Genomic DNA, 142628 nt, shown 5'->3' with positions numbered 1-142628 from the left:
GTGTCACTGAATCTCAAGGCTCTCTTGCTGGAGGTTCTTGCATGAGGATGGTTGGACAATTTCATGAGAGTTACGAGTTTTTTTTCATGTGGGATGAAATCGGGAGTACCCGGAGAAAAACCACGCACACTCAAAGCTCCACACAGATAGATTCAATAATTCCTTGCTCTACTGTCACCTTCATATCCACATCGCAACTCAACCCTATTCTGGTATTCCCAGAGAAGGCTTAAGTACAGTACTCATCGGGCTCAACCTTACTTAGCTTCCGAGATTAGACGAGATGAAACACACGAAAAGTGATTTCATCATGCTACGTTCGCGTGTGGGGAGCGGTGGTGCAGCGGTTAGCGCGCTGCGCTAGGAACCTGGCGACCAGAGTTCGATTCCCACTCACGGCCACCAACACCAGTGACGATTATCTGCACTGGTACTGGGCCTCCCCCAGCCTCAAATGAGTACCTGGTGCAATGTTGACATCGCCACTCGGAAGACAAAGGCGGCCGGGCGTGGTGCTGGCCACCCATCCCTTTGTGTACCGTTCTGGCACACAACAGTCTGTTAAGGCTATGGGGGGGGGGGGGCTATTTGTATTTGTCTTCCCTGTGCAAGCGAAAGCTGGCATGGGCAGCGGCGTCTTTCTGCTGCAGGCGCTTGTTTGTGGGAGCGAGCGAGCGAGCGAGCAAAAGGATGTTTCGATGCACTTGAGCAATTGTGCACAGGTGCGTGCTCACGCACACGCATGCGAGTGTTTGGTGGAGAACTTGTGCACAAACATGATCACAATGGGACCAGTGCTTCACTCTATTATTTGGTAAATTCACCACGTCCACGTCCAAGAGATCAAGGTACATTCTACACAAGTCACGTTTTACCCCCTTCCAGCAATTTGGCGATTTGTCACTATTCAAGGTGTGCAATTTTGATTCCAGAATCGATCGTGAGTTTTATCGTCTGACATTTACCGTCTCGTTTGTATTGTTTTTCTTTTTGTTCCGTCTCTTTTGTGCGGTTTCATTTGTCCCATGAGCTTTAAATGTAAAACATAATTTGCGTATCATTTGCACGAGCTGTAAATGATTAGTTTTCGCAAGCTTGATCCGACACTCGTATCGCGAGCGACAGAATCAGTTATAATCTCTGAATCTATGCATCGTCGCCAGCCTAATGAATACAATCTCACCACCAGCTCAGGCGTGGGATGAGCTAACTATTCCGCAGACCAAAATTGTGGCTTGTAAAAAAAAAAGCTATTCATTATCTTGATTAATTTTCTTTCATTATTGACAACAAAAACACAAGTCAATATATAATATTTTCTCGGACAAAATATTGAATCGGGCTGAACAGGTATATTATATATATCGTAATAAATGGGACATTCACTAATTGTGCAATGACATGCAGTCTGCTGCACATATTACAATGAAATATGACTCGACGCCTGTGGTATGACTAACACAATTTACGCTCGCCTCTAAGTGGCACGTATTTAAATCGGAAAAAACAAAAAAACCGGAACAAAACAAAGCATCCAAAATAATTAAGAGTGTCCCTCCACAAGAACCCTCTCTCCTGAGCGCAACTTAACCTCGCGACACCTGCGTAAGAGCTTCCTCCATAAATTTACGTCCGTTAGTGTTTGCAATGGGGATAATCGCTAATGGGCAGTTTTCAAGCTACACGCCACAAAATCAATATCCCACCACCACACTCTCACGACACGGACTCCTGGGTACCATTGCCGGCCATGGTGGGGAAATTCCCTCCCCGAAAACGTCCAATCCATGGGATTTACAGCCCCTCGCTCGGGCCAGGGCTGGCTGATGTATTACTCCTCGCTCTTTGATTAAGACAAATGAATTGTCACGCCATGAATCTGGTGGGATATACACGCGGCATGTAAGGCCATCCGTTCAAAGCATTTGCAGAAGCTTTATAAATCAGCGGCAAACATGAATTATGAAACACTGCAGATTGCAAAAATAAATAAACAAATAAAGAAAGAAAGCCCTTGCCGTATATCATATGTCGACTGCACAAATATACATTTATTTTCATTTTTCGCCCCCTTTTTGGCAGAACGCGCGGTTGGCTGTACTGCAGGTCGGAGCTATTGGTTTCCGGGAGTTTGCTCATATTTACCGTGAATCATTTATTTCCGCAGCACTTTATTAGGAGAGGGATGTTGTAGTCCGTGTGCCCATCTCTCCCGCGCGCTCATCACTAATTCACGCAGCCTCCGAGTGTCCGTGCGAGCTCGCGGCCGTTGTTTAAGCGAGCCCATGGGCTACTTATTGCTACACCCGCGAAATATTACGCCCGTTAGTCTGGCCATTCGAGGATGCTTGACATGTTTTCACGAGAACAACAAAACGGTTATCGTGCCAATCGCTGTGTAAAACTCGCCAATGGCCAGGCTCGTGTATGCATTTTTTCGTGAAAATGCCACTGATCTACTTTGAAAAAAAGCACCCCTTGCAAGTATTTTAACAAACGTGGGCTCTCGTTGGTTATTGGTGATAACCTTTTGGTGTCTCTGCCCTGACCTCCCACTCCACGGACTCCATTTTCACCCTAATGCAGTTCTCAATCTTATATAAAGCGTACTAAGATGCGGTTGCGTTTAGACGCCATGAATGCATCGTTGTATTGTTGTCGCTGCGGCGTAAATTTTTGCAGTTGCACCGCACGGCTCTCACGCGCACTTTTCGGGGGTTACGTTCCGTGCCGTTCGGCATGATGTTCGATGTTTCGCCCCGCATGCTCGGAAGCTAAAGACGCTCCCAGAACATGGAGCAAAAAAGTTGAACGTCTTGCCAAACGACACAAAAAACACTAAACTAACGACTTAACAATTACTTTACCAGGTAAGGCCCACTGAGCTATGTAGCTCTTTTTCAGAAGCAACCTGGCCACAAATGATAGCTCAACGAAGCGGCTTATCTCATGTGAAAATGTATAACAGCCAAATATTCTAAACGCATCTTGATTCTAAATGTGGAGGGAAAAACAAGTGGACATGGAGAAAAATCCACGCGACCACGGGGAGAGAGACATGCAAACTCCAAATATACAGCCATCAGGGTCAGGATCGAACCGACGACCCACTGTATACCAAGTGAAGTAGTTAACATCTCACCACCGTGGCGCCCCACATCAGAGGGCTCAAATGATTGTTGCTGCCATTTAAAAAATATAACGTTACACGACGTGGCGGCAACAATCAGTGCGTGCGTGTTCGCTTTGTTAATGTGTGCACATTTCTCCTTGCAGTCGGATGCAATGAATGGGGGGCTCCTCTAACAGACTGGTTTACCAGCTTGTCTCGGATTTGCAAGTGGCTCCCCTCGCTGCTTATAAACTCCAAGACCGAGTTACGAAACTGAAGTAAAAGAATATCATATCGAGTTCACCTATTAGAGCCCCAACCCCACCACCCATTTATACATCCTGCGGGATGAGAGAGCTTCCCCACACAGTACGGATCATGGGGATTATCTGACCATGCTTCACAATGCCGGTGAGTGTGTGTTGGTGAAGGCGGGCAAGCACGAATGTTGGAGCGTAGCACGACAATGGACTTGACTTTCTTAGCCCTCTACTGACAGTGGAGTCTTGCTGTCTATAACAGCTGCTGTTAAGCACTACCAACATTGGAACCTGTGACACACCGCAGGAAGTGGAGTAGAGTCAAGGATGTAATGGACGGGCACAGAGAAAGAAACGAGAGAGGATAATTTATGGGAAACAAGTCGGTAAGAGGATGGAAAGGGAATAGAAAAATGGGAGCAGGGGGGTCAGGAAAGAAGAGGATAGGGGAGAAAGAGGCTACATCAGGGCCTCGAATCTGCACGGAGCAGTGTCTGTTTCCACAGTGGGTGGGGGAGAGGGGAGGGATTCAGAGTGGGGGTGGCCACACAGAAATCACGTGCATTACGTGAGGCCTGAGTTCATTTAGATATATATCGATGGGGGGGGGGGGGGGTCACCAATCCAGTGGCAAGGTTCAAAATCCTGCTTAGCATTTGAGATCCGATGAGATCCGGGTGCATTCTGGGAGAGTTGGTCACAGGCAATGGTCGGAGTTACAGTGTGTCAACACATTCCGGCCTCATCCGTGCAAGAGTGTTCAAAAATCAGCACCCATCTCCACATTGCTACAATTCAGTGTCTCGTTCAGGAAACCAATGCGAGATCCCACGTTGATTTACATCACCGTTTTTGTAAAGGGAGACCTGCAACACCACACTTACACAGCGAACAGAAATGTAAGGGGCCATCCATTTAGTAGGTACGCAAAAATCTGTCAAATCTTGACCCCCCCCCCCCCCCCGAATCCTATAGAACGGCCGATATTCAATCCACGCAGAAACGCTCAAGGATTAATACTATTAATGTGTTTAAGCAAACAGATAGTCCACCGCTGGCTGCATTAAATAATTAAGTTGCGTACCTTTAAAAGGTTTGTCTGGTGTCCGCTAGGTTCAAACGCCGACTGAACGCAGTCGAACAGGTGACGTATTATAGGAATTTCATCCCACTTTATTTTCTCCCATAACCGATTAGTTTCTATCTTGACTTAAAGCTTTTGTGACTGCAGGAATTCATATTATTTGGGTCTTTCGGTAAAGTCACGTAGAACAAAAAATATATTAACAAAAAACTACGACACTTCGATCGCAACACAAGCAATCGTCATCAGGAGAAAAAAGGGGGGAGGATATGATCCCTGACATGCAATTCCCCGGCGAATACAAACTAAGCTGTGTCTGCAGCAGTAGTTACATTGGGGAAACTAAGCGATATGTCTCGGACCATGTTCGTGAACATAAGGCAGATCTGAAACACGATAGGACCAATACCTCGGCCGTGGATGATCATTGTTTTAACGCTGTGGGCTCACGAAATAGATTTCTCCAAGACGAAGGTACTCTGCAAACCCACTGGTTATCAACAAAGATTCGTTCATGAAGCCATCCAGATATATAGACAGAGACACAATTTCAACCGAGAAGATGGGTACAAACTGAGCAATCATTGGAAGGACGTTATTAACCAGTTTAAGTCATAACTGGCTGTGATGTTTCCATCCTACCTTATGATGTTAGTGGTTATGTTCGACTCTGATTAATTTTACATTAAAACAGGTTAAATGTATCACACTAACACAGCCACCGTCGCTCATATCCTCCATGTGGCGGCGGCGCTGCGATCTTACATTGACATGCTAATCTCTTACATTGACATGCTAATCTCTTACATTGACATGCTAATCTCTCCCAATACAATGGCCATCTCCGTGCCCTCGTCGTGGAGGTAGCTCTCCGATCTTACATTGACATGCAAATTTATCACTTTAACATCACTAGCCCCGCCCACTTCGCTTATGACCCATGGGCTACACCAGGGGTCCTCAAACTACGGCCCGCGGGCCACATGCGGCCCGCCGAGGACATTTATCCGGCCCATGGTAACTAATTGGGCTGCGCTTGTGAGCACTAATTGGGCTGCGCTGGTGAGCACTAATTGGGCTGTGGTGGTGGGGACTGATTGGGCTGCGGTGGTGAGCACTGGGCTACACCCATTGAAAACCTTTCAAACAGCCTGCCTCAGCAGCTTCCCGTCTCTTTTTTCTCCTGATGACGATTGCTTGTGTTGCGATCGAAAAGTCATAGTTTTTTGTTAATATTTTTTTGTTCTACGTGACTTTAGCAAAAGACCCAAAGAATACGATTAGTTTATTTTTGTTGTTCTTGTTTACTAGCTTGCGGCCTAGCTTTACACACAGCTTTGTACAAACGGTTATACTTGACCGTGTTATCCATCCTGACTGGTTATTAAAAAACACGTCTATTACGATCTTAAAAACACGATAAAAACTCGGTGAACTAGTCCCTACATAAAGTGTGTCGACTGAACATCTGCTGTAACAGTAGACCGATGTACAGACGAGTGTTAGTACTGAAGTCCGGGCAGCAGTAGCACGAACAGAGAGCACTGCGGCAGCTAAAATCTTGAGTCAGCGGCAGTCTGCAGTGAGGCCAGATTGAAGGATGTGTAATTCATGGGGCAGGCCGCCAGATTATGTCAGACTCAATGCTGAGCTGCGTGATAGCTAGCAGTGAGGGGTACGGTGGCATACAAGTGACACCTCTCCCACAGTCCCACTTCTCCCGGTAGTACTTGTCTGACAGCTTAAGAAACTGAACTGTGGCTCATTTGAAGGCCAATGTAGACAATTATTACTGAGGTTTCACCCCCCCCCCATTTCCTATGGGTACATACATTGTCAGTAGACCCCCCAATCGCAAGCGTACGCATTTGGGTTACCCCCCCCCCCCCCTCCATGCGTACGTACTAAATGGATGGCCCCTAACCAAATTTTAGGAAATTTTATCTTCTCACACCATGGCACAATCGACACCACTTTTAAAGGGGGAGGGGTGGGGGGCAGGTGGGGGCAGAAGGAAGGGGGCTTTTACCCTCCCCGCCTCTTAGCGGGGGGGGGGGACGAAACGTTACATTAGCCCCCCACTAAAATTCCCTGTGGGCTGAAGCAGAAGCCAAGCGACATAATTTTAAAAAAACGAAAAAGTTTGTATTCACACGATACACCGTTAAAACAAACACATACGGCACATTAATAATGCAATATACTTGCATTAATATTGCATTAATAATGCAATGGTTTGTACATTACTTAAGTTAAAAATAGTTGCTTAGGGGACAGACGCTGTAGCCAGGGGAAGGTGGGTGGGGGAAATAAAGTAATGAGAGGCTGGGATTGACGGCCACGCCGCTTGAATCTTATACCAATCCTAAAAACAAAAACTAAACTATTTTTTTTATTTTACCAGGTAAGGCCCACTGAGTTACATAGCTCTTTTTCAGAAGCAACCTGGTCACAAATGAAAGCTTAACGAAGTGGGGAGAACATAGGAGAGAACATGCAAAGTCCAAATATACAAGCGTCAGTGTCGGGATCGAACAAACCTCCTGTATACCAGACGAACTAGTTAACATCTCACCACCATGGCACAACCAATATTCGCCCCATGTCCTCGTCCCCCCGGCTACAGCTCCTCCATGCAAGAGATACTACCTTGTCCTCCATATTAACATCTGCAGTGTCACAAATCTCCCCCAAAAAGACACACAAGGCAGATCGTTCCCTACCCTTCCATTTATACAATGGTAGAAACCGTTTGGTGATGCTGCAATTGACAGCGATGCAGAAGCTCACTTATCCAACAACAAAAAAATCAACACGTTCGTAAACACTACTGTGGCCTTCAAAGGAAAAACATGATAGATGACGTTTCAGGCAATGGCCCTTCTCCACAGCACACGAAGCCACTTCATGCTCGTCACTAACACTGCCATAAAATAAAAAATACGAGAGACGGCTTTTTCGGACAATGATCCTACTTCATAGCACGAGGTGTCATGTGCTATGACGAATACAACGTTTCCTGATAGATATCTTTTCCTTTTCAAGCCACACAGTTGCATTGAGCAATTTGTTGTGGGTTTTCTTTTTAAATATACAATGACAGCATTGCATGTGCACCACAGTTTTTTTTTTACATCCATTGTATGGCAGATGAAATAAACTTCAGGAAATGGTGGTTCACGATTGAGATCACGCCGAGAGGCTCTAGGGGAGGACCTTCGTCCAGTTGGTGGCAGACCATGGCTGATGCTTTAGTAACAACACCCCACAAAGGTTTAACTACAGTAGCGGTTCTCAGAGTGTGGTTCCCGGTACCACCGGGTGGTCCGCTATGGTCCTCCAGGTGGTCTGCGAGGCTGTGATGCAAATGCAGGTTGGTTTTACTCATGAAAAACAAATTAAGTTAGGTAAACTACCCTAATTACATGCCACCACCTACCTAAAAGGAAACCCATTATAGCTGCGTTTAAGAAGAAAAAAAAAATAATGTTCCGGTAATATGAATAATTTTCTATGACTGGTATTTATAGTGAATGCGTTTTGCCACCAGGGGTGGGCAGGCTGTCTGGTGTTCGACGGACCAACAAGTTTGAGAAACACGGAAGTACAGGAATCAAAGCAGACCCTCATTAACAACAACAACAACAATAATACTACGACGGCTTAAATGCCGCTGTGCGAATGCCGTGTGTTACTCACTGCTGGGCGAAGAGCTCCCACCACATCCCATGGGCAGCGGAGGAGGCGGCAGCAGCACGGGGGCAAGGCTCGCGGGCGGATGCGGACTGCGCAGGTGGTGCTGTTGGAGTCGCTGCTGCTGCTGGAGTCGCTGCTGCTGGTGCTGCAGCTGCTGCTGGTGCTGCTGCTGCTGGTGCTGCTGGTACTGCTGGTGCTGCTGCTGCTGCCGGTAGTGTCCCGCGAGCGATCCGGGGAAACTCGCCGGGAAAAGGAAGGGGTACGGCACGGGCATGGGAAACCCTCCGCTGGCGCCATTCGGCCCGACGAAGCCTCCTCCTCCGCCGGCGCCGCCACCGCCGTTGCTAAGGCTGCTGCTGCTGGCCATGGTCACCGTGGCCGGCGACCGGGTCGGGTCCGCTTCACGCGCGCGAGCGTCCTCACGCACGCGCCCGCATGTCCCCACGGCGTCGAACACGCTCCCTCAGCGAAATTCGCAGCCCCGTCGCGCCTCCGATGTGGTCATTGATGGTCTGAAAGCTGCGTGACGCTAGCACGGGGAAGCACGTGGGGCGCTGCCCCCCGCTTGCCTCCGCGGAACTTCTGGACTCGGCGTCAGCGGCGCAGGTCGCATCGTCGGAGGAAGACGACGGACGGCGGTTGCGAGTCCCATGCACTGTCTGCCGGGACGGTTCACCGCGCACTGCGGCGCGAACGCTGCGTGCCCCGTCGCTTGGTTTGTATCATTGCGGCGCGACGTTTCCGAGCGGGGGGGGGGGGGGGGGCTGCAGCGGCGACCGCGTGCCAGCGGCCACCGTCCTAAGCCACGACCGTGGCCACGGAAGAGTCGAGCGAAGCAAAGTGAAGGTTCAACGAAGTAGGGCGCAGTAATGCTGCCGGATTCGGTTTGCTCAGCTATGCTTCACAGCCAAACAGTCGTTGGCACTCCCACCACAAGTGGGAAAAAAAACATTGAACCCACTGAGCCTTAGCACAAGTCAAACCAAAGAACAATATCCCGGTTTTTATGTTCAGCTTCAAGTCAGGGTCTTCTGACACGGTAGATTCGCATTCCTAATCACGAGCACGCGCAAAAAGATCTGCGATGATCACGGCAGTCGTTCCGGTTTCCCGAGTTTGCGAGATTCAAGCCAAAACAAATCCACCCTTCATCTTCCACGGTAGCGTTGCCTCCGCGGGCTCCAGGAGAGTGAGAGGGGCTCTCTCGCTCTCTCCCCAGGGTCTCGGTGCTTTCACCCCTGGCGTCAGCGAGCGAGGCCACGGATCTGCTGGCGAGTGGCGTCCATGCGATGCCCAGAGGAGGAGGAGGAGAGCTGCCGCGCACCCCAAGCTGACCTCCGACCCCCAAAAAGGCACTCTTCAGTCACGGTCCAGCCCTGCCACCCGCACAGCAGAAAGGAATGGGTTAAAAGTGCCCAAGTCTTGCGATTAATAATTAAACCTTCAATTTGCATTTTCCCCTCCACCTTCATCATAAAGACAAATTTCCTTGAAACACTGATTAATGTGCTTCCTCGTTTGATACTAAATGCCCGTGCAAAATCGCTTTTAACCAATACTGATGTATATGATTTATATTTATTGTGCCTGTGTGTATCTAAGTGGATTAAATACATAAATGTATGTATACATGTACACAGTGCTTGCAAAGTGAATGTACATGTAGGATCAGGCTGCTGTTGAGAAGACCCAATTCCTGAAATGTCAGCTGATAGTACACTTTTTCTGTGTTTGTGATAAATGTGGCTAGTTCTTTTTTTTTAATATTACATTCATCTACCACTGGTGCCTTGACGGTCACACAAGCCCCACAAACTACACGAGCGTGGTGAAAGGGCTCTCATCCAGCAGTGGATTGACGACAACATGACCGTACACGTATGGTATACGACTGCCACTGCAGTCCCTTCATTGTTGTTCCCCCACAAGTAAAGCCGCGTTGCTGGCAGAACAGTGTCTTTAAATAATTAGATCATCCCATTAGTATATTTTACCCTCAACTGTTAAAAAAACCAAGAAGATATATCTGCTCCTTATCAATTTAGTTCGACCAAATGTAATTAATTTTTTACTTCATGTTGGAATTGAGGCAACCCCCGCCCCTCCCCCAAGCCTCCGTGTGCCTCGTGGGCTCATTTTAATCAACGCGGTGTCGTCCTCTCGGGCTCCGGCCCGGGGGCTAAGAATGACGAGCGGCGAGAGAACGCAGACGGGACGACTGCGGGCTCGCGATCACGGCCGACAGACAGCGAGGCTAGCCAGGTTCCTCGGCTAATGCGTCCCTGCTTAACGAGCAAGAGCGCGGTGGCGCTAAACCGTTTCATTTCTCCGCACAGAATAAAACGGCTCTCAAGCGAGCGTCCGCCAAAGCACACACACACTTTTTTTTTTGCTTGTTCTAAATGGATTTCCCCCCGGCCTTTTAAAAGGCGATGTTGTATCCCCTTTAAAAGAGCACCAACCCATGCAGGAGCATTAAACATGGCAGAGCCGTAATTAGATGAGTTAACGCGAACTTAAGAATTGACAAATTAATATGCGGCAAGAGCCTTAGACAATCAGGCACTGGCAAGTGACACGCTTAAATTCACTTTAAGTGGGGGATCATATTTGGCCTCTTGCCTCCGTTTTGACTCTTTAGTGAACATGGCACAATGTTTTTTTATCATTGCGAATCTCTAATTATTTGATGATGAGGACTGCAGACTTGGATGGATGACCAATGGCAGTGCTTGCACACGGAGTTCCTTTCTTATCCGTACTGAATTATCCATATTGCGCGCATTGTCTCACGTGATACGATTCTCCCGTATGTGGTGCAACTTTAATCATTTACCATGCGGCTTTAGGTACTCGTTAAGGCTCGCTACTAACGACAAGAAGTCGTTAAGCGGGTTGCTTCTATCTGGAAAGTATAATAACGTGGGTTATTCCTGCAGTCAAGGCTCACTAAGCCTCAAGACTCGTATTCAGGAGAGACATGCATTCGCAAGTTTTAGCCAGGAGTACTCAAAGAAAATCCCGATGCATTAAGAGGGTATAACGATAATTATTATTTGTTTCTTTCGGTTAAGTCACGTCTAAAGATAAAATAATGAATTAAATTAAATAATAGAATACGACGTTTCGATTGCAACACAAGCAATCATCATCAGGTATAATGAAATAGCGACATAAAATCTAACCAGAAAACTATAGACAGACATATTAGCAGACAGATATCACCAAGATACATAGCGAGAGCAACACAGGTAACAGAGAGGGGTGATCGTCTCTGTGTGGTGGCCTTAAATAGACAGAGGGGGGGGGCGGAGGCAGAGAGAGGGAGGAGGGTTAGAGAAAAAATTAGCATATCAATGAGTGGTCAACAGACGTGGTGCTGCGAATGCGATGGCACGGCAAGCAAGCCTGAAAATCAGGAGAAGGACACACTAAAATTAAATAACCTAGTAAAATATCGAAATGTAATGTAATACAACACAGAGGGTCGGTCAACACACAATTAACGCATAGCCTGGTTGATTACGTATTTCAAAGATTGCTAAGTTAGAATTTAAGTGTGAACAATCTAAAGAGAGGACACAGGCAGAGAAAACAAGTCGCCAGAGAGAGAGAAAAAAGATAAGCTTAAAACTTCCCCGTAGAAGTGGTTCAATCTTAATTTTAGAACTTTCGTGACTGCAGGAATTATTATTTGTTTCTTTCGGTTAAGTCACGTCTAAAGATAAAATAATGAATTAACGATAATTGGTTGGCGGAGATGCGTGCGTACCAAATTCAAAGTGATGTCCCACTTCAGACGAGAATATCAAGGCTGCGCTCGTCTCCTCTTCACAACCCAGAGCCAGTGGTGGAAAATTCGCGTTCCCATGACGGGGGCAAGGCCATCCATAGGAGAACCACTGTTGACTTCCCAACAAAGTGGTACCTATTTTATAGACGCCTGGATGGATGATGGGCTGAGTCTATCCCCAATCAGGATTGCGGCAGGCTGCCAATTTTCAAACCCTTTTACCGCATATCGATTTTCAGAGCTAATCACACCACTTCATACATTTTTCTGAAAAAGAAAAAAAATGTGGATGTCATTTTTTGTTGCTTTGAAAATCGGTTTGCAGTTAAAGGGTTTACAAACCGGGAGCCTGCCGCCTACATCAGTGGGGTGGGCGAGTTGGTAAGTATGCAGACGTGTCCGTGGGCTGGCAAATATTCGGATGCCTTCATCAACCCATTTGTTGTGACCCTGATCTCCTGGCCTCCTCGCGAATCTCTACGTGATCCACCAACCCTTTTGCCTCCCCCAAAGGGCTGGAATTACGGGCAAGTGCCACGACACATGGCTGATCTATGGGCGTGTGCAATGTTTATTTTGCAAAGAGGTAAGGACCACACAGGCTGAAGCTATGCCCGTACCTCTATGTATATTGATACCGGCCAGCGGCGCGTGAATGTAAAAGCATTGCACAGCACTTCGCCCATGACCAAACCGCCTGGAATGCGCCAGGTCTCGTCAGATGGCGGAAGCTAGCCGGGCGGGGTTCAGCTGGATATGGATAGCGCCAACCACGCAACACAGGTTGCTATAGACTTTGGGGCTACGCGGTGGGCAGCAAGTCAAGTGAGCAGTACAGCAAAATCGGTTGTTCTACTGTACTAATATGCTCCCACGACCACGTTCCCCGATTTCAACGACCCGCACCGATCGGCACGGTTGAAGTATGGCCGGTGACGTCATGGCGGTAGCGGGTTCGCCGCTCGTCGCAAAGGTTCGCGGTTCAATTCCAGTGGCCGCCCTGGTTACTACTGCCGGTGTGCATTCACCGTAATAATACCACGCGCCAGTCATTTTAGCTGTGACGGTCCTACCTGATTACGGAGACTTGTGTTGCCTCCGAAACGTCGTTATTTATTATTTTATTTCTATTATTACTTCTATTAATTTTATTTTTATTTTTTTACCTACGTGATTTTACCGAAAAAGCCTAAGAGACTGTACTGGCCTCTTGAGTTCTCAACTGGTTAAACTAAAATAAACTTGATGGTAAAATAACCCCCATGAATGACACGGTGTGTATGGGGAGGCCTTCATCCAACAATGGATTCCCAAAGGCCTGTTTTTATGGATCTTCGTGTTAAACCCAGTGATATATTTGTCAGCAACGCCTTATTAAACCCTGTAGACTGCTGGGCATACTTAATACATTTTGATCGCGGGTACTGAATAAGTACAATGACACAGTGGGGGTCGTGTGGTCAGCTCTGTGCCTGACTAACTTTGTCTCTCCATCTCTGACGAACCATGATCTATTCGTTTTAGGCTGAGTAGATCAGGAGATGAGCCGTGGCACAGTGGTTAGCGTACTGCACAATGAAGCCTGTATCCCGAGTTCGATTCCCGCCCATGGCTGATGTCAGTAATAAGTGATATTAGAACCGGTTTTACAATCTCTACCTACACCAACTGGCACTGACCACCATGGTAAAGTATAGAAAACAAGACTCATGACCGGCATGACATGGAGAGGAGACCTTCATCCATTGGTGAATTTGAGGATGGCTGGAATTTTTTTTAAACTTTAATCTCAATTAGACAGATGCCAATTTACATGTGTATTCTGCGTGGCCAGGAATTGATTGAAAGCAGCGTTCTCACCATCCCAGCACAGTTCTATAGTCGTACACGCGTGAGAATTGTATGTAGTGTGAAAGCCGAAAAAGGCTTCCTGAACAGACAGGGCCTCGCTTAATCAAATCCATTTACGCAAACTAATTTGAGTTTGGCATTTGTAAGATAATTTATCCCGGAACATTAAGCTAAAGCGTTAAACAGCCCGCTTGCAAGTAAGGCTTTAGTGTGCACATTTGCAATTTGGAAGAAAAACATTATGAGAACAATGTATTTTCTGAATTGCAGTCTCTCAAGCAGACCAATGCGTTCTCTTTTGGGAAAACATCAGCTGATCAGAATACTTTGGGCAGTCACAGGGTCCACGTCTGAAAATATGTCACGGGCAGCATCAGCAGCAGCATTAGAATCAGCAGCAGTAGCCATTCTCACTCCACTGCTGGATAATGAGTTATCCATGAGGCCCAGGCACGTGTGTGCTTTTACTCCTGGGGCGATGGCAGCATCCCCTACGTCCACCCAACTACCACAAGCAGATGCAAATGCACCACGTGCACACACACCCACACAAGCAATGTTTACTACGCAAGACCCTCCATTGTTTCCTTCTTGTTGTTGTTTTGAGCTGCATATTGCGCTATTTTGCGCGAAATGCTGCAAGCCAAAAAAAACTCAGGTCGCCGGGTTCAGGCACAAATGCGCGACACAAATACACGTGTGTGCGTGTATGTGCGTGTGTGTGTGCGCGCGCCCACACACTGTGTTGTGCGCAAGGCCCTCTAGTGCTCTTGTTGCCAGGCTGCATATTGGGTTATTTAGTGCGACGTGCTGTGCTAACAGCAGCGATGCACTCAGGTGCCCAAGGCGGAAAGGGAATCTCTGCTGTTGCTGCTGCGAGCTCATCGCGCTCGGACCTGCGCGGTGGCGGCAGCGGCGGCGGTGCCAGGTTTTCTCGGAGCAGATCGGAACGAATCGTCCCTAATTGCAAGGGACACGAGGGGAGGGGGGGCACACAACCCCCAGTTCAGAGTTGGTAGATAAATACCAGATGGCGCCCAATCTAGCCGAGGCTCAGGAGTAGATCATCCCACCAAAGCCACACTGATCAATTAACAATTCATTCCACACGGCGTACGCGGGGTGTGTGGGGGGGTGGGGGTCAAGCCGGGCCTCACGTTCTGTCGTTCTCCATAGCGAGTGTCATTTGTGGGGTCGCGCGCGGCACGTGCACGAGCTCAGACGCGCACACGCAGCGGCGGTAACGACTCCTCTAATTCCACGTGACATGAGACACGTATCACAATAAGGCGATGTTGCTCCACGCTGGCACAATGCACGTTAAAACAACACCTCCGTGTATCAAGCCACTGTTCTCACACAGTCTGCACCGTTGTGCCTGGGTACTTGCCCCCTACCCCCCCCCGCCAACAAGGGAGCCAGGGGGTGGTGTGAGTGAGCGGCAAGGCTAACCAGACAGACCAGAAAACCGTGCCAAGCCTGCAGGTACACTAATTGAGACCCCTCATAAAGGGCATGAGGTTCATGCGCGTTTCACTGTGCATGCTGCATAGTTACACACCACACACACACCACACACACACACGCGCGCACGCACGCACGCACGCACGCGTGCTTTCACAGCAAGAACCTGCTTTGTTACACACAGTAACGAGCAGTCTTAAGGTGCCGGAGGTATTTTGAAAACAATGGAGAGAAGAAAAAAGGAAGTACAGTAATAATTTGAAGGGTTTTGCACGGTTTTAGTCAGGAAGATAAAGCCAGGTAAGGTCAAGATTATTCGGACCATGCCACCTTCTGGTGTCTCTCGTTCCATGGAACATCTGACTCTCACCGAAGAACTGCTTTCACAGAAGAGCTGCTGCTGCTGCTGCTTGAACACTCGGAAGACTAAACGACGATGCCAAACTCGGTTTGTCGGCCTCCACCGACACGGAGCGACCACGAATAGTTGAAATGTAGCGCATTCGTTTTGGAGGGATCGCATTCGTATAGCAACACGGCGCCGCAACAAGAAGAAAACGCGACGGTTTCTTTCGCGCAGCGCTCTCCGTGAGAAACAACACCAATCAAGCGCGCTACACTTTTTTTGCGAACGCACACCACCAACAAACAACAACAAAAACCCACCATGGGAAACGGGCAGGGCCCTCGGCACCGCGTTGCCATGCGCTTGGGTGGGCACACTCGGCACTTTCACTTCTCTCTCCTGGGCCCCCACCACTCCCCGATACGGCACAGCAACTGGCACGGCTTTTAGCGGCATAGCGTTGCCACCTGTCCTGGCATTCCCAGCATCATCCTCTTTTTAAAGCAGCCGTTGTCCTGGGAATTCTGTGAAGTCTTCCGAGGACATTAAAAGTACCTGGATTCTGTCCGCCGTGCGATGACACACCAACTAGAGCGAGCAATGCACGTGCCGTTATTCCCACCTTCGAGCAGTACTGTGAGGATATTCTTCGTCTATCTTCCCACGCGTGGTTACGTTCCGGCCCTTTTCTTTTAATACCTCGGGAGATGGCAGCCGTGGAGCTACGAGCGGCGAGACGCAACGCGTGCACACCCCGAGAGAGCGAGGCCAGGGGGGGGGCGGGGGGCGGCCAGGAGGAGGGGTGGCTTCTCTCCCCCCCCCGTTTCCCGTCCTCATCCGAGCGGACAATTTGATTCTCCTGCGCCGTCGCCGCCGCCGCTACCAACCACAGGCCCTCCTCTCGTCCTGGGAAGGGGCTTTTATCACTCCTTCTTCCCCAATTACGTTAACAAGCATGACGTGATTGTCGTGCGCGCTCCGTGAAAGGGGAAACAAGCTGTAAAATTGTACTGATGAGTCGCTCGGCTGTATTTACGCACTCACACAGAATTAACCCCGAACAAGTTGTACGTGCTAATTTGGCAAGTTGTTGGCAACGGCGTTTTTGGCGGACGTTGTTTATGCGAGTAAAAAACAACCAGCACAAATTTCGTGCGAATTCTGGGGATAAATCCGCCGGCTGTTAGGAACTTACAAAAAATCCACCCGAGGCGCACACACAACAAGCACGCACGGGCTCACTCACTCACTCACTCCGCTCGCCCTCACCTTGAATTAAGCCGTCAAAGTGACGGCCAGGTCAGTTCTGGGCAGTAATGGCAACAAGCCGTGCGGCTCGCGTCGCTACACGCGCGGCTCGACGACTCCGCCGGTTGCCGACAGGACCTCGGCTCGCGCCGCGGGCCCCTGGCCCTTGCCCCGTTCCAACCCGGGCGCGCTTGACCTGTCCCTGCCGGGAAGACGTTCTGACACGGGCTGGCTGGATGGCTGGCAGGATCTCCCCTCCTGCCGCTCTCCCACCACCACCGCCGCCGCTCGTGCACGCACACCAAGTGACATCGCGGAACGAGAGGCCTGACGAACCACTTTTGCTTGCGGTTGAGACATCCCCCCGCCCCGCCACCCCCACCATCCTCCCACCATCCAAACCAGCCCCAAACCGCCCCCAACCCTCCACCACATGGCGCACGCACGCACGCACACACGCACGCACGGAGGCCCCGCGAATGAGCACGGAATGAACCCAGCCGACCTCACCCCCCCTATGTCGTCGTGCCCCTTGTCTGGCTCGCGCGGGGTCACGCGGGGCAGTTTTTAACCAACAAAAAAAACCGACACGCAAAACAATGGGAAATAAATAAAAGGCATGTTTCAAATCCGTTTCCTTTCCATATAAATAATCGGCATACCGGCTGTGCATATACTCTACTGTACGTGGAATACGGTTGCTGCCTTTTCCTCACTGTAAACCAAAGAGCCGGACTGACGTCTCGGCACGGGCTCTGTTATCAAACCTGCGGGTTAAACTGGGAGAAAGTTCAACGCGGCAAAGCCGGTACCACACCTCGGTGCGAATCGATCCATGCTGCCACCCGGAACACAGGTGCCATTTGCCAGACTGTCCGGGTCAGATCCAGACACGAGGCAAGCCTCAAGTGGCACCAGACTGCAAGAATGAAATGTGGCAAAATGTGAAACATTATTTGTTTTCTTATTAAAAATCATGCATCCAAAATGCATAAAATGAAAGATTCGTCATGCTTTGCTTTCCAAGAAAACCCTTACACTAATTTTTACAAGTAAACAATTTGTCATCACCTTATGAGATGATAGTTTCAGTTTTGTGTTGTTGTTAAGCAATTAAACACAAATATGCCTCAAGATGCCAGAAAACAAGATTGAGAGACCAGCTTGAGGAAATGGTCAGAGGGACCTCCGTCAGATCTCACAAGTTGTACTCTACTATGGGAACCTCATTTGCCAGTAAAAATATGATAATTGGTTTTTTACCCTTCTATCTGGCAACAAAACAAAAAAAAGGTGTCAGTTTTGTTGCCAGATAGAAGGGTAAAAAACCAATTATCAAGTTGTACTCTACTTCTATGTTGTACTCTAATTCTATGCCCCACATCTACCCCCCCCCCACACCCAACTTTACTTTCTCCCGCACCTCCACGTATGGTACAATAGAAGTGTAACATGCATCCAACCCGCACTGCACAGCGCGGTGAAGTATGATAGAATAGCACCCACGACCCACAACAGTGCCGTGAAGCCCTCATACAGAAGTAGCTTGACTCTGGGGCTGTACATGTACATTGTGATTGCGTCACGACACACGTGACACTATTTGTAAGCACACCATCGACACCAAGGTTAAAAAAAGTTTGCGTTATCTATTAATCCCCAAGAGGACCACATCCCCACTGCCCGTGTCACGCCATGAATGTGAGCTCAAACACAAGGCAACGGCACAAGAAGCATTGCGACAAACGGTGCGATCGACCAAGACCCGCACACCCGGCGCAGATAAATGCGCGTCCCTGCAATTGCGAACTCACGCCACTGCTGGTGGATGGGCCTCCACCAGAGGTCGCAACCGGGTACCCGATACCCGTACCCTACCCGATACCCGGCTACCCGTACCCGGCCAGGTACGGGTACGGGTACCCGTTTGCGACCCTGGTGCGGACGGGTACGGGTACGGGTAGGCCGTGAGTCACTGGTGAGTAACCGTTTGTCACTCATTTCGGGTAGGGTATGGGTACAGGTAGGGAACGGGTACTCGGCCGGGTACGAGTACGGGTACCCATTTGCGACCCTGGTGCGGCCGGGTACGGACGGGTAAGGAATCAAAACCCGTTTGCGACCTCTGGCCTCCACTGGAGGGAGTTTTATGGAGAGAGCCCTCATAGACGACATTTGGCCGACTCGTCCATGTTAGCCAGAGGTCCGTTTGTACGCCTGGCCGGACAGAGTTGGAGGGAGTAATATATATATATTTTTTAAAAATGCCAATTGTTTCAAATGCCGCGCCGGAGGATGGAGTCAAACCGGCGACCTCTAGACCGCAAGTCCGGTGCGCGCTGCTAACCATCTCCACCGCGGCAGCATCCGCACATAGCACAGCGCTCCTATACATTGTATTCTTTGGCGGCAATACAATGTATAGGCGCGGCATGTCTGCTTTTAGCAAAAATAGAAGGCAAACACAGCACACAATACGAACCGCCTGGCTGTGGCAGCGTGTTTTGTGCTGCGGGCCACTTAGCGCAGTGCAATATTCCAACAATAAAACAACTCCACTGCACCGCTACGACGGGTGTACTGAATTCACAAGGGGGGTGGCGGGGGGGGGGCCTGCTGGTCGTGGCTAACGCGAGGCGGAGCGACCGCCCGGAGAACAACGAACGCTTCGTCACAGGCGCTGCAAATCGTTGCTTTTTCACTGGCACTGTTTGCCCGCCAGGCAACAGTATTGAAATGTCAACAGAGGCGATACAGGTGAGCCCAGGTTATGCGTGAGTGCACACTGAGGAGTGGAGTGGGTCTGGAAAAAAAACGCAGACAGAGAGAGAGAGAGAGACAGGAGAGGGTGGGGGGAAATACCTGACTGACGTGTCAAGAGAGAATACGCCATTCTAAGTCATCACTTCACCTGAACAAACCTCAATTTACGTCGGAGAATCTGTACGGCAGGTGCTGCTGTTGCTGCTGCTTCTACTCCTGGTGCTCGCTCGAGATTGGCTTATTCTTCGGCCCATTCATTCGCCACAGAGCAAACACCAGATTTGAATAAAAGCCAATTGTCGAGCCACTATATCCTTCTTATTTCAACGTTACGGTGTAGAGCAGGTGAAGCCTACATCCTGTTATGGCTGGCCGGTGCGGTTAAAAATGTCCCCATTGAAACAGTTAAAATAACAAATTCAGTTTTAGTTACAGCGATTGTACGTAAAAGCAGGGGCTGTGTTGTGTATAAACAATAAATGCTTCCAGAAAGGACAGTGAAAGAGTGATCTTTAAACGAATACAGCTTTTTGTCAGTCCGTTGGTGAATGAAGTGCCCCCCTGTGTGGGTTTTTTGACGATGTTTCACCACACTAGTTAGTGAAAGATGTTGAGAAGAGGGGTGGGCCGAGGATCAATTCAGGTATGACTTGCCACTGATGATTAAAAAATATGTATACTGCCCGTTCATGCGACTGCGGTTACCCTGAACGGACCACGGAATGCATAACGGCTCGATGGCCAATTCACAAATAAGAGAGATGGCATCTTCCCACGCCGATACAATACAACCACTGCCGACCACCTCAATGTGAAGTTGGAATTGTTGCTCTACATCAGCATCAGCGATATACGAATATTGTCTTACCATGAAATGTAAAATTAAATAAGAAAAGGGGGGGGGGGGGGGGAAGGGTTCTTACCTTATTATTTGTTTTATCTACTACTTACTTTTCTTATGCTATTCGTCATGCGCGGTTGCACTTTATCTTACGCGCGGTTACCGTACTACTTTGCTCAGTCGGTGTTCACCGCCGACGTCGTGACGGGTTTCTTTCATCGTTCCTGTTGCTACACGCCCCCTGTACCTGTTACCGTTCTGCCGTAACGAAGCACCGATGGCTAAATGTCGATTTAAAGCTTTCGTGACTGCAGGGAGTCATCTTCTTGGTTCTTTCGGTAAACTCACGTAGAAGGGAAATAATAAAATAATAAAAATAAAACATAATAAAATAATTCTCTCGACGTGGTCTTCACCTGAGGACGGCTGCTCGCGTTGTGGCCGAAACGTCGTGAGAATTATTTTATTACGTTTTATTTTTATTATTGTATTATTTCCCTTCTGCGTGACTTTACCGAAAGAACCAAGAACACCGATGGCTACTTTTCTTTTTGAGGGCGATATTGGCACAGCAAGTAAAGGTTGTTCGATTGATTGAAAGAAGATGTTGTCAGCCACGACCGGGAATGTATCTCGGTTCGCAGAGTCCATTGCACCACGACTCGGCCGACATGGTCTTAAGGTCAAAACATGTTCACCGGCGCTCCGAGGTGCAGTGACGTAGCAAAGGCAGTGGCCGTTCTGTACTCATTATGTCAATCCCCAAGTGTTGCACAACGCTCGCTGCGAGAAACGCAGCAGGAATGTGGAAAACAAATTATGAAAATATACAAATGCTTCTCAGATATATTAAAAACTGGGCAGACCAAAATATTTCATAAGAGGGAGGGAGGGGGGTGGGGGTGGCACAGTTGTTGCAGTATGAACCCAGAAGTCTGAGTTGGATTCATGGGCACAGCTTGCTTGACTGGTGAGTGATCGCTGAAAGGTAGACACAGGCTCACAATTAATGTTACCCGTACTCGCAGCAAATTCACATTGACTAGAATATAGAGTGTTACAATATTGAAATGTGTATGAAATGGATAAAGACATTAAATAAAAGCTTAACATTATTTTAAGATGATGTTTTAAGTACAGGACTAGATTCCTAACATTTAATATTTTGATTTAAAGCTTTCGTGACTGCAGGGATTCATATCAGGTGTGAAATCACACCTGATGATGATTGCTTGTGTTGCAGTCGAAACGTCGTGAGCATTTTTTACGGCTTTATATTAATATTATTTTATTATTTCCCTTCTACGTGACTTTACCGAAAGAACCAAGAATATATTTAATATTTCCAATGTTTAATATACTTATCTACTACATATAGCCTATGATAACTGAGTGACCGTAAATGTAAGTTGTAATTATGTTCTAGAAGAGCTAAAAATATTAAATTTGGGACATATACAATAGGGTTTCTGCTAAAATATTTAAATTTGGGCCCAAATTGGGTATTATTTATTATGGGAGCATCAGCCTCAAGTTGTAAATTGCTTTTAGTCTCGTGTTCAAGACTTACAAACAGACAATCACCATCATTAGTGAACCAAGTAATTGACCTCCTGTGGAGTGTCATGCTGAACCCAATTTGTAGAGGGCAACGCTCTCTACCAAGTGACTAATATCTGTCTCGTTTTACTTGCACGGTCAGCTTTCACATGCACACACACGACTCAAGCACGCGATAACTCCTCTTATCTGCGTTGATGTGGCCGACGTGGCCCATGAGCTTTGTGGACCCTATTATACACAGGTTATCTGGTAAAAAAAAGTGATAATAAATGCAAACAATGGGGCGAATTTGACAATAAACCCCCGCTATCTGTGAAAAATGTGCAGATATATGAAAGGAATTCACCACACCAAGAGCGTCACAATAAATGCGATTAAAAGGATGACCTTTTCTGATCGATGGCTTGTGAAGAGGCTCCGCAAAGCAAAGTTGGGCAAAAAACACACTGACAATACACAGACAAAGAGGTAAAGGAGAGGTGCGGATAAAGGGATATTCTGCGGGCCGTTTCAGTGCAGCGGATACCAGGGATTGCAGGTAACAGGGCCGCGGATAAGTGGAGTTCTACAGCGCATTCCCCCAGTGTATACGCATTGTGGATATGCGGGGGGGGGGGGGGTTGGGGGGATTTTGCCACAGTTGATGCAACAGGTTAGCGCTGGCACACAGCACCCCCCCCTGTCTGCCCCCTCTCACGTGGGCCGTCGGGACGTTGACACAATCGGTGCTCAATGTGTTTTCCAGTCGGCACCCGTGTCGGAGCGGCTTACGACCCCCGTTACCCATGCTTAAAACATAACCCTGTCCCGAGACAATGCACCGTATTCATGTGCTGAGAAAGTAATGATTCTGTTTAATAATAAATAATTAAATGCAGTACAGTGTTCCATATGCAAAGAAACAGCATTACGAGTAAAACATTTTTTTTTCAAAAAATTCATTCATCGCTGCCCTAAAACTATTTGCTGCCGAGGGTACGCGAACGTTTCAGGAAATGGTCCCCGCTGCAGAATAAAGAGAGGGCAGAAAGACAGACAAGACAGACGGATCACTCTTGGACAGACAGAAAGGTAGACTGAGTATTGTTAAAATAGACTGCCAAGTCTTTGTTACCTTTCCCCCTCTCTCTATACACCCTGAAGAAGGCGTATTTCCTGGACCATCGGCCTACTTTATATTTCCTCTTACTGGACAGTGTTAATGATAAAAGGTGTATATTTATTTTTTGCTTGTACACCGTTCCCTATGCGATCTCCTAATTTGTAATTGGAACTGAGAACGTAGCTCATTATGTTTTACACGAGTCCATAATGGGAAGAAAAAAAGGAAAACCACAATAATGATACCGGAAATCGCGACGCGTGTGTTTGAGACAAATAATAAGTCAATTTCACTCAATAGAGGAGTTCCATTACCTTGGGGCTGACCCAATTTGATCCATCGAGCCACAATCAGTCATATCCCCCTGATGAAAGCACAAGATACATCGCCTTTCCCCCTGGGGGCACATTAATTACAAGTGCTTATCATTTCTTCCAATCCTTGACCATTGTCCCCGACTCTGGGCCCAGCGTGTCATTGACAGGGCCCCAAATGAAGGAAGCTCAAGAGAGAGGCGCTCCGTGTTTGCCAATGCTCGTGACCGCTGCTGTGTTCGTACTGCACAGACCACACAAATGCTGCTAACGCTCCCTTCTTCTTGGTTCTTTCGGTAAAGTCACGTAGAAGGAAAATAATAAAATAAAAAAAATAAAACATAATAAAATAATTCTCACGACGTTTCGGCCACAACGCAAGCAGCCGTCTTCAGGTGGAGAACAGGTCTGTCGAGAAGGTAGAGTCTGAATTATGTTTTATTTTTATTATTTTATTATTTCCCTTCTACGTGACTTTACCGAAAGAACCAAGAAGAGTAATCCCTGCAGTCACGAAAGCTTTAAATCGAAATTTAACGCTCCCTTCTCAAGCGGCACGCGCCAGGGAATTTGCATACCTGGAACCAGATAGATGCTGAACTGGATCATTCTATATTCCACAGGAAGAAGGCAAGTGCATGGGTGCACACTGAATGTTTCGGCTCTGTTTAGACGCACACGTCTCTTCCTACACTCGAATCATCCACCACAATGGAGGCTCCCTCAATAGGTTGGCTTGCCAAGTTGGCTCACGGTTGCACGTGCCCCCCCCCCCCCACTCGCCGCCCGCCCCCTCCGAGCTGCCTATAAACTCCAAGCCTGAGTTAGGCAAATTGAAGCAAAGGAATAAAACATCGAGTCCACCCATTGGTCACGGGGCACGTAAGTCCATTTGTCAATCCACTGCTGGATGAGGCGCTACCGACACGGGTAGTCGGTCAGACGTTGTTTGAACGTGCTTCACCACGCCGGTCGGGGCGGATTGGCGATGGGGCGACACGAGAAACGGCTCTGATATCGTTCACTGCGGACGTTAGCTGTGGCCGGGAATTGAACTAAGGTCCCCAAGATCACAGCAGAGTGCACGGACCACTGCACCACCACTGCTCCCATTAAACATTTACCCGAGGTACATTTATAATAGTAAAAAAAAAAGACAAGCCAATTGTTGCTATAATTAATAAATCAGCATGTTTTGTGAAGTGGCAGCATAATGTGGCCGCTTGATTAAAAACCAGGGAAATTAATCGTTTTACGATGCCAATCAACCTTTTGCTCGCAATGGAAGGCAAATGCAGCGCAAGTGGAGGAGACGGAGAGAGAGAGTGAGCGCCTCTTAATAGATTCTGGGCGATTCCAGATTTTTAGACCGCAAGCCCTAATGCGGCGCTGACAAATTGCCGAAAGTTTCCAGCCCATTTTTCCTCCCTCTCAAGAGCATGGGCCTAATGGGCTGCGAGTCAAACATCGAATTCCCCCCATCGCGCGCCACCGCACGTCGAACAAACGCTCGTGGATCATGCCCGCACGACGACATCGGTTTTCATCGGCACCACGCGCACGCGCGCACGGGCTTCTCGAATCTATTTTGCAATTCGGCTACCTCCGGATAGGGTTGCCACCTCTAAGTTACAAACAAACAAAAATCATATCGGAGGAGGGCAGAACCACATGCGTTGTCTTGAGTGGTGCTGTATTACACGATTGACCGCTGCTTAAACACTAAAAAGTGGGCAAATCCTGGGAAAAAGCAGGACAGGTGGCAACCCCCAGCCATCGCAAGCAGGCCGGGGCAGCAGCGGGGGGAGGGCCGGCGGAACGCCCATGAGCGTGACCCACACCTCATTTGTTCAGGCGAGGCGGTCCACGTCATCGCGTGGCACACGTGTCAAGGGGAGTCAAACAAATCGGGGGGGGGGGGGGCGGTGGATACCAGGTGATGTATCGGTCTGTCGCGGAGCGCAATTTTAATGTGCGAGTGGCTCATGAATCACACGTCTAATCAAGGGTGGCTGCATCGCAAAACCCCCGCACCTGACTGTCAACTCCTGCCGCAGATTTTTGGTGAAAAGTTAAAGGTGCAGCCCTGCAATTTCATGCTCATGCCACTGCTGCCAGAAGGCTCTTCTCTTCGCTTGAGTGTTGCTTCAGAGTCCGCGATGGCGGTCGCGGGTTCGATCCCGACCCTGACGGCTGCTGTATATTTAGAGTTTGCATGTCTCTCTCCCAGTGGCTGCGCGGATTTTTATCTTGTTTTCCCCTCCATATTTTAAATCAACGTGCGTTTAGAGTATTTGGCTGCTGTAAATTTCCCTGAGATGATAAGCCACTTCGTTGAGCTTTCAATTGTGGCCAGGTCTTCATGGTTCTTTCGGTGAAGTCACGTAGAAGGGAAGTAATAAAATAATAAAAATAAAAATTTTATTATGTTTTATTTGTATTATTTTATTACTTCCCTTCTACGTGACTTTACCGAAAGAACCAAGAAGATGAATCCCTGCAGTCACGAAAGCTTTAAATCAAAATCTGGCCAGGTCGTTTCTGAAAAAGAGCTATATAGTTCAGTGGGCCTTACCTGGTAAAAATAGTAAAACAAAGATGGTAATTTGGTCTACCCTTCCACCATGGCCAGACCTCTTGGAAGAGTTGGGAGGAATACCCACAGTTTACCCCACCACACGTGGCATGCCCATCGAATAACTATGGTGCAACTGCCGGGTCGGCAGAGGTGGCGGGATTTTAATAAACTTGCGCCGTTGGTCCAACTGCCGCACCTGCACAGCAAACCGGTGACCTCTGAACTTCAAGATCAAGAGCAGCAAACCCATTGCGCCCTTGCAGCATCCAAAAAAATGTCGAATGCCATTTCTCAGCCGCGATGATGAACACTTTGGAGGATTCAGTTTGAGATTAACGTTGCTGCAAACTAAGGTTGACGCATAAAGGAATGCGGAGGGCAAGTCCCAGCACCGAGCTGGCACTGTGTTGTAATACAAACTGTATATATTTTTTTTTACAAAAGCGGGACTATCAAGAATAAGCGATCGGAATTACCAAAAAACAAATATTTAAAACCCTTCGAGATGTATGAGATGAGGGATGGGCCCGGGTGTAGGCAGGAAAGTAAACACGGATTTTTTTTCCGACATATATGTGTTCTTCACTTTTCTAAAATACACATGGTACAGTGTTTCCATTACCTTTTCACGGAACACCGGTCCCCAAAAGCAAAGACGACAGAAAGACAAACATGCGCATGAGCCAACGACTCACTCCCGTGCTCATTGTTCACGCAGTGGAGACCCACCCGCTCCCACAGTCAAAAACATAAATATATACACACAACTGACGCCAGTGTGAAGAGAGCGCGATCGGAGATGGTCCGTTCCAAGGGTGCACGTCGCTCCGATGAAGCCCAGGGTCGCGTCGTCGTGAGACAAATAAGCAGGCGCGTTACTTTAAGCCAATAATATCTAACGGCGAGGGAAGTGGGCGGGGGGGGGAGATTTCCGCTCATGAAGCTAACAGCAGCGTAAGAGCGTCCCCGTTTTCAAAAAGTGTTGCTAAGAGCGTCGCCGCTTCGTGCCCCAATTGCTATGTGGAAGGGTTTTTGAACAAAATAAATCTTCTTCTTCTGTACACAAAGATGTTTTTTTTTTCCAGGCATAAGCGTCTCGAGCACAAAGGACGGGGCGGTTGTAAAAAAAAATCAGCAGCAGGCGAATAAGGCTTCTCTTTTTAAGTTTCACACACCGGTCCGATTTACAGAAACAATGCGTGCTGAATTGTATCCTTGCCGGTGGTATTAAAGATGTTTGACATGTGCCGACTTAGTTATCTATGATATCTATTATAGCACAATCACAATGGATTGCCCCTCGTCAATTTACAACCGGACGAAGGTCTAATTGTGCAGATGTTACACTACATGAGCCGACACGAAGCATTAGTGTCTCTTTTGAATGTACTTTGGACAAATCGTAACCAATACATTCTCATGCGTGCCACAAAATGCACACAACCCGAGCCTCAGCATCAATTTTAACCAACGAATCGATGCATCGTTACATGCCTAGTAAGGTCGTTCATTGTAACAATATACGGCCCTTTGTTAATCCACTGCTGGATGAGGGTCTCCTCAAGCCATGCGGGTCACGTGCGTAATATCACCATACTTCACCACACTTGGCCAGTGCGGACTGGTGGTTAGTGTTGATCATAGACTTGAAAACATAGAAGTTCGGTACAACAATCAACGTTGCTACGCCGCCTCTGCTGCCCACGACGTAGCCCCGAAGCAGCTTACAACAATCTGCTGTGCATGACGGTCACCATTCCAAGCTTTATCCGGGCTCAACTCTGCATAGCTTCTGGGAGTGGGTGAATTCCCGGTGTTTGGATGAAAGGCATTACCTGTTATACAAAGGCAAATGTTTTCAGTCATGCTTTACAAAAAAAATATTCTGGAAGCTCGATTAATAATGTTTCAACATTGAAAAATTTGCAGCACAAATAGAATAACTCGTAAAAATCAACCAAAAGAATGTTCATGAAATGTTCCTGGCGTAAATAAAAACAATATTGAGTTAATTTTCCACTTGCAATTGATGATTCATTGCAAAGACAGCAAAGGTTCATCGTAGACATGTTCACGAGTGTCATTGCGCACAAACCATTGCAGTAGATGCAGATATCTGATGCACAAATAGAAAATTAAAAACGCGCTGTTTTTGAGTTATACGCCTTTTGGCGTCATCTGGTCCAACACCAATGGAGACTAGGCTCTAAGAAAAGTTGTCTCGGGTGTGGACCAATCAACTTCAAGGACAGTGCATGTCATTATCATTATCAGAGTTGTTTATTTTTGTTTGCATTTTGACTGCTTGTGCTGTGGTTATTGCAAACATAATCCCTTGTATAAAGGTGTCAGTTTTTGTACCAGATAAAAGGGTAAAAACCAATTACTACTATGCTCCAGAGTGTTACTGGTCATCCAGAACAGACCGTACAACACCACGACACAATGCCAGATCCAACAATACGAAGGAGACATCACAGCGTCGCCCTACAGCTACTCCTGACGCGGCTGTCTGGCTTGACCGTCTGCATGTGGAATTGTAGTCATTGCTCCGCATCTACATCAGCCGTACCAAAGATGTAGATTGCAGAGCCAGTTTACAAAATGTGTTTTTCTGCAACGGCCTTGGTGATTCCTTCCGCTAAATTACAAAAGTGAGCAGTTTCTCCGTTGTAAATATCGACCTTAAAGATTCCGAAGACCATTTGCAAACAAAAAGCTTGTTTCTATCCTAGCCCAAATTTGAAAAGAAATATTCTGAATTCAAATCACTCAAAAAAGACGAAATCCGAGTCCACATTGCGGCCCTCTCCCCCAAGTCCCCCGTGCAACACCGACAACGGACGACGGCAACCACCTGGTCGGACGAAGGACCTTGCAGCGAGCGATGGCGCGTGTCGGAAATGTCAGGAATCAGTGTCGCGTGAAGGGGGCGAGCGTGGCCCCCCGTCCTTCAGGGACAAGCGAGAGGGAGAGAGAGCGCTGCGCTCGTGGGGGGCAACTCTCGTGCGCACGGCCCGATCGATGCGTTAACTCCTCTGCCGAGTCACCCAGGAGCCTGAATGCAGCACGGCAACCAAGAGCAGCGGGCAGGGCTTCATTTATAAACTAACGCTGAACACATTTTTTTTCATATCAGGTTGAAGGCCCACCGAGCACCATAGCTCTTTTTCAGAAGCGACCTGGCCACAAATGGTCGCTCAACAAAGTGGCTTATCACGTGGAAATGTTTTTCAGCCAAATACTCTAAAACGCGTGTTGATTCTAAATGTGGTAGGGGATAAAAACGGAAGACCCGGGGAAAAATCCACACGACCACGGGGAGACGTGCAAACTCCAAATATACAGCAGGCATTAGGGTCGGGATCGAACCCGCGACCTCCTGTATACCAGGCGACGCAATGCCCGATCCACAAATACGAAGGAAACACCACAACCGATACATTCCGGCTACTCCTGATGCGGTTGTTTGGCTTGACCAGCTGAATGTGAAATTGTAATCGTTGCTCTGCATCTACATCAGCTGTACGAAAGAAGAAGAAGACTTCTCGCCGAGTCTGTCCATATCGGGGAGCCCGAAAATATTTCTGCTCCCGGTACACCACGTCTGGTATACCCCCTGCTCACGGCTCTGGCTACTGGTCACCCTCCACCTCCCACTCATGGCTCTGGCTACTGGTCACCCTCCACCTCCCACTCACGGCTGTGGCTACTGGTCACCCTCCACGTCCCACTCACGGCTCTGGCTACTGGTCACCCTCCACCTCCCACTCACGGCTGTGGCTACTGGTCACCCTCCACCTCCCACTCACGGCTCTGGCTACTGGTCACCCTCCACCTCCCACTCACGGCTCTGGCTACTGGTCACCCTCCACGTCCCACTCACGGCTCTGGCTACTGGTCACCCTCCACCTCCCACTCACGGCTCTGGCTACTGGTCACCCTCCACCTCCCACTCACAGCTCTGGCTACTGGTCACCCTCCACCTCCCACTCACGGCTGTGGCTACTGGTCACCCTCCACCTCCCACTCACGGCTCTGGCTACTGGTCACCCTCCACCTCCCACTCACGGCTCTGGCTACTGGTCACCCTCCACCTCCCACTCACGGCTGTGGCTACTGGTCACCCTCCACCTCCCACTCACGGCTGTGGCTACTGGTCACCCTCCACCTCCCACTCATGGCTCTGGCTACTGGTCACCCTCCACCTCCCACTCACGGCTCTGGCTACTGGTCACCCTCCACCTCCCACTCACGGCTGTGGCTACTGGTCACCCTCCACCTCCCACTCATGGCTCTGGCTACTGGTCACCCTCCACCTCCCACTCACGGCTGTGGCTACTGGTCACCCTCCACCTCCCACTCATGGCTCTGGCTACTGGTCACCCTCCACCTCCCACTCATGGCTCTGGCTACTGGTCACCCTCCACCTCCCACTCATGGCTCTGGCTACTGGTCACCCTCCACGTCCCACTCACGGCTCTGGCTACTGGTCACCCTCCACCTCCCACTCACGGCTCTGGCTACTGGTCACCCTCCACCTCCCACTCACGGCTCTGGCTACTGGTCACCCTCCACCTCCCACTCACGGCTCTGGCTACTGGTCACCTTCCACGTACTCCGCTCTATCCAGCGGCCTGAAAATTTAGAAAGTTAAACCCTGAAGCACAGCCACGGTTTGTTCCCAATAGTTTGGATTTGTCCACAAACGGTGTCATGGTGTCACTAGGGTGATCGCGCCAGCAACTGTTACAGGAGTGCAACTGTGCGTCTGGAGCCTCTCTCTAGCACCAGAGTAAGTGCGGCATGTCAGCCAGCCCTAGAGGGCATAGTCCTGGTGATGGCCTGAGAGAGAGGGCAAGCGAGCACGTGGTAGCCCCAGTGGGGCACGTGATGCTCGGTCGAGATCCTTCGGGAAAGGTCTCGAAGGGGGCGTGGCCGAGGACGGAGCGAGGCCACGCCCAGGAGCATCAAGGGGCGGTCCCGGGAGTGTTCTTGGCTCGTCTGTGGAATCAAGACTGGGTCCCGCGTCTCGTCGTCTCTGGGTCTTCGTCTCGAGTTAACTCGCTACTCACATAGCCACATCACCTACTATAGAACCCGAGTTACGTTCAGTGTTTCCCGCTGGGGAAGTTGTTAAATAAAAGTGTTGCTTCCCAGCCCAGAGTGTGTGCCTCTGTGTTGAACGCTACAGAAGAAACCTGTGTTAGAACGTTCATTTTAGAATTAAAATCCCGGACAGGGTGAGACTCAGCCCATCTTCCCTCTAGGAGTCAATAAAATGAGAACTACCTGCTGAGGCTACACCACTTGGTGGAAGGTGAATAGAGGTTGCCTTTGGATACACTAACCTTGGCCATAGGAATATGGAAATATAAACAATAATGCTTGCCAACAGAGGTGAGCATTGTCCAATTTCTACGCAACTTTTTTTGCCGGTTTCCTTCCAGCTGTGCTATCGGCGTCACATCGCGAAGTGAAGACGTGCATTCGGAACTATCTGAGAGCGGTGCACCACCACAAAACTACTTCTGCGAGACCTATTATCTGTGCACAAATGGGACTTCACTTTCCCAAGCACCCTGCTGTAGAAGTCTCCTTCGCATGGCAGTAACATCAATATTTTTACTTTTCAAGAGCTGAGGCCTCTCCAAATTAAGTGAAAACACAGATGTATTATTATAAGTTTTTGTGTGTGCGTGTGTGTACTGTCATAGGTGATCAGGCTGGGACCATGAACTCGCTACGCCCAAAGTCCACGTTTAAAAATGGGTGGCTGCTCAGATTCTAACTCAGGATCTCAGCCACGCCATCTTTTTCCAATTATTTGTTTTCACTACAGGGTCGCTGCATACAGAATAAAAGGTGGGGGTGAAGGAAGTCACCCTTTGTGGACTCCTACATCTGGAATGTATTTCAAGCTACAATCCCATGCCCTGCGAGGCATCAACTGTCAAATCATGCACCTGAGTAGAATGCACATTCATCGTGTCAAAATATCCTGCAGCAAAGAAGTCAAAACAACGAAATAAAATACCGCCCTTTCATCGGTTTCCAAGAAGTCTCGCGCATCGCGGAAAACAAATGGGGTGGTGAGGGGAAAGATAAAAGTGAAGTACATTTCATTTAACCAGCCTTCTTGCCTTGCTAAACTCCACACGGGCACAGCTTGCAAACGCGTTAAGGCGTCGTTGTTGTCGTCGTTCAGCCTTCAAGGCGGTACACGGAGCCTACAGGGAGAGCAAAGGACGCCCTGCGGAGGGCAGACACGAGAGGCATGCGGATCGCCGCCGTGGAAGGAACCGCACTGGGGAGCGAGTTTTGATGGATTTTTGTAGAGGGGAGGAGGAGGCGGGGGGGTCCGGAGACTGTCAAGGCCTGGAAAGAGGTCTCATCAATTGGTCCGAATCAACCCAAGGCTCTCTTCCAAGTCAGGGCTCAATTTTTCCGCCGCTTCTCGCGAGATGAGCGCGCACGTGCCGATGTACGTTTGCACGAAAGGAATCGATTGGGCTCCAAAAAGTAAGCACGTGACCCGTCTCGACATTTTCTAGACGGTTCTAAAAAAAACAGCGCGGGCTCTCCTCCTTTACAGTTCTTGCGGAATTAGCCAGGCGGAGATTTTCATTCTGCCGTAGGGGGTTCAATTAGGACTACATTTCCAAGCCTCTTGGCGTCGAAGCAAGACGGCTGTTGGCAAAACAGCACAAAGCCACCAGAGTTCATTTAGATTGAAAGGCATTATTATATGCACGTGTTTGCATAGACGCTATCAAGTGATATTGTGTTTGTGGGATACAAATACATAAATCATTTTTTTTTTACAATAGGGGCAAGTATATGCGTATTTCAATGTATTCAGATTTGCCTTTGCCCTCGATTTCAAACATTATGCAAGCACCATTAGCTCCCAAAAGAAACTGAACCAATTCATCAAATGTGCAAAACGTTGAATAACAGGAGCTGTTCAGAGTTCAACACACGCTTAATCACATGTGTGCGCGCGCAAAGATTATTTAAATGGGGGGACTTGGTGGGGAGATGGGGTGGGGGGTTTACGGCGGCGGCGGCGGGGCAAATCTCTCAGTTGCAGAGGCATTCAGATGCGACACAGCATTGTGTCCATAATGAAAGTCGGCAGGCGTCTGTCGTTCGGGGAGGTGGGGTACGGAGGGGGGAGGGGTGCGACAGGGGACAGCAGAGACTCTGCTTGACTGATGTGCAGGTAAAAAGGCACGGCAGCATAAAAGCGCCGTGAGGAATTCTCAGGATTAACCATTAACGAACAGAAGCATTCGTTTGCTGCTGTGATAGCATCTTCCGCACCGCGCCCTTCCTTTTTTGCATGAGCGGCTCGGATGTTACGAGGCTCTGTGTTTTTTACCCTCTTCCCTGCTCCTGTTTACCATTTGACAAGTACCCGTAGCGACAAGATAACGCGGAGCATCGGGAATGAATTGAAACTTAATGGAAAGTTATAACGGATGCACTTCCTTTACATACAAATGTCAAAATAGAGCAGTTGGTTTTGTACATGCGTGCTATGTTAATGGCTATGACATAAAATGCATTACTACCCCATCACCATCCCATCAGCAGCAACCATTCTCACTCCACTGCTGGATAACGAACTCTATGAAGAATCGGCATGTCATAATGAACTTTCCAGCAAAATGGTTGAACAATTACAATTTGAGGTCACCATTCATTTCACGAATCAATTTAATTTTCGTCTTCGTTTTTACCATCTCATTTGTATTGTTCCTTTCTTTCAACTCATGTGTATAGGCCAGTCCATCATCCTGCGTTTAACATTCGCATGTAATTTGCATACAGTTTACGTACGCATTCAAAACTAATTATGCCACGAGTCCACTCATATTTCGCGCGAGCTCGATTCGATTTCAAATCGACGACTCGTGGCTCGCTCACAGCCCAATCCGTCTCCTTTTCTGATTCAGTCTCCCCTTTAGCCACGAACCCGCAAGTTGCGCATCTCCCCCACCCCACCACCACTCCTGGCCGCCGATCCCGCTAGCCACGGTGTCCGTGAATGTCGTGTTGCACGATCGCGTTAACCTATCACCCTGGGAAGTGGATGGCCAAAGAGGGAGGAGGGTTGAGGGATGGCTGTGTCTGGCTCCCGTGGCCTGCAGTGTGTAAATCACCAGGGAGGCTTGGCCCGAGCCAACACCACCACCGCAGCCCCCATCACCTTCCCTTCGCCACTCGCAGCACCCCCCCCCTCTCCCACCACCACCACCTGATGGAGAAGGGCAAGCCCTCATTACAGGCTGCAGGTCAGAGACCGCTGGCCTCCCGCCTTCACTGCATATACAGGGTCAGCGATTGATACCGCCAAAGGACAAAGGCCTCCTAGCCACAACAACCATGTCAATGTTGGCCAGAGTTTGTGGGACGTGGGGGTTAAGGGCAGGACCAGTTCAGATTAAAAGGAAACATTTAAAATTATACTTTTTATTTTTTTTAAGTTTTTTATACGAAAAAAAGTGGTAATTTCCGAAACATTTTCCGTGAGATGTTTGGACCATCTGTCGTCTCGCGAGGTCGTCCCTGATGGTCACCAGACACCAAGTCACAAGTTGCAAACACGACCCCGTATACCATACCGTCATACCACGCATGAGGGCACACTTCAGGAAAGTTTAAAAATAGCAACGTAACCGACTGCCGACAACATGCGATTGTTTATTCACGCCTGCTGTTTGTGGAAAACAAAAAAATCACGATATATTCCTTCTCACGTAACTCAGCCCATTACCCTTCTAGGGTCGATAAAACGGGTAGCACTTTGTGGAGAAGTCAAAGGTGGATGTCCTTTTGGAATATACTCGACCCTGCCATATGAATGTTGAATGTTCACCAGTGGTTCAGGGCTGTAAACGGGGGATGAGCATGCCCTCACCTCAATGCTCATTTGAGCAGCAGGAAATTAACTTTTGACTCCTTCACTCGACTATTGTTATCAACAATGCGTTTACAGTAACCCCATTGTACAGACAGACCCATTTTGCCTTCGTGTTGCGTACATTTTCCCTCCCTGCGGTCAGAACACTTCGCTAGGAAGTTACGCAGTGCCCCAAAAGTAATTTTACACCACTCGCTGAGCATATTTTTATGTTCAACTGCTTACATGTTTTCAGTTATACGTAAATAAATGCCTCGGGTACAAATATTCAAACCAGTAAAACGCGTCATGCAAAACCCAGAGATAGATACATTTAAAAAAACGACACACACATTCCTGGCGTTAGGGCACATGAGCCAAAAGTTAGTTTGAAAATCTCAAAGTTATTTTCTTCCCCCGTCTCCATCAAGCCGCCGGTGAACACAAGCGGGCAAACGAAACGAAGGGGTGGGGGGGGTGGCCGCGCTGACACGCGTAAAACCCGACGTCTATCGAAGGAGATTCACCAAACATCGGTCCACCGCATCGCTCACGCGGAGAACTCCTGGCAAAAGTTTACGGAGCGCCGAAGAGGAGGAGGGGGAGGAGGAAGGAGAACAAGAGTTAGACAAGTATCAGCGACGATGAAGGAGGGCGAGGAGGGGAGAGGAGGAGGAGGAGGACAAGGGGTCTGGGCTACTTCTCGGCGTGCCCCGCGCTGCCGTTTCGCTGCGTTCGCGGACGGGCCCGGACGAGCGAAGCCGCCGATCCTATTCACGCACTCGCGGCACCGCACTCGCCTTTGCTGCGTCTGGGGTCCCCCCCCCCGTCCTCCCTCCCTCTTCTTCGTCGTCGTGGTCGTAGCGCGCGGTGGCACGGGCAGAAATGTCAGTGGGCAGGTGAACGCGCTCCGATGTGACAAGTCGACCCTGCGCGCCGAGCCGGGGCGGAACCGCAGCGCCTGGCGAAGCGATCGAGACCCGGGGCTGTCCCTTCCCATGAAGCTGCCGTAGCCCGCTGATCCGAAAATACGCCCCAACCACCGCAACGTCCACGGCTCCCCCACAGCCCTTCCTCTCCTCCCAGCCACGCAAGCCGCCCCCCCCCTTTCCCCGCTGTCATGCCGGCTACATTTAACCCACGCTTAGTACTCGACTGCCGCTGCTGCTGCTGCTACTGCTGCATCTGTCTGTAGATGCTCTCTCCCTCTCTAGCGACTCGGCACTTTTACGTTTGAACAGTGATAGTAATAACGCCACAACAGCAAACATGAAATGTTTAAACTCCACCGATTGAATGAGATTAGCGTCGACAGGTAACAAGGGAGTTCTGTGGCTTCACTTTCCCCAGCGCGTGGGCAAAGCGAGGCGATGAAACGCTCAAGAAACGTGAAAGGAGAGCGTGTCTGCTGACATAGATGAGTTCCGAGCACACGTGCCGTGTACATGTATCGTAGGCGATTAACATTTCTCAGCCGACGGATTATAATGAAAATGTTGCGTTAGTTACAACCAAAACAAATCTAAACCGAACCCTAAACTGCAAGCTCGGGGGAAAAAAAAACCCATAACCTGTTCACAATTTACACACGTGGAGGGTGCAGTGGGTCTGATGTGTGAGCAACATGTTCACTGGGCAAGGAATGTTACGCATTGTAAGTGCACATCAAAGGTTAAGGCTTGGCACGGGCTGTGCTCTTCCTGGACACGGGCACAGACAGCACTTTTCATTTTATAGCCAGCGACCTTTGAGTGAATGGCAGAGGCCGTTGGATGGGAATAGTCGGAGCCACTCTATTGATGGGACACTCGATAGCGCTCGGGAACTTTGCTCACACATCACTGAACGCAATCCGCTAAAAGTTAAGCCTCACTTGTTTACCTCCTCTCAACCCCTTCACTTCAGGTGGTCTTCTTAAGAACAAGCGACAACTTCCCGCGCTGCTGGCGTGCCCGTTCTAGCCTGAAATTCCAACTGTTCTCTTCCACACCGCAGCGTATCATCCCCACTGGCACGCGAGTCAACGTCGCGACCCCCAGTTGGTACATGCCTGTCCAACATCTGCGACACATAAATCAGAACTCTTTCGCTGGGCGCTGCTGAAATCATGGGGGGGGGGGGGGGTTGGTGGTTGGGGCAAAGCTACTGTGATAGTGGGGGGTCGTGGAGGGTGTCTGAACACACACACACACACGTTGTTATATATTGGCTTAATGTTGTTGTGCAACCCACCCAGGTTTATACACACTTGCTCAACAAAGACAAAGATCCTAGCCCCGTATAGCCTTAATAGACTGTTGGGTCAAGTGCTGTTAGCGAGCACCTATGAAGGCCGGCAAGATGACACGCGAGGTGGTGGGTGGCGAACACCACGTCCGGCCGCCGCTGTCTCCCCAGTGGCGATGTTTACACATCGCACCAGGTACTTATTTGAGGCTGAGTCGTCCTAGGAGAGGCCCGTGACCGGTTCAGATAATCGTCGCCGGTGTTGGCCGCGAGTGGAAAATCCGAACTCGGCTCGCCGGGTTCGTAGCGCAGCGTAGCTAACCGCTCCATCACCGCTTTTGCAAACAACCTCGTTACCGCATTTGTGTAATCTAAGCCCAGTAGCCACCGGAAACCATTCCCTAGCAGGACACCCGCAACGCCTACAAACAAATAACAGCAGCTGTAAGAGCAGCATGTCGTCATACACATGCCTTTACTCTCTGAAGTGTGACGCATAAAGTATGACCAATTCTGCGGAGAGCTGGGACGATTCGTAGATTACTCGAATAACAATTGTAATCGACTGCTATGTTTGGGGTCAATATAAAGTGGCAGCCAACCGCGGACACCCCCTCATCCTGCCGCCCGAAGGCGGGAAACCCCCTAGATTCGGCTGATGTATGTATGTTGAACTTCTTTCGCACCATACATAGCCAACCGTGCTAATCGGGGGTGCGTGGGAAGGACAACAAACTAAGATGATGATGCCGAGTACTTCACCGAACCTCGCCCGTCACCTCCTGTCCAGCGGCACATTTGAGAATGGAGGTGACCTGTTTTCCCACAAACGATTTTCGTGTTTTCAGATTGGTCGCGTAATCAAACCGATAATTGGTTGAGTATTCGATCACTTAAATAATCGAATATCCCAGCTGTAGGTCTGTCTGTGATCTCCATACCTTCTTGATAAATGCCGCGGACGCTGATGCTTAGTGTCGAGTACAATCTAAGTGCTTGTAAATGTCTACGACGAGAGTCAATATATATGTTAAGGTGAACCAAATCAAAATAATAAAACGCTCGAGTGGCAGCCAGAGGAGGGGACAGGCCGAGTGGACGGCCACAAATTAAACCACGAATGTGGAGCTCTGAGATCAGCTCGAATCTAGGAGGGACACGGATTGTCGCATCCCAGGACCCGCCACCCCCCATGACGGATAGTGACAGCCTTCATCCAGCAGTGGTGAGACAAAAGCCGATGAATACAATACCAACATCAAACATGCGCGTTTTAACCAGCAAACTTTCAGTGACAAGTCAGCACATTTTTTAGGAAAAAAAACCCCCAACTCTTCAATAATCATCTCCGCAGAGTGACATTTTAAAAGTGTCCCCTTTCTTTTTAACCAAAAATTTCACCAACGATTCCATCACGGAGGGGGCGACGGCGGGGGGGGGAATCGGTGTGAAGTCAACCCCTTGCTTGCTTGCTGTGACACCAGCAGCAGCAGACACGTGTGGCGCGTGAATTAATAATGCTCACCTGTCGGGGTGCGGTGGGCTGGCTGGCTAATGGGCGCTTCCTCCGCTCCGAGCCACGGGAGACGCGAGGTAGAAGCCGCTCGCGTGATTTCTCGCCGACGCGCCATGAATATTGCATGATGTCTCCACCTGCTGGACGGAGCACGTGTGACGGCTTTGTCCAAGGGGCAAATACTTGGGGAGGGCTGTGGGGGAGGATCACGCGGAGCTCTCGGATCATTACGGTAGTTCCCCTGCCCAATGGACGAGATGCAACTCAGGCACGCCGGATTTAGATGCGGGTGACAGTACAACGGACGTACGTATCTCCCTTTCACGTCGTTTCGCGAAAGACGTCGGCATTTAATGCACACCACCATACCTGGTCAACCCCTTATCAGTGCCCTACCTTATTACAGACCAATTCAGAGCTTATTGGTCACCCCATTGCCCTTATACATTCTCAACGTTCGTCATACAAAGTCCCATCATGAAACGGCTGTACACCGTATGGGCCTGAAAACTCAATTTCCCTGTCCAGGAATACGGGTACACCGTATGAGTTGACAGGTACACACTACACTACTTTACCACTACACTACTGTACTACACCACCATACCTGTCAACCCCTTATCAGTGCCCTACCTTAGTACAGACCAATTCAGACCTTATTGGTCACCGCGTGCATTTATACATGTCAATTTTTATCTTACAACGTCCCATCACAAGGGGGAAACACAAACAAATAAACAGATTTTTGTTCGCCCGTATTGAAACGGCTGTACTCTGTATGGACCTGAAAACTCAATTTCCCTGTACAAGAATTTGGGTAAACCCGATGGGTTGACAGGTATGTACAACTCGCTGATTTTGCGTCACCTCAACCCACAAGTACGTCGCTGACAGCATCGTCCTTACTCCTACCCGTCGAATCAGCCTTCAGCCTCCACCTACTACCCTTAAATCGATTTGATTTACTTCGTTTCGATATTCGTCGTCGCACTTTTCAGGAACGCATCCCCAACGTAAACCGGGGTATGTAGATATTTTTCCTTCAGGATACCAGCGTAGAAACGACCCTCCTTCCCCTATCCTCTCTCCCCTCCTCCCCCTATAAAGCCTTACAAACTGTTGACGCAAGTGCTGTTAGTGAGCACCTATTAAGGGCCAGCGAGGGAGTACTTGACGAATCGGACAAAACTGAAATGTTTTTTAAAAGAGTTGGGGAGGCGATGGGGGGGGGGACTCACATCGCCATTCCCACGCTGCTCTGCGTGGCTTGTAGGGAGTTTCCCGCCTTCGGAAGGAAGGATGTGATGGCGATTCCAAAAAAAGTAGCAGATTACAATTATCAACTGAAGTCTCCAATCGTCCCAGCTTTACCCCAATGAAAACCGACTACCCACATTTAAAAATTAATGTTTGCGCTAAAAGCAAAAGCTTGGAGAGTGAGCCCCATCTGGAATTTTGGACACCTTAGACCAGGGGTGGGGAACCTTTTTTCTGCCAAGGGCCATTTGGATATTTACAACATCATTCGCGGGCCATACAAAATTATCAACTTAAAAATTAGCCTGTTATATTTGGTCAAACATTTAGTTAATTCACCCCTAATGCGATGGCTGGAACTGCTTCTCTTTGGCGAGGCGTGTGATGTTAGCTGGTATTGACGATGTTGCTGCTCGCAACTGCTTTTCCAGGTTTGCTCCGAGATTTATTGAATTTCGAGTCCCGCCTGCGATGGCCTTGGCAGGGCCACACCAAATGATTTCGCGGGCCTCATACGGCCCGCGGGCCGGACGTTTCCCACCCCTGCCTTAGACGAATGTCCCGTCTGGATGTACCTCCACCGTTGTCTAAGGCAGTGGTTCCCAACCGGGGGGTACGTGTATCCCTGGGGGTACGTGTCAATGTCCCAGGGGGTACGTGAGGTGATTTATTAATGCGTGAAATGATATCACACGTGAGAGTCATTGGTGAATAAATCGTGTGTAAATCTGCCAATATAAAAATAACTGCGATGTCATTTAAACCCATATTGTATTCTATAAGGATATCAAATACCTTTCTAGAATAATTTACGTGAAACAACGTGGTTGCCAAGAGTAACCAGCGAAGCGAAATGACGTCTCGCATACAGAGCGTCCGTTGAAGTTGTTATTTATTAACTTGCAGTTACTAGCTAGTTAGGAAACCTCACAAGATGTACAATTGGTTGAAATATTGATGTTCATTATTCATGAACATTTATTTCTCAGACTCATGGTGGGTCAAGGTAAGGGGGTACTTGGTTGAAACGACAGTCAGCAAGGTGGGCACAGTCGCCAGAAAAGGTGTAGAAAACCACTGCTCTGAGGGTGCAGGTCAAACATCGACATTGCTTTCTCTCTCTCTGGCTGATCGAAACGCTGCACCACCGCCGTGTGAATTATTTTCTCACAAGTTACATACAGCCTTGGTTGAAGAGAGATAGCGTCTGTATCCATTTGGGCTTTTGACAAGTACGGGCCTAAAAAAGAAAAAAAATCACAGACGAATCGTGGCGACATAGACGCATGGCCAGCATGCCAAGGGCAGTGACTTCACTGCCTCGTTGTTTATTAATTAAAAATGTAATCGTTAATATTAAATGCGTGCTTACATTTTAATGAGCGTTTGTTCGGCGCATTTATTTATTTATGCGACGTCATGAAATGTTAAGGTGTGAGCACTTTTAAAATGTGCCTTCAGAAACTGTGATAAGAAGCAAATGTACGCGTGTTACCTCGACCATTCAGACACGCAATGCCATTGGGGTTTGCTTACCCCCCCCCCCTCAACACACCCATGCAACGCCATAGCTCTATCAGTGGGGAATACGTATATGTATATTGATGATATAATTGCTAGCACTGTGTCAATCCACTGCTGGATGAAGCCTCTACACCGATGAAGTGTCGGTCATGGGAGTTGTTTGACCATGCTTCAAAGCGCTGGTCAGAGTACCAGTCGATTTAGGGAGAGAACGGCCCGGTGGCGAGATGTTAACTACCTCGCCTGGTATACAGGAGGTCGTGGGTTCGATCCCGGCCCTGACGCCTGTATACGCGGAGTTTGCATGCTCTCCCCGTGGTAACGTGGATTTTTCTCGAGGTCCTCCGGTATTTCCCTCCACATTTCGGATCAACATGCGTTCAGAGTATATGGCTGCTATACATTTCCACACGATAAGCCATCACTTCGTTGAGCTATAAATTGTGACCAGATCGCTTCTGAAAAACAGCTCAGTGGGCCTTGCCTGGTTAAATAAAAAGTATAGTTTAGTAGTAGTTAGATATCACTTGCCACTGATGTTCAACCAGGGCCAGGAATCAAACTCGGAGCACATTGCTCTGGCCACTGCACCACTGCTCAAACTCACACGTGTTGTTAGCATCGTCGCCAAGCCACTGACAGACTGCCCCTGTGGAGTTTGGTGATCCGTTCAATGGCATCAGGATTTTATTTAGTAAACTGATAACAAGGAAATAAAAAAAATTTATTCCATGAGAAGGCCATATAAGTGTATAGCCTACTGAGTCAGTCAGCAGCATTGACTTGTAGGAGAACGTTTATCAACTGTGTTTGGCACAAATTCCGCAGTTGCAGCACTTGGAGAGTTGAACACTGCCACCACTATTGAAATTCGATCACTCAAGATTTTCCGGTATTGTGCACATTTTTTTGCCCTTGATAAATGTTACACGCCGCCATAGACAGTGTGAAATGCTGCCCTGCAGCATTAATGACGTGTAAAGGTGCAGCTTCGCAAGTGCACATTCAAATCACTGCTGGCGTGAGGGCCTCCACTGGAGGGAGTCCCTCTGGTAGGTATTTGGAATATTCTGCCATGCTGGCCAGACGTCTGGAAAGAGTTGATAATACCCCACGCTTCATCTCAGAATACAAGCATTACCCGCCGATCAACTCATTGTGCTGCGTCCACCTATACTGCGGGATGGACAAAGGTGAGAGCGATTTAAGGAACATCTGCCAGTGACCGCTGGATTGCAAGTCCGGTACGCTAACCATTGCACCATGGCGGAATCGGCATTCACGATGCTGCTTTAAAACATGCCGTGGGTTTACTGGACCACCCCTCGCTTGAGCTGGAAACGTAGCGGTGTGTTTGTTGAATCTTTGGCATCATCAGAGCTTGGTCCTCTGTCACAGCGAGACATCGCAAGAAGTTCAACATACATGCATGCATGCGTACATCCATCGCAATGTCTCAGGATCAGCTTCGAGGCAGCTTGACCAATCACAGCGCTGTGAGAAGCCATCAGGAAATTGTCGAGGAAATTATTCTATTACCTTTATTTTTTCCAGATCCACCATTTGGCTGGAATGTAATCTTTAATACAACAATTGTACATGCCCGGGACGTGCTGTGAAAACAAAAGCCCCAAAAAATGTTGGTTCTTCTCTGCGAAAATGGTTGCTGCTTTATTTGGCAAATGTTTCATTCCGTTGGCAGTGGCTGTAAAAACACACAGGGATTGTACTGGTTCAGCAACACCTGTGTTGTCATGGAGTCTCGAGGATATCACGGTGTAAGTGTCTCTTCTTACCAGTGATCGTGGCATGGTATAAACCACACCGAAAAATCAATATGAGTTTAGGATTATGAAAACAACTTCCCTGCATAGGGCGAAGGGAGTACATGATTACGTACAGAATGAAGTGAGGGTGACTTTCGGGCATGTCAATATTTGTTAAATCAAATCTGCATGGAAAAAACCAACATCACTCTGACACCATCATCACTAGGGGCTTTGAATTGTCACGGGACAGCTAACTTTTCCACTGACCTCATCTTGCCTTTCATCATCATCATGATCTGCCATGATCAATTTACTGCTGGATGAACGCCTCCCATCCAGCACATGCACACGAGCTGATTCAATTGCTCCATCTCCACGGTGAACATTCTCTCGGCGGCGTTCTCTCCAATCCTGCCTTTTGAGGCATCAAATTAATACGTGAAAAAAAGTCCACGAAAAGTTTCAAAGGGCTGCATTGTACACAAAACAACAAAAATGCATCGTGCATATCGTTGCCATCATTACAGCCATTCTCAAAGCACACAGCAACAACAAAAAGAAACCTCTACAAATCTCCGCTTTGTATTTATTTTTCCTTCCGAGAGCCCATCAAAGGTGCTCTGATCCATAAACAGACTCTTTCATATTCGGTCGGTCGCTAGGTGTGCAATCGCGAGTGGTGACCTTTACAATCAACGCAGCCCGGCCCGCGACCAAGCGACGCTCGTCAATGCTGGGCCCCACGTCACAGCCGCATTTTCTGCCGCCAACTCGGCGCCCCCCCACCATCTCATCTCCCCCCACTCGCATGGCAGGCCGACACCGCAGATGTCAACGCTGTCTGCCGTTGCCTAACGACGACGTCCTCTCGTTGATTTTGAACGCTCGGAGGAAGAGGCGCGAGTCCCGTGAATTACCGCTGCGCGCTGCGAGGGTTGCACGCCTTGGAATATTGGGCCAGCGGTCAAAAACACACAGACAATCGGCTCCTTGCTGGAAATTCTGATCATTCGACGGAGATAAACGCTTCGTTTATAACCCGCGCGTCGAACTTGAGCGGTTGCCCTCGTTCCGCAAATCGCGTTAGCAGAACACACGTGGATGTGGATTCAACAATCTCTGCGTGACGCGGCGAGGGAGCAGAAGGAATTTCGCCAAAGGAGTTCATTATTGAAGCAAGCTGGAGAAATGAATCAATGAAGCCATGTCGTGCCTTCTCCCCCAATGACTCACACATATACCAGGTTGTTGTTTTTTGCCATGCATTAAATCCATAAATCTCTTAAATTTTATATACGTGTTACCATCTACATTTCTTTCGCAGCTGCTTCCATATACATACATTAAAGGCATAGTTGCTTCCATCTATATTTCAACTCAACAAAGAAATACGAGTGAAATATCCCAACGTATTAAATACTGCAACTAAAGAATGTGATATAAATGTACAGCGGGGCGTAATTGAATACAGCACCACGGTCCCCAGCTGAAAAGGAAACAAAAAAAACATGAAATAAGATTGATAAAAAAAATGTATCCTTCGAGATCTCACAAGCTTGCACGTCAAAACGCCTCCGTGACAGAGTCAGACCCAGCGCAAGAAATTTCCCCAAAGGCCGCATGTTTGCGGTCGTCCGACACCAGCGCACTGTTTGTGGGGAACGTTGTTTCTTTCGATCCCTGTGGGCTGGCGCTCTCGTCCACTCAATGTCAGAGCCATCACCAGGGCCATTGACAGAGTCCAGGGGCATTGATGGCCATAGCCCCATCGGTGCTGAACGATACCACGTGTCCACGACGAATCCAAGTCAGAACCGTGCCGTGCCAGGCCGTGCCCAGGCACTTCTGGTTCATTACAAAGGCTGCCTAGCACGGCTCGATTATTGTCTCAAAAGCCACGCGGCTTCGTGAACTGTGCCCCTTCTGCTCTACTTGACCCTATCGTGGCTGCATCCCCGGTCGCAGGGAAGCAGCAATTATAAATATATTAGAATTCATTATGTTTTAACAATGTTTAACCCTAGTGCTTGGGTTATGTTACACTATTCAAAGCTAAAATCTCAAGTTACAAAAATATATAATTTTCCACATTTTTTTTTTACCAAGACTGAAAAAAGAAACGACTGGAATGTTTCACCGCACTAATCCTGCGGAGGCCTAAATTGAACGACAGCTTGAGGTCACTCATGCAATGCAAATTTACCCTGTGAATATGATGGGTTGCTCATGACTTGTGAATTGATACTTCTAAATAGAACCAGACGATGCCCCATTGAGATATAAGTAGTTTCTGTTTGTGATGGAAATCGCTTGAAAAAAATCATTCAGAAAAATATCAAAGAATGTAGACGGTATGCGTGCTGAAAGCAACAATGCCTGTGGGCCAGCTGTTTGAAGCTGACAAGCAAATTCAAACACCAGACAGACATGAGTGGATGACCACTGTTGCTGACTTGAACGTGAATGTAAATCAACATGGAAATGACTATACTGGTTGACAGCAGCTTGCCCGTGGGGTTCAGTTTCCTGTTTGCAAAATCCCAGTCGAGGCCGTGCTGCTTGACAGGAAGTGAGTACTCAGTGGATGGATTTTACAACAACAACAGCAACAGCCGGATTGAGCGGGCAAAACTGCTCCGTGCCAGGGGAAATAACACGGATAATACATGACACCATATAAGAGGTTCACACAAAGCTGTCAACAAAGTCCACCCCATCGCTGCGGGGTGGTACTTTATGCAGTGGGTAAACAACAACAACTTAACACGTTCGTCAATACCAAACACTGCCCGAAAAGGGAAACTAAAATATATAAATGTAACAGGCGACGTGTTTGGGCAATTGTCCTTCCGCTTGGGTCAATACGTTGGTGGGGAACGGAAACCCGTGGGGGTGGGGAGAAGGGAGGTGGTGGGGGCAGTGCCGGATTATCCTAGTCGCAAAAGTAGCTACATATGCTACGGGCCCCGCACTTTCAAGGGCCCCGCGCTAAATGCTTTAAAGCTATCAATTCCGGTTCAGTGATTCTGCACTTGCTCTATTGCTATAGTACTATACTGCCTTAAACTTTTATGAACGACTGGATGTTTAAGCTTTCGGGATTTGTCGTATTATCTGGCTGTATATCAAATGAAAAAATAAAAATTACTTTACTAAGCAAGTAAAAATATTGTGTTTTAATATATATGTTTTTATTTATTTGGGTCCCTTTATAACATATACTTCAGGCCCCGCACTAGCTTAATCCGGCACTGGGTGGGGGTGGAGATGGGGTGCGTTCACTTACAAAGGGCATGGCTCCGGCTCCTTCACTCCGAGCGTCCCCTATCCACCATTACGAGGGCATCGCTTCACAGCAAGTGGTCATGAGATCGGGGGCTGGCTCCCCATAGCAGCTGCAGCCTGGCGCAATGGCCAGAAAATAAGCACACATTATTATCATTATTGCCAAACTAATGTTTGCCCATGAAAAGCGTCGCTGAGTCTCAGTACAGTACTCTTTTTTTTAACGATGGGGTTTAGCAGATGCGGGCAACGATCGGTATGAGTTTCCCAATTAAGTAATTAACGGGGGTTTGTTTTGCCAAATCTGCATCTATGATGCCGGCACACGATGGCCCTTTGTTCTTAGAAGAGCGTGTATTTCATGGTTGCTACACCTGCAGTGATAACCAGGGCGGACTTCCGGATTCAAACTGCAAATCTGGAAGGCCGCCCGATCACGTTGCTTTTTCTGGAAGACTTTGCAGTTTTTGCCTGGATTTTTCTGTTTGCGCATAGTCATTTTAAGATGTTCTCTTGTTCATGTTTTTGTTTTTTGTTTTGTTGCGGTTGCACCCGATTCAAGAGCCGAATGGCCCACAGGGCTATACCAAATAAACTAAAACTGAAAACTGAATCACCAGCACAGTTTATATCACAGCAACAAAATACATCGGCAGACAATAAGCCTCTTGCCCATGTCTGTTTCTCCACGTATCGAAACCAGTCCACAGTTTGCTCGTAGGCTATTAAACAAATGTTGCTGGAAATGTTACTCTCTCGGCGAGTTGTGTGATCGATGGAATTGGTCGAGTACAAAACAAATGTACGTGTATAGTTGTTTGTATTCCGGGGGAGACATATATGGTAAGAAAGCGTTATTCTACTTAGAATCTCCACAACTACCCTGAATGAGGATTTCGTGTTTCATAAGAGGCAGGACAGATTTGAGACATCGCACCCCTTTCCGTTCAACACAGCCAGCAAGCAAGGCTTTACTCCTATCCGTATTCTCCGCATTAATAAGCCGCTTCGGAAAAAAATGAAATACTCACACCAACGCTGTGCCCCGGTACGAATAAAGATATACGGTAGAAACTTGTCACACACACACACGCGCGTATAATGGATTATAAGGCAAATCCCTGACTCTTCCTTTAAAATACGTGGGGGGGAGGGGGGGGGGTAATGCGTCCTAGAATCCACCAACATATGAAGGCCGCCGCACGCCACGTTAGTCATGGATGTTCTTTGACCACACTTCACAGGACGCTGCCCATCGTGGGTTGTTGGTGGAGATGGGGGGGAGGGGGCGGTCAGGACCAATTTTAATATCACTCGCCACTGACATTCGCCGGGAATCCACTTCAAATCGGCCGGGGTTCATAGCGCAGCGTGGTAGCCACCGTGCCACCACCTGCACCCTCACGGCTGCCATCTAAAAACAAACTCAATTGCCAGTGTCCGGCCTGAATGGAAGACGAGACGATGTAGGGCTTTGTGATCCTCGTTCCAGATTATGCGCGAGCTTCCGCGACAAAGACACCACTGCTGATTTGCTAATTGCACCGCTGATTTCCCATCGGCAAACAAACAGGTCCGAAGCACACCAATGAACCGAAGGCGACGATGGTCTCCACTCGCTAAGTGTTTGCGATCTCGGCCCACTTACGGAAACCCACACGAGTCTCTGGGACCTGGCACGTCTTGCCATTGTAACGCACCCAAGAATTTGTCTCTTGTGCACCGCAGAGGCCTCTTCGTGTTTTGTTTGCAAGCGTCATTTTTTTTGCACAAACACGTCCGCCCACACACGCGGCGACTTCAACTTTTCTTACAACAACCCAAAAATTTACCACACGTTTTGATACATCCTTTTACACATCTTCATGAAACGACTCAACACACGCGTCGAGGACACTGTCTTGAAAGGTAAAACAATGATGACCGGCGACGTTTCGGGGCAATGGCAAGTGCTCTCCAACTTAGGATATATCTGGTGAGTGGAAAATACCTTGCCCGAAAAGTCGCCTATTATATTTTTACTCTTTTAGAGTAGTGTTAATTACCAACTGTGTTGATTTTTTTCGTTACGGAGTAGATAGTATCCGTATGGTTTTACCTGTGTTTTTTGTTTTATCTGAGTCCCTTAACACATTATCCCGGTACTGGAAGAGTGGACTGTAAAATATTCGCGGAAGGTTCAACCATTAACGTATTGTCAGCCACAGTCCACTCCATCAGCACTGTGGTTCTGGTCTTCCAGCTGTCCTCGCCAAATGCGTTTTTGCGAAACAGTCCCCAGGCAGCATCCAGAGAGCACACAACACAGCGTCCACTGAGAGTGGACACTCTGTTCCTACGTATATATTTTCACGTGAAAACAGAAAACGCAAGTTAAATATTTAAATATAGTCAAGGCCTCAGGGATAGATGTTCTCATTGGAGAAAAAAAATGCACGGTGAGCATTTATTTATAAGGTGGAATGGCCACGGTTATAACGCGGAACGCGCACCGTTATAAGGCGGAAGGTGCCCGTTGTAACTCGGAATGCACACCGATATGACGCGTTTCTGAGCAGATACCAACGAACTACTTTCTCGAGCTGCTCCGCTAAGCGGTATACAGTGCTCAGAAAGATTCAGTAGCACGGCGGCGTGCCCTCAGTTATGTGTGCCATCATCTTACGCTGTCTAAGTACATCGCATCTCGACAAACTTTATTCGTGGCTAAATAGTTTTTTCGCTTAATGCGTTTTCACTCAACATGTTTTTCGCTTTAAATTGCACTTTTGAGGAACGCGTCTAGCGCGTTAAACGAGGACTCGCCGTACCTGAATGGAACACGTCCTCGAGTAAATGGAGCCTTTAAACCATCTCGTGTGTAGGTGCTACGTAGAGTGTTATATGGCAGGGTCGTAAGAGATGGAGATGGCTTGGTGAGGCATTCATCCAGCAGTGCATTCACCGTGGCTGATAATAATGATGAGTATGAACTGCATATTAAATCAAAAGATAGGATGAGTATTATAATCCGATAGATGTGGGTCACCACCAGATCTGTATAACTTTATTAACACCGGACGCAACGTTTGGGGTGTGCGTCTTATTTTCCAGACCGTCTTATAATCCAGCCAAAACGGTACACATCCAATGCACTGCACGCACAAACGAATGGAATTCCGCATTCAATTGTCCCTCCTCTGGGACCTTCATGGACTAGCAGAAGATGTTGCAGAAGTAAGATAACCCTGAGGGTACAGACTTGCGTTCTCTGGTTCGTAAATAATGAATGCCAGCCAGCCTTTCGCCTTTTTCCACGGCAGGTTACTGCAGTTGAACCTGGAAGTCAGTCCCGGCAATGATTTATTTTCTCTTGTGACTGAGCCCCGACCACCCACCCACCCACCCTCTCTTGCATTCCTGGGCAGACACGGGGCAGCAAGATGATGAGGAATTATCATTTCTCTGGCTACAAAAAAAAAATCACGAGCAAGGATTATTTACATAAAAAATATACAGTATCCATATTAATCCCAGATTTGTGATATTTCAAATGGAATGTATTGGCTCACGCACAAGTACAAGGCATGCTTCGCATAGCTTGGGGAGCGGTGGTGTAGCGGTTAGCGCGCTGCGCTACGAACCCTGCGACCCGAGTTCGATTCCCGATCACGCCCCACCGACGCCGGTGACGATTCTCTGAACCGGCCTTGGGCCTCCCTTAGGTCGATTCAGCCTCAAATAAGCACCTGGTGCGGTGTTTAGTAAACATCGCCACTAAGGAGTCAAAGGCGCCCGGGCGTGGTGCTCGCCACGCACACCCTTCGTTTGAAGTCCCGGCCTTCATAGGTGCTCGCCAACAGCGCTTGCCCCTAACAGTCTGTTAAGGCTACACGGGGGATTTTTGTCTTTGCACAGAGTAGCGTTGAAAGAGCAGATGACGCGATGGATGGTGGCAGTGCTGGATTTGTGGGGGTCGCTCTAACCATTTCGCCTCATTACCCAGAAGAGCCTCACCGAGTCTCACGACTTTATTTAAGGAGGGGTTACTGATTCCTGTGCATACATTATTCCAGTTCAGCAACGACAACGGCATCATCCAGCAGTGAGTAGACTGCCCGATGATGATGATACTGTCGCGTTATATTAAATTATCGCGGTGGAGGGGGGAGGGGGGGAGAATAGTGGCGCAGTGGTTTGCGCACTGAACTCTGAGATCGTCGACTGACAGAAGCTCGATTCGCGACTGCAACTGTCGCAGTGGCGAGTGATGTCTGAAGCCATCACCAAACCCGCACTGTTTCACGTTTCATTTATTAGGTATAGCCCTGTGAGCCATGCGGCTCTTGAGTCGGGTGCAACCGCAAAAAACAAAATATGAACGGAGAACACCTTAAAGCGACGACGCGCCACAGAAACATCCTGGATAAATCAGCAAATCTTCCAGAAAAAACCCCCCACCGTATTACAACGCTGTGTGCAAAAATCCCAGTGTGATGCAAGTCAAACAATAACAACCATAAGACAATTTAGATTCAAGTTATCAGGCCAACTCCACACTTCCGCAAGAAACATGGCTTAACCACATGTTCTGGAAATCACCAAAATAAAGCTATGAAAACAATGTAACAACATTAAATCATAGGAACTGTGATTCGAATTTAACAATAAAGGATATACACTGATCAGCGCGGTGCAGGATGGTGACACCAACCCCCCGTGACCAACACGACATGGAGAGGCGTTCATCCGGCAGTGCATTGGCAACAAGGGAGCTGTGTGCATTGCGCAGAATAACGTGGGGGGGGGGGGGGGGGTTTGCCTGGGTATGATATGCGTGCAAGTATATCCGAGCGACATTGCGATGTGCATGGGAGGGAGCTGTGGTGCAGTGGTTCGTGCACTGTGATATGGGTCCAGTGACCCGAGCTCATTTGAAGCAGTCCTGAACCCAACCACCCTTTACCAAGCCACGCTGGCCAGCTTGGTGAAGTATGGTGAAACACCCCCCCCCCCCATGGTCAAACACAGCGCGGGGAGTCCGTTATCCAGCAGTGGATTGACAGAATGGGCTGTACACCATTATATTGTTAATTTAAACTATGTAACGGACATTGCGTTGTGTAAATCTACTCTCGTCACATTCTGGAATGTGTATGTGTGTGTGTGACACTGAGAAGGTACGTGCAACGTGCTGATTTTATTACACCGTTTAAATACGACTGTTTTTAAATGTGATGGGTTTAGCGGCCTCTACTGACTGCAGAGGTGTTGTGAGTCCGTTACATAAAAGATGCATGACGCTTAAATGCACGTATTGATTCGATAAAGTATATCTTATTCATACGAATGGTGACATTCCTGAGTTGAAAATCGAGAACGTGTTTCCCAGTTTCTCTCCATAGAGGGCATCCTTGAGTTGAAATCACGAGCGACAATCGGAGTTTGAAGCCGTGTAAAAAAAAATGTAATGGGGGCAGAGCGGTGGCGCAGTGGTTAGCGCACTGCACGCTGTGAACACTGCCTGTGACTTGAGTGCGACTCCCCGTCACGGGTGATATCAGTAGCGAGTGATATCTGGACCATTCTGGGTTCCGCCGCTTCACCAACCTGCGCTGAAAAAAGGTGAAGTATGGCCAAAGGGGCCGTCCATAAATTACGTCACGCACCTGGGGGGGGGGGTCACACATTTGTGACGATGTGTGACGAGGGGGGGGGGAAGGTGAGAAATGTGACGTCACATCAAAATGCGCAACTTTAAATAAATATAGACAACACGTTCTACTTAATTAAATAGACTTTAATAAATGTTTTCTCCTGTAGCATCAGAGTGCAGCGCCACATTAAATACGCACTACAATGACAATAGTTTAAAGCGATTTGAAGCATGTTTTATTTTCTTTGGGGGGGGGCAGAGCTTTGTGACGTCATATTTGAGGGGGGGGGGTCTGACTTTTTGTGACGCCGTGTGACGAGGGAGGGGGGTCAAAATCGTTCAAAATCGCGTGACATTATTTATGGACGCCCCCAAATACGTATGTTAAACTTCTTACGCACCGTACGTAACCAACCGTGCTCATCGGACGTGCGGGGAAGGACATCAAACTAAACACGCAAGGCAGTCCTAAAGAAATTAGTTTTCAATCTCGACGGTTTAAAGGTGCACAGCTCCACCGGCTTCTTCATATGGGAAGGAAGAGCGCGTTCCAGACGGCCGGTAATACTTATAATTGGCCGAGACGGCGAGGGGAGGCCTCCATCCAGCAGTGGAGTGACGAAGAGGGTTGTAACTCCCGCCATGCCGAGCGATTAGATGAATCACTGCGCCCCGAGTTTGTGGTTCATTTTAATTCCTGTAAACATCTTCTCGTTGGTATTGTTTCTCGACGTTAGTGTGTCATCGAGTCTGAATGTAACAGCGATATATTTGAATGCGCATATCATTTGCATCAACCTGTGAACCAGGGACGTGCGGTCAGGGGAGGCAGGGGAGGCAGAGCCTCACCTCCAATGAAAATAGCTGTTACGAAAAGTTAAACAAAAATAATAATCAATAAACTAAATATTAAGATTTTTCCACTGATCTGTGTTATAAATGTAATTTCTGTACGATTCCAATCATTTTTATAGTCAAAATCGCCAAATATGCGGAGCTCCACTGCATATACAGGAATAGACGAGAGGTGAGGCAGCGACGAGCTCAGCCTCCCCTCTGATTGCGCAACCCCTCAGTAACTGGATGGAGCGCGGGCAATAAGCGCGTGCCTGTTACTATCTCAGTATGTCACCAATGTAATGTTTGTAGACCCCCTCATTTCATGTCCTCGCCTTCCATACTCCAGGTAACTTATATCACGTATTTGTATAAAGATATTTAGGCTCGCTGGTCTCGTCATGAAACTGCAATGAAAAATCACCAGGGGAGGCAGCTATCACATCTGCCTCACTGAGGGGGACGTGTCTAACACGCCCCCATCAGTGAGGACACGCCCCCTCAGTGAGGACACACCCCCTCAATGAGGCCACGCCCCCTCCGTGAGGACACGCCCCCTCAGTGAGGACACGCCCCCCTCCGTGAGGCCACGCCCCCCCTCAGTGTGTGAATCTGGCTCTGACACGAGCCAGTGCCTCCCCAGTCCTTGACCTCACCGCAAGTCACTGCTGTGAACGATACATTCGATGCACCGCATGTATTCCGACCCTAAGCGTCGGTTTAAATTAACGAAGCCACGGATCAGTGGGACGAATTAAAATATGGCTGTCACCTGTCCTGGTTTTCCCAGGATGCCCTGTTGTTAAGTGAATTCGCTCTAGTGGGAAATCTGCCTTCATTGTACAAGTCCCGGTTTTTGTCAAGTTGCATAATAATAATAACAACACCACTCAAGACAACGCATCTACATAGAGTTTAATCACCGCTTCTGGTATTTGGAGATATTCTTTTGTCCAATATAAGCCTTGGTTTTGTGTTTGTGCGTCAGACGTGGCAAGGGGCCGTCCATAAATGACGTCACGCGATTTTGTACGAAGTTTGACCCCCCTCCCTTCGTCACACGGCGTCACAAAAAGTCAGATCCCCCCTCAAATATGACGTCACAAAGCTTTGCCCCCCCCCCCCCCCAATATAAATAAAACATGCTTCAAATCGCTTTAAACTATTGCCATTGTAGTGCGTATTTAATGTGGCGCTGCACTCTGATGTAGGAGAAAACATTTATTAAAAAGTCTATTTCATTAAGTAGAACGTGTTGTCTATATTTATTTAAAGTTGCGCATTTGTATGTGACGTCACGTTTCTCAACCCCCCCCCCATCGTCACACATCGTCACAAATGTCTGACCCCCCCCAGGTGCGTGACGTCATTTATGGACGACACTATCAACAGCGCACTATAACGCAGGGTGTCATAGACGACAAAAACAATCTCATTTCACAAATGACTGCACTTGTCACCAGACCAGACAAATTGCGAGTTCGCTCCAGGTCAGGAAGTGCTAAAATCCATTCCATGTTGTTTTATTGTCACAGTTCAGCACGTTCGAGCTGCTGCTGCGGCCAGACAGCACTTGTTGAGTGGTGTTGGGATTCTGAGTCAGGAATCCTTTGGCCAAATCACACGGAATGTGTCCGACCTCGTTACAACTCAAACGCTCATCGGGCTTCAACATGGGCGCTGCAATATAGCAAAGCTGACTACAGGAAGACTATTCTTAGGTTTTTTCGGTAAAAGTCACGTAGGTAAAAAATTAAAATTAATAAAAGTAAAATAAAAATAAAATAAAAATAACGGCGTGCTTCAGCCGCACCGAACCTCACAAAAATAATATTCAGGGCCTACCTTGGCTCCTCCCACCCTGTTTTCTTGGAATTTCTCTTACTTGATACAGCAATCGTGCTGTGACGGTTCCACCTGAAGACGGAAGTTTGTGTTGCCTCCGAAACGTCGTGATTTTTATTTTATTTTTTATTTTCCTTTTATAAATTTTATTTTTTTGCCTACGTGACTTTACCGAAAAAACCTAAGAATATGAATCCTTGCAGTCACGAAAGCTTCAAATCTAGAACAGGCAGACTACTTGACACGAGCACGACGGCGTGGGGAAAAAAGGCAGTCGGTTCCCTATCGGTATTTTGCGTCACGTGAAGTTCCTGGGAGCGGAGCGTGGACAGCGGCCAACTCCAATGTTGAGACGTCACGAAAATTGCCTCCTCCCTCCCTCCTCCATCCCTCTCTACCAGGACGCACAAGCTCAAACGCCGTGACACACGCACGCACGCGCACGCACGCACATGCACCACAACATCCGTTCCTCTCTCTCTCTCGTCGCCACACTGCACCCACAGCCACCCACCCCAATCCCAAAACACCACGCTGCGCGCACATGGAAGTTGCTGCCCATCTCCGCAGCCGTGACATTTCTCGCTGTGGGATCTGTCGCACGTCTTCGGCCTGAAGACTAAAACAAAGCACCGTCGCTCGTAGTCGCCACCAGAAATGTTCCCGTGGATGAAGGGATGCGACGTGTTACGCCAGTAAGAGCTTTGTCCGATGGGTAAGGTGCACGCTCGCGATCGCTCGCAAATATATTCACGCCACGCTGTCCCACACGCGTTGCTGTTGCCGTCGAATTTTCACAATCCGCCGTGTCAAAGCGTCACTTGACGCTTGTGATTTTTTTAAGTTTTGTGATGTTCAATTCATGTCTTGCCCGGGGTGAACTTTCGCGATGCAACAATACTTAAATGTAGAGGCGTTGCGGCGTTTCGATGACACGTCGTGGAATATCATGCCTGCACATGCCTTCTGCCAGTAGTGGATAGACAACGGCAGATTATGACATGTAAATCACATTGCACCCTTCAGGGGTTCTATTTAAGTGTGCTCTATCCATGTGTGATCTGTCAGGTTTGGTTCATTCAGGTGCGGTCTATTGAATGGCGTGGTCTATTAATGTGTGGTAATTTCACGTGTGATCTATCAGGTGTGCTCTATATTCATGTGTGATCTGTCAGGTCTGGTCTATTCAGGTGTGGTAATTTCACCTGTCATCTATCAGGTGCGCTCTATATTCATGCGTGATCTGTCAGGTGTGATCTATTCAGGTGTGGTCAAATCAGGTGTGGTAATTTCACGTGTGCTCTATTCATGTGTGGTTTAGTCACGTGTGATCTATCACGTGAGGTCTTGACTTAAAGCTTTCGTGACTGCAGGAATTCATATTTATTTGGTTCTTTCGGTAAAGTCACGTTGCTGGGTTTAAAGAAAATAACAAAAAAACTACGACGTTTTGATCGCAACACAAGCGGTCGTCATCAGGAAAAGGGGGTTCGCTTCTAAGGGCAAAATGTTTACAAAGGTTTGAAATTGGCGTAGTCCAAATGTTAGCAGCTAATGTTAATGTAAGTGGTGGGCAGCGACCGTGACGGTCGTGGGTTTTCCACCAATTAAAGGGCTGCCAGGTAAAAATTAGCAAGTTAAAGTAAGATCGTTGAGTGGCCTCCACGGCGAGCGCGCTGAGGTGGCTATGTTAATGTGAGAGATTAGCGTGTTAATGTGAGAGATTAGCGTGTTAATGTGAGAGATTAGAATGTTAATGTGAGAGATGAGCGTGTTAATGTGAGAGATGAGCGTGTTAATGTGAGAGATTAGCATGTTAATGTGAGAGATGAGCGTGTTAATGTGAGAGATGAGCGTGTTAATGTGAGAGATTAGCATGTTAATGTGAGAGATGAGCATGTTAATGTGAGAGATGAGCGTGTTAATGTGAGAGATGAGCGTGTTAATGTGAGAGATGAGCATGTTAATGTGAGAGATGAGCGTGTTAATGTGAGAGATGAGCGTGTTAATGTGAGAGATGAGCGTGTTAATGTGAGAGATGAGCGTGTTAATGTGAGAGATGAGCATGTTAATGTGAGAGATGAGCGTGTTAATGTGAGAGATGAGCGTGTTAATGTGAGAGATTAGCATGTTAATGTGAGAGATGAGCATGTTAATGTGAGAGATTAGCATGTTAATGTGAGAGATGAGCATGTTAATGTGAGAGATGAGCATGTTAATGTGAGAGATGAGCATGTTAATGTGAGAGATGAGCATGTTAATGTGAGAGATGAGCATGTTAATGTGAGAGATGAGCATGTTAATGTGAGAGATGAGCATGTTAATGTGAGAGATGAGCATGTTAATGTGAGAGATGAGCATGTTAATGTGAGAGATGAGCATGTTAATGTGAGAGATGAGCATGTTAATGTGAGAGATGAGCATGTTAATGTGAGAGATGAGCATGTTAATGTGAGAGATGAGCATGTTAATGTGAGAGATGAGCATGTTAATGTGAGAGATGAGCATGTTAATGTGAGAGATGAGCATGTTAATGTGAGAGATGAGCATGTTAATGTGAGAGATGAGCATGTTAATGTGAGAGGTGAGCATGTTAATGTGAGAGTTGAGCATGTTAATGGGAGATTGCAGAGCAGCAACCTCGAGCTCGGCGCGCGAGGTGGCTGTGTAAGTGTGGGGAATGTAACCTGTTAATGTAAAATCAGAGAGCCGAAAATACCAGCTAACATCGGAAGGTGGTAGAATGGGAACATCACAGCCAGTTATCACTTAAACTGGTTAATAACGTCCTTCAAATGATTGCTCAGTTTGTACCCATTTCCTCGGTTGATGGACTACGCCCATTTCAAACCTTTGTAAACATTTGCCTTTAGAAGCTAATCCCCTTTTCCTGATGACGACCGCTTGTGTTGCGATGGAAACTTCATAGTTTTTTGTTATTTTCTTTGAACTTATCGACGTGACTTTACCGGAAGAACCAAAGAAAAGGTGTGGTCTATTCAGATGGGCTCCATTCATGTTTGATCTATTCAGGCCGAGTCTATTCAGGTGTGTTCTGTTCACGTGCGATCTATTCAGGCGCGCTCTGTAAGAACAGTACTTGTGCAGGTTAATAGGGGGCGATGCTTGTGTGACGTTTCAACTGCGACCGTCGCTTGCTTGGAGGCAGGCCGGCTGAGCAGGTGAGAGCACAAAACATAAACCCAGCAAGTGCCCCTCCCCCCCGTCACCAGCCCTCACCAAGTTGCCCGGTGCGTGAACGCCGCCACACCGCCTGCCGTTGTTCCACAGGAGCCGACGCACACACTGTTTGGATGTGGTGTAAAAGCAGGTTAATCGGTAGGCTGAATGTCTTAATAATAGCATTAATAAATGTTGACACGTAGGCTTTCGCAATTAATATTATTCATGATAACGTATTTTTTTTTTGGGGGGGGGGGGGGGGGGCGGCGGGGGGTTGGTTAGATCGCGTAATTGTGTCGTGCACCCACCTCCACCCGACACGGCCAATTCGTGAGGTTCGTCACGTGACCGGAACGTGCCAAACAGGAAGACATCTTCACAGGTCTGGCAATCGCCTGGCGATGCTGGTTGTAGTCACCGGCGGAACGTCCTGCTCAATTGTAAATGTTGTGGGCTTGCTCTGTGACACAGCGGTGCGCTGATGTAGTAACACATTGGCACCAGTGCCGGATTATTCTCGTAGCAAAAGTAGCTGCATATGCTACAGGCCGCGCACTTTCAAGGGCCCCACGCTAAATGCTTTCAAGCTATCAATTCTGGTGCAGTGATTCTGCACTTGCTCTATTACTATAGTACTATACTGCCTTCAACTTTTATGAACGAGTGGGTGTTTAAGGTTAGCGATTTGTATTATCTGGCTGTATGGCAAATGAAAAAATACAATTACTTTACTATGCAAGAAAAAAATGTGTATTTTAATATTAACGTGTGTTTTTAATTAGGGTCCCTTTATAACAAATGCTACAGGCCCCGCACTAGCTTAATCCGGCACTGATTGGCACGTTCTGTTCACGTGACAAGCCTTACTAATTGGCTGTGTCAAGTGAAGGTGGGTGTACGACACATTTACATTTACGTGATCTAACCCAAAAAAACTATAATGAATAATAATCACGGTAATTTCTAAGTCCCTTGCAAGTCCACCGCTGGACGAAGGCCATTCCCAGGTGGGGTTGTTTGACCATACTTCACCATGCTGGTCAGTACGGGTTCATTAAAGGTGTGGGGAGCATCCCAGGACTGGTTCAGGTATCACTCAGCACCGATGTTAGCCGTGGCCGGGAATCGCACTCACGTCGCCGGGTTCATAGTGCAGTGCGCAGACCACCGCACATCGCTACTCCACTCCATCCACCGTCCGGTGAGCTGTGGCTTCATTGAATTCCAGCGCATGTGTCACAATAATAACTATTAAATATTCATGATGGAAACTCGTCAACAATTCTAGTATCCTATACTGCGTCGGGTTATCACGATGACATGTGCAAATGTCTCTGAAAAAAAACTAATATATTTGAATAAAAATCACTAAAAATGCAAAGCAAAAATAACCCATGTAGCCTATATAGACTGTTGGGACAAGTGCTGTTAGCGAGTGCTTGTCACAAACACACACACACACGTGGCAAATGTTTGTCGCCATGACCTCAGAGCGAATGGTGAGTGACCCAGAGCAAAACATACAGAAGTTGCTCAGCACTGCACCCAACAGCGTTCACAGCAAGGGCACAGCCACACTTTGGATGTTGGAGGTGTCCGACTCGTGAATGATTCCCAGTGTTTATTGGTTATATTCCAGTGTTATGCACAGCAGAGACTAACCGGGTGAATGAAGCGGGAGTGAATGAAGTCACTTCAGCTAACAGATCTCCATGAGAGTGAACAGAGGTCGCATTAGGTAACATATATCTACGAGAGTGAATGAGGTGGCTTTACCTACCAAATGAATATCGGAAGTCGTGGGTTCGATCCCGACCCTGGCGCCTGTATATTTGGAGTTTTCATGTCTTTCTCCCCGTGGTCACGTGGATTTTTCTGCGGGGTTTCCGGTGTTTCCCCCCACATTTAAAAGCACGCGTTTCGAGTATTTGGCTGCTATACATTTCAGCATGATAAGCCACTTCGTTGAGGGGTCACTTTTTGGCCAGGTCGCTTCTGAAAAGAAGCTTCATAGATCAGTGGGCCTTACCTGGTAAAATCAGTTTTATATTCCGTGGTGCAGCCACACTTGGCTCATGATATATTTTGCTATGCTATACATCGTAATTCACTTTCTTTCTTATTATAATTGTTCTATCTACGTGACTTTACCGAAAGAACCAAAGACTATGAATTCCTGCAGTCACGAAAGTTTTAAGTCTGACAAAGTCTGTTTAACGTATCGATATCTTTGACAGCATGTAAACACGTTGGTGAGTGTCTGGACACCCACAGCATGTTGAAACAACTCGCATAACTGACAGCAGAATGAGGTATCGTTGCTATATTCCTAGACACAGCCAGACAATCGACTTTTTATACGGGGCAATGTGGCAGTCACCCATGATGACACTCGGCAATTCTGTCTACATTTCTTGGCACCAAAAAGAGCTGATATAAAATCCCGAGTATTTGCCATCAGTCGGATAAAAACAAATTCTGAGAACAGTGTAACAAATATTCAGAGGCCAGTGTGACCTTTGCTTACAAGCTTTTGAAAGAAATGGAAAAGCGGTCGTCAAATAGAATGTGATCAAGCCGCCAGCCTGCAAGGAGGCATACGTGTAGAACAATGCTTCGTCTTTAAGGTGGCATTGTACAATCCCTGTATTAACAGCCAGATATATAGACTGGGCTATCATCTCAGCCACTTGAATACCAATTCCCAGCAATTGCTAACATCAGTGCCAAGTGATATCTGAACCGATCCTGGGCCTTTTCTATCACCAACCTGCACTGCCCAGCATGGTGAAGCATAATGGTCAAAGAACCCGTCACGAATGGCATGGTGCAGTGTATTGATACAGTTATTTAAACTTATATTATTGTTGATCCATTAACCCGGGAAGTAGCCGGTGAAAATTATAACAAAAAAATATTAAAATAATGCATTTCATTTTACGCAAACAGCTTGGGCGCATTGAGCACGACAATCAAAAGTTCACACAGATAGGCTGACGAACCTACCTGCTGTATTGCCCTGTTCTGGCAAACCATTTCAGTCAAAGGGGATTTTGACATCTTATAAAATCGCTGCGTGATCCACCAATCCTCGAATCCAAATCGCTGGATCGTTGAGGCGTGCGGTCGGCTGGAGACGGAAAATCCTTCACCCCAAAGAAGCCGGGCAGAATTTCAGACGTCGCATTGCGGTGTAGGAAATGTCAAGCGTTCTTTTTTCTGTGTCTAGTCGCCAAACTTTATTCTAAGAGTCTGGTACAAGGGCAGGTCATTGTGCACTGGTGTCGTAGCCGACAGCCAACGGCGATTGATAACATATATTCCTAGAAACATAAACCGCCAAGGCTTTGTAAACAAATAACTTTTCCGTGGTGTTGAGTTGGCGCACATAAAGATAGGAGGTATGCACGCAGTTCAAGGCCAAATGGGTTAATTTATATAATAATTGCACCAGTATTTTACATATATAATAAATGCCTGTACTGTATGTGTATTGTTCTGTTGAAGAGTGAAATAGGGAATAGTTTAATGAATAAACAAGCAAGCAGGAATCTTCTTGCTAATATAACAAGTAAATATCCAAACGCAACTAAAGTATGACTTTTAATAAAAAAAAATGACAGTCACATTTCCTAATCGCACGAGAAAGCCTCAGCTTGAAGACTTTAATTGAGGTGCAGTCAAAACAATTCAGTCACCAGATAACGCAGCATGCCATTACGTTTTTTTTTCCAAAACGGCTTTAAATTTCGAACATTCTTTAAAAACTGCGATCATTTAACCAGCTCCATTTCATATGATCGTGATCATCGTCAGCCACGATCTTTCCAGCGCCATATCTCACGGTCTCGTGATGCAACGATCCGTCCGGCTACTGCACACGGAGCCCATTTCATTGCTCCATCTCCCTGTTGGACTCCCTCACGGGCGCGTTCTCTCCTTCGGCTGCCACTGAGTCGTCCGACTTGGTTTACCAACCGTCATCCCTTATAATCATGCATCCTGCCCAATCACACTTTTTTTACACGGTCAATATGATATTTTTTTAACTTGATTATGTTTCATAATAAAGGTTTATGGGTTAGATCGCGTAAGTAGAAATGTGTCGCAACCGTCCACCACCCGACACGGCCAATCAGTAAGAAATGTGTCACGTTAACAAAACGCCAATTAGTTACTTCTTCAGCCCACCGGTGTGTTTGAAGAGTGAATCCACAACATTTACAATTTGAGTGCAACGTTTCGCTGGTAATAACATCCAGCATCTTCGGGCGATTTGCCAGAATAGTGAAGCCATCCACCTGCTTCCGGTCTTAAATGGTGCAGCAGGATGACGTCATCATTTTACTGAAGTTACTGTCATTCAAAGCAAATTACATTTCGTTACGTTACTCTACGTTTCTTTACGGTAAAAAAACGATGACTTCCAATACTAAACCTATCAATACACATCTCACGGTTGTTGTCAAAGGGGGCCCCAACTCGTAGCTTTGGCCACCAGGGGGGGGGGGGCGGGGGGGGGGCAAGGCACCCCCTGCCCGCACGCTAGTCACGCTACTGATCGTGCAGCGGACGATCGAGTGGTTATATCTGTTGAGATGCCACCTTCACCGCTCGCCAACGCAGGGAGGCCGTGCGCGTACCGTGGTCCGTGCCGCTTGAATGTCCAGGGTGGTCCAGATGTCGTGTCATTTCCATTTGATTCTCTAAAACTTTTTTTTTAAATAAGGCCCTTTGAAAACAGAAATGAATATGCTAATGAAAAAATGTTTGGGCTCAATTTTTTTTTTTTGGGGGGGGGGGTTACCAGACATCTGGAGCATCCTGTAGAACAGTGTTCTTCACTCATTTTCAGAGTTGGCGGGCGGGGGGCACTTTTGTCAATAGGACATCAGTGTTAGGGCCGCCACACATTTGAAACCCTTGGGTTTTCACATTTGTGTATTGTCGGGGGGCCGCACTAAAGGCCACCAAGGGCCGCTAGTGGCCCGCGAGCCTTGCAATGAAAAACACCGCCGTAGATGACCACCGACGCGATGGAATGCGTGCGATGGGCCTCGCGTGCACGCGGCCGACAATCCCTCGTTCACCGCCACTGCCTGAGCAGTGACCGCCGCTCCACTGCAATGCAGATAACCCACTCCCAGTGGAGACTCTGCAGCGTTGGGGCTGGAGGTAGAGGGGGGCGGCTCGAAGGGGCTGAGCACCCCCTCCCTGCTGAAGGCTTCAGCTGCCCTCATTGATTCTTACAGTCCGGTCAAAATGTCGGTACAATACACACGTAGCCTCGCCACGCGATCTATTTCACGTTGCACGTTTATTTAAAGTTATGTTTTTGTTTAGCATTGGCTGTCTCGTGCCCCCCCCCCCCCCCACACTGAGTTTCGTATGCCCACCTCCCGAGTTAAACGAGATCACACTACAGGGGTGGAACTCCGGTGTACATATTTTTAAAAGTAAAATCCAACAACGGATAAATGAGCGATGAGCGAGTAAACATTGACGGCATCGGGGAAACCCTACATTGCCCAGCGAGAGGGCGTCAATAACAAAAACCAGGTACGACCCACTGAGCCGTACAGCTCCTTTTCAGAAGCGACCTGGCCACAAACGATAGCTCAACGAAGTGGCTTATCACGTGGCATTCCACGCACGTGCTTGCGGTGCGAGAGACCGTCGTGCAAAAAAGATGCGACTCATCGTCGTTGCATCGTTTGGTCGGAAAGGGCAAATAAAACGATCATATTGCAAAGCAGCTCTTTTCAACTACCCGCCTCTGGCTTTGTCGAGGTGTCTCTGTGGGAGTGATAGAATAATAATAACATTACGGCACGGTCAAGCTACGTGTAGTCTGCAACACGTAGTTTATGCTCAGGGTATAAAGGGAGGCGGGGGAAGCGGTGGGGCGGTGGTTGGCACACGACGCTATGGACCCCGGCGACCCGAGGATGATGTCTGGCCGTGGCTCACATCAGAGGCGCGTGATATCTGAACCTGTCCCGGGTGATCCGCACTCCCCGCCCCCCCACTGATGAGCGTGGCTAAACAACCTCAACGACCTCCATTACCGGCACGGCGTGGGGAGGCATTCATCCAGCAGTGGATTGGCAATGGTCTGTATCGTAATTAATTCATTGATTGACTAATAAAGCTCTTATATCCTATTCAGAGTAACAACCTTCGTCTGACACCCATCTTCGCGTGAAAAGTATTGGCAAATAAGTCACACCACAACTGAATTTTCACATACCCCGCCTTAAAGGATGACCGCTTGACGCACTTGCACAGAAAGCACAATCAACTGGGACCTAATAAAACGAGCACGGTAATGCGGGGGGGGGGGTGTTATTTCCTTTTACACTTTTACCGCCGCAAATATTTATCAGCTCGAATTATTATTTGCTCAGACAGCCAGCCACCCAAAAGTTCCCCGTCCTGTTTATGGCGAGCGTAATGTATCCGCAGCTCCGCGCTCTGAGCATTACAGCCGCGTCGCTGGCTCAATTCCCAGCGATGGCTCGCGTCTATAATCCGGGGTCCTGGCGACAAGTGGTACATTTCACGGCGTCGTTCAGCGCGGTTTTTTTAATATCAGCGCCCGAATAAAATGCCGCGTCTCGCGGTGGCTTGAAAGTGCAGTTCCTTTCCGCGGCAAGGAAGCTCGGCCCATAAGGTGAGCACAATTTCGAGCATTTCCACCTCTTAATCAGTTCTAAACGCTGCACTTTAAACTTAAATTCGAGATTTACGTTTTTGGAGCCCATGAAGCGTGCGGCAGGCAGATGGCACTGACGCCAGCGTTGTTCACTCAGCTGAGACAGTAAGTGCACACATCTGTGGAGTTTGCCCGTGCCAACAGCAACAGCAAGCAACATATTCAGAGGATGCATGGCACTGTCATTTATATCGTGGCATTGTAATTCTTCATTGCACGCTTCACTTATGTGCGGATTCCAGATCGCCCATTCCGCTCCGCTCTGTATGAAGAAAACGTCCGTGTCGTTGGTAATCGGCACCGCACAGCTATTTGGCTCCGTGAAACAATGGTGACAGTTTCTGGAATCCCCCGTCACCACTGTCCACGCAGCAGTACGAATGGTGACACCGCAGTCGGTCGTGCGGGTAAAGCGCGGGATACACTCAACTCTTCCAAGATGTCTGACCGGTGTGGAAGAGGAGGCCAATTACCTTTGAGACGGGGTTTTTCTAGACCCCCCTTGAGTGGAGGTCCTTTTGCCAGCAGTGGTTGTGACTAGGCAACTGCAAGGCTGCACTTTGACCTTTTATAAGCTGTGGGCAAGAGCGCTGTAATTACGTGAAGGGCACAGGCATTTGGAAATCTTCATTGCACCCTTCACTTTTAAATGCATGAATGGGGATTGCCCATTCATCTACTCTGTGTGATCAACATCAGCATTGTTGAGAATTGGGGACTCACAAGAATCAGGAATCTTGAGATTCACCCAGACAAAACCCACGGAAAACGAGTTTGACACAGAGTGAGTGACCTTGTATAAAGTGGGACCGTACAACATCTTGGCGGGTAATGATACAATCTGCTTTTGTTTTTCGTACATTCAGCTCGAACTCGAAACCCCTGGGTTTATCGGAAACAGCGTGACGCAGTGCTGAGACTTGTGCCTCACGCCAAGAAAATCCTAAGTTCAATTCCAGACTCTTGCATCTTTCTGTGGGGTTTGCATGTTCTCCCACTTTGGGTATCCTACGAGTTCTCCAGTGTCCTCCCGTAGCTATAAAATAAAAAAATAAAAAAATAAACACATACAAAGTAAGTGGTATTGGTCAAGCATGCCGACGCTGCAAAGTAACCTGCAAATCACTCAAATTGGATAACACATAGCAACATCGCCTCCAACTGAAAAAAAAACTTGGCAGGATGTTCCTTGGAACGAGTCTTGAAACTCGGTGAGGCTTTCCTGGGTAAACAAACATATTAGTAGTAATCATCAAAATAATAATAACTATAGATTCTAACAGCGCGAGGAACGTCTGTGACGGCCACCTCTTAATTCCGCTCGTTTTGGCACCTTACCTAGCGCCCCTCCGCTTGTGTTAAATATTGTGCCAACATTTTTTGACTTGACCACAACATTCTTAGAATGGGGGGCTAAGCCATCAGCGGTGGGGGCAGGGGGACAGCCCCCCCCCCACACCACCGCCGTTACGGGTCTGTACACACCGATGAGCCGTCTGCACGCTTCACAATGGATAGACGAGCCCCTGAACGGTCATCAACAAGAGCTGAGTGGATGAACGCGACCGGAGTGGCGCGCACCTGCCCCCGGGTCGTCTCTGTCTCTCTCTCTCTCTCTGTCTGTCGTGTGACCGCGCGTTGTTGCTGTCAACCGTCGGTGCAGCGCGCGTGCCTGCGCGGGCGTGAGATGGACGCGGGCGAGCGGAGTGGCGGCACCGCAACACCCGGGCGCTCGGGCACAGAGTTCCAGCGGGTCGACGGGGCGGCGGTGGTGGCGGCGGTCGGGGACCCCGGACAACTCGAGCGGGAGTTCCCCGAGCGCACGGGCAACGACGACAAGCAAGGGAAGAAAGGTGAGAGCTCAGGTGGCTGGGTGGATTAGGTGGTGGTGGTGGTGGGGGGGGGTTGTCAGAACACAGGTACGATTGCTGGATTCAAATAGGGTTGTTAGCCACCTTGTGATGAAATTTGGTTCTCAGGTGGAGCGAATTGGTGGACCGGTCACCGATGACCTACATAAGAGACCCATAGACGAACACAGACAATAATCGACTCGCATAGGACTCGCAGATCTGCGGAGGTCAATGGAACGGACGTGAGATATTTCGACGCATCTCCGCTCGGGTTTTCCGATGAGTAATATAATCGATTCTGATGATCGGGAGAGTGTTCGATTAGTTAAATAGTCAGAGATCCCGGATCGAACCAAATTGCTGAAACGCAGCCTCGGCAATCTGCCTCATTGTTGGTGGCGGAGGCAGATTCAGGAATGAGGCAATACAGAGTGCTTCAAAAAAATGTTAACACCTATATGGGACTGTCGTGTTTAAGAATACACTGTAAGATGATAACAAATGTATGTTAATAGCTTCAAAAAGAGTCTCCACTTGTTCGCCATCATTGTCAACACGTGGCCTGAAATCTTCTCCAGGTGGTCTCCAAAGCCTGGAGGCACATTTATTGTGGCATTGTTGCAAATTCTCGGAAGTGTTCACATTTTTTTTAAGCACCCTGCATTTAAACATTCGTCAACATGGGCATCAGAAGGTGCGTGGTGTGGAGTGGCGGGGCACAGTGGCTCGCACACTGCGGCACCAACCTGGTGGCTGGTGACCTGAGTTCAATCCCCGGCCACGCTTAATATCCGTGGCGAGTGATATCAGACATGGTGCTCTGGGTGCCTACTCCACCAGCCTGCACCACTGAGCAGTGTGGGCGAGCACGAATCAATGTACGAATTACCGAGATGGCGTCGGGAGGCACCTTCATCCCACAGTGGACATATAGATAAAATTTACATACCGTGTCAACCCGTACGGTTTACCCCGTATTCTTGTACAAGGAAATAGAGTTGATTTGAAGCTTTCGTGACTGCAGGAATCCATACTCTTTGGTTCTTTCGGTAAAGTCACGTGGGTAGAAAATAAAATAAAATAGATCACGACGTTTCGGGCGCAACACAAGCGTCCATCATCAGGTCATCAGGTGCTTTCCCACCTGATGACGGACGCTTGTGTGGCGCCTGAAACGTCGTGACTTTACCGAAAGAACCAAGAAGATAATTTAGTTTTGTCTATTTGTTTGTGTTTTTCCCCTGTGATGGGACTTTGTAGGATGAACGTAGAGATTTATAAGGGGACTGGGGTGAGCAATAAGGTCTGAATTGGTCTGTAATAAGGTAGGCACTGATAAGGGGTTGACAGGTATGAAATTACGACAATTAAATTATGGCTTTGCGTTCAGTATTCATGCACCAACGGAATTTGGTTGAGATCACGTGATATTGAGAGTTGTAATTCTCACGGTCTCAGTGTGAATGTGTAATTTCCTGCAAACGTAGTGTCGTGATGTTTAACGAAGGATAACCAATTCAAGTTTGAAGGATAACCAATTCCTATAGATGCTTTCCAACTAAGGCTGAAGGCGTTTATGCATTACTCTGTCCACTTGTCTGGAGTGGAACTATAACTCTCGTGAATGTGATCTGGTATGAACAGATCTGTAGTAAATGTGTTGATAGTAGTATGAGCATACACTATTAAAAACTGTTCCAATTTATGAAAGGGTTTTCCCAAAATTCGGAGACACCTACCAAGAGCACTGCCCTACAGAGCAGGAAAAATATAAAATAGGTGACAATTTGGGCAGCTTCCCTTTCTCGCAGCAGAGAGATAGAGAAGGCCAGACGGATTGAGTAAATAATAGTTTAGAACGGCACTATGATACAAACATACTTTGAAGAATGTTTACAGATGAGCAGACTAAAATTGCCATATGACCAGTTACCCATCGGTAGATATAAAGTAACAGACAAACCCTTTCAAAATCAACAAGGGCTATTCACGTATATGATGGCTTCTGCACTGTTGTTTTAAAGGAAATACTTCCGAGGACAAACGCAAGCGGGAAAAAGCATGACTTGATCAACGCGCGTGGCACCCGCTCGTTTCGAACCGTCTCGTGTGCTGTGTGCCCTCGCAGTGTACATCCCCAGCTACCTCCTGGAGGGGCAGCCGTGCGCTGTGTGTGGTGACAAGGCCACGGGGTACCACTACCACTGCATCACCTGCGAGGGATGCAAGGTGCAATGCCGTTCCTCTTCCACGCACGCGGGCACAGCGCAAGTCCCGGCTTCTCCGTAAAAAAAAAAACCGTTGCGGATACCGACGCCGTGAGAAACGAGTTGTGATGCAAAATGGCCGGGGGCGGCTCAGAGGCTCAGAGGTCCCGAGCGCTGAGCTGGTGCCACTGAGATCCTGGGTTCGAAACCAGGAAAACCGTCTTTGATCAAACAGGCTTCTCAAATGTCGAGCGAGTCAATGGTCTCGGACCAGTCACCAACAATGACTGCACAAAAAAAAAACACAACCCATCGCGTACATTTTTTTTTTATTATCCTGCACTCAATGTGGCTAAATTCCAGCCCTGAGAAATACAAATACATTATTTTGGTGGCACAGAGTGAGTAGGAAAGTGCTGCCATCATCTGCGTGGACCAGAGGTTACTTTGATGAGATTTCACAAGTGGTATCCCTTTTCAAGGGCCGTGTTCTAACACAAAGGGTTGCACTGCTCATTGAGAGTTCCGCGTTGATTCTACGTCTTGTGACATTGTGCCCGCTGATCGTGCAATTGGGATCAAATTGGGGGAAAGCCAAAAACAATGCATGGTTGCGCTTTATGGTTGAGGTATTGCATGTGCTGGTTTGTCAATTTAGACCGCTTTTCTCATTAATGTGACAAATATTTATTCGACCGCCTCAAAGACATTCAGCTATTAGTCGTTTTCGCCGTCATTTATCCAGCCCACCGGAGTTTATCTACTAATTCTTGCCATTTTAAAAAATGTTCCTCCGCTCCCAACCGCCAACACCCCAACTCCATACCTCTCCCCCCCAAACCCGCCCCCTCTCTCCCCTCTGTCTCTTCCATGAACCCCGTCGCTCGACGTTAGGGCTTCTTCCGCCGAACCATCCAGAAGAGCCTGCACGTCATGTACGTGTGCAAGTTCTCCGAGACCTGCACCATCGACCGCATCAACCGCAACCAGTGCCAGGAGTGCCGCTTCAAGAAGTGTCTGGCTGTCGGCATGGTCACCGACTGTGAGTAACCGGGACACCGCGGCTCGTCCATTCAGAGCTTCCCAAGCGCGCTCGAGAGCCTGTGACCAAATCAACCGGAATGCGCCAGATTCGTGTCGGAGCTCGCAAACTAAGCCGGCGGGGTTCCAAAACCCCGGCTCGAGCACCTTGGACGGGCAACCGCCACGCATGAGACGGACGTCGCGGGCTGTTGTCAGCAGATGCGCAGTGTGGAAAAATGCATTGGCTGTACGGTACTGCGCTCCATCCTCTATGCTTCACCGCCTTCGTCATCCCGCAGTGACCATGCAAGCGTGGTGTTATATTGCTACGTAACTCCTCGTCCGGCAGTGGAGCGACGAAAGAGCTACACGGGAGGGTACGGCCACGGCACGGCCGATCTCTACGGAGCTGTCTTCTCCTTCCTCCAGCTCTGCGTTTGCTCTCCGATTGACCAATCATAAATGAGCTGTTCAGTCTGGGTCTATGAGCTGCTGTCAGATCGATTATAATGGGAGGCTAAGAAGAACAGTGTAATATATAGTCAGTTATGTACAGAGGCCTTGATTTTAAGAAAGGTGCCATGAAGAAATACATACTCGTTGGTTCTTTCGGCAAAGTCACGTAGGTATAAAATAAAATAGATCAGGACGTTTCGAGCGCAACACAAGCGTCCGTCATCAGGTGGGAAAGCATGGTCTGCTGCTGATGCAGACTGTTTTTAAAGGTTTGAAATGGGTGTAGCCCAAGGGTCATAAAGAAGAAATACAAATACAAGTTGGATTTATTGAATGAGTTAGTACTCTAGTCCACCCACTAGTGGTAATTGTACCATATAGTCATTTTGTAGTAATTTTAGGCTGAGCCGACCTGGGGTGATTCCGATGAAGTACACATAACAGTTACTAATAGTGTTATCATCGAAATTTTTAACCTGAATTGTTTGAATCGTCTGACCACTGTGACACACACACACGTATAGTCGTATCAAGATCAAGAAAAATGTGGTTAAAAAACAAACTTCTGTCTCTTTCTCAATTGTATTCTACTTAAAGGAAATATATCTATGAGAACTACTTCAGGTGACCTTTTTTATCCACACACACTGTCCACACAGCGTGCTAACAGACATATACTTGCTGCATGGTATACAACCCATCTATCTCTTAATTATCAGAGTGTCGCCAATTTAAATGAACGAGCACATTTTAAACTTACATTTGTGTTGTGTACCATCATCAGTGAGCAGACTGTGACCATCAAACTCGTTACACATCTGAACACATGTTACGGAATGGAAACCCATACACGAACCCACGATCTCAATGGTGCCAGCTCACTCCTCTAAACCCTGAGCCATAAGCCACCTCGATTATAGGACTCGGTGATCAAGGGACATCACGGAGGGGGGGGGGCAGGGCACTCAATATGGGAGGGGGAGGGTGGCGGGCGGGGGGGGCTGACATTCACACCCTCAAAATAAAACTCCACAAGTGGTACACTGTAAGTGCATACTTTGGAGATCGGGTGTCGGCTGTGCAACTGCTTTCGGATCTGGCAGAAGGAAGGAAGCGATACCGGCATTGGCTGCATTGACCTCGATAACTTGACATGTACTGCCTCCCTACCCCCGGGGGGGGGGGGGTACGTGGGCGGGGGGGGGCACAGGGGGCACTGCTGTTCGTTAATAATAATAATAGTATCAACTTGTAACCCGCCACACTCTGGAAGAGAGAGAACGGCTCAGAGGCGCGAGGAACCACGGAAAAGCGGGAAAGGCAGCCAGGCGGTGAACCGGTGCCAAATTCCCTCCCAAGCTCTGAGGTCCTCTATATATACTGCATCGCGCGCTTTCAGATGCGCACCTGCAGCCGTCTGGAACGATCTCTTCCGATATTCGGAAGCCGCTAGAGATATGCACTTTTAAATATAGATTGAAAACTAATTTCTATATAGCTGTTTTTTTGTGTTTCGTTTGTTGTTCTTCCCAGCACCTCCGATTAGCACGGTTGGCTACGTACAGTGTGAAAGAAGTTGGAAAAAAACACATTCAGGTGTTATCAGTCAATGAATGAGTACATGTGAGAGAAAACTGGAGTACTCGGAGGAAAACCCATGCGGGCGAGGGGGCAACACTCTATCCCATACAGATGAAACAGATGGGAGTGCACATTTGCTGCACCGCTTTCTCCTGGCAAGCCAGTGTATGACACCTCGATAGCCACGGGAAGGAAGTTTCACGACATTTGTGTGGTCCACGAACCAACCCGTGCTCCTTTAATTCAAAACAAAACATTCGTACATTTGGTGTTCCCGACATTCGTACAGCATGAGGTTATCACAAAGGAACGATGTTTTATAGACGGGTAGTCTGTACAGCAGTTTCACAGTAGGGGGCGATGTTGCTGTGTGGCTTTGCCCAATTCGGTAAATTGCAACTCCTAATTTCTTTCGGCAAATTTGGGTCGTGATGCCAGCACACACAGCCTTCGATATATATTTTTAACCCTTTCCCACTCCGAGATGTCTACAAGTTGCAGGGTGGGTCCCGTTCACCGCTGAATCTCGGAACGTGCAAGCGGTTAGCGTTAATTTTATTCATAGAGGCACAGCACCGTTGTTTTTAAAGACATTGTACTCACCGCAGAGAACTGTAGCGACACGACCGCACTCTATGAAAGCTGGCACCAAACTGTGCCACACGCCCTCCTGCATGGCCTAGTTGGAGCCTCGCCACGTTTTCCGACCTAAAAATGTACCAATAAAGTTATTTAATTTTTGACTAATGACGTACACGTACACGTACGTCATCAGAATTAGAAAGGGTTAAGCAACATAATGGATTCTTTAACGTCCACTGCGAAGTAGATGGCACGCATTTTTTTCGTGATTGTCCCATTAACCAGGGCTGCCGCTAGGCTCCAACCGGGGGAACTTCTGCACTGAGTGATTAATGCGCTCCTGCCCGGCCGTGCCAACCGCCAAGGAATCTGCCGACAGTGCCCGTGGAGGTTTTCTCAGGGTGGTTGCTCTTTCTCTCGCGCACGTGCAGTGGTGCTGGACGACCGCAAGCGCGTGGCCAAGCGTCGTCTCATCGAGGAAAACCGGGAGCGGCGACGGCAGCAGCAGCAGCTGGCGCAGAGGGAGTCGTCGACGATGAGCGGCGACGCGTGGGGAGTGCCCAGCCCCGAGGAGTGGGCGCTCATCCAGAATGTTACCGAGGCGCACACCTCCTCCAACGCTCAGGGCGGAGACTGGAGGCACAAGAGAAAGTTCCTGGTACAACTGGGGGGGGGGGGGGGGGGTATCGTGGTGGCTTGAGCCCTGCACGGTCGTGTGCCTCTCACCTGCACGTCACGGCGGTTTCACGCCGCAGCCAAACCGCTGAGCAGATCGCCGCTTCAAACTTGGAGCCTGAAGTCTCTACCGTGAGCGACCGGTTGCGCAACTGCTCACAACCGGTTGCAGAGACTTCCGCCCCCCAACATATAAACGATATCGTCGCGTGCAGCCCGGTTGCACGACCGATGGCTCAGGCACGGACCTTTAGGCGTTAGCAGAGCAATCGAGTGTGCAGGCGGTGTAACTGCAGTGGCACTCGGCGTGCACTCGGAATAGCAGTGCTCCAGGCACCTTCACGTCGTGTGCAGCTCACGCCGATAGTGGAGCGTAACAGCCGCGCGTCGCTCCTCCACTTGCATGGGAGTGTGGTGGATGCACGGTGCCTTTGTCTGCTCCCGATGAGTTGTTTGCTCATTATATTTTGAATGTAGGGCTAGTGGCTCTCGCTTCTTTCGGTAACCTGTTACAATCCTTTATTGCCCGTCGGGGACAAAAAACCCCATTTGTCTTCAAGTTGATGGTTGTGGACATGTGATGGTTTTGTGTAGAGACTAAGACATCAAATGTGTTTTGGGTGTAATTGCTGTGCTGTCATTTAATGGGGGAAATCCCACACGGCCATGAATTTTTGTTCAGAAGAGCGAGACGAACTTGGGGTCTTCCGTTTTGCAGGGACAGCCACTCCTCTGGAGTTCTCATCTCGGAGAAACGTCACTTGAGGTTTGCCAAACAGAATCAAATCGCCTTCGGGTGCAGAGAATTTCACGGACGCTGTCTCCCCCGCAGCCTGACGGGGTAGGCCGGCCCTCGGCACAGAACGGAGAGATGGTGGACTTGGCCGCATTCAGCCTCTTCACCAGCATCATCACCCCGGCCATCACCAGAGTGGTCGACTTTGCCAAGAAGCTCACGGGATTCCTGGAGGTAGAAGCTTGACCGCGCGATACTCTTCGTGACTGTCCCATGACCTCCCCACCCCCCCAAAAACGACCCGAGATGCGCTTGATCTTATCTCAGTGGAGCCTGGATAAAGCTTGGTTGAGTCAACCAGCAAGTGTTAGAGGCTACTGCTGCGGGGGCTACGTGGTGGGCAGCAGTGTGCAATGCGGCAATATCAAATTCTTCGACTGTGATCCTAGAATCGCACGTCTCTGCTCACCGCCTGCATCAACATGCGCTGACCGGCATGGTGAAGTATGGCGTGGGGAGGCCCTCATCCAGCGGTGGATTGACAAACGTGTATTTGTCGGCTGATTCAAAGAACTCGGGTTAAATTCCTGACCATTATAACACCAGCGATAATTAGAATGTGAACCTTGATCTCCAGTAGGTCAGCTCAGCCTAAAATGAGTACATAGCCAGTGCTGTGCAGTCATCGTCAGCACTACGGAGACGAAGGAGACAGGGCATGCGTTGGACGCACCACCTCTCCATGCCCTGTTTTCACGTTAACAGGCGATTGGTAACAGCACTTTCCTTGACAGTGTGTAAAAGGCTCTGCTGGACTGGGCTAAGCAAGTGACTAGTATTCACAGCCGCAGCTCGAGGTACAGTAAAACCTTGGATTGCGAGCATAATTCGTTCCGGAAACGTGTTTGTAATCCAAAGCACTCGTATATCAAAGCACTCGTATATCAGTTGTGATCACGTGACGCTCGGCAGACAAAGCGTATACACGTACTACTCGTGTTGCAAGACCTCGCTCGTTTATCAAATTAATATTTATTTAAAATTTTTGCTCGTCTTGCAAAACACTCGCAGACCAAGTTACTCGCAATCCAAGGTTTTACTGTATACTGAATGTGGACGTGCCGGGCGTGGAAGTATTTTCTCGGTCGTTGGCCCGGTCCTTGAGATGAAGCCGTCTGTGTGTGTGGGGGGCGGTGACATGGCCGAGGAGGACATAAACAAATCCGCGGCAGAATTGATGATAAATTAATCAGCGACAGAATGAATGATGTTAATTTAGGCCCATATATGGAAGAATTGGGCGTGATCAATCATTGATCAAGAGGTGATCGAGCTATGGTTGAGCATTGAGTGACCATAGCTGACGATTCCCGTTGCTCTATTCCTTATTTGGGCAAGAAAACACCCCAATAACCGTATTTGGGAAAAGCCACGCCCAATTTCTCCATATACGGGCATGAAAATGTAACACTTTTCATGAATTGTCGCCGATTCATTATGTGCTGTTACAGCGCGTTTGTCGCTTATTGAAAAGTTTCGCAATTTGAGCCCCAACGGCCGCCCTAGTTAATACTGCTGGTATATTAACGTGAATACGTGCCGCTTGTTTTACAGCGGATGTTAAAGAGCCTTTGACGTTATTCATAAAAGTTGTAGGCCATGTGTAACGACGTCACGGTCCAAATTTAAGTAAAATATTACCCGCGAATTACTCAATTCGGGAACCACATGGCACCTTCTTCCCTGGCTGTGTACGCTCCTGCAGACTACGTCTGTGGAATACGGTGGTAGCTGACGTATACATGTTGAACTTCTTCCACACCGCACGTAGCCAACCTTGCTAATCGGAGGTGCCCGACGTACTTGTACTCCAACACCAAACGTACGCGTGACTCGATTCTATGTGCACGTGCCCGCCCAGCTGCCGTGCGAAGATCAGATCATCCTGCTCAAGGGCTGCTGCATGGAGATCATGTCCCTGCGCGCCGCCGTTCGCTACGACGCCGACAGCGACACGCTCACGCTCAATGGAGAGGTGGCCGTCAGGCGCCAGCAACTGAAACACGGCGGACTGGGAGACATCTCCGATTCGATCTTCGAGCTGGGGAGGTCGCTCGTCAGCTTTGAGCTCGACGACACCGAGGTGGCTCTGTTGCAGGCCGTGCTGCTCATGTCTTCAGGTGCGATGGGTTTAAAAAAATTTATGTCACTTATTTTTATTGTTTTTCCTATTTCCCCCTGATATTGATTGTTGTGCTATCGGCATCATGCCATGGAGTGAAGTGTCCGTTTGGAAACTCTCACAGGGACAGTGCATCACTTGTGTTCAAGAACGGTTCATGGAAGGTGATATCACAGAACTACTTGCTGATGTCCCTTCGAGTGATTTTATTTCCCACATACTAGGGCACTGCACTTTCCCACGTACCCAGGCTATCAAGTACTGTCCGTCGCATGACAGTCAAACAAAAAAATTAGATTCTCAACAGCTGGAATGTCACCAAATGAAGTGAAAACACAATATTGATGTGATGTTTTTTGTGTGTAGTCATCCGTGACCGGGCTGAGACCATCAACTCACTGCACCTGAGAAGCTGGTTTATCCATAGCTGACTGAAACCTGGATGCAAAAGCCAGTGTCTCAGTGGTTCTGTAACCCCTGGGCATCCCAGCCACCTCGAGTCAGGTGCGTTAATTTAATGGCAACAAATCGTTTAAATACGAATTTCAATTAAAGCACTTAAATAAATAAGCAGTTTAACAACACACAACTTTAATGAGGCCTTTTAAAAATGCATTATGAGAAACGAGCTGGCCCATTGCCAGCTCCTCACTCACGTTCGTCATCGTAAGCGTGAAGAACAATAGTGGATTGAAGCGTTTGTTGCAGTGGGGGAGATGGGTGCGGCGGTGCTCGTGGTGAGAGAAGGCATCCACTTGAGACCGTGAATTCCAAAAAGGTCCACGTTGTTCAATTCGGAGTTCACGTTTGGTAACATTTGGCATGGCATTCGATCCCAGCTGCAGATGCATGCATGCTCTTTCACATAGTCGCAAACTCGTTAGCTTCTCAACAGTCCCAGAGTGGCGAGATGTTAACTACCTCGCCTTGTATACAGGAGGCCGTGGGTTCGATCCCGATCTTGACACCTGCATATTTTGAGTTTGCATGGACTCCCCATGGTCGCATGGATTTTTATCTGGGTCCCCCCGGATTTTCCCTCCACATTGAGAAGCATGCCTTTAGAGCAGTGGTTCTTAACCTGGGGTGCACGCACATCCTGGGAGTGCGAGATGCCCTTTTTTGTGGGTGGAAGACATGGCCAGATTGTTTTAGAAGGTAAATCATCGAAACACAAATTAAGCACGTGCACGTAAGACCAACTACTTTTGTTTCATCAAACCCTCTATGCATTCATTAACATTATATATTTTGTAACGATTGAAAACCAAAGGAGTGCAATGCTGCAGTAAAGGTTAATAACCACTGCTTTAGATGATAAGCCACTTTGTTGAGCTATCATTTGTGTCCAGATGGCTTCTGAAAAAGAGCTATCTAGCTCAGTGGGCATTACCTGGTAAAATTTAAAATAGTTTGGTTTTAGAAATAGTCCCGGCGACTTAAAGCGCCCTTCTTGGTGTGTGTTGTGCCCACACGGCGAACGTGCGCTTGTGCCTGCTGTAGGAAAAGCCAGTTGAGTGCTTTTTTATTTTATTTTTGTCTGTCGCATTGTTGGATTTCTTTGTAATCTACACGCACCGTCCCCGAAGTGAGTGCATCAATGCTGAGTCGGTATGCGCTCCACATCGTTTATCTTGTACCATTATACGCACATTGCACGCACGAGGTCATTCACCAGCCTTTATCTGCACTTACAGACAATCGCGAATTACATGCTGAATATACAGTGCAGTGATGTAAGTGAATACAGGCGGGAACTTTTTTCAACGCATCCAACGGATAACAAAAAATGCATTTATTCCACTGACACATGTGTGCGCCTCTTGAACGACGGTGCAGCGGTTAGCACATGGCGCTATGGACTTGGAGTCCCAAGTTCGATCCCTTGCCATGGCTAACATCGGTGGCGAGTGATATCTGAACTGAGATCCTGAGCACCTTCACCAATCCGTTCTAACTAAAGTGGTATATTATGGTCAAATCACCCCCTCCAGCCCACCCAGGCTGTTCGATAGCATAAGCCCCGTAATTATCAACACAATTTCAAACTTAAATCTCGTTCATACTGGATCAACTTTAAAAGAGTTCTTGTGGGGGCCCCCAACCCATTACAGACGGACAGAGAGCTCACGTACGAATGCATTCAACCGTAGCCAAGCGGGACGTGAAACGTCTGACGTCCTCGTCGCAGACCGCGCCGGCCTGTCGAGGCCAGACAAGGTGGACTGGATGCAGGAGCGGTACCTGCTGGCCTTCGAGCGCTACGTGCGGCGGCGCAAGCACGGCATGCCCTTCTTCTGGCCCAAGCTGCTCATGAAGGTGACCGACCTGCGCCTCATCAGCGCCAGCCACACGGACCGCTTCCTCAAGATGAAGGTGGAATGCCCAAGCGAGCTCTTCCCTCCGCTCTTCCTGGAGGTGTTCGAGGACTAGTGCGGCGAGGGGGGGGGGTTGGCGCACGCGCGTGCATGGACAACCTCGTCCTAGACTGCCGCGTGGGCCACCTGTCCTGCTTTTCCCAGGAACCTCTCTTTGAAGTGGCTTGCCATCCTGGGAAGTCTGTAAGTCTTCCCAGAATATTAAAAGTCCTGGCTTTTGTTGTCAGTCGCGTACTAATAAACCACTTGAGACAATGCATTTACATGTAGTTCTCAACTCTTCTGGTATTGTCAGATATTCTTCTCCTTGTCATGACATGTCCTGGTTTTTGTACCTCAGAAGTGGCAACCCTAACACCAGGACAGCAGGACAGTCTTCGGCTGCCTAGTTGGGGCAGCACTAAAGAAAGGAGGAATTCGACAGATTAGTTTGTATGGCGGGTTCTGTTGCAAACAAATGTTGTGACAGCAATGGACCGTCTATTTTTAATGCACTGAAAATGTCAATATTTGACGTCAATTTGTAAATGCTCCAATGCTATATTTTTGAGGGGAAAAGTGCGGTATCGTGAGTGTAAATACATAGTTTCTCAAAAAGCACTAAAATATATGTAAGGTATTTTTTAAATGAAATTTGAGTACACTAGGTATGTTACGAATACCGTATGACCAATACCTATGTTGTATTAAAGATGATGCCAACATTTTACTCAGGTATACGAGAGGCAAACACTTTATCTGTATAAAAAAAATCTAATAAATCTGAATGCTTTGCATGTTCAGTTTTACCAAACTTTTGCACCCAATAAATCTGTTCTTTATTAAATAAAACGGAAACGTGAAATAAAATCGGTATACTGCACTGCCATGTGAACTTCTATTTGTATTCTAATTTCATTGTCTGTGATCAACTGACAAAAAATCTCAAAAAGACACATCGACAATCGAAAAGTCCACGGCTGGATGAAGGCCTCCTCATCCTGTGTGGATCTTGCTGGTTGAGTTGTTGACCCTTCGCCACGTTTGTCCGTGCACATTATCACTCGCCACCGATGTTATCCGTGGCCAAGAAATTTTAATCAGGTCGCAGGGTTCACAGTGTGGCGCGTTAACCACTACGCCAATATCTTCAATGAACGGAGTCTTTCTCGCCAGCATGATATTCTTTTGGTTTAAATAAAGGTGAAACAAGATTTTACATGGGACCAATCCGTTTCAAAGACAATATATATTATCAGAGCATGTTTGTTTGCATGTTCACCACAAGTTCGTGTGGTTAATGCAGACTTGATTCCTTGCAAAAGGTTTCTATTTGGTGTTTGAACATCTTAACACCTGTTTTATTGCCAGAAAGGATAGAACCTATTCTCATTGTTTTCATACTAACATTTTATATATATAAAATAATATAATTGTAAATATTTCCCTAACGTTGCAAGAATGTATTGTCCAACCAACCTACAGAATGAACAGTTGGCATTGCCATCAGATAACTCATCTGATGGTCAAACGTTCTCATGCTCCTCGGTGAGTCGTGTTCTTGTTATTCGTATCGATGTCATCTGAATTCATTGTACTTGACCTCTCTCTCCTGCTCCGTAGAGAGCAGGCTTGTTGTGGACCACTGCCATTGCTTGATCCACGATCATGTGGTCAGCAAGTATATTTTTCTTGTTCACAACTTTGCCGTGGCCCAATTCTCGGCGTTTCATTCGCACGCTTTGCCCGGGCCAAATTATAGTGCCGATGTCATTTTTCTGAACCCCGCGGCTGCAACACTGAGCTTTCATGTGTCCGCTACGCCAGGGGGACCAAACTGCCAGACGTTTACTCGTGTTTCTACAGCTGCAGTTGATTTCATCAAAGCCTGCACTTCCTCAATTAGAGGTGGCGTCTCCTGCCCGGACGCGAGCCACGGACGCGCCACTGCACAACGACGGAGAAACACATTTGACGTGCATCATAAACCACTCGGCAGCCGCCTGCAATGAATTATCAGTATTGTGAAGATAAAAATGATGCTGACGCCAGTTGTTAATAACAATGATAATAACAATGCAAATTATATTCTTGGTTCTTTCGGTAAAGTCACGTAGACGGTAAATAATAAAATAATCTAAATATAAACAATACAAATTCTCACGACGTTTTGACTGCAACACAAGCAATCATCATCAGGTGTGAAATCCACAGCAACAAAAATTGCTTGTGTTGCAGTCGAAACGTCGTGAGAATTGTTATTGTTTTATATTTATATTATTTTATTATTTTCCTTCTACGTGACTTTACCGAAAGAACCAAGCATATGAATCCCTGCAGTCACGAAAGCTTTAAATCACAATGCAAATTGTTTACCAAATAAAAGCCTTACTGCATCAGGACAATTTTTTTTCAGGAGGCCATTCCATTGGGAACGTTTAGTCAATTCCAAAAATGAGGGATTGGCTTTTCATGTGAGAGGAACTTGGAGTGCCCGGAGAAAAACGACCACGTGTACAAGGGGATGACACTCGGCACTGTCATCGCCTGGCTTCACCTCGCAGCAACACGCAGCACCTGCAAAGTCCCGGTCGTCACCCAATTTAGTATTAACCAGGTTACAAAACTGGCACAGTTTCGGATGCCTGTATTTGTGTATTTAAGAACTGGCATACAATATGAATGTCAACCTTTGAATAACAACACTAAGAATAGCCTATGTGTGTAAAAGCGCAAATTTATACAAAGATCCCAGGAAGACGTCAACATATGTCTGGTCATAATTTTTTTATTTTCTTGTTATTGCGCTGCATGATACAGAGATTGTCTCCGTATTTTTGATATGGCAGCACTAAATAATCTTGGAAGCTATTTATAATCTTGTTTAGACACTGTTGGTGTGTGAATATCGCTACACAGCACTTAGCGGGTTACATTAATGAATCAATGTGTATATTTAAAATGAAGGGAGATTAAGTGTATTTTGGTTCTAGAGCACAGCATACAGAAGAATTAACAGATAAAACGAAATATAACGTGCATATGTATAGAAACTAAATAAAACCTTCAATTTAAATTGAAAGCTGTAAATAGTACAATAAACTGAGTTAAATAGTGCGATTAGAGTGTGGAATGAAAACATTTAGTATCGGCCAAGACAGTTATCTTAATATTGTTCGTGACGTGAATCTAGTTGATAATTTAAAATGTCCTGGTAAGGACGAGTTTTTCAATCAGATGCAACATTCTCACACGTATGGGAAACATTGATTAAAATAAATATTGCCTTATTCAGTATTAATTCTTGAAACATAACATGCAGATTTTGAGGTACATCTTAAGTAAAAGGATATTTATTGTTTCAAATTACTATACGAGAGAAACTAAAAAAAATTAACCCGTAAAAAAAAGTTTTTCACTATAAATCCTTCATATGCGTGGCGGCTAGAGTCATCTCGTCCTCTGGCTTGAGATGGCTGCCACCTATGGGTCAGATGATTGCCTGCCACCATTAAGCAATTGGTAATTAAATATCAAAAAAAATTCCCTAAAAAGTGTAAAGTTACGGAAAACAATTTCACGAAAATAAATTGTCACGCACAACGAGTCTGTGTGCAAAATGTCAGCTCGATTGGAGCACAGGAAGTGGGTTAAAAAACGACCGAAAGATTTGCACGGTCGTAAGCGCGCAAGCAAGCAAGTGAACTTAATATAAAGGATTTAAAAAAACCCAGTGTCTTGATGATCCACTGCTGAATGGCGACGGACGTTGTTTGACCACGACTTACGGTCGTGCAGGTCGGTGAAGGGGACAGGGCTCAGGACTGGCTCGGACATCACTCGCCGCTGATGTGAGGCAAAGCTTGAAATCAAACTCGCATGGCCAGGTTCAGTGTTGTGCCCTAATTTCTGTGACACATATCTCCCACCCTCACCCCCCAGATAAGCTTAGTAGCAATCCATTTGACATTGAGAACAGGTTCTAGATGTCAGAGTGTTGAATATATTAGTTATGATTTTGGGCATAGCATAGGAATGAATGATAAATCAGGCCACATCTGTGTGGGGCTGCAATGTGTATATGCCCTGAAGATAAACATAGCAGCGCATGACACCTGTTTTATCCACAGTGGTCAACAATCCGAGCCCGACCATGCTTAGCTCTTGAGATCGCACAGACAAAATTGGATGTGTTCCAGGTGTTTTGGTCAAAGGCAGCACAGAAGTTCTGTTTTTAAACTGCCCGAAACAGCCATTATAGTGCTCGATATGCAGGGACGTGTATAAAAAATACATTGGGCTAAAATCAATTTGCGCTTTCCCCTACTTAAACAGACATTACTTAATGTATGTTGAACTTCTTTCGCACCGTACGGAGACAACCATGAGAATCGCAATAGACTGTGGCAGCCAGACTTGGATCGGCAGCTTCTTAAGTCACCATATAGACTTTCCCCATTCTCACACCTGACCCAGCCAATGGTGCAACCACCAAGCCTCTTTAGGGGCCATCCATTTAATACGTACGCATGGAGGGAGGAGGGGGGGTTAACCCAAATGCGTACGCTTGCGTATGGGGAGTCTACTGACAATGTACATACGCATAGGAAACGGGGGGGAAAAAAAGGTGAAGCCTCGATAATAATTTGTCTACATTGGCCTTCAAATGAGTTAGATAGACCGGCGGTGGACCATCTGTTTTTTAAACACGTTAATGTTATTAATCTTTGATCGTTTCTACGTGGATTAAATATCGGCCGTTCTATAGGATTCGGGGGGGGGAGGGGTAAAAAGTCCGCGTGCGTACAGGGAGGGGGGGGGGTCAAGTTGACAGATTTTTGCGTACCCACTCGAATGGATGGCCCCTTACCCCATAACTCCTGAGCCAGCCAAGACAACATCCTATCCAGGCCTTTAAGACAGTGTTAATGACATATGTGCTGAGGTGCCAACAAAAAAAGTCATTATCCAGGCCTTTGTGCTGATACTGGCTATTATAGGAGCACACACACGCCACTTGCAGAGATTGAGCACGTGGCAAACATGTGAATCGACAGCCCTCCACTGGCAAACACCTTTCCCCTGCAGACTGGAGTGCGACATGAACACGGTTACCTTGGCTGTAGAGGATCGTAAGCGGAGAGTGTTTTGTGTAGCTTAGCACCGTACTTATTTGCACATTGAAGGACTCATGGGTTTGTTGCAATTCTCACGTTATTTTCAGAGTTTTGTGACGAGACGTGTCGTTTTGTACTTTCAAAGTATTGCGCTTTAACGCGAACCACTCCGCAGAAAATCTGCGTCACAGTGGCAATGTGAAACAGACCCTTTTGCGCAATGAACACGCCCTTGTGGAAAATAACCAAAACATAAATAATAACTATAGTAAAACTAATCACAAAGCACAGCTGGGAGTTCAAGCGCATAATAGCAAACTCCCAGTTGCATTGCCACTTGTAAAATGGAGATTTACGATTCATCTGGGTTCCCCCTGGTTCGTCGTCTCTCTCCGTATGAACGGAGCGAGCGTCCTGTCGCAGCAACCAAGGATGGTTCAAGTTCAAGTTCATTTATTAGGTATAGCCCTGTAAGCCATTCGGCTCTTGAATCGGGTGCAACCGCAACAAACAAAAAACATGATTGCTGTGGCCAAATCCACGAGGACCTGTTTCTCAAGTCTCAGTGTCCCCCCTCTTCGCCGCTGTTCCCGCGACAGTGCAGCACTGAGCTCCTCAACAAATCATAACTCGCTTGCCAACAACCGATCACAGAGCTGACAGTTTAGCAAGAACACAGCTGTCGGGCCAAGTTCAAAACAAGCGGGTTTAATAGTGCTGCGCGAATGATTTTTACGCACTATTCACGAAAGTGTCACTTTTAAGAGACCCTCTGAAATAATAAACATGGCAAACACTGCCACGTCACTATTGCAGCGGCTTTTGGCTGGCCATCAAACTGCATAGTGCGCTTTCAGATGCGTTTATGCGGCCGTCTGAAATGTTCTTTCTTCCGATATTAGGAAGCCACTAGAGCTATGCACTTTTAAATCTAAATGAAAACTCATTTCGTTCGAACTGCGTTTTGTTCATAGTTTGTTGTCCTTCCCCTGCACCTCCGATTAGCACGGTTGGCTCCGTACTGTGCGAAATAAGTTCATACATATACACATTTAGGATATTACAGCAAAGTGTGCCAAGCACTGTGCCAATGTTCCACCCCTGTCAATGAGTCAAGGTACCAAAAAAGCTAATTATAAATCAACATTGGATTTTTCTTTGCAAGTAGCAGCAGGGTGAAGATGTCAGAATGGTTTGGTTAAAAACAATCTTTGAATTGATTCTCAGTTATTTCATTTCATATATCTCACCAGAGTCAATCTCTCCATATTGGCAATTATTTTCTATTCGAATGTAAACCTTAAACTTTTAAATTTGTCCTTGCAAGTAATTAAAAAAAAGTCAAAGGTTGTATTAAAATATGACAAAGGTGCTGCACTGCAATTGCTTGCGCACGCCACTGCCGTCTACTCGTGGGTGTTTGGTCTACTCTTCCACATTCACCAGATGTGTTGGAAGAGGTGGGCGTACCAACACTTCACCCCACCACACGCAACCTACCGATCTACTGTGGTTTACCCATTCATGCCGCTGGGTGAACAAAATTGCTGGGGGGGGGGGGGGGTGGTTGAGAAACTTGCCCATAATTTCAACTGCCATGCCGGAAGCTGAAATTGACCCGGTGACCTCTGGATTGCAAGTCCAGTGTGCTAACCATTACGGGGCAGCAGCTCCCAGAAGAGCTGTACGAGTTCCAGCATGTGAAACCGATTTGTCTTGCAGCCATATAAAGTAAGCACCGCTGCACAGCCCTTCCTGTCCCCCCCACTGCAATGGGGGGGGGGGGGGCTATGCGGTGGGCAGCATATCGGCAGTGCAGCAAAATATATTGTTGTACAACACTGCTGTGCCCCCATGTCTATGTGTTCCCCAAACCTTCAAACCACAGACGAGCATGGGAATGTATGATCTGTAGGGCGAGGGGAGGTCTTCATCCAGTAGTGGATGGACGAAGGGATGTAAAATAGAACTAAGCAGCTTCTTGTTCATCAATGAAATCTATTCTTATGCTCGTGATAACATGCGCCCTTATTGCATGCTTAAGAATAACTTAAAATTAACCCAAAATTAGATTCAAATTTGACATTCAAATTAATGGCAACAAAAGAGACAGTGTCGACAAAACGTATGCAACAGACAATACAAATGAGACCGTACAAATGCGACAAAATCTCTTCTTGAATCTAATCATGGTGGAGAGATGGGCAAGGTGCAGCAGAGTAGACATAATCAATCGTTAAATGTCCGTCATGCAGTCATTTTGTCAATGCAGCCATTTCTAAGCATTATTTGTGGGCGACGATGTTACACTGACGCCACCTCCTGAACATGTAAGCCAACTGCCGTAAGAGTACCACGTCAGTTTGTACAATGTATGTTTTTGTTTTATTTAGTTTTTGTCAAGGTCAATACATGTATGCAGAATAACTTTCACGCCGCACACAGCCAACCGTGCTAATCGGAGGTGCGATTATACAGGCTACGGCAGTGACAGGTCTTACAACTGGGGTGTCGACATCACCAGTGTAAAAATACATCAAATACAAAAGAAACATCAAGTCGGTCTTAGGATACAGAGTAATGAAAAATAAATGTATACAGGGAAATAAATATGCATTACAATACGTAAATAACCATATTGCATGGACTAAACGGAATGTGTAATGTTGCACTGGAATGAGATGGAATGTCAAAAACGATTAGTGGCAAACTTTCAATATAAATTCATACGTTTTGAAAAGAAACCATGACACTGCACGACATTCATTCGACTTCTCAAATATAAATATGGGGAATATAATTATCAGATATGTCCTTGTGAAATAACACACGTTGAAACGGAAGTCCAGAGCAAAAGGCCGACTCTTACATCAGCTTACTCCTACGGATGATTGGTATGCTCCGTATCACACAGGTATGCCTGTGAAAATAAAAAAAAACACAACGCGCTGCAACACGCACTAACAAACGACGCACAGAAAGCTGCCGGAACTTTCACAACTTGTGCACATGCCCCCCACCCCCCCATCACAGCTTTTTCCATTCTTACGCGACGCTGCATACATTTCAGCGAGTCACCTGCAAGTCACATTCGCGCGAGATATATATTTTGAAACTACATATATACAAAAAAAACCCACACCAAAGTCAATGTACATGACCAAAATAGTAATGTACATTTTAGTTCGTGCTACGTGACACGTTACTTAAGAGCGTTGGGTCCAGAAACAAATGCAGTATAACGAAACTTTTTTTGAAAATAAATAAAGAATTCTTCAGATTTAGAATACTCATAAGTCATATATTACAGAAATTAATTGACTACAAAAGAGTGAGGACAAGTACCACTAGTATTGGTATTTCGTAGTGATCATTGTACAATAAACTAACAATAAATACGTCGGAAAATTAAATTACACATTTGAGACAAAGGAAAATCTCATCAGCTATGGTTCCGTGCATGTGTACACGTCAGTCTCTCTTCCTGCTGGGCAAAATAAACTCCGGTTTTAATGTCAACCATTTCTACGTCAATGACGTGACTATCGCCATTGACTCCATGGGCCCAACCTCAAAGGCCTTTTTCCCACATCCTGCCTTTATGCGGTCTCATTTTGGATTGCTATCAACTTCCTCCACCTAAATGTCACCAAACGGAAGTATTGCCTTGCTCATCCACACAACGTTTACACCCAGCAACGGCTATATTTTACCGGCAAAGAGCGTGAAAAATCTGTCATCCCTTACCAATAAATCGCAACTCTGGAGGACCTCATATCTCCATTTGCGCATCACTTCCGACATCTGCCACTTCCTTATTTTACGAGACCCTCATCCATGGCTTCATCGCATACCAACTCAACGACTGCAACTCTACGGCCTCCCCAAATTCCTCATCTCGAAACTCCAGACGATGCAAAAATTCCACGGACAGACTTCTCACCCACAAGAGCACATCACCCCAGTGTTGAAATCCCTCAACTGGCTCCCAATTCAATTCCGTATCAATACCAATATCGCACTCAACGTCTTCAAGATACTCCACGGATTTGACCCCTACCTACCTCTACTTTCCCGTCTCGCTTCACTTCGTCCATGCACTCTCCACTCCAGCAACTGAGGCCATTTGTCGAAGCCCCCAGTCAACATTTGCTAATTTTCCTCTTCTGGAACTATTTCCACCCCTAGCAAACTGTGCTGGCAAGCCCTCGCCCCACCTACTCATCAATCAAGACCTCAACAATGTACCTTGCTGCAGACTCAAGTCGCGTTTCCCCTTATAGGTTCACCGTCACCATCATAGAATTTCAGCTAGATCCCAAGGAACACTGGTGAACAGAATGGAACAACGTGGACGTCCAGAATAAATACCTCACTCAAGACGCAAACATCACACCTCCTGGCTTTGACATTCCTCGAAGACACTGGTGTACCATCAACCGCATCAGAACATCAACAGGCCGATGCACACATCTCCTTCATGAATGGAAAATTAAAGGTAAGCCAGTGTGGCCATGCAACCCAAACTATGGACAACAGTAAAATAGCAAAACTAGACTAACTCTCTCAAGGCCCTCTCGTCGTGGCTAGAAGACCTCAACATTTGCATTTAGCTCAACATATTGCTATACACAAGAGAATAGTCCCTGCACGTGTTTAATTCCATGTTGAAAACCTTCCCCCTTTTCTCTACTTGTCACTATCTTTTTCTATCAAATATATGCGAACTGTTCTGTACAGTATCTTGACATTTGGTTGTATTTAGACACTGCAATAAATCCAAATTGCATTGTATACATGTATACAAAACGGTCGAGATGGTTGAGATAATTTACCATCTACTTACAAACAATGTTCTATGTTTTATATAAATAAGCAATTCAACAGACAAACAACTCTTGCAGATACTCAAGCTGTGTGTCACAGGCTGCCTAACACTGTTCATGAGAAAAAAAACAACTGTAAAGAAATTCTAGATTTGTTCTAGATTTGTAAAGTAATTTTCAGACACACTCAAGGTGACATCACTGGAGCATGAATTGTCCTCTTTAATGGTCACTGCAATGATGTCACTAGAAATCTCCAGTCACTTGACATTCTTTATTCTAATGAACAAAGCTTCTAACTGTTTATGGACAGCCAAGGGCACAAAGCCTCCGTGTGTATCTGCAGACTAAGAACTATTTGTTTTTGGGGTTGCATACTTCTTTTAAAATTACCACAAAATAGTTAGTAAAGTAATGTTCCTGGCATTTCCTTTATTCTGATTTAAAGGCATAAACTGCATTTTTCAGACAATAACTCGTTAACACTGAAAAAAAATCGAATTTTCCAAAAACACCTAAGAGTTAAAGGACATTTTGTGTAATTATCCTACACAATCCTCGCGTACACTTGTACTGCAAAGCGCATCGGCTGTTAACTGCACAACTGCCCTGAGCCATACTAATTTGCTTAGACCTCCGTGACCAGCTGGACACCATAGCTGGGAGAGCGCGGCTGCTGCTGCTGCTGCCCATGCTGCCGGCTAGGAGACAGGAACTCCGCGTCGGTGCATTGCGAGGCCAGGCGCTCCTCTTGCAGGCTGCTCGTCGAATGCCGGCTCCCCCGCTTCCTGCCTGCCGCGCTCCCGCCACAAACCGTGGCAACGGGCTCGGAGCTCGCTCCTCCGGATGCCCCGACGTACTCAAACGAGCGACTCAGGGCGGCGGTCGATGTGCCAGCCAGACCCGGATCCTCATCCTTGTGTGGCAGCAAGGACTGGCTGCTGCTCGGATTAAGGGCACGCCAGGATACTTCCTTTCCACCTGCCTTGAGCAGAGCTGCCGGTGTTGACATTTCTACTGAGTGTCTGCCTCCGGGTTCTGTCACGGAGCGGGGAGGCGGGGATGGTTTGCTGCTTGTATGCAGGGAAAAGGCCCTGCCGGACTCACTGGCTATCCGTTGTCCAGTAGGTGGCTTGTAGCTGTCAGCCATGCCCTCCTTCTGGGGCGGCTGGTTACCAGATTCAAGAACGGCTCGCAATGAAGATGGTTTTCCAGGCTCAGATGAAGGATGCACAGGTAATGGCTTCCCGAATTCTGACTGGGTTTCCCCTGCTGGCTCTTTACTATAGTTGCCTATGAGACAAACGCCTCTCCGAATTAGGCCCTTTTGGTAAAATGATGGGCCAGGTAACTTGGTAGCAATGGCGGCAGAATGGCTGGCACTGGATGTTCCCGAGGAAAAGCCTTCATCAGGCTCGGAAATTTCGAGGGTCTCCTCCACAGGCTTCCCCTCAAGCACTGAAAGTAATCGAAAAGACATTGGCATCAACAACTGAATGAAAGCAGCCACATCTAGGCATATTCCAAATTAGCATACTAAATGTCCACACATCAGACTGCAGCTCAGATGAGATGGGAGTTTCAAGTAATTTTACACAGTAATTCTCTAGCAAATAGTGCAGTGCCTTTGCATCCATTCATAAAGGATTATCAGTATCCAATATTCTGTGTGTTGCATGTTCGCGTGCGCGCATGTGTCTCGGACCATCTTTCCGCCAGCGGTGTCGCCGTATGGATGCGCTGGTGACGGCGTTTCTGGAAAGCCTGCGGAGAGTGGGCGTCACTTCCACCTGGATCACCTGCTGCTTCGAGTCCATCGAGTCAGGAGCATCCCAGCGCAGCGAGTTTTTCATGGCATTACCCACCTGCGCGACACAAGGTGAAGGGATTTAAAGCTTTCGTGACTGCAGGGATTCATCTTCTTGGTTCTTTCGGTAAAGTCACGTAGACCTGTTCTCCACCCGAAACGTCGTGAGAATTATTTTATTATGTTTATTTTTATTATTTTATTATTGCCATTCTACGTGACTTTACCGAAAGAACCAAGAAGAAGGTGAAGGGAATTAAAGCATCATGAGCGAGAAGTGGCCAGGTGGGTCAGAGGTCAGAGCGTTGAGCCGGCACCGCCGAGATCCTGGGTTTGAATCCAGCCAGCTGCCCGTGATTACTCGTTTCCAAGTGGCAGTGAGTAGATGGCCCCAGCCTGGGCTCAGTTGGCAAATATTCAACTGTTAGAATAATTATCGGGATTTGACTGTGAAGTGATGGAAAGTGCTGCCCAATACTATATGGAAAAGAGGTCCCCTGAAGAGATCTTCAGAAGTTCTGCGGTACCCCACGTGTGTGGGCCGTTCTCGAGCATCAGAGGGTGGCACTGAACTGCAGTGTGACCATACGAATGGGTCCTTTGTCTCATAATACTGACAGTGCAATGGAGATACCATTTGGATTTATTTTTTTAAGCAGTAAATAGTTTTAAATCGGTGATAAATTGGTTATAGAGATGTTAAAAAAATCATAAGGTTTGTGCAAACGCTAACCAGCAGGGGTTCTGGATAAAACTCCAGCTGAGCTCGGTATATCACATTGTCCAGTGCTTCAATGCCCAGATCCCAACCACCGTTATATCTGCATAAAAGAACACACACACGCGCAAAGACGTTTGGGGCGCAGTAGTGCAGTCATGTAATGAGTCAAGTGCAAAAGTGTACGTCGCTAAACTGACAGCATAACATGAAGTACGGAGTGATGAAGTGTGCATCCCTACATGGTGTAGTAGATGCCAGTCAGCAGCTGCACCATAAACTCTGGGGAGAGGGCTATGCGTGCGCGTCGCTCCTTCCAGATCCGCTTTTGCCGAGGAAATCCGCTGATACACACCCTGGGAAGAGTGGCATCTCATGAGACGGATAACACTGGAGACCACTCCACAATGACATCAAATGCAACTGCGGTGCTTCGGGAGGGGGGGGGGGGTGAAAAGAAAATCTGCGTTTGAATAAAGCGAAGCGAGAGACACTCACTGCGAGCACATTGAGCACAGCGCCTGATTAGAGGACGAGGGCATTTGGACCACGACGCTGTTATAACACACGAGCAGGAAGGTCAGCACCTCAAACCTGTTGATGGAAAAACCCAAAGTCAATGGACAACAAAACCACCACACACTTCCCAGGATGCACTGCAATGTACTGTGTGCATCAGCCTCTGACCAAATTGCCCAGAATGAGCCTGATCCCGTCCGATCTCGTAAGCTAAGCAGAATTTCGCCTCGATAGTGTTTGGATGGGTGATCGCCTCGCATACAAAAGAGGTGTTCGAGGCAGTGTGGCACAAGGCAGTGCAGCACAATCTATCGTTCTGTAGTTCATCCCCCAACCTTCACCAACCCATACTGAAGAGCGGGTGAAGTATGATCAAATAAATTTCACTGCCTGCGCTTCAAGAGGAGGCCCTCATCCAGCAGCGAATTGACTGGCTGTACATGTAGTGTGTCACACATTGCGCGCATGCACGCATACCTGTTCTGTGCAGAAAAGGCATCTCTGTGTGGCAGGGGTCCTGCATAGGCCACTCTCACTACATCTCGCCCAGACAACGTGGCCTCCATAATGGCCACGGAGCCCATGCTGCCCGGCTGGGCGCACGGTCATGCACACCGACACAATCAAAACCACGAGTTACAACCAACAAACTGTGTATTTGTTCAACGCTTCGTTGAATTTCCCACTTTGTTTCCTAGCTTAACAACAGCATTATACAGCCATCAGATCATTTTGGTTAAAGACTTGCGTTAACGAGTCAACATCATAGCATTTTATTTGTTTAGTTGCAGGTTTTTCTTTTAAGTTGTGGGCAAGTGGCAATTGCAAATTTGAGCATGAGCTGCAAGAGTATTTCCTAAAATGGATCATTCTTAAACAACAGTGCCAGACCGGCTGGCAGATTGACGGAGGCATTGTAACGTCAGACACTCAGCAGATGCACAATATTGCTTGTGCACAACGAAAGGCTAACGACTCATGTCCCGTGATGACCCTTTTTGTTCAGACATTAAAAAGAACATCTGAACATAAGAATTTAAGCATGGAGCGGAGGTGAGAATGTAAAACAGCCTAAGTGAGTGACTAAACAATCGCAACCTTAAAGTACAGTCATTAAATTAAGTACAGTATTTATAACATGAATTTGGAATTCATTATCAACACAGCATGTATGTTTTAAAATGGAGATTATTTGGGGAATATTGCACCAAGGTGAGAATAAACATTTTTAAATGTGTTCATATGTATGCTAAAAACGTGTTATCTAATCCTTGGCTAGATGGCAACTACAAAATATTCCCCACATTTAAGAAATGGCAAAAGTGTTATTATTTTGTAAGCGAAGGCTATATTTTATTTAATGTCACATGACCGCTGCCAGCTATTACAAAGTCACATCCCACACAATCACTGCCATAGGTCATACCCTATAAACAATCGTATGCATTAGTGCAATACCACTTGCCTAATGGCAGAGCCTCCACTCATCACATCCAGCATTTTGCCATTTCAGAAAAAAAACATCTCAGCTGCAGAGCCATATTCTTTCAATTACCACACAAGCCAATGGAAGTGAGATGCATAATTTACTGAAAGGGCCTTTTGTTGTGACCTTGCTGGAAGCAGCAGTCTTTGTTAATGTTGTTTTTTTATAAATATATCAAAGCACCCCATGCAATTTCACAACATGTTTTGCTTTTTCAACGTAACAAGAAATGTGAGCAACAGGCCAAGCTGGCCACTCCATAAATGCACTTTACATTAAAACAATTTAAGGAATACATGATACTTGAGAGTACAGCATTAGTGTTGGAAATTAAATACAGATAGGTGATTTTAAAAAAGCTTGCAGTAAAATTAATCAGCTTCGTTTTGTGGCAATTTTTTTTTAGGGAATCATGCTACCCATTACCATTTTTACAAATAAAAAATATCGTGTCCGATTTCAAAGACAAATGCTGAAAAGCACCGCTCAATCGCTTTCATTCTGAAGAGATAATACACAGTCCGCTGGCTTAGAACACGACCATCACAGCTTATTCAGTGTTAACTTGAAAGGGAAAAATCTGCATATGCAAGAAAAGCATTCACGACATGGGTGGAACTGATTGAGCAGCGTGTAGTTGGACTTGTCGTATACCTGGGCCCAAAATATGTGTGCGCGTGTGTTTATGGTGAAACAAACAAGGAAACATTACAAGTAAAGGATGGGAGCCATTAACAATGCATTAAGAACAGACATTGAGGAGAAATATCGAGAGCAATGTCAGGTATATACACGTGGAATTAAGTGCCAATAAATCAAACACGTGCATGCATACGGCGGCAGATGCTTAAGGAGTGTATTTGATTTTCCCAAAGGGATATACAGAAAAAAAACTAATTTGCTTTCATATTTTAGTAAATGTTAAACCCAATTAGTAAGGCACACCTTTCTCGGTGTTAAATTGCTTTCAGTACGCAATTCAAAAAATAATATTTAAAGAACCTGTATCTCCTTATTTAATTTAGAGAACATCGCTCAAGTTAAGTTCTTCAATTTGCACAAATAATGTCCTCACCTCATGATAGATGGAAGATTTAGACAGTGATGGGATTGTAAATGCCAAGACCTTACTGGTTGCATCCTTTTCAACGATCTCCTGCAAACAACATGCGCATTACGTCTCAACATACTGCGTACACAATACAGGGGCATTCATCGTCATCGGCCGTTATCCATCCACTGCTGGAGAGAAGGCATCCTCCCCCATGTCGTCGCTATCCTCCATGGTCCTATGATGCCACATCACTTCGCTCCTGCCCATCAGTTGATCTCATCCCTCTGATTTCCGCAGTGGTCAACCCTCTTGGATGTAATCCAAACTTTGGCTGCCATTCCATAACCCGTCTCACCCATTGGCCATCGATCGCCTTTAGCAATGTGTCCTGCTCAAGTCCGCTCACGTTTCTAAAGTCAACAAGGCATCTATAATTAGCATTTTTCAATGATTTGTGTGCTCTTCTTTCTGTCTAAAATAAAAATTAACTATTTTTTTTATTTCACCAGCTAAGGCCCACTGACCTATACAGCTCTTTTTCAGAAGCGACCTGGCCACAAATGATAGCTCAACGAAGTGGCTTAATCATGTGCAAATTTGTAGCAAGCGGATGTTTCTATTTGTGGATGGAAAAACCAGAAGACCCGGAAAAAAATCCACGCGACCACGGGGAGAGAACATGCGTCAGGATTGAGATCAATCCCACGACCTCTTGCAGACCAGGCGAGGGAGTTAACATCTCCCCACTGCGGTGCCCCAGTGTAATTCCCAGCATGCATCTATCCATCGATCCATCCAGGTTAGCCGAGGTATGCGAGCTCTGCGATCTTACATTTATTTGACAATTCCATCCCTAGCCCCGCTCACTTACCCTCGGGTTGTACCCACCACAAACAGATATAACCTCCTGCCTCAGCAGTCCGCCTGCTGTATTGTTTCACCTGAAGACGATGGCTTCTGTTGCTATCGAAACGTCGTGATACATTAATATTTTTTCTATCTACGTGACTTTACCGAAAGATCCAAAGAGTATGAATTCCTGCAGTCACGAAAGCTTCAAATCAATAAAGTATGTTTTTGTTTATTAGAGACAGTGAATCAACAGCTATATCAAGAAATCACCACACTTGTAATACAATATCGAATTGTATAAATGTGTATGGATATTGTACGTTACTTTTCAAAGAAAGCTTAATGGGTTTAATTTAAGCAATTCTTTTGTTGCTTTTACTGTATGCTTTATCACTTGTTGCATTTGCAATTTTTAGTTTAAAAAAAGTGAACATGTTTTAGTGCACGTTACTTGTTTAATAATACAGAGCTAATGACTTTAATTTCAATATCTCAAAAACCATAGACTCCTAATTACTCACTGAAGTTCTACAAATAGTTTAGAAGCCTGGCTGCATTAACAAGCATGGCGAGATATGTTCTAAATACAAGATAACTGTACTGCCGAATGTGAACGGAAGGTAGCCAATGTTTCATTTGATGCGTCTTCGTGAATAGTAGGTTGCTTCATTGGATCTCCTTTGCCAGTACCAAAATATAATAATAGGGTTTTCCCCTTTTTTCTGGCAACAAAACTGAAACCTTTTTTTACGAGGATTCATGTCTGCATTAACCACAATACCTGCAGTCAAATGAGCTGTGGACGCCTTTTGGCGTCCTCTGGTCGAGCACCAACTGGGTCGAGGCTCAAAAGAAAGCCGTCCCTTGGTGTGGACCAATCAGTTTCAAGGACAATGCATATATTATCATCGTGTGTTTTTTTGTTTTCATTTGACTGCAGGTATTGTGGTCAATTCAGACATGAATCCTCGTAAAAAAAGGTTTCAGTTTTGTTGCCAGAAAAAAGGGGAAAACCCTATTATTATTAGGTTGCTTGTGATTTTCGATCATCCGAATGATTTTACAGCCTCATATCTCATGCCAGTAGCTTCCTCTTCATAGCAATCTTACAGCACAGCTGGAAACCATGAATAGGGATTGTACCATAAGAAGCTTGCTACATTCATGATTTAAACGCCCAGACTGGTAGCATAGAAGGAAGATGAAAGTGCTGGTTCGGTATTCCTAGGCAGTGACCTTATAAAGCTGTACACAGTTGGTATGTAGGTCAAGTGAATTATTAGACTTGAACTTAAAACTTATTCCATTTTTAACCCAGCCGTGTATGCCAAACAATTCTTAGACTAATCAATGAACAAAAATGCATTCAAATATTGTTTGAAAAACAAGACTCATTACACTGAAGGCACGTATTTTAAATGTGTGAAACTTTGAAATAAAATTTGCTTTTCGATTTGACAACACCATTCTGAAACCAAAAAACTACTTTTATATCATGACATCCACAATAAAAAAAATGATAATACTATTACAGTCTGAAATGTTCCTTGCTGTAAACACATCATGCATAAATACTTAAAATATTCATGCATTTTAACAGCTGCCTAGAAAACCAAGCAACATTTGAGCTATTTTCATTAAAAATGTATTCTTCCAAAGGAAGCGATCTCACTAAGGCAAATCATTATCCAAGTCTGTTGGGATGTTCTCTAGCCAAAAGTCCAGCGGGGAGCAAACCGTAGCATTTCCATCAGATATACTACACAGCCAGTAAGAAAACATCACCTGCTGAGGGAGAGACATTAAACGTGTTACCATAAAAGAGGAGCAATTTTAGCCATGCCATTGCTGTAAACTGTGCAACAACAGAAACAGCCAATTCTTGGAAAGAATTCTAGGATAACACAAACACAATACTGGGCTTAACACAAGTTACGTGCGCGTAGCGTTTGCAAAATATCTATATGAATGCTAACAAAAATATGCATTCAGTAAAAAATTAGGCACAGTTTTATTCACAATGGTTGCATCCAAGTAGCTCGTCAATTCTTCTACAATTTGTCTTAGACAATAAACCACTAAACAACATTGGTGAGCACTCTGCGCTATGAACTCCGCCCGAGTTAAATTCTCAGCCACGGTTAACATCAGTGGCGAGTGATAACAGAAGCGTTCCTGGTCCTCCCCGAGGTCCACTCAGCCTTAAACGAGTAACTGGTGCGTTGCGTAAACATCTGCACAGAGACGACAAAAATGCAGCCGGGTGTGGTGGTGCCGACCAGCCCCCCACCCCCGTGCACTGTTCTGGTCTTCATGTGCGTTCCTACTCAGCACTGCACTCATCAGTTCATGTATATACAGGGTGTTTCAAAAGGATCGACCCAATTTCAAAGCAGTATATTTCACGATGGCAACATGTTACAATTCTAGATTTGAAGCTTTCGTGACTGCAAGGAATCATCTTCTTAGGTTTTTTCGGTAAAGTCACACTTGATACAGCTAATCTGGCTGTGACGGTCCCACCTGATGACGGAGACTTGTGTTGCCTCCGAAACGTCGTGATTTTTGTTTTTATTTTATTTTACTTTCTACGTGACTTTACCGAAAAAACCTAAGAAGAGAACATGTTACAATTACACAAAAAGTTACAAACGGTTTAATGAGTTATCAAGTTTTACTAACCATTTTATAAATGCTCTATGTGCCCTCCACCAGCTGTACGGACAACATCAAGACGATAGTTGAATCCGTCCCAAACGCCTCTCTTCTCACGTTTTCCTCTGAGGTACGTGGTCGCCCTGTGCTCTTCCGCTTACATAAACAACCTGTTTCCTCAAATTGTCGGTACCAACGACGAATTCTCTTTGACATTGGCGGATCAATGCCAAAACGCCGTTGAAGCGCACGCTGCACCGCAATTACGGATTCAGTCTTGCGGAACTGCAAAACGCAAAACGTCCCTTGTGTTGCGGGGTCACCATCTTGCGAACGACTGAGGCTAGGGGGCTGTTTGTGCGCTGGGAGATGCATCTAGCGGTAATCATTTGAAACTCTATGCCCCGCCCTCTCTATGCCCCGCCCTCTCTATGCCCCGCCCTCTCTATGCCCCGCCCTCTCTATGCCCCGCCCTCCTCTCTATGCCCCGCCCTTTCAAGTGGTAAGAGGTTCATTCATGGGCGGTTCGTGGTTGCAGAGATATAGCGATTTTAAATCGGGTCCATCTTATTGACACACCCTGTATATGTAGTGATTTGTACGTGGACAAAAAAAACAAGGTCCAAAATATTAGCATACACTCAAGTTGTCTCAAGCCACTCTGAAGTAGCTCAGATCATTCTATAGGAGTTATTTTAGTCGCTGCCTAATGCGTGCATTAATTTTTTGTAAACGTATGTTGAACTTCTTTCACACCATACGTAGCCAACCGTGCTAATCAGAGGAGCGGGCAGGACAAAGACCCACCCCCCGTATTGCTTTAACAGACTATAGGGGCAAGTGCTGTTAGCGAGCACCTATGAAGGCTGGAACGGTACACGAGGAGGTGGGTCGCCCCAAGCAGAATCGACCTAGAGGAGGCCCAGAACCGGTTCATATAATCGTCACCGGTGTCGGCCGTGAGCGGGAATCAAACCCGGGTCGCCGGGTTCATAACACAGCGTGCTAACCGCTACACCACCGCTCCCCCACAACAAACTAAACAACGTGCGCATATTTTGTTGCAGTCAAATATACCCCCCCACCCACCCCCAACAAAAAAACGTACGCCGCTGTAAGTGTTTACCAGATTATAGAGGCCCAGGAGCAGGGCCTCCGCGCAGCCGTCGCTGCGAGGGCGCGGCCCCTGTGCGGCAGCCAGGCCCGTCAGGTAGCGGTCGACGAGCACGGGCAGGAACTGCAGCGTGAAGAGACGGAGCCGCGGCTCCCCGCTACGGGCGAACTCAAGCAGCTGGTGACACACGGGCTCCAGCAGCTGTTTCCAAAGGGCACGCCATTAAGCACACGGAGAGAATCTCGTTAAAAATAAACCCAGGAGCTCACGTCTGCATACATAATTGTGTAATAAATACAACGGTTTTGTTTTACATGTCATAATAGCGTTTTGTTAAAGATGCCACTTGGTATGGTGGAAAAGCACTATAATGTGGTGGTTGCTATCGGGTACCTAATTTCAAAGAAGCAAAAAAAACATGACGAGCCGTAGTTTTTCTTTATTTCATATTTAGTGAATTTTGTAGAATTTTTATCTCACAGTATATCCGCATTGCACAGTGTATGTTTAAAAGGATTAAGTTCAGGCGGAATAAACATTACCATTAATACCATTACCAATGCCTTGAGAACCTGTACAATATGGTGACGAAGTGAAAACGTGTTCAAGCAGAAGAGCCAGGCTCTTAAACCGATTGAAACCCTTGCGAGACAGAATTGTTTCACGCGGCAACTGGCGATGTTCCTGGGAGAGATACCCACAGGACATTCTTCGACATCCCTCCCTTCAATTGGGCTCGGTTTCCAGAAACCAACCATATGGAGTGGTGAGTGATTTACTTGGCACATAACACTATGTAACACGATTTTTATCCCTGGGTAGTAAGTGTTATTTGTTAAGTGCTTTTGCCTAAAAAGTATAGTGCATACAAATGCACACTTTTCTCATTGCAAATAGATAAATTTCTAAATATCAGTCCTGGTTACGAAAGCAAAGTTTGTGGGGAATAATAGCTATTTTCTGTACTTTTGAGGCATAAGCAATTAGGAAATAACACTTACTACCCAGGAACAAAAAAAAACTTGTTACACTGTGTATAATTAAAGCTGGACTGGATCATGTCAAAGGGAGCAAAATAACCATCATCTTGTAGATACTCACCTAGGCTGTAAAAATCCTGGGCTGTACGACAAGTTTGAATATTTGTTAATGCTAAATTAAGACTGAAGTTACTCAACCATGCCATTATAACACTCGAGTGACATCACTCTAACGTCACTCTCATGAATTTTAATAGATCAAAACAGTGGCCTCAATCGAGCATTATGGTGGTGTGGTTGACTGAAGCTTTAAAGTATTTTTTACACATATATATAAAATGTTCAAACTTGTAACCAACAGCAAAGGCCAAGCTGCATATCTATAAAATATGAGCCGATAGCCTATATGCCATTTATTTTAAACAATCATCAACAACAGAGCTGGGACCTTAAAATTACTCAAGAAGACAACGTGTTTTACCCCGAGCAAGAACAACGACTGTTGTTTATGCTTAATCGCTATCACTACCGGACAAAGACCTCCCCAAGCCGTCGCCATCTCTCAGGGTCGTGCGATGTGACAATCCAACCAGCACCTGCATGTGAGCTGATGTCATTCCTATCGGTTTTTGTACTGTTGTTGCAACTTTAGGACCTTTCCCTACTGGACATCTGTGAAAAAGAGCTTCATTGCTCATCGGATTCCTCCAGTCTCAATGAAGATTCCGATTCTGAACGATCCTAATCCTGATTCAGTGTCCATGGTGCACGTTACTCTTGGGCGTTGTTGATGCGGTAAAGGTTGCAGCCCTGAAATGTCTTGCTCACTCAACTGTTGGTGGAAGGCCTTCCATGACAGGCAGCTCATTAGAGGGAGCTCTAGAGAGACTTATCTTTCTACATTGGCCAGGCATCTTGGAAGAGGTGAGAATACTCTTTGGTTTTTTCGGTTAAGTCACGTAGGTAAAAAAATATAAAATAAATTAAAATGAAAACAAATAAAAATAAATCACGACGTTTCGGAAGCAACACAAGCAGCCGTCATCAGGTGTTGACTGCTCCAGCAAAAATTACTGAGGCGCCTGAAGAGAGTTATTACGAGACACCGTGTTTATGTAGGGTGTGAGGGGGGGGTCAAGGGGTGGGGGGGTGAGGTTTGTGGCAAGCACCAAGCAGTGTGCACGGTTGTCTACCATATTAGCATGAGATAAGCCTGTAGATAACCATCTATATATATTCTTTTGTGATGTCAGGGGAGGGGGTTTGTGTACGTGTGCAGTGTTTGCCCGACGAGTGATGATGGTGTATCAGGTGAGAATACCCACACTTTACTGCACCACATACAACCTGAACAAGAGGTGGGGGGGGACGGTTTAAGAAACTCCCATTGTTTAAAGTCCCACATCGGAAGATCGAACCCGGTGCGACCTCTGGATTGCAAGCATCGTGTGCCATCCACAAGCTAACCTCACTGTGCGCCTCTCGTATCACTTTGTAGAGTGCCGAGATGAGCGTCATCTTCTGTTGCAGCTTGTCCGCATAGCTGCCGATGGAGGCCTCGGGCAGGGCCTGAAAATGAGGAATGGAGGGAAAATATCCACTTGTGTTATCATAATTAAGTTTGATGATAGTTACAGCAGCGTTGCAGTCTGCCACGTAGCACATGGTAATTTACCCCCCGCAAAAGCAATAAAGACACCCATGAAGACAAAACGTCTACTTAATGTGAGAAAGCAAATTATATTAATCATAAAGACAATGATATCAGCAGCAGTGACATAAATGGAAACGATCCTTCAAGCTCATGTTAGCAAACATATGGTAAATGATCAAAATGCTATTATAAAGCATCTAGGAAAGTACACAAAATTTTTTCAAATATTTACAGCCCTTTTGTCATTTTGCTACTGGATGAAGGCCTTTCCCACGGCTGGGGAGTTGTTTGACTCGACTTCACCACGCTGGTCAGCGGGGGTTGGTGAAGGGGAGGTCAAGAAGTGTTTCAGATATCACTCACCGATGCTGTTGACAATGGCCGGATACAGAATTCAGGTCGCCGTGTTTATCGTGCACAGCACCGACCACAACTGCTCCATTGCTCCACCAAGCATATAGAACAATGCTGAAAACATGTCTGGACAGTGAATTTAAATATATAACATATTCTTAGGTTTTTTTCGGTAAAGTCACGTAGGTAAAACATTAAAATTAATAAAAGTAAAATAAAATAAAATTCACGACGTTTCGGAGGCAACACAAGCTTCCGTCTTCAGGTGGAACCGTCACAGGCACGACAGCTCCACCTGAAGACGGAAGCTTGTGTTGCCTCCGAAACGTCGTGAATTTTATTTTATTTTACTTTTATTAATTTTAATGTTTTACCTACGTGACTTTACCGAAAAAACCTAAGAGTATGAATCCTTGCAGTCACGAAAGCTTCAAATCTAGAATTAAATATATAACATTGTAAAGCTGTACCTTAAACTCGGACAGCCAGTCTTCCACAACACCCCTGTCCATGGTGAACACCTTTTTTCTCAAGCTATCCATGGTCTATGTCCTGTGAAAGCACAAATACCATAATGGGTGAGGTTTAAAACAAAAAAACATGTACGAATGCGCTTTGCATCACTTGTTTTTCTGAATACGCCTTCCAACAGAGAAGAATGACAAAATCCTAATACCAGGGCTCCACCCGTGCCAATGTATTAGCTCTGCCAATATAACAAGATACACGGCCCAGAATGGGTTAGAAATTTGCAAATTAACATCAACCGAGGCAAGAAACGAAGGATCGGGCCCGTATGCAGTTAATCTTAAAATAACTACTGCTGTTGCAAACAAAATCCGACGGGTTTCTTTCTTTTTAATTCAACCGAACGCCGCATGGCATGCATTCATTCAAATCCAGGCTTTGTACAAGTGTGTCCGACGAGTGAGATGCACAAACCTAAAGCAGGATGACAACATTAGCAGTGGCTGACTATTATTAGCAATTATGTACGAGGAAGAACGTATTCAAAAGCAAAAAATCCTATGTAAATCAACGCAATACAATTACCTTCAAGCTAGTCAATAGACATCAAGCATCGACAATAATTGTATTCTAAGTAGCCGCAAACTTCCAATGCATTTAACAAAAAATTATCTAAAAATCTTAAATAACGTTGTACATTATGCAGCACTGCTATACCACAAAAGCACAGTCAAATGCCTGCCCCCGCCACTGACCTTTTGCTGCTGCCAAAATGCATGTGCCGACTACTGCGGAGCGCCTCTGCACTCGGTGGTAATAAGAGCAATGTCCAAGCTGCCCAAATAGCAAGATAGCACTGTGATGAGACACATTACACAAGTGCTAACCCACCCACCCCCTCGCAGATTTCCCCAGCGAGCACGTCACGCATCAGCTGACTGCATACAAGATTGCTGTGCACGTATTGTGAGCGTCACGCACCTCACAACACTAGGCAGCAGGGGTGCTTACACACAATTCCAAGCATTTTGTACAGAGCACTTTCCGTAGCTTCCAAATGTAGAGCGAATGCCAGCGCTGGATAATCCAGCAGCCCTCTGCTTAACAGGATTAACACAGAGTATCCATCAACATTTATTTTGGTCTTTTAGCCTTTCATTTTAATACTGCATTAATGAAGTGGCTAAATATAACGTGGAATAACTAGAAGCACAGCTCTTATGTGCAAGTTGTCAAATGACATTATCTTAAGCTGGTAAGTTAAATGCTCACGCAAAAATGAATGAATGACCTATTCAGCACTGCAGAGGGAAAAGACAATTACAATATCGTTATTGCATCGGTCCATTACACTTTTTAAGCAGCATATACAGTGGAGCTAACGACATGCATATGCATCAGTAAATGGGTGTTAAACATTCGCTGAATGTGCTGTAATCAAAAGCAATGCATTTAAATTGTCAAAAAGAGAGCATCTGAGAATAACTTTACGTGCACACCTGCTTTCGGGAACCTCTTGGTATTTTATTTATACAAGAGCATACAAGCCCTTAATCGTGACAATACTGCAGTCACAAACGCAACTTGACATACACATTAGAAAAGCAATGTCATATTAAATACCATAATGTTACGGAACATAATTATAGAGTGAAAGGAGTCCCACGACTGTGATAAATACCACTGCATTGCTCAAGGAGGTTCTTGTATATATCTGCATTTAGAAAAGTGGCAATGCGGACACTCGAATCCGACTGCGTGAAAATGACATCAGTATAATAGGATCCCAGGCACATGATGCTCAAATTGTGACCCTGATGATCAGCCTTTTATCCTTCTCCTGAACTGCTAAGATGCCAAAATTGCAATAATTATGCATCCAATGCATGCCTCATTGCAAGTGAAGTTAATACATTTTGATGTGGTGAAACATACCGATGCTCTTGGAGTCATTTGCAAGGCATGACCGTAGCACAATTACCGTATTGCTTGACAGTTCTGCTATCTTTCAAAGTAAAACACGGAAGAGTAACTGTGACGGTACTGAGCTTACTTCAACACAATTATTTATACTATCGTGCACTTGTGAAAATGACAGTTGCTTTTATAACTGGGATGCTGTGTAACTGTGATGAAATAATGAGTGCCACTAAATTTCGAGTAAAGATCTAATAAACTGGTGGTACAATGAACCGGCATGCTCGAGATCAGAAGCTAAGCATAATCGAGCCTGGATAGGCAACCGCCAAGCATTAACAGGCTGAGTGGCTATGCAAAATAATCTGTTGTACTCTACGATGCTTCAGTCTACATTCCTCAGCTTCACTAACCCACCTACAAATCACATGGTGTGGCGAGGCTCTCATCCAGCAGTGGATCGACGAAAAGGCTGTACATGTGCAATGAACCCTATCACATTTGATACGAATATCAAAATTCAATTTCCATTCACAGTGAGAGAAAAAACCCAGCAACAAAATATGTTTGATTTCCTCCTGATCTACCACGATCCAGTGACGGGTGCTGTCAAATAGGTCAATCAATTACAGCTAGGTATCGAGTCAATTGTTGCAATACATTTCAGTTTTTAAATGTTTCCTATTGAAATGTTTTACATCTCGTGGGTTACAACATGAATCTTACATTTTCACTGTCACTACAAAGTACAGCCGATACTTGAACAATTTAAGAAATCTCAAAATCTCACTGTTACTTGGATTCCACATTACACTATGGTTGTCATATTTCAGAATTAATTTTATACTATCGACAGGCTGGATGATGACTACTGCGGTTACTCATCTGTGCTGACAAATGCTTTATTGTGACATTTTCTAGTGTTATTTTGGTGCCATCAAAAAAAGTGTACCTAACTGTAGTCTGTAATTCGTGGCACTGCAAGCCAGCGGTATATCTATGCATTCACAACACAACTGCGTACAATTGTGTACAATCGTGTATTGGTTAACAGCTCCAATGGTGTTTTGTGGATGCAATTTACGGTGAACGGCAATGACAGACCTCACAAGGTCACTTGCAGATACTTGCCATTCATGGCTTTGGAATCCAACCAAACCCTTGTAGAAACGCAATCTTTTGAGTGCGGTGCAAAATTCATTGGGTAATGGCACGTGGTACATGAGGGAGTCCCCTGCTGCTGCTGCTGTCTAAAATAGAATGGCCAAAATTGTGGCTGCTTAAGAGTTGGTGGTCTTAAACAAGGCTGTGGGCCGATATATACGTGGATGTCACGTGATGTTTGTATCGACTGTATGTTGAACTTCTTTCGCACCTTACGTAGCCAACCGTGCCAATCGGCGGTGATATGCAAGACATAATGGGAGGACCGGTGTTATAGTCACAATCACACCGTTTATTGTGTTATTATATCGGGTGAGATTCAATGATATATTTGCTTTTCCAACTCTTGTGCAGAGGGGTAGACCGTATGCTGGCCCCCCTCAATAGATAGTATTCAAAGCTACTCTACATCAGACGGATCCCCATGGCTGCTTGTAGTTTTGTTCACAACTTGCAAAGTGTTTGCACATGCCTGCACACTTCCAATGTTGTTTACGGCCAACTCCAAAAGGTTTCTTCAATGTTAGAATTTTAAATGTCATTGTCATATAAATGACTTGCACATGTGAGCATTGACCAAGAAGAACACTGTTATTCATATATCTTCTAAATGTAACCACACCTGGAGTCAGATCTTGACGAAGTTGTTACAACACATTGCTTTGGAATTTTCCCACTTCACCAGAATCCAAACGAAAAGGAACATTTGATGAAAGGGAAATTAGGGAACACAAAAGCTCATGGTTATATACAGTCGTTGGCAATGGAAAAACAAGCTAAGAACAATCAGAACCTACCGAGCAACTAGCCTTAACGCTGACAAACCAGCCATACAGCCCGGAGAAATAGCCATAACCCTGCCACTAACTAGTCAACCAGCAATCACCTTAATCCTGACAAACAGACAGCTCTCCAAGCACGAACCCGACCTAACGCACCCATACATTGTGCACTACTAGCCTGAACAAACTAAACAAGTAGCCTGAACCTTGACACTAACTAGCCAACCAATGCCTAGCACTCACGCTAACCCTAACTCTGCATACATATATTGGCACTATCCCTGACCCTAACTATCCAACCGGACTTTATAACTAACAATAACTTGTCTACCGGAACACACTCATAAGTCTCGTCCTACATTGTCTAGTCCAGGGGTCGGCAACCACAACAACAACATAATGTTTTTGGATTTTTCGATTTAAAGCTTTCGTGACTGCAGGGATTCATCTTCTTGGTTCTTTCGGTAAAGTCACGTAGAAGGGAAGTAATAAAATTATAAAAATAAAACATAATAAAATAATTCTCACGACGTTTCGGCCACAACGCAAGCAGCCGTCCTCAGGTGAAGACCAGGTCTGTCGGGAAGACAGCATCTGAATGAAACACCACCACGCTTGGAGCGTATATTTAAGCTGGGTTGGAAGGGGGGAAGGGCGCCTTGACATTCAGACGCTGTCTCCCCGACAGATCTGGTCTTCACCTGAGGACGGCTGCTTGCGTTGTGGCCAAAACATCGTGAGAATTATTTTATTATGTTTTATTTTTATTATTTTATTACTTCCCTTCTACGTGACTTTACCGAAAGAACCAAGAAGAATGTTTTTGGATTTGATAAAACAAAAACAAGCGTAATAATTAATAACTAGCAGAGAACACATTGGGCTGCAACAGACGAGAACAGACAGCTGTATATTTCACACTCTTCTCACAATCCTATACTCGAAGCACTATAAGTAATCTCTTTGAAGGAATGTACCAAGATAATATCTATTGTTAGTGTCTTTTTATATCAATCTTGATTTGAGGCTTTCATAACTGCAGGAATCCATACTCTTTGGTTCTTTCGGTAAAGTCAGGCAGACAGAAAAATAAAATAAAAAATAATATATCACGACGTTTCGATCGCAACACAAGTGGTCGTCCTCAGGCGGAAAAAAATTATCCAGAAGTGGAACTGCTGAACCAGCGAGAGAGCTGTTACAACAAGAGGTTATATATTTGTGGCGATGGGCAAGCAGGCGGGGTCTGAGTTGGAAAGGAATTCCATCCCCGGACACAAGCACGTCAGTTGTGTTAATGGCGGAGATTAGGGAGAGAGAGATTAGCATGAAATGAGCTCGAGTACTAAGAATATTCTGGCAAAAATAATTACGTTAATAGGAACACAAAAGTTCGACTAATTTTACATTGACCCTGTCAGCCAACTGTACTCGTTAGTCCCAGCGATTCGATCTCGCTACCTATTAGATACCTTCCGGAACTTATTCCCCTGTTTCAAATCAACCCAATGTTAATTTGTTACACGGGAAATTCCGTTTAGCCGATTCCCCAGCTAGTTTTGCTGCCAATGGCCCGCAGTCATTCATATAGTTTGTGTTGGGGCGGAGAGGAGGCCAGCCAGCTGCCAGTCGGGAAACTCGGGAGTAATTTTAATAGCGCAGTAGTATAATGCATTAGGGGTCACAGAGCTTTAATCCACTCAAATAACACGACTGCCCACTTAGCTGCTTCGTCACGTTCTCTATTAAGGGCCGTCTCATATTCATGGCTCCAACCACAGTGGTGATGTGAAGACTATTAAAGTTTAACACGGAGGCTTTCGCGACCAATGTCATCCATATTAGATTTACGCGACCGAATCCAAAAAAACCCTGCATTAAACAATTTTAGTTTACAAGAACATCGCTTGCACCAATGTTTTACAGTAGCGTTGCTTTAACGCAACGCGCTATAAGAGTTCATCGTTAAAAGCCAAGTTCAATCCACTGCTGAATGGAAGCGGGTCACTACTGCGGAGTCAATACATTCCTGGATAGAAGCCAGTCACTGCCACTGTGTGAGTCAGTCCACTGCTAGATAGATAGAAGCCAGTCACTGCCGCTGTATGAGTCAGTCCACTGCTAAATAGATAGAAGCCAGTCACTGCCGCTGTATGAGTCAGTCCACTGCTAAGTAGACAGAAGCCAGTCACTGCCGCTGTATGAGTCAGTCCACTGCTAAGTAGACAGAAGCCAGTCACTGCCGCTGTATGAGTCAGTCCACTGCTAGATGGATAGAAGCTAGTCACTGCCGCTGTGTGAGTCAGTCCACTGCTAGATGGATAGAAGCCAGTCACTGCCGCTGTGTGAGTCAGTCCACTGCTAGATGGATAAAAGCCAGTCACTGCCACTGTGTGAGTCAGTCCACTGCTAGATGGATAGAAGCCAGTCACAGTCGCTGTGTAAGTCAGTCCACTGCTAAATAGATAGAAGCCAGTCACTGCCGCTGTATGAGTCAGTCCACTGCTAGATGGATAGAAGCCAGTCACTGTCGCTGTGTAAGTCAGTCCACTGCTAAATAGATAGAAGCCAGTCACTGCCGCTGTGTGAGTCAGTCCACTGCTAGAGAGATAGAAGCCAGTCACTGCCTCTGTGTGAGTCAGTCCACTGCTAGATAGATAGAAGCCAGTCACTGCCGCTGTGTGAGTCAGTCCACTGCTAAATAGATAGAAGCCAGTCACTGCCGCTGTGTGAGTCAGTCCACTGCTAAATAGATAGAAGCCAGTCACTGCCGCTGTGTGAGTCAGTCCACTGCTAAATAGATAGAAGCCAGTCACTGCCGCTGTGTGAGTCAGTCCACTGCTAAATGGATAGAAGCCAGTCACTGCCGCTGTGTGAGTCAGTCCACTGCTAGATAGATAGAAGCCAGTCACTGCCGCTGTGTGAGTCAGTCCACTGCTAGAGAGATAGAAGCCAGTCACTGCCGCTGTGTGAGTCAGTCCACTGCTAAATAGATAGAAGCCAGTCACTGCCGCTGTGTGAGTCAGTCCACTGCTAGATGGATAGAAGCCAGTCACTGCCGCTGTGTGAGTCAGTCCACTGCTAAATAGATAAAAGCCAGTCACTGCCGCTGTGAGTCAGTCCACTGCTAGATAGATAGAAGCCAGTCACTGTCGCTGTGTGAGTCAGTCCACTACTAGAGAGATAGAAGCCAGTCACTGCCGCTGTATGAGTCAGTCCACTGCTAGAGAGATAGAAGCCAGTCACTGCCGCTGTATGAGTCAGTCCACTACTAGATAGAAGCCAGTCACTGCCGCTGTATGAGTCAGTCCACTGCTAGAGAGATAGAAGCCAGTCACTGCCGCTGTGTGAGTCAGTCCACTGCTAGAGAGATAGAAGCCAGTCACTGTCGCTGTGTGAGTCAGTCCACTGCTAGATGGATAGAAGCGAGTCACTGCCGCTGTGTGAGTCAGTCCACTGCTAGAGAGATAGAAGCCAGTCACTGCCGCTGTGTGAGTCAGTCCACTGCTAGATGGATAGAAGCCAGTCACTGCCGCTGTGTGAGTTAGTCCACTGCTAGAGAGATAGAAGCCAGTCACTGCCGCTGTGTGAGTCAGTCCACTGCTAGATGGATAGAAGCCAGTCACTGCCGCTGTGTGAGTCAGTCCACTGCTAGATGGATAGAAGCCAGTCACTGCCGCTGTGTGAGTCAGTCCACTACTAGAGAGATAGAAGCCAGTCACTGCCGCTGTGTGAGTCAGTCCACTGCTAGAGAGATAGAAGCCAGTCACTGCCGCTGTGTGAGTCAGTCCACTGCTAGATGGATAGAAGCCAGTCACTGCCACTGTGTGAGTCAGTCCACTGCTAGATGGATAGAAGCCAGTCACTGCCGCTGTGTGAGTCAGTCCACTGCTAGATGGATAGAAGCCAGTCACTGCCGCTGTGTGAGTCAGTCCACTACTAGATGGATAGAAGCGAGTCACTGCCGCTGTGTGAGTCAGTCCACTGCTAGATGGATAGAAGCGAGTCACTGCCGCTGTGTGAGTCAGTCCACTGCTAGATGGATAGAAGCCAGTCACTGTCGCTGTGTGAGTCAGTCCACTACTAGATAGAAGCCAGTCACTGCCGCTGTATGAGTCAGTCCACTGCTAGAGAGATAGAAGCCAGTCACTGCCGCTGTACGAGTCAGTCCACTACTAGATAGAAGCCAGTCACTGCCGCTGTATGAGTCAGTCCACTGCTAAATAGATAGAAGCCAGTCACTGCAGCTGTGTGAGTCAGTCCACTGCTAGATAGATAGAAGCCAGTCACTGCCGCTGTGTGAGTCAGTCCACTGCTAAATAGATAGAAGCCAGTCACTGCCGCTGTGTGAGTCAGTCCACTGCTAAATAGATAGAAGCCAGTCACTGCCGCTGTGTGAGTCAGTCCACTGCTAGATAGATAGAAGCCAGTCACTGCCGCTGTGCGAGTCAGTCCACTGCTAAATAGATAGAAGCCAGTCACTGCCGCTGTGTGAGTCAGTCCACTGCTAGATAGATAGAAGCCAGTCACTGCCGCTGTGTGAGTCAGTCCACTGCTAGATGGATAGAAGCCAGTCACTGCCGCTGTGTGAGTCAGTCCACTGCTAGAGAGATAGAAGCCAGTCACTGCCTCTGTGTGAGTCAGTCCACTGCTAGATAGAAGCCAGTCACTGCCGCTGTGTGAGTCAGTCCACTGCTAAATAGATAGAAGCCAGTCACTGCCGCTGTGTGAGTCAGTCCACTGCTAGATGGATAGAAGCCAGTCACTGTCGCTGTGTGAGTCAGTCCACTACTAGAGAGATAGAAGCCAGTCACTGCCGCTGTATGAGTCAGTCCACTACTAGATAGAAGCCAGTCACTGCCGCTGTATGAGTCAGTAAACTGCTAGAGAGATAGAAGCCAGTCACTGCCGCTGTGTGAGTCAGTCCACTGCTAGATGGATAGAAGCCAGTCACTGCCGCTGTGTGAGTCAGTCCACTGCTAGATGGATAGAAGCCAGTCACTGTCGCTGTGTGAGTCAGTCCACTGCTAGATGGATAGAAGCCAGTCACTGCCGCTGTGTGAGTCAGTCCACTGCTAGAGAGATAGAAGCCAGTCACTGCCGCTGTGTGAGTCAGTCCACTGCTAGATGGATAGAAGCCAGTCACTGCCGCTGTGTCAGTCCACTGCTAGATGGATAGAAGCGAGTCACTGCCGCTGTGTGAGTCAGTCCACTGATAGAGAGATAGAAGCCAGTCACTGCCGCTGTATGAGTCAGTCCACTGCTGGATAGATAGAAGCCAGTCACTGCCACTGTGTGAGTCAGTCCACTGCTAAATAGATAGAAGCCAGTCACTGTCGCTGTGTGAGTCAGTCCACTACTAGAGAGATAGAAGCCAGTCACTGCCGCTGTATGAGTCAGTCCACTGCTGGATAGATAGAAGCCAGTCACTGCCGCTTTGTGAGTCAGTCCACTGCTAGAGAGATAGAAGCCAGTCACTGCCGCTGTGTGAGTCAGTCCACTGCTAGATAGATAGAAGCCAGTCACTGCCGCTGTGTGAGTCAGTCCACTGCTAGAGAGATAGAAGCCAGTCACTTCCGCTGTGTGAGTCAGTCCACTGCTAAATAGATAGAAGCCAGTCACTGCCGCTGTGTGAGTCAGTCCACTGCTAGAGAGATAGAAGCCAGTCACTGCCGCTGTGTGAGTCAGTCCACTGCTAGATAGATAGAAGCCAGTCCCTGCCGCTGTGTGAGTCAGTCCACTGCTAGATAGATAGAAGCCAGTCACTGCCGCTGTGTGAGTCAGTCCACTGCTAAATAGAAGCCAGTCACTGCCGCTGTGTGAGTCAGTCCACTGCTAGATAGATAGAAGCCAGTCACTGCCGCTGTGTGAGTCAGTCCACTGCTAAATAGAAGCCAGTCACTGTCGCTGTGTAAGTCAGTCCACTGCTAAATAGATAGAAGCCAGTCACTGCCGCTGTGTGAGTCAGTCCACTGCTAGAGAGATAGAAGCCAGTCACTGCCGCTGTGTGAGTCAGTCCACTGCTAGATGGATAGAAGCCAGTCACTGCCGCTGTGTGAGTCAGTCCACTGCTAGATGGATAGAAGCCAGTCACTGTCGCTGTGTAAGTCAGTCCACTACTAGATAAAAGCCAGTCACTGCCGCTGTATGAGTCAGTCCACTACTAGATAAAAGCCAGTCACTGCCGCTGTATGAGTCAGTCCACTGCTAGATGGATAGAAGCCAGTCACTGCCGCTGTGTGAGTCAGTCCACTGCTAGATGGATAGAAGCCAGTCACTGTCGCTGTGTGAGTCCACTGCTAGAGAGATAGAAGCCAGTCACTGCCGCTGTGTGAGTCAGTCCACTGCTAGATGGATAGAAGCCAGTCACTGCCGCTGTGTGAGTCAGTCCACTGCTAGATGGATAGAAGCCAGTCACTGTCGCTGTGTAAGTCAGTCCACTACTAGAGAGATAGAAGCCAGTCACTGCCGCTGTATGAGTCAGTCCACTACTAGATAAAAGCCAGTCACTGCCGCTGTATGAGTCAGTCCACTGCTAGATGGATAGAAGCCAGTCACTGCCGCTGTGTGAGTCAGTCCACTGCTAGATGGATAGAAGCCAGTCACTGTCGCTGTGTGAGTCAGTCCACTGCTAGAGAGATAGAAGCCAGTCACTGCCGCTGTGTGAGTCAGTCCACTGCTAGAGAGATAGAAGCCAGTCACTGCCGCTGTGTGAGTCAGTCCACTACTAGATGGATAGAAGCGAGTCACTGCCGCTGTGTGAGTCAGTCCACTGCTAGATGGATAGAAGCGAGTCACTGCCGCTGTGTGAGTCAGTCCACTGCTAGATGGATAGAAGCCAGTCACTGTCGCTGTGTGAGTCAGTCCACTACTAGATAGAAGCCAGTCACTGCCGCTGTATGAGTCAGTCCACTGCTAGAGAGATAGAAGCCAGTCACTGCCGCTGTACGAGTCAGTCCACTACTAGATAGAAGCCAGTCACTGCCGCTGTATGAGTCAGTCCACTGCTAAATAGATAGAAGCCAGTCACTGCAGCTGTGTGAGTCAGTCCACTGCTAGATAGATAGAAGCCAGTCACTGCCGCTGTGTGAGTCAGTCCACTGCTAAATAGATAGAAGCCAGTCACTGCCGCTGTGTGAGTCAGTCCACTGCTAAATAGATAGAAGCCAGTCACTGCCGCTGTGTGAGTCAGTCCACTGCTAGATAGATAGAAGCCAGTCACTGCCGCTGTGCGAGTCAGTCCACTGCTAAATAGATAGAAGCCAGTCACTGCCGCTGTGTGAGTCAGTCCACTGCTAGATAGATAGAAGCCAGTCACTGCCGCTGTGTGAGTCAGTCCACTGCTAGATGGATAGAAGCCAGTCACTGCCGCTGTGTGAGTCAGTCCACTGCTAGAGAGATAGAAGCCAGTCACTGCCTCTGTGTGAGTCAGTCCACTGCTAGATAGAAGCCAGTCACTGCCGCTGTGTGAGTCAGTCCACTGCTAAATAGATAGAAGCCAGTCACTGCCGCTGTGTGAGTCAGTCCACTGCTAGATGGATAGAAGCCAGTCACTGTCGCTGTGTGAGTCAGTCCACTACTAGAGAGATAGAAGCCAGTCACTGCCGCTGTATGAGTCAGTCCACTACTAGATAGAAGCCAGTCACTGCCGCTGTATGAGTCAGTCCACTGCTAGAGAGATAGAAGCCAGTCACTGCCGCTGTATGAGTCAGTCCACTACTAGATAGAAGCCAGTCACTGCCACTGTATGAGTCAGTAAACTGCTAGAGAGATAGAAGCCAGTCACTGCCGCTGTGTGAGTCAGTCCACTGCTAGATGGATAGAAGCCAGTCACTGCCGCTGTGTGAGTCAGTCCACTGCTAGATGGATAGAAGCCAGTCACTGCCGCTGTATGAGTCAGTCCACTGCTAGATGGATAGAAGCCAGTCACTGCCGCTGTATGAGTCAGTCCACTACTAGATAGAAGCCAGTCACTGCCGCTGTATGAGTCAGTCCACTGCTAGAGAGATAGAAGCCAGTCACTGCCGCTGTATGAGTCAGTCCACTACTAGATAGAAGCCAGTCACTGCCACTGTATGAGTCAGTAAACTGCTAGAGAGATAGAAGCCAGTCACTGCCGCTGTGTGAGTCAGTCCACTGCTAGATGGATAGAAGCCAGTCACTGCCGCTGTGTGAGTCAGTCCACTGCTAGATGGATAGAAGCCAGTCACTGCCGCTGTGTCAGTCCACTGCTAGATGGATAGAAGCGAGTCACTGCCGCTGTGTGAGTCAGTCCACTGATAGAGAGATAGAAGCCAGTCACTGCCGCTGTATGAGTCAGTCCACTGCTGGATAGATAGAAGCCAGTCACTGCCACTGTGTGAGTCAGTCCACTGCTAAATAGATAGAAGCCAGTCACTGTCGCTGTGTGAGTCAGTCCACTACTAGAGAGATAGAAGCCAGTCACTGCCGCTGTATGAGTCAGTCCACTGCTGGATAGATAGAAGCCAGTCACTGCCGCTGTGTGAGTCAGTCCACTGCTAGAGAGATAGAAGCCAGTCACTGCCGCTGTGTGAGTCAGTCCACTGCTAGATAGATAGAAGCCAGTCACTGCCGCTGTGTGAGTCAGTCCACTGCTAGAGAGATAGAAGCCAGTCACTTCCGCTGTGTGAGTCAGTCCACTGCTAAATAGATAGAAGCCAGTCACTGCCGCTGTGTGAGTCAGTCCACTGCTAGAGAGATAGAAGCCAGTCACTGCCGCTGTGTGAGTCAGTCCACTGCTAGATAGATAGAAGCCAGTCCCTGCCGCTGTGTGAGTCAGTCCACTGCTAAATAGAAGCCAGTCACTGCCGCTGTGTGAGTCAGTCCACTGCTAGATAGATAGAAGCCAGTCACTGCCGCTGTGTGAGTCAGTCCACTGCTAAATAGAAGCCAGTCACTGTCGCTGTGTAAGTCAGTCCACTGCTAAATAGATAGAAGCCAGTCACTGCCGCTGTGTGAGTCAGTCCACTGCTAGAGAGATAGAAGCCAGTCACTGCCGCTGTGTGAGTCAGTCCACTGCTAGATGGATAGAAGCCAGTCACTGCCGCTGTGTGAGTCAGTCCACTGCTAGATGGATAGAAGCCAGTCACTGTCGCTGTGTAAGTCAGTCCACTACTAGAGAGATAGAAGCCAGTCACTGCCGCTGTATGAGTCAGTCCACTGCTAGATGGATAGAAGCCAGTCACTGTCGCTGTGTGAGTCCACTGCTAGAGAGATAGAAGCCAGTCACTGTCGCTGTGTGAGTCAGTCCACTGCTAGATGGATAGAAGCCAGTCACTGCCGCTGTGTGAGTCAGTCCACTGCTAGATGGATAGAAGCCAGTCACTGTCGCTGTGTGAGTCCACTGCTAGAGAGATAGAAGCCAGTCACTGCCGCTGTGTGAGTCAGTCCACTGCTAGATGGATAGAAGCCAGTCACTGTCGCTGTGTGAGTCCACTGCTAGAGAGATAGAAGCCAGTCACTGCCGCTGTGTGAGTCAGTCCACTGCTAGATGGATAGAAGCCAGTCACTGCCGCTGTGTGAGTCAGTCCACTGCTAGATGGATAGAAGCCAGTCACTGTCGCTGTGTAAGTCAGTCCACTACTAGAGAGATAGAAGCCAGTCACTGCCGCTGTATGAGTCAGTCCACTACTAGATAAAAGCCAGTCACTGCCGCTGTATGAGTCAGTCCACTGCTAGATGGATAGAAGCCAGTCACTGCCGCTGTGTGAGTCAGTCCACTGCTAAATAGAAGCCAGTCACTGCCGCTGTGTGAGTCAGTCCACTGCTAGATAGATAGAAGCCAGTCACTGCCGCTGTGTGAGTCAGTCCACTGCTAAATAGAAGCCAGTCACTGTCGCTGTGTAAGTCAGTCCACTGCTAAATAGATAGAAGCCAGTCACTGCCGCTGTGTGAGTCAGTCCACTGCTAGAGAGATAGAAGCCAGTCACTGCCGCTGTGTGAGTCAGTCCACTGCTAGATGGATAGAAGCCAGTCACTGCCGCTGTGTGAGTCAGTCCACTGCTAGATGGATAGAAGCCAGTCACTGTCGCTGTGTAAGTCAGTCCACTACTAGATAAAAGCCAGTCACTGCCGCTGTATGAGTCAGTCCACTACTAGATAAAAGCCAGTCACTGCCGCTGTATGAGTCAGTCCACTGCTAGATGGATAGAAGCCAGTCACTGCCGCTGTGTGAGTCAGTCCACTGCTAGATGGATAGAAGCCAGTCACTGTCGCTGTGTGAGTCCACTGCTAGAGAGATAGAAGCCAGTCACTGCCGCTGTGTGAGTCAGTCCACTGCTAGATGGATAGAAGCCAGTCACTGCCGCTGTGTGAGTCAGTCCACTGCTAGATGGATAGAAGCCAGTCACTGTCGCTGTGTAAGTCAGTCCACTACTAGAGAGATAGAAGCCAGTCACTGCCGCTGTATGAGTCAGTCCACTACTAGATAAAAGCCAGTCACTGCCGCTGTATGAGTCAGTCCACTGCTAGATGGATAGAAGCCAGTCACTGCCGCTGTGTGAGTCAGTCCACTGCTAGATGGATAGAAGCCAGTCACTGTCGCTGTGTGAGTCAGTCCACTGCTAGAGAGATAGAAGCCAGTCACTGCCGCTGTGTGAGTCAGTCCACTGCTAGAGAGATAGAAGCCAGTCACTGCCGCTGTGTGAGTCAGTCCACTACTAGATGGATAGAAGCGAGTCACTGCCGCTGTGTGAGTCAGTCCACTGCTAGATGGATAGAAGCGAGTCACTGCCGCTGTGTGAGTCAGTCCACTGCTAGATGGATAGAAGCCAGTCACTGTCGCTGTGTGAGTCAGTCCACTACTAGATAGAAGCCAGTCACTGCCGCTGTATGAGTCAGTCCACTGCTAGAGAGATAGAAGCCAGTCACTGCCGCTGTACGAGTCAGTCCACTACTAGATAGAAGCCAGTCACTGCCGCTGTATGAGTCAGTCCACTGCTAAATAGATAGAAGCCAGTCACTGCAGCTGTGTGAGTCAGTCCACTGCTAGATAGATAGAAGCCAGTCACTGCCGCTGTGTGAGTCAGTCCACTGCTAAATAGATAGAAGCCAGTCACTGCCGCTGTGTGAGTCAGTCCACTGCTAAATAGATAGAAGCCAGTCACTGCCGCTGTGTGAGTCAGTCCACTGCTAGATAGATAGAAGCCAGTCACTGCCGCTGTGCGAGTCAGTCCACTGCTAAATAGATAGAAGCCAGTCACTGCCGCTGTGTGAGTCAGTCCACTGCTAGATAGATAGAAGCCAGTCACTGCCGCTGTGTGAGTCAGTCCACTGCTAGATGGATAGAAGCCAGTCACTGCCGCTGTGTGAGTCAGTCCACTGCTAGAGAGATAGAAGCCAGTCACTGCCTCTGTGTGAGTCAGTCCACTGCTAGATAGAAGCCAGTCACTGCCGCTGTGTGAGTCAGTCCACTGCTAAATAGATAGAAGCCAGTCACTGCCGCTGTGTGAGTCAGTCCACTGCTAGATGGATAGAAGCCAGTCACTGTCGCTGTGTGAGTCAGTCCACTACTAGAGAGATAGAAGCCAGTCACTGCCGCTGTATGAGTCAGTCCACTACTAGATAGAAGCCAGTCACTGCCGCTGTATGAGTCAGTCCACTGCTAGAGAGATAGAAGCCAGTCACTGCCGCTGTATGAGTCAGTCCACTACTAGATAGAAGCCAGTCACTGCCACTGTATGAGTCAGTAAACTGCTAGAGAGATAGAAGCCAGTCACTGCCGCTGTGTGAGTCAGTCCACTGCTAGATGGATAGAAGCCAGTCACTGCCGCTGTGTGAGTCAGTCCACTGCTAGATGGATAGAAGCCAGTCACTGCCGCTGTATGAGTCAGTCCACTGCTAGATGGATAGAAGCCAGTCACTGCCGCTGTATGAGTCAGTCCACTACTAGATAGAAGCCAGTCACTGCCGCTGTATGAGTCAGTCCACTGCTAGAGAGATAGAAGCCAGTCACTGCCGCTGTATGAGTCAGTCCACTACTAGATAGAAGCCAGTCACTGCCACTGTATGAGTCAGTAAACTGCTAGAGAGATAGAAGCCAGTCACTGCCGCTGTGTGAGTCAGTCCACTGCTAGATGGATAGAAGCCAGTCACTGCCGCTGTGTGAGTCAGTCCACTGCTAGATGGATAGAAGCCAGTCACTGCCGCTGTGTCAGTCCACTGCTAGATGGATAGAAGCGAGTCACTGCCGCTGTGTGAGTCAGTCCACTGATAGAGAGATAGAAGCCAGTCACTGCCGCTGTATGAGTCAGTCCACTGCTGGATAGATAGAAGCCAGTCACTGCCACTGTGTGAGTCAGTCCACTGCTAAATAGATAGAAGCCAGTCACTGTCGCTGTGTGAGTCAGTCCACTACTAGAGAGATAGAAGCCAGTCACTGCCGCTGTATGAGTCAGTCCACTGCTGGATAGATAGAAGCCAGTCACTGCCGCTGTGTGAGTCAGTCCACTGCTAGAGAGATAGAAGCCAGTCACTGCCGCTGTGTGAGTCAGTCCACTGCTAGATAGATAGAAGCCAGTCACTGCCGCTGTGTGAGTCAGTCCACTGCTAGAGAGATAGAAGCCAGTCACTTCCGCTGTGTGAGTCAGTCCACTGCTAAATAGATAGAAGCCAGTCACTGCCGCTGTGTGAGTCAGTCCACTGCTAGAGAGATAGAAGCCAGTCACTGCCGCTGTGTGAGTCAGTCCACTGCTAGATAGATAGAAGCCAGTCCCTGCCGCTGTGTGAGTCAGTCCACTGCTAAATAGAAGCCAGTCACTGCCGCTGTGTGAGTCAGTCCACTGCTAGATAGATAGAAGCCAGTCACTGCCGCTGTGTGAGTCAGTCCACTGCTAAATAGAAGCCAGTCACTGTCGCTGTGTAAGTCAGTCCACTGCTAAATAGATAGAAGCCAGTCACTGCCGCTGTGTGAGTCAGTCCACTGCTAGAGAGATAGAAGCCAGTCACTGCCGCTGTGTGAGTCAGTCCACTGCTAGATGGATAGAAGCCAGTCACTGCCGCTGTGTGAGTCAGTCCACTGCTAGATGGATAGAAGCCAGTCACTGTCGCTGTGTAAGTCAGTCCACTACTAGAGAGATAGAAGCCAGTCACTGCCGCTGTATGAGTCAGTCCACTGCTAGATGGATAGAAGCCAGTCACTGTCGCTGTGTGAGTCCACTGCTAGAGAGATAGAAGCCAGTCACTGTCGCTGTGTGAGTCAGTCCACTGCTAGATGGATAGAAGCCAGTCACTGCCGCTGTGTGAGTCAGTCCACTGCTAGATGGATAGAAGCCAGTCACTGTCGCTGTGTGAGTCCACTGCTAGAGAGATAGAAGCCAGTCACTGCCGCTGTGTGAGTCAGTCCACTGCTAGATGGATAGAAGCCAGTCACTGTCGCTGTGTGAGTCCACTGCTAGAGAGATAGAAGCCAGTCACTGCCGCTGTGTGAGTCAGTCCACTGCTAGATGGATAGAAGCCAGTCACTGCCGCTGTGTGAGTCAGTCCACTGCTAGATGGATAGAAGCCAGTCACTGTCGCTGTGTAAGTCAGTCCACTACTAGAGAGATAGAAGCCAGTCACTGCCGCTGTATGAGTCAGTCCACTACTAGATAAAAGCCAGTCACTGCCGCTGTATGAGTCAGTCCACTGCTAGATGGATAGAAGCCAGTCACTGCCGCTGTGTGAGTCAGTCCACTGCTAGATGGATAGAAGCCAGTCACTGTCGCTGTGTGAGTCAGTCCACTGCTAGAGAGATAGAAGCCAGTCACTGCCGCTGTGTGAGTCAGTCCACTGCTAGAGAGATAGAAGCCAGTCACTGCCGCTGTGTGAGTCAGTCCACTGTTAGAGAGATAGAAGCCAGTCACTGCCGCTGTGTGAGTCAGTCCACTGCTAGATGGATGCAAATCGCAATGATAAAAATAGCCAGAGCCTTTTACATTCCGTACAACGTGTCGACCGAGACGGCCCCAACTCCGCGCTCCCATTGGTCAGCGACGCTGGCGAGCTGCAACCCCTCAGCCAGTCAGAGGCCTCGCGACGCCCATCCACTCTGCGAAATCTAAACCGAGATTAACCCCACCCCCCCCTACACCCTAACACGAGACCGCCGAAACTCACCTGGGGCCTCTGCGACTCGTCCCCACGCCGCGACGAAACATTCGCCAGAGACGAACGGCGACACAAGCGATGAGATAACAGCGCTGCGGCGGCGGCCGCGACATAAATAATGCAGCGGAGGCGGGAAGGGGGTGAGGCGTGAGGGGGGAGGGGAAACCCGAAGCCGCGCGCCACGCGCCGCAGCCGTCGCCGCTGAAACTGTTTTTGAGTTTGTTTTGTTTTTTTGGTCCAATAGGAGGCGGGCTTACTCAGAAGGCGAAGCGCCGATTGGTCGAGACGCGTGGCCAATGGGAAGCGCGGACGTTGTGGGAGGTGATGCGTGGTGGGGGGGGTTACTTCCCCGGAGTAAGATGGCGACCTTCACGAGGAGCGGGTTGGCGTGGGCCCGCGGTGCGTTCATCTCTGTGTCTGTGTGTGTTCCGAGTGGGGTGTTTGTGTATAAGCGTCCGTAATTAAACTGCTCATTGTTGAACGTTTGGTCGCATAGAGGGGGCTAAACGGGCACGACCGTGGGCTGGACTGAGAGACGGAGCTGATGCGGTTACAGGAGGCTGTGGAGCTGAGTGGACATGCGGACGACTGGTAACCAGCGGTGTCGAGATCGACCTCTGTGGAGGAGGCTCGTGAAGGTCGCTGCTGCTGGGCAGTTGAAGGCAGTCGCCCTCCAGCAACAACGGGGAGGGTAGAGGAGCGACGCTCACAACAACGGGCGGAGCACCGGGCGGATAAAACGCAACAAAGTTGGCACAGTAGGCGGTACAGCTGGTGGTGCATCTACCGGTCATCTCAGTCAGCCGACCCATGGCACCTGCTGGGTCTGGCCCGAGACATCCTTGTCAGCGAGCCTTGGACACTTCACGTGCGAAGTAGTGGCCGTGTTCGCTTATCTCGTATCGCAATTGGTCGAGGAGTTCGAGCTGGCATGCAGGCAGCGTCGTGAGTGAGCTGTCATGACTAATACCGCACAAGCAAATTGCATGTTACTTGGCTAAGAGGTCTGTCCGCATATGCGCATATACGACCTACAGTATTTGGCAATCCACTGCTGGACGAAAGGCTGCCTACGCCGTGCGGATTTGTGGGGGTTTAACCATTCTTGACGCCTGTCACTGGGTGAGTGATGACAGTACAGCACTGATTTGACTCCACTGCCCAGAACGTGGCCCCGCGAACATATAACAACAGCTTGTTTTTTTTCCCCCACGGTCGTCATCCATCCAAGCATTATTCGGACTCAAACCTGCTTAACCTTCGAGATCTGACGAGATTGGCGCATTAATTGGGCGGCAGGATGGCGCAGTGTTAACACTTGTGGCTGACAGCAAGGAGGTTGTTGGGTTTGATTCACGACCAGAGGTCGCAACCGGGTACCCGTACCCTACCCGATACCCGGCTACCCGTATCCGGCCGGGTACGGGTACCCGTTTGCGACCCTGGTGCGGCCGGGTACGGGTAGACCGTGAGTCACTGGTGAGTAACTGTTTGTCACTCATTTCCCAACGTTTTGTCTCTTCTCACAATTCAAGTTCCTAGAATCAACCCACCCGCGCCTGGAACATGGCTTCATCCCAGAGGTCGCAATCAGGTACCCGTACCCGGCCGGGTACGTGTAGGTTACGGGTACGGCCGGGTAACGTGTACCCGTTTGCGACCCTGGTGCGGCCGGGTACGGGTAAGGAATCAAAACCCGTTTGCGACCACTGTTCACGACTCAGGCACTTTTCTTCGTGGGACCCCCCCCCTCTTGCTCTGAATGGGTTTCCTCCCAAGCTCTCTAGCTTCCACCCATGGCTTAAACAACTCGTACAATGTAACTGTTATTGGCCTAACATCCCAATGCTAGAACGTTACCTGCAAATTACTCGTGCGATTCACTTATTGATATAACTTTTGCGTAAAACTTGGCAGTACTCTCCCGAAAGTCTTGAGACTCAGGCTTTGTTGAGCAAACGGGCGTAATCATTCCGGGTGAGGTGGTCATAGGCTTGTCGGAATCTTTATTTATCCTTGAGAAATCAGATAAGATGTGAAGCTCTTTTTCACCGATGTCAAGCAGGGTTAGGGCAGAAAGTTACAACAAACACTACAAAACTATAGGTTTGCAAAATATAGGAAAGGTAAGAAAATCACTAAACAAAAATTTTACCCGCTAAAGCTCACTGAGCCATTAGTTATTTTTCAGAACCGGTCTTTGCCACAAATGATAACTCAAGTGGCTCATGTATAGCAGCCAAGTAATGTAAACGCATGTTTCTTAATGTGGATGGAACAACCCTGAGGATTCCTCCGGAATAAACACAGATTCTAATAGGATCATCAGTAGCATGACAGTCGTTGTTAGGTCAAGACGAGCACTGCCAGCGCATTTGCGGGGGATACGGGGCCGTGGTGGCCGAGTGACTGAAGGGGAGGCTTCACAATATGGGACCCATGTTGTAGCTGCTCGCCCCCGAACTATAAATGCCTTGGTAGTGCATTGTCTTTGTGCTGTTCACCTTTTGGCGTTCTCTGGTCTTGTTTCTAAAGAAAGCTGTCTCTTGTGTAGACCAATCAGTTTCAAAGACAATGCATATATATTACCGGAGCATGTTTTTTTTGCATGTTCACCACTAGTACGTGTGATTAATGCAGACGGGATTCCTTGTAAAATGTTTCTGTTTGGTGTTTTAACATCTTAACACCCGTTTTATTGCCAGAAAGGGTAAAACCTATTGTTATAGGGAGGATTGACGTTGGCATGCACGAACCCGAATCAATGCTGTGTGGGGGATGCGGGTGACGTTATCACGCAGGCGTGCGTGGTGACGTCACTGCCGTGCACTTGCCCGCCCGACAGCCAGCAAAACTTTATTGTAGTATCTACCGTGCAATATCTTATGGCAGTGTGATTTACGATCACGTGAAAATTGACATTACAACTGTTGAGATGCATTTTTTAATAGGGACATTTTGTATTGAAATTGAATTGAAAAAAATGTACCAATTGATGGAATTATACTTAAAACGTCTAAAAATGGATAAAAACATTATTACACTACTCTTGAGTCCCTAATTGATTTGGGGAATTAGTTTCACCGCTCGGGTCCATATGCACAACACTTTCCCGAGATGTTATTAAGTCTAGTAATTATGCGAAGTGGTATAGGTTTTGCTTGTTGCCTCTCACCAAAATTGGTTTAAGATTTAAAACCCTGCTCATAGTGATGTCGGTTGTTTTTCATCAGCTTAGTAGTTGTGATAGTGGTTTGTACATTTAATATATTAGCATTACTGTGAGGTTTAGTGGCAAAAGCTGACATTTACTTAAATGAGAAAAATGCCCAAAGTGCTGTACGTTGTGCCTCTGCAAGTCTTGCGTTAATGGATTTGTTCTTATATTTTATCCTCTATACAATTGCAGTACCTTTCCTCCATGGCACTAATGTGTGTGGTGGTGACAGTGGTTAACGCACTGCACTTTGAGTTTAGCGACCTGAGTAATATTTGCAGCGACCACTCATCTCGATGACGAATTCTATCTGCACAGTTTTGATAGACCTAGGTTTATTGAGATAAATATGGCCTGTCCCTGCCTACCCCCCATTTCACCAATTCCCTCTTAGCAGTATGGCAAATAATCTCCAGATTGATACAGCATGGGGAGGCCTTTGTCTGGCAGTGCATTGAAAAAGGGCTGTACAATATTAGTTTTACTCATGTGTATATGGAGCATTGTGGCCATTGCTGAATTACAGCTCGTCGGATTCCTCCAGGATAAATAAAGATTCTGATTCTGAAATTCAGTAATACAATATGGATCCTCACGCATATCGCATGCAAGGCAATTGGTACTGTTTGAAAAACTAATTTTGAGATTTCACTTGCTGACGACTTGTCAATATGTAAATAGCCATCCATGAGGTGTAATGTGATGTGTGAGGTACAAGTTTCTATCTTTTATCAATCCACTCCCGGGATAAAGGCCACGCTACATCGTGCGAGTCGTGAGGGTTATTTCACCATACTTCACGATGCTGGTTATGGAGGTGTGGGGAGCATCGATGTGGGAGCAAAACAGTTCAGTACAGCACTGGATTATGCTGCACCACCCGCTTCTGCCCACAATATAGCCCCAAAGCCGCTGATAATGCCTGTTGTGTATGGGGGTCGCCCATCCAAGCACTATTGAGGCCCATACCCACTTGGATTCTGACATCTGATGAGATTGGGTGCATTTTACATGTTTTTGGTCATTGACGTGTGAAATACGGTTGAATAATTTGCTCTGCTTTGTTTTTGTGGGGTCGACCCACAGGCTGGGTTCCGCGGCTGGAGTTTGTGAGAAACGCCAGGGCAGTGACGCGCCACAAACGGCCCATTCCACACTTGAAGCAAAAAGTGCTCGAGTTGACGAAAGTCATCACTCCAAAGCCACTCGTGCCCCTTAAATGCATCAAGTCTGCCGACGTGATGGAAGAGGTACGTCTTGTCTTATTCCAGGCGTAATGTTTTCGAGTAAGGACAGACATTCTCGTTCCGTTTAATCATCACTGTTGGCTACGTACCGTGCAAAAGAAGTTCAACGTACATACAATGTTCCCCCGGGCATGTTCCCTCCCTTGGATACCACTCCACCGGTAATCTTGACCACTCACCATCATCCCTTCTGGCGACTGTCCTACACAAGCCCGCTTTTGTTAACAGTAAAAATTACGTCAATAACTTTTGATATATTCTCTGACACATATGATCATGTAATGCACAATGCTCATTTGCAGCCCCATGTAAGAATACACTATCTTTGGTCGGGACAAATATGGTAATTTAAACATTGTACCCAAAAGAGATTGCATTTACCATATGGTATTCTTCAAGCATTGTCTATTTGTGATGGCTATGTTGAAAAAAAAAAAACCTATGGTCCATTTGCATCATTTTAAAATATGCAATCCTCAAAGCCATTTTGACCACTGGTTGCATAAGGGATTGCATGTCTGTGAGAGCAGAAGAACAAACTTGAGATGCTGCTGGAAAGGGAGGTGGAGAAGTTGTTCCGTGAAAATCGCATGGTCACCATATGCCAGCTTGGACCGATGAAGGATGAAGACTGGGTGATGTTTAGGCATCACCTTCGAAAGCACGACATTTATGCCAAGATATTTCCAAACAAGGTGACCGCAAATATTTTATAGCGATTGAACGTGTCTAAAATTAAAAATATATCAACAATTGTATTAAAATGTAGTTAGAGGCAAAGCGAATGTTTTTGTTTATTAATAGCACAAAATGTGTTCACAGGTTGTACAGTATTTCCTGAATGACAGCAAATACAAGAACTTGAAACCACTCTTCATTTGCCATAACGTTCTGGTCGTGAGTCATGAACCTCGCGTGCGGGAACTCCTACGAGTGCTGCGTGCAGTCCCACAGGTTATTCTCTTAGGTGAGCACTCCTTAAGGACAATATCGTTGCACCCTTTCTCATACACAGCCAGCTGGTTGGCACAGTGGGGTTAGGTCTTGTGGCTCGTAATTGGAAAGTTGCACTTGCGGGTTGAAATCTCAGTTTGCGGTAGATGTGAGTGTCATCTCTTTGGAGTTGACAAAAACGAGTTCCACTTTGTGGTCGTCCAACAATCGTCCTATAGAGCTGTGGTGGGCAGCAGAGGAAAGTGCATAAAAATCCATTGTTTTACAATGTTTCTACGCACTTAACGTCTGCATTCCCTACCTTCACGTTGACGGTTGTCAAATAACCCCCACAGCCTGCATGGCTTGGGGAGACCCTTATCCGGAAGTGAATTGACAGAGAGGGCTGTGTGTATGTTGTATTTGACAACCTTACCCCTGGCAAAGTAGTGCTTAATTTACAATACTGGCTCGGGGCTGTAAAAACTAAAAGTTAGGCAACACCCCATGCTCGAACAAAGACGGTCACCACATCACACGCTTTCAGATGCGTTTTTGCGGCCGTCTGGAACGCTCTTCCGATATTAGGAAGCCACTGGAGATAAGCGCTTTTAAATATAGATTTATAACTAATTTCTTTAGAACTGCTTTTAAAAACAATAATGTTTACCCGACCTCATAACATTGTCCCATTGTGTAATTTTGTTTTTCCAAACCTCCCAGGGGGCTGCGTAGACGATGTGCTGATGAGCAAGCAAAGTTTGTTGGATTACTCGAAGCTGCCAAAGTTGGAGGTGCTACAGAGCCAACTGGTGGGCACGCTGTCGCACGTGTGCTCGCAGACCAGCTCCGTGCTCCAACAACCTGCTCAGAACCTCACCCAAATATTTCAGCAGCATATCTCACAGCAGACAACGGAGCCAAAGCCTGACGAGTCGAGTTAAAGCGCATTTTACAGTCTTGTCAAAATACCGGCTTAATTCAATTTAAGGGTACCCCGGTAAAATATAAATTTCCTAACAAAACCCTGTTATGTCCATGAGGATCAGATTCATCTAATTTACAATTTGTAATGTTATATGTTCAGAAAAATAAAAAAACTATTTCAAAGTTAACAAAAAAAAAACGTGAACATAATCACAAACTAAATCGGGAATGCACAGTCGAAAGCTACATTACCTCTTCAATACAAAACTGGGACTGCTTGGCACGTGACAGTTTCTGCATATTCCAAAGATGCAGCTAATTAGCAAGTCCGCATTCCCTTGCATACTGTTCTGATGTTTTGATCTTCTGGAGCACATTTTTTTTTGCTAATAAAAAATCACCGTTATTTCGAGGACGTTCTGAATATATCCTACGCTGTCCTCTGCATCTTTAAAGGGCACATTAATGGCAGTAGCATTTTTTGTACATTTGCTCGTGAAAAAAATATTATAACCCTGGAATGTTTATTTTATGAAATAAAAGCCGTGACACGTGATATGTTTCCAGTAATTAATTATTTCATGTTGGGTTAATGCAGTGCTAATAAATATAACTTACTCAAGCACTTATTTGCACAACCCAATTGTAGGGTACATTTAAATTCCGATATTAGGTTATGTGCAAAACTTTAAGCTTATGATCGAATCAAACATGCAAAGTGTATATAATATTTTAAAAAAAGGTCATGGTTTCTTTGCAACAATACCTATTTAAGATGCTGAATATTGGTATTTAGTACTTACATTAAAAGAATGTTTTCATTTATGCTTGTGCAGGAGTGCTTAAGGTAGCTGCATTATAATTATATGATTACGTAGAATATAACAGGATAAAATAGCAAAATATAACACATTTGTGATAATTCGTTCCATATTATTGGCCAGCCAAAGATTTGTTTTCTTTGCCAAAAGGTGTGTTTCCGACACCAAGAAGTAAGGGTGCACCGTACAGCACATTTGACTATCGGACTGAATGCCACGTACCTTGTCTAAGTTTCAGAATCAATTGAAGCTGAATCGTTTTTTTTAATTATCAAGTCTGTCTTATCGCCCCCCCCCCCACCACTATCTAATAACAAGTTCTGTTTACCTCTCTGCCTTTTCTGTCAATGTCTCTCCCTCCGTCTCCCACTATCTCATTGTCTCGTTTTCTGTCTCTTTACGTGAGTCGAGTTTTCCTATTTCTCTCCCCCCCCCCCTGACTCCATATGCCCGATTTAGTTTTTCTCTGCTTATTTCTCGGTGTTTTTCCATCTCCCTTTCTGTTCACTCCTTTGTCTCGGTTTCTCTCCCTTATCCTGTGCTCGCGGTGAGCGCTGTTGTTTCCGCCACTCCTACCTACCCAAGATTAGGGCGACGTGTGGTTTGGCCAATTCTGCAACGTGAGAAATCTGATCCTTAGTCTTCGGTAGGTTGTTCCATCACCCCAGCTACCTGAGCGACCTGCAGCAAGAGGCTGTTTATTTCCTCCTTGTAGCGAGCGACGTCCTTGCGTCCCCGCCGTAACTCGGCCAGGCTCCTCTGCATGTTGTCGTGAGTCCGCACGTTGTCCGCGTAGTCTCTGTTGGTTTCGGAAACCTCCTTGGAGATTGTGGACTCGGTGCGCAGCAGGGCGGCCATCATCTCGTCCAGCCGCGTGCTCATTCCCAGGAAGGCTCTCGCCCGTGTGCTCAACTCGGAAACGAGTCGAGCAGCCTCCTGCACGCTCGTCGGCATGTCCACGCCGCCGTCTTTCATCACTAATGAGAAGTTGTAGCCCTTGAGCTCTATCTTAAGCGCCGTCTCTGTAGGGTTGAAAATAATACAGTACGTAACGGGGGGGGGGGGGGGGAATTTTAGTTGTAAACTCATGGGGACAGTGATGATAAAATGTTATTTGCAGGTTACGTACAAACACGTACAAAATGTAAGATTTTGAAATAGAACTGTTTCATGTAAAAAATGTGAACATTCAATAAAATCTGTTACCATATTCTTTACAAATTCACTGAAACGAACTTGGTATTGTAATATTAATCTGTTAAGCATTTGTGACATGTCAGGTCGTCTTCGTCATGCTGGATGATAGGCTCTTCTGCACATGATAGAATTTCATCGCTTCATTTCTATAGTGGATATCATCTTGGGCACATTAACTTCATTGGCATCCATAACTTTATCTTAACCACCCTCCCATCATCTTTTTTAGCGACATGTTCTGCCCAAGCCCACTTTCTTAACATGTCATATAATAGAAGTACCTAATTATAAGCCATAGCATGATTATGGACACGAGCTTACAGACTTCACTTCTGAAAAATCACAATGCTGGTCACGATGGAGATATCAGTGGTAAGAAAAATAGTGGATGACAAAGGCGAGTTCGTGTGCTCAAACGCGACCAGCATTGTTCAACTCCATCGCCGACGTCCGAGCCAATATTCCCAATCGGACAAAATGCCCCTCGCGGCATCTCTCACCGTGCCGGAGCTCCAGGTTGCGGAGGCACTCGGCAAGCCCGTGCTGGCTGGTGGCGGTGCCACAGCACGCGCTCTTGCAGAGGTCATGCCGGGCACGGGTGACCCCCATGTGCTCGGCCTGCAGGTTCGCGAACGTCTCCGCCGCGTCCGTCACGCGGGAGTCCACGTCGGGCACCCCGACCGCACGCACGGTCAGCGCTCGCCCTCTATCCTCCTCTCCGCCGTGCCTGTCAAGTGCTGCGGAAAGCAGCCAGCGAGTGTGGACATCACCACGGAATGGGCAAAGGTGAAAAATGTAACCGGATTGACGTGGCTTTTTTGAATCACTTATGTGGGGCACGGGCCCACCAATAATTGTTATTATTTCGACTTGTAGCGCCGACAGAGAATGACTCGAGCTCTGCAGTTCCCTACATTAACCCTTTCCCGTTCCGATGATGTACATGTACATGATTGGAATGGAACCCAAAGAAAAACTGAAATAAAGTTACTTTATTGGTACATGGAGGTTCCCACAAGGCCTTGCGGGAGGGCATGTGGCACAGTTTGGCGCCAGCTATCATTGAGTGTGGTCGTGTTGCCTCAGATTTGCGTCGCCTGAATCCACACGTCGCTGACAGCATCATCCATGCTTTCTCGTATCCGTCGCCTCAGCCTTCGCTTTCACCTACCCTGTAGACAAACTACTTGGCTCTCGCACATACAGAAATGTACCGTACTGTATATTATTTATGTATTTAGTTATTTTTATAGTGTACTGTATAATATTGTGCCCTGTATAATTTGTGTTATACAGTGTTGTGTACAGTATTTTAAGTAATTTTATGTAACATTGTGGGTACGTCTAGGATGAAGATACGCGCATTAACACGGTACCCTCCGTTGTCTTTGTTCAGCTCTCGTAGATCAAATTGCTTTGATTGACGTCGTTTGGAGATCCGCATCTACAACGTAAACCGGGGGGGATATTACTACATCCCATAAAGCCGGAAAATGTGGAGTCCACATTTTTTTGCTCGAACTACCATCTCTTGGCGAGTGAGGGTTATGTCACCTCCTCGACGCCTACAGGAGACGAGTTTCACAACATTTGTGTGGTCCACCAACCCCCTTGCCTCCCCGGTGCTGTATGAGAGACACGCAGAGCCCGCCAGCACTCCCCCGATGTCGTCCCGATGAGAGTCACGACAAGCACCGGTTTGCTTGGTCAGTCTCGGTGACGCTGGCGGTTCGGACCAAGGCCGTAGCCATGGAGTCAACATTGGGGTGGGGGGACCAAATCTTCGAGGGGGTCTGGGGGTCCCAACCCAGAAAAAAACATCTAAATTTGAAAACTCATTTCCTGCCTAAAATATTTAAAAAATTCACTAACACATGGGATGGACTTTTTATTTTTACAATAATGTCTAATAATGTATTGTATTACATTGCTCTGTTTTTACTTGTTTTACCTTTTCTTGTTTCATTGCATGCAATGGCAGAGATTAGGGATTAATGAAGTACAACCATAACCACAATCATAAATCTATGCATTGATTTATATGAAGCCAAGTCCAGATATTGTGGCCAAGGTTTAGCAAATTGTTTTTATTTACATAGCATAGCAATTTTTTATAGCTATATATTGGGGGGGGGGGGGGCATTTTGAGCATATTTGGTTCGGACCTTCGGCGGAAGCAGCAGCAGCAGGAGGAGGAGGTCGCGTCTTGCGGGCGGAGACCACGGGCCCGCGGTTGGGTGGAGGCGGCTCGGCCGAGTCGCCGCTGTAGCCGGCCTGCTCGTCGGCAGGGATGCGCGAGCCGCCCCGGTGGACCAGCCGCTCCCTCTGCATTGCTCACGGAAGGACACGAAACGTGGGCCCCAAATGCCAGCCCAAGGCATCGCGGATGCGTGCGTGCGTGCTTGTGCGTGCACGTGCACATGTGCAGCCACGTCTGCCGATCCACTGCTACAACCACCCTGCACCGTGTTCTTATTTCAACGGGCTGGGGGGGACATACACCAACTCAATATGGGGGCACAGCAGATACAATGCCGAACAAACATTCGTCAAAGCTGACACGTGTAATACCATTGGAACCTCATTTGCCAGAATAATAAATATGATAATTGTTTTTTTACCCTTTTATCTGGCAACAAAACTGACACCTTTTTTTACAAGGAGTCATGTTTGCATAGACCACAATACCTGCAGTCGTAATGCAAACAAAAAACATAACTCTGATAATGTATGCACTGTCCTTGAAGTTGATTGGTCCACACCCGAGACAGCTTTCCTTAGAGCCTCGTCTCACATGGTGTTGGACCAGATGACGCCAAAAGGCGCACAACTCAAAGACAATGCACCATCAGAGTATGAGAGCTCGGGGTAAGCATTTACACCATTGGAACCTCATATGCCAGAAGAAAAAATATGATAATTGGTTTTTTACCCTTTTATCTGGCAACAAAACTTCAAGGACAGTGCATACATGATCAGAGTTATGTTTTTTGTTTGCATTACGACTGCAAGATATTGTGGTCTATGCAAACATGACTCCTTGTTAAAAAAAGGCATCAGTTTTGTTGCCAGATAAAAGGGTAATAAAACAATTATCACGTGTAATACCCTCAAGAGGTAGTAAATATCTCAGAGCACAGAATTACACATGGAGTACAGGAGAGGGACCGAGCAAGGGGTGGAGAGAAAGGAAGCAGTTAAAGGGGACCCGAGGTATCGTGAAGGATCTTTAAGCCGATGTTAAATGCTCGACGGAACGAGTGATGATATGATCTGCTTGTGTCTGTCATGGGTTCTGTGTTTTAGCGCATACCCCCCTGTGTGTTGAGGACATTCCGTGACACCCCAGCGCTTAATTACTGCCAAATAGTTTTGGTAGCAATATTTTTTGACTTTACTGTAAGAATGTAAGCCTTCAGAAGGGGGCCTTCAGCCCCCCCCCCCCCTCCAGACGCCCGATGCTACGGAGCTCCACTGCTGGATGAGGGCCTCCCCATGCCATGTGCGTCATGGGGAGGAGCATATGAAAATGGGTTCCTGTTGCTGTATAAATTATATGCTACTGAAGAGCCAACATTCACTCAAATCGTGCTGCTTTGTGCAAATCAAATACACGTGACCAGCACGGCCACGTCGCTGTGTTGCTTGGGATGTTACCATCTGCCTGCAGTGACCTCTTGAATTTCTCGTGCGTATGAACAGGCTCGTGACAGTCAATGAGTTACTGAACTTACAGCGGCTTTGTCAAGCGACCTCTGGGGGAAGGGCTCCCAAAACCGCTTGTTATGGGGGCTGTTGTTTGGCCGCACTTTTTACAACGCTTGCCAGAGCGTGTAGTTGAAAGAGTACAGTACAATTTAGTTTGAACTGCATTCTTCCGTCCAATACGTAGCCTCGCAGCCTATAACAACCGGTTATGCATAGTGGTCGCCGATCCAAAGCGCTGTCCAGGCTCAGTACTGCTTAGCTTACGACATCGGGCACATTCCGTGTCAGTCACAGGCAATTCATTATTATATTATTATTGTTAATTTAAAACAATATTACTTAAACTAGAAACAGCAGGGTTTAATTGCAATCGATAATAACTAAATGGGGCATAATGTCACCAAACTCCGAATGCATAATGACAGCGAGTGGCAAAACCGGGAAGAGCCGGATTAATTGGAGCACAAGTAACTCGCTTGACAATAAAACAAATATACTCAGTAAAAAAAACACACACGCGGGCTGGAGTCCAACACAACTTGCACCATTACGCAACAGAACCGCACAGTGAGCGTGCTTCGTATTCTCCAGAATTATAAAGACGCGCTCATCCTAGAATGTGTGCCCCATGTAAACACAATCTACTGCGCATCTATACAAATCTGGTCACACACACACAACCTACGGATGTTTTAGACGCGCGCTCCACCCAAAACTTTGGCTGATAATATAATTACTGTGGGAGGGGAAAAAATTTGTCCAATAATCCGGAGCACATGGCGAGAGCGAGCGAGATCTCTGCGAGCGCTGGGTACAGCGTTTTGTGTTTATGTTTGGACTGTGGCCTCTCCACACGCGTGTTTTACTAAGACATGCCGCTGCCTGTTAGCAAGTACAAATACTGTTTTGACCCGTAAAATAAAAAAACCTGCTGAACTTACTAAATGACCCACGATCGCACACATCGACAAATTTCCACTGCTATCGCAAAGGAAACAACGGCCACAACTTTAACCAGCAGGCAGCATTCACCGATGACCGCAAATGCGCTTAGACGACACTATTGCGCGGACGTCGCGTGCCCGTTGCTGCTAACGCTGCCGGTGATAGCGACGTTCTGTTACAATGAATCTCTATCCCTGCCTTTGCTCGGGCAAACGTGGCTTTCAAGTCGCAGAGCCTCGGTCAACGTTCACTCAGTGAGATGGTCTCTCGTGCTTCTCTGTAGTCTGGAACCGACTCCCCCCCCCCCTAGCCGTCCGTGCTGTTGGCTCCCTGCCCTTGTTTAAGTCCAGGCTCAATGCCCTGCTTCTTGCTTCTCTGCTGCCTTTGGCAGAACTTGCCTATTTTCCAGGATGTACATGCTGCACATATTATACAGTATATATATGCGTAAAACAAATATATGCGCATGTACGGGGTATTGGGATGCCGTTGGTTTTTTTCGACGCTATGTAAATCCAAATGGTATTTATAGTATTAAACATGCGGACACACCTCTCAGAATGTTGATCCAGGGTCAACTTCAATAACTGCCCGAGGTATACACGCCCGAGATACACACATACTTAGCGAACGTGTAAAGAAGATGATCATATGGTGGGAGCTTTTTCAGGAAGAGAATTAAAGAAGCTCTCACTAAGCACGAGGATCGAAACGTCGGACATCGTGCCGAACAACACACCGTACAACCCGAAAACACATCGCAATGCTATACAGCAAACCACGGTAAGCTTACGAAGAAAGAATAACTCCAACACATTGGTCAATAACGCTGCATTGAAACCCAAACCGAATATGGCTGCAACAATGCTCAGACGACATTTCGGGCGATGGCCTTCATAGCACGCTATGAAGGGTCATTACCCGAAACGTCGCCTCTCGAATATGTTTCGTTTGAAGCCGGTGTGTATTGACGAAATGTGTTGAGCGTGTTTAGTGTTATCCGTCATTGTGCACCACTGCCAACGCAGGCAGCATCACCGAACGGCGTGCTTGAGCCCCATCACATTCTCTTCCACAAATACGCCTCTCACCTCGTCCCGCGAGCCCTCGGGAGGCACGCAGCAACAGCAGCACCACAGGAGAGAGGAGGAGGACATGGCGGGGCTGGTGAATCGGCTTGAGCCGAGACCGGTTTTGTAAGCTTTGCAAGAGGCAGGAACAGCGGAGCAAACTCGGTCGAACCCAGCCTCGCCCGGCACTCGGTCACATGCCTTCACAGAGAGCAGTTAAAACGCGAACCACGTGGGCGCTGTGGTGAAACATTAACGCTGACGCTCAGCAAAATGTGAGTTCTGCGGTCAATTCGTGAGCCCTAAAAACCAACACCGCACAAACCGCCTCGCTTGGTTCTCCCCCCCCCCACCACCTCATGCTCAGGAATTTCTCTCCCGTCGGAGAGCGAGAGATGTTTTACAAAGCTCAGCCTCGAACAGCTCCGGCTGATTATTAATGTTTTCGTAAGGCGACACCCATTATTAACACGCTCGTTAAAACCCAAACCGACTTTGGCTGCGGCGATGTTTTTTTCAGATCGGCAGTATGTTGACAAATACCCGCAAACTAATATCCAGACAACTCTAGATCCAGTAAAAAATGCAACGTCAGAACGTTAGCCTGATGTGCCACGTTTCCTGGAGAACACATCCACACAACACCTCCATTCATCCACTGCATTGTATGAGGCGTAAGGTTCCCGTTTGTAACGCACAGACCGGTTACCGGCGAGTTGATTCGTTGTCTTTTTTTAAAAACCTGCAAACGCCAATGAAACTGCGCTTCTGAGTAACGTGAAGATTCGTGAGAATTTGCCAACCGTCACCTTTTAGCGCATTAAACGCAGTACCGCGCCTTTGTCCGCCAGGCGGCGAACATCTCTCATTGGGCCACAGGCACGAGGTCTGCAATGTCCACCTTCACCTCTTTGCAAATCCACCGCTTGATGATCAAGACCTTCGCACGCTGTGTCGTCATGGGGCTTGTTTGACCACACTTCACGTTGGTTGATGCGGGCTTCTTCATCTGGTATGGCTCATGTAGATACAGAGCAACAACTATTTTATATTCAGGTGGTCAAGTGCCGGCTGATGAATACGGAAAGCATAGACGTGGGAGCATAGCAGTACAATACAATAGCGAATGCTGCTGTATTGCCCTTTGCTGACCAGCAAGCACCACAGCCCTGCAGCAGCTTATGACAACCTCGCGTCCGTGATGGTCACCCACCCACAAGGATTATCCAAGCTCCAACCATGCTTAGCTGCCAACATCTGATGTGATCTTAGCTGGCAAAATACAATGGGAGCAGGCATATTTCCAGTGATTTGTCATACATCTCAAATAGGTGGTCACGGGAGACGGTGTGGAATTGTTGGGAGACGCTGTCACCGGTGCCACCCTCCATACCATATTATCGCCAAACTAATCATCACCACCACCAACCACAGCCATAATCTATCCACTGCTGGATGAACGTTTTCCCACGTCATTACCATCGCTCGGGAGGTTTGCTCCTGCCCCTGACTTAATCTTGTTGCGCCACCACTCCAGTGTTTGTCCTTTCCGACGTGTGTCGTTCCTCCATCCTTCCGTATGGCATTGTGAAAAGCAGCAGTTAGTTTTTTTTTTCTTAATGATCGTCATAAATGAATGCAAACGTTGCTCGTCCAGTCCAATGATGTGGTTGATGCAGTGTGGATTTCAGCGATACCGACAGGATAAGCACGGATGGAGCATTCATCGGTGATGTGCTTGATGGTTTTGGACTTCTCCACAGTATCAGTTGGGCGATTCTTTTATTTTTCATTTATTCCCCCATTAGTCTCGACCATCGGATATCATCATCATCATCATCATCATCCTTCCTAGTGACGTGTCCCTGCCCTTTACATTAAAACCTTCTTCACGAGTACAAACTCGTATACATACAACGTAAAACATATTACGGTTTAACCTCACCTATCTTTGGTGCAGTTACGCATTGGGATGGAAGTAACAATACGCGTAAATGTTAACACGGTGATGAGTCAATGGTAACAGCCTAGCGTTGCTTTTTAAGCATTTTATGCGTAAAGAGGTCATGGGTCAACCTACAGCATTCATAGTCAGAAAATACATCTCAAATCTGACAAATAATTTGCATCACATGGGTTAATAGTAATATATTTTTGTATCTCGTAATCTCGTCAAATATATGAGGGCCTGACGCACACAAACACACTATTGGCACAGGAATCCCATAATACAGCGAGATACACTTTATACCAAAACAGACGCAGTGAACTGATTCATGTTTAATTTATTGCCATTTTCTGTAATGAATTATTTACAGGCGTAAAAGCACGGGGGGGGGGGGGGGGGGGGTTAGTGGGTAGGAGGCAAATGCGAATTTGCGGCAGCCGGGAGGGCTGAGTTTTAATCCGATGAGGCCACCGGGGCGGGCGGCGCGGGGGTAACGTAATAACATTCGGCGCGAAGGAGTTCGCCGAGCGGGTTTCCCCTCCCCTCTCTCCCTCGTCTCCGTCCCTCCGTCTCTCTCCCCACCTCAGTCCGTCTGCGAGAGACGGACGGACACACCGAACGGGCGACTTTAGTGGACGCGTGTCAATCCACCGCCGGACGAAGGGGTTTCTCGTGCCGTGCGTGCGGGTCGTGGCGGGGAAGGTTATTTGTATATTTATTTGACCATTGCTTCACCGAGCTCATCAGTCGAGTGCGGGTTTGTGAAGGAGGTGGGCAGCGTAAGTGTGAGATGGCGCGAGACAAATCTAGTCACCACACACCTAAATTTTGCTTAAAATTCAGGGATATAAGTGTGGTCTTATATTCTTGGTTCTGTCGGTAAAGTCACGTAGAAGGGAAACAATAAAATAATAAAAATATAAAACAATAAAATTCTCACGACGTTTCGACTGCAACACAAGCAATCATCATGTGTGAAATCCACAGCAAGAAAATTTTTTAAAAGTTGCTGTGGATTTCACACCTGATGATGATTGCTTGTGTTGCAGTGGAAACGTCGTGAGAATGTTATTGTTTTATATTTGTATTATTTTATTGTTTCCCTTCTACGTGACTTTACCGAAAGAACCAAGAATATGAATCCCTGCAGTCACGAAAGCTTTAAATCAAAAATGTAGTCTTATATTCAAGAGAATACGGCCTTATTGTAATGTATGATTTCCGAGCGCGGCTCTGGTGCCATTAACCAGGTCAGACCATCAACAGGCTGACGCGTTCATCTCATTTATGAATGTAAATTTTAAAACAAGCGACAGTCGTGCGACTGTGGCGATACAACCCCAAACCACAGACCGTATAGTAAGCCACTGTAGCCTGTGCTCCGTTAACGTAGGACGAGCAAAACTGCACAGGCTCACGCCTGAAGCTCTCTCGTTGTTGCCCGCACCAGATCTCGACATTGGCATTTAGATCCTGAACATATTTTTTTCTGCCATACGCATGAACAGAACAGAATTATGGAGCACAAATCTGGCCATGACAGCAAATCCGAGTACGACATGCTCACGGATAGTCCTTACATTTAATCAAAAGCAGAAGTTTGTTTCTCCCCCAGCTCCGAACGAGCGTGGAGTGGTGCTCCCCGACCGTCTACAGCCCCGATCAGGGATGGAAACTTCACACGCCCATGGCAGGAGTGAGTCAAACAATAATAAAGCCACTTTTAGTTACAACGTTCAGGCCAGTGTTTATCACTAATGTTCAAAGGACGGCCACTTTCGCCCATAAAACATCAGTGCGAGGGCCGCCACACATTTGAAACCATTTGATTTGACAGCATGATAGGGTGCTTTCACATTTGTGCATTGTCGGGAGCTGCACGTCAGGGCCCGCACTAAAGGCTACGAGGCGCCGTCAGTTGCTCGCGGGCCTTGCAATGAAGAACACCGGTTTAGGCCATAGTCTATAGGCCCTGAGAGACGACTGACTTGCCTGTCCCCGCCAGCTGGGTTTGTTCGTAGTTTGCTCAGCCCTTGCCTGGTCGTTGCCGTTCTGCTTCTCCAGCCACTCGATGAAGTTCTTGGCCATCGTCCTGTCGAGCAGCGCGTTCACGTCCTCCGCGTGGCGTTTGTCCTCGGAGTTCTCGGCCAGGTGATCTCCTCCGCTGCGCACGCGGGGGGCGGGGGGAGGCTCATCGTGAGTGACATTCACAGGCTTAGCGCTCTCATTTCGGTGCACACCGGAGGCGAGTGGTGCATGTTGGCGATTTGTGTTATGTACGTATGTAATGTATGCATGGTGAAATTCTTTCGCACCGTACGTAGCCAAGCGTGATAATCGGATGTGCGGGAGAAGGGCAAAAAACGAAACACGGTACATCCTGGTGTTGTGTGGTGCATGTAGGTGATTATTGGTTATTGTTGCATGCTGAAGATTACCGGTGCATGATGGATGTTTCTGGTGCACTCTGGAGGTTAGTGGTGCATGCTGGGGATTAGTGATACGTGCTGGAGATTCAGCAGTGCGTGCTGGTGGTGAGCGGTGCATGCCGGATGTCAGTGCACGCTGCGGATGCACGCGATGCCGCGTACGCACTCCCTGCGCGACTTGTCGGAGCGGGCGAGCCAGCTGACAAAGTCGCGGGCAGCCTTCGCGTCCAGGTAGGAGGTCATATCGTTGGTGAAGGTGCCGTCAGCGTGCCTCCGCTGCATCTCACTGCTGTAGGAGGGACAGGCACAACCTCCTCACGGTCCCGGCGTCATCATCATTTCACGATCTATAAACCGTTGGATGAAGACCACAGGAAGCCGTCGCCGCTCTCTGCTGTTACGCGATGCAACGAACCGTCTGTAGCTCCTCCACACGAGCTCATCTCATCGCTCCAGTTAGCACGTGGGATCTCGCAGGCCACTCGCAATTCATTCACTACCGCGGGCAGTCGAGCGTGGTGCACGGTGAACGAAGATTTTGCTCGCCACGTGGCCCAGCCGGGAAGACAGTTTCAGTTTCATTTATTTCGTATAGCCCTGTGAGCCATTCGGCTCTTGAATCGGGTGCAACCGCAACAAACAAAAATCAAAAACATTAATAAGAAAACCACACTCGTTGCTCCATCTGTGCCGAGGCCGTCCTGTCGGGCACGTTCCCTCCTTTGCCCCAGGAAGGACTTCTAATGCACGTTCCCTGATGGGGCCCCCACTGTGCAATTCTACAACCCGAGGGTCAATGGATGTGTGCATTTGGTTATCCTGCCACGTGTTGTATGACAAATTCATACGTGAAATAAACTCATGTAATTTCTCCAAGGCTGTGTATAATATGCGAAAGCAAAGAGATGCCCTGCTAACTTGCAAAGCATCATACGTTATGTATTGCTGTTGATGGTTGGAGTAGTGGTGTAGTGGTTAACGCACTGCACAATCAATTACTGGCCACAGCAAATTCATTGGCGAGGGATATATGAACTAGTTTCCGGGTCCCCCCCACCCCCATCTTCACTAACCCACACTGAGCAGCGTGGTGAAGTATGGTCAAATAACTCCTGTGACTGACACGGCTTGGGCGGCATTCATCCAGCAGTGGATTGACGAAGGGATGGACATTGCCGTTGAGGACACCTATTTTCCTGCATGTTATGAAATAAACTTGATCGCATGAACCTCATTGACAATCAAGACAAAAGTAGATATTTTTACAAGGGAGACCTGAGTTGCGAACAAAATATAGTACAAACCATCTCAGTGAAGAAAACCAATGATGAGTTTGTCAGAAAATAAACAAATACATTTTTTATGATTATGCTCAACTACAAAAACAAGTTTCGTTCAATTTCGATTTAAAGCTTTCGTGACTGCAGGGATTCATCTTCTTGGTTCTTTCGGTAAAGTCACGTAGAAGGGAAGGAGTTTCGTTCAGTTTTACGGCAAACAATTTTCTAAGGGCGAGTCAGTGGTCTGATGTATCGCAAAGGCAACCACACTGACCTGCGTGGTGAAGTATGGTCAATTAACCCCCACGTCCCGCACGAGACCGGGGGAGGCCCTCATCCAGCAGTGGATTGACAGAAGCCCGGTAAACGTGCAACGCTGGACCAACGTGAGCGTGCGGTTGCAGCCATTGGACCAACGTTGGCCTGTGCAGGTGGTACACCATGACCTTACCCGCCGCGCTTGGCGTTCATGAGCCAGCGTACAAAGTCCTTGGCCTGCTTGTTCTCCAGGTACTTGCTGTAGTCGCTGGTGAAGGTGCCCTCCGAGTGGCGCTTGCTCAGCGGACGTTCGGCGCTGCGCGGTTCGAGGGCAGAGCAAATGTGGTGAATACAAAAAACACAAAATGAATCCGGGTTCAACCCACCTGAGCAACTCGGCTGTGTTTCAACTGAATAGTTTCTATGTGGATGTCTTTTTGGAGCAGTTGGGAGCAGTCGCGAGCAGCCGCGATCATCGATCTGCTCAGAGATTTTGTTTTTTGCGAGAATGATCGCTCAGGTGTGAGACCTGGCTTCAAGTAGAGTTAGGGATGGACAAATCGCACGGAATGTATCGGATCTCGTCAGATCTCGGAAGCTAAGCAGTGCTGAGCCTGGATAGTGCTTTTATGGGTGAGCCCCATGCAAACATGGGTTGTTACAGGGCAGCATGGCTACATGGCGGGCGGTATTCGAAGCGTGCAGCTAAATCCCTTGTTGTATCGACTGCACTTCTTCCATACTTCCACGACCGCATTCACTGCCTTCACCAACAGCGCGCACTGCTAAGCAATGGTTAAGTATGGTTAAATAAGCCACAACTTGTGCGGTAAAAGTCACCATGTAGCAGTGGTTTGACAAACAGGGCTGCACGTGTACATGTCCGGCAGGGAAGGTGGAAAACCAAACAGTCGACACTTACTTATTCTGTGTTAAGCGTCTGCCGCCGGATGTCACTGATAGGAACGTGTGACCCAATAATTAAACAGTTCTTATCTTATAATAAAGTACCCAGGCTCTGTGTCCGAGGATTTTCTGCGTCAGTTTGAAACGTAGTTAATGAAAAAGTGAAACTTCTAGATTCTTGTATAATGCAACTCGTGACCTAGAGGGCAACGCACCTGGAACAAGCAAGAGAGATACGAGGTTGCCAAGGAGTTGAGGAAAGAAGGATTTAGAACGAAATGTCGAAAGACAATACTTAGAAATGAAGATTTGAGAAGTTAAACCGTGGCGACTGATGGAATGTACAAAGTGAACCAAAACTGAAACGGAGTTGGGCAGCACATCGAGCTAAGACAGCAGATGACAGACGAGTGGGTGAGATTAACGACAGGATTGAGGCCAACGCAGGCAAGGAGAGAGAGAGAGAGCATGATGAGGCCTATGGATGAGATTAGAATATTTGGATGGAGGTGACAAGAAACTGTGCAGAATGGAAGACGTTTGTTCAGTGTTGGAATGTTAATGGCTAAGCAAAAAAAAAGGCTTTATTGTCACGGTAATGTCAAGTGTGCTGCCATAGTGCTGTGATGATGGCACGGCTGCGTTTGACGTTGAATTAAAATGTAAGAGATAGATGTCACAATGACGTCAGTCCTGTTGCTTGTGATTTTGTTTGGCAAAACAGCCCCTCCACGCTCTGCACCAAATTTTGGTCGCAAAAAGTCACCACCTTTGTTTAGATCGCATCGATAACTCAGCGCTGGTGTCAGGTTGCATAAATACCTCCAAAAAATGAAATTTATGTTTTATTTTACACCGAATTATACGAGACGAGAAGCGAATATTTAACATCAAGTCGTTTACTGCAATCCAATCGCAGGCTCGGTAGGATTGTTTTAATTGCCCCTACAGTGTTTCAGTTTTTTTTTACCCTTCCCGTTTGTTTATTCCTTGACATGGCGTGACACCCGATGAACGGGGTAGGTGGCGGTGGGTTCACCTATCATCGTCGCGCGATCCCGCTTGTTCCAGAGACGCCGAGGCCAGGCTGACGAGCAGCAGCAGCAGCACCGGTGCCGCCAGGAATCCCGCGTCGCTCATTGTTTCTACGGGGAGAACCATTCACATCATCAGGCGCGCCGGGGGTGTTGCAGAAACCGATGGTCATTGGCAGAAGTAGCAGGGCAGATGTACATCGCAAGGTTTAGCGGGAAAACAATAACAACAATACAATTTTTAAAAATCAAGTATTCGCCCAAGAGTCCAACTGAAGGGCCTTCCTGAAATTAGACTTTAACACTCATTATGGCTTTTCTGAATAACCTCACGGGTTTTGAGCTTACGTCCGAATCACCCTGCTTAGCTTCAGTTCTCGGAAGATCAGCATCGTCGCGCTTGAATGCAGGGCTACGTTGGTGTGGGGAGGCAGGCTAACGTCCAACAATTGATTGACAAAAAAGGGATGTGACTGGACGTGTATAATTTATATGGTTATATATTTCTCAAGGTGGATTAGAGATACTCCAGTGCTCTCCCTAACCTAGCACGGGTGCTTATTTTGTGCAGGCTATGGCGGATGTCACACATGTCTATGGTGATTACAAGCAGTCCCAAAGTTCGTGATAAATTCCGACACAAACTCCGCACACACAAAAGTAAAATATCCCCTGTATAGCCTTTTAACGGACTACTGGGGCAAGTGCTTGTTAGCAAGCGTTTATTTAGGCTGCCATGATGTAGGAGGAGGTTGATGTGACCAGCAC

At 47.3% G+C, this 142628-nt stretch overlaps 5 protein-coding genes across 13 annotated transcripts in view; 2 read left to right on the top strand and 3 right to left on the bottom strand.

Moving 5' to 3' along the window:
* The window catches only part of LOC144934535 (retinoic acid receptor alpha-A-like), a 101545-nt gene extending 62749 nt beyond the window's left edge, over positions 1–38796 (bottom strand). Inside the window, exons 1-2 of one of the 6 annotated variants that reach the window (XM_078860419.1) lie at positions 38675–38796; positions 8156–9528 (exon numbers count right to left, since the gene is read on the bottom strand). In XM_078860419.1, the coding sequence (XP_078716545.1) occupies positions 8156–8519 (364 nt within the window). In that variant the 5' untranslated portion in view covers positions 8520–9528; positions 38675–38796. Of the gene's footprint in view, positions 1–8155; positions 9529–16875; positions 17140–32158; positions 32180–34183; positions 34207–35623; positions 35675–35723; positions 36188–38674 lie in introns of those variants that run through there. The other 5 variants (XM_078860421.1, XM_078860425.1, XM_078860422.1 and 2 more) reach the window with 5 other exon arrangements.
* A 16470-nt stretch (positions 38797–55266) lies between these two features.
* On the top strand, positions 55267–79176 carry LOC144934528 (thyroid hormone receptor beta-like). 3 transcript variants are annotated; one of them, XM_078860403.1, is made up of 8 exons: positions 55267–55532; positions 66379–66568; positions 68697–68797; positions 69670–69817; positions 72849–73075; positions 73925–74062; positions 75750–76008; positions 78202–79176. In XM_078860403.1, exons 2-8 carry the CDS (start codon positions 66403–66405, stop codon positions 78441–78443), a joined length of 1281 nt encoding a protein of 426 aa, XP_078716529.1. In that variant the 5' UTR covers positions 55267–55532; positions 66379–66402; the 3' UTR covers positions 78444–79176. The 3 variants fall into 3 exon arrangements, with proteins under 3 accessions (XP_078716529.1, XP_078716527.1, XP_078716528.1); XM_078860401.1 differs by lacking the exon at positions 55267–55532 and having other exon boundaries at positions 63175–66568; XM_078860402.1 differs by lacking the exon at positions 55267–55532 and having other exon boundaries at positions 63175–66568; positions 78125–79176.
* A 6453-nt stretch (positions 79177–85629) lies between these two features.
* LOC144934526 (hyccin 2-like) lies at positions 85630–120037 on the bottom strand. Of its 2 annotated transcripts, none has more exons than XM_078860398.1 (11): positions 119950–120037; positions 101974–102055; positions 100963–101064; positions 98528–98716; positions 93916–93996; positions 91832–91947; positions 91334–91429; positions 91078–91191; positions 90851–90938; positions 90016–90175; positions 85630–89768 (listed from the first exon to the last, which is right to left on the bottom strand). In XM_078860398.1, the coding sequence occupies exons 2-11, from the start codon at positions 102043–102045 to the stop codon at positions 88939–88941; spliced, it is 1848 nt and encodes a 615-aa protein (XP_078716524.1). In that variant the 5' UTR covers positions 102046–102055; positions 119950–120037; the 3' UTR covers positions 85630–88938. The 2 variants fall into 2 exon arrangements, with proteins under 2 accessions (XP_078716524.1, XP_078716525.1); XM_078860399.1 differs by lacking the exon at positions 119950–120037 and adding an exon at positions 102727–102848.
* MRPL10 (mitochondrial ribosomal protein L10) lies at positions 119992–127170 on the top strand. Its single transcript, XM_078860400.1, has 6 exons — positions 119992–120080; positions 120185–120339; positions 124244–124407; positions 124935–125099; positions 125227–125371; positions 126061–127170. The coding sequence occupies exons 2-6, from the start codon at positions 120237–120239 to the stop codon at positions 126279–126281; spliced, it is 798 nt and encodes a 265-aa protein (XP_078716526.1). The 5' UTR covers positions 119992–120080; positions 120185–120236; the 3' UTR covers positions 126282–127170.
* Positions 127171–129827: 2657 nt separating this feature from the next.
* LOC144934370 (uncharacterized) lies at positions 129828–141987 on the bottom strand. The gene is made up of 7 exons (XM_078860054.1): positions 141866–141987; positions 140114–140236; positions 138549–138671; positions 137946–138117; positions 134027–134206; positions 130448–130607; positions 129828–129847 (listed from the first exon to the last, which is right to left on the bottom strand). Exons 1-7 carry the CDS (start codon positions 141985–141987, stop codon positions 129828–129830), a joined length of 900 nt encoding a protein of 299 aa, XP_078716180.1.
* Positions 141988–142628: the final 641 nt, after the last annotated feature.

The sequence above is a fragment of the Lampetra fluviatilis genome, chromosome 10 (assembly GCF_964198595.1).
Source record: "Lampetra fluviatilis chromosome 10, kcLamFluv1.1, whole genome shotgun sequence".
In the NCBI taxonomy this organism is placed as follows: Eukaryota; Metazoa; Chordata; class Hyperoartia; order Petromyzontiformes; family Petromyzontidae; genus Lampetra; species Lampetra fluviatilis.
This window is presented reverse-complemented; position numbering and strand designations above follow the sequence as displayed.

What these genes read in the sequence shown, in the direction of transcription:
- LOC144934526 (XM_078860398.1), bottom strand. Translation starts at nt 102,045, where the DNA reads ATGGATAGCTTGAGAAAAAAGGTGTTCACCATGGACAGGGGTGTTGTG. An exon ending in TACGAGAGGCGCACAGTGAG is followed by an intron (nt 98,717 to 100,962) that starts GTTAGCTTGTGG and finishes CTTTGGAAACAG; the next exon opens with CTGCTGGAGCCCGTGTGTCA. An exon ending in CTGTGCTCAATGTGCTCGCA is followed by an intron (nt 91,192 to 91,333) that starts GTGAGTGTCTCT and finishes CACTCTTCCCAG; the next exon opens with GGTGTGTATCAGCGGATTTC.
- MRPL10 (XM_078860400.1), top strand. Translation starts at nt 120,237, where the DNA reads ATGGGAAGCGCGGACGTTGTGGGAGGTGATGCGTGGTGGGGGGGGTTA. An exon ending in CTGCCGACGTGATGGAAGAG is followed by an intron (nt 124,408 to 124,934) that starts GTACGTCTTGTC and finishes CTGTGAGAGCAG; the next exon opens with AAGAACAAACTTGAGATGCT. An exon ending in CCCACAGGTTATTCTCTTAG is followed by an intron (nt 125,372 to 126,060) that starts GTGAGCACTCCT and finishes CAAACCTCCCAG; the next exon opens with GGGGCTGCGTAGACGATGTG.
- LOC144934370 (XM_078860054.1), bottom strand. Translation starts at nt 141,987, where the DNA reads ATGGTTCTCCCCGTAGAAACAATGAGCGACGCGGGATTCCTGGCGGCA. An exon ending in TCCGACAAGTCGCGCAGGGA is followed by an intron (nt 138,118 to 138,548) that starts GTGCGTACGCGG and finishes CCGCGTGCGCAG; the next exon opens with CGGAGGAGATCACCTGGCCG. An exon ending in TGCTGCTGCTTCCGCCGAAG is followed by an intron (nt 129,848 to 130,447) that starts GTCCGAACCAAA and finishes CGTCTCCTGTAG; the next exon opens with GCGTCGAGGAGGTGACATAA.
- LOC144934528 (XM_078860401.1), top strand. Translation starts at nt 66,226, where the DNA reads ATGGATAGACGAGCCCCTGAACGGTCATCAACAAGAGCTGAGTGGATG. An exon ending in TGTCGGCATGGTCACCGACT is followed by an intron (nt 69,818 to 72,848) that starts GTGAGTAACCGG and finishes GCGCACGTGCAG; the next exon opens with TGGTGCTGGACGACCGCAAG. An exon ending in CGTGCTGCTCATGTCTTCAG is followed by an intron (nt 76,009 to 78,201) that starts GTGCGATGGGTT and finishes TCCTCGTCGCAG; the next exon opens with ACCGCGCCGGCCTGTCGAGG.